At 39.4% G+C, this 144,179-nt stretch overlaps 5 protein-coding genes and 1 long non-coding RNA gene across 13 annotated transcripts in view; 3 read left to right on the forward strand and 3 right to left on the reverse strand.

Annotated features, from left to right (window-relative positions):
- The first annotated feature begins 23,660 nt into the window (after positions 1 to 23,660).
- Positions 23,661 to 37,739, forward strand: cndp2 (CNDP dipeptidase 2 (metallopeptidase M20 family)). 2 transcript variants are annotated; one of them, NM_203958.1, is given in 11 exon segments: positions 23,661 to 23,797; positions 25,136 to 25,279; positions 26,514 to 26,676; positions 28,522 to 28,610; positions 30,502 to 30,702; positions 31,720 to 31,804; positions 33,013 to 33,173; positions 34,046 to 34,210; positions 35,693 to 35,834; positions 36,823 to 36,970; positions 37,561 to 37,739. In NM_203958.1, coding segments are annotated over 11 exon segments (1,425 nt in total). In that variant the 5' UTR covers positions 23,661 to 23,737; the 3' UTR covers positions 37,628 to 37,739.
- LOC105947636 lies at positions 30,731 to 50,599 on the reverse strand. Of its 2 annotated transcripts, none has more exons than XR_004223338.1 (3): positions 50,388 to 50,599; positions 48,462 to 48,515; positions 30,731 to 30,898 (listed from the first exon to the last, which is right to left on the reverse strand). It is a non-coding gene; the product is annotated as an uncharacterized LOC105947636 (long non-coding RNA). The 2 variants fall into 2 exon arrangements; XR_001171058.3 differs by lacking the exon at positions 30,731 to 30,898 and adding an exon at positions 37,838 to 37,977.
- Positions 50,600 to 50,833: 234 nt separating this feature from the next.
- cyb5a (cytochrome b5 type A (microsomal)) lies at positions 50,834 to 69,658 on the forward strand. The gene is given in 5 exon segments (NM_001015979.2): positions 50,834 to 50,990; positions 65,301 to 65,429; positions 66,677 to 66,706; positions 67,644 to 67,678; positions 68,137 to 69,658. Coding segments are annotated over 5 exon segments (399 nt in total). The 5' UTR covers positions 50,834 to 50,867; the 3' UTR covers positions 68,219 to 69,658.
- Positions 69,659 to 80,490: 10,832 nt separating this feature from the next.
- On the reverse strand, positions 80,491 to 89,016 carry LOC100487637. Its single transcript, XM_002941880.5, has 7 exons — positions 88,815 to 89,016; positions 87,761 to 87,905; positions 87,537 to 87,650; positions 84,878 to 85,022; positions 81,998 to 82,146; positions 81,467 to 81,606; positions 80,491 to 80,944 (listed from the first exon to the last, which is right to left on the reverse strand). The coding sequence occupies exons 1-7, from the start codon at positions 88,915 to 88,917 to the stop codon at positions 80,751 to 80,753; spliced, it is 990 nt and encodes a 329-aa protein (XP_002941926.2). The 5' UTR covers positions 88,918 to 89,016; the 3' UTR covers positions 80,491 to 80,750.
- A 12,899-nt stretch (positions 89,017 to 101,915) lies between these two features.
- On the reverse strand, positions 101,916 to 112,337 carry timm21 (translocase of inner mitochondrial membrane 21 homolog). Of its 2 annotated transcripts, NM_001016471.2 has the most exons (6): positions 111,900 to 112,180; positions 107,987 to 108,049; positions 106,777 to 106,874; positions 105,813 to 105,886; positions 104,534 to 104,639; positions 104,176 to 104,451 (listed from the first exon to the last, which is right to left on the reverse strand). In NM_001016471.2, exons 1-6 carry the CDS (start codon positions 112,159 to 112,161, stop codon positions 104,350 to 104,352), a joined length of 705 nt encoding a protein of 234 aa, NP_001016471.1. In that variant the 5' UTR covers positions 112,162 to 112,180; the 3' UTR covers positions 104,176 to 104,349. The 2 variants fall into 2 exon arrangements, with proteins under 2 accessions (XP_012820156.1, NP_001016471.1); XM_012964702.3 differs by lacking the exon at positions 107,987 to 108,049 and having other exon boundaries at positions 101,916 to 104,451; positions 111,900 to 112,337.
- A 90-nt stretch (positions 112,338 to 112,427) lies between these two features.
- The window catches only part of fbxo15 (F-box protein 15), a 37,058-nt gene continuing 5,306 nt past the window's right edge, over positions 112,428 to 144,179 (forward strand). The window contains exons 1-11 of one of the 5 annotated variants that reach the window (XM_012964874.2): positions 112,742 to 112,852; positions 120,471 to 120,495; positions 123,509 to 123,610; positions 126,141 to 126,245; positions 129,019 to 129,261; positions 130,291 to 130,500; positions 131,408 to 131,537; positions 135,821 to 135,903; positions 136,791 to 136,936; positions 139,020 to 139,144; positions 142,000 to 142,291. In XM_012964874.2, coding sequence (XP_012820328.1) covers positions 129,056 to 129,261; positions 130,291 to 130,500; positions 131,408 to 131,537; positions 135,821 to 135,903; positions 136,791 to 136,936; positions 139,020 to 139,144; positions 142,000 to 142,269 — 1,170 coding nt within the window. In that variant the 5' untranslated portion in view covers positions 112,742 to 112,852; positions 120,471 to 120,495; positions 123,509 to 123,610; positions 126,141 to 126,245; positions 129,019 to 129,055 and the 3' untranslated portion in view covers positions 142,270 to 142,291. Of the gene's footprint in view, positions 112,853 to 112,884; positions 113,077 to 120,470; positions 120,657 to 123,508; positions 123,611 to 126,140; positions 126,246 to 129,018; positions 129,262 to 130,290; positions 130,501 to 131,407; positions 131,538 to 135,820; positions 135,904 to 136,790; positions 136,937 to 139,019; positions 139,145 to 141,999; positions 142,292 to 144,179 lie in introns of those variants that run through there. The other 4 variants (NM_001291718.1, NM_001114225.1, XM_012964872.3 and 1 more) reach the window with 4 other exon arrangements.

Genomic DNA, 144,179 nt, shown 5'->3' on the forward strand with positions numbered 1-144,179 from the left:
TGATGTAATAAATCCAAGCATATGTAAAGGGATTGTAATGTTACTACTTCTGAAATATGTTGTTCATGGGAAGATCTGTTTGTTTGGTGAGGTCACCGGTCAGGTAGATTTTACCCCCGTCTGTTAACCCACCTGAACCAAAACTGGTGCAATTATATAGCACCAGGCCTAATTATTGAATTATACAGGCAGTAGACTCATCAACTGAGCACCGCATCAATGGCCCAATAAGGTCCTCAGTTGCCAAGATTTTTTTCCTCCATATTATCCATGTATAACATTAACAATACAACAGGCAGATACACAAAAAAATCTTTCTTAGGGAAACAGTATGGTTGCAAATACACAGGGTAAATGAGATCTCTATGCATGCTCTCAAATGTTTGTGGTTGGGCTAAACATAGGATGGGTGTTGGTATAAATAAAGTAAATAAAGGAGGCAAATGGAAATACCCTGTATATACCTATACTTGGCAAATCTAGGAGTCATTATACAATGTAATACTTTGCAAAATCATTCTATATAAAGTGTAATTTATATAAAAATTGTTTCAACCAGCAACTCAAAGCTGCTGCTGAACCACAAATCCCACTGCCTCAACAGCCTTGAGAATTTTGTAGTAGTTGTAGTGCAACAATAACTGGACAGCCATCTGTTTAATGCCACTGGTTTGATGAATAACTACATTTTAAAGGGTACATTTATTATAGACCTGTTTAACTTAAAATAGTTTAGTCTTTTGTTGTTGCAGGGGGGTGGGTGAGCTGTAAGGATTTTCAGCAAAGCTGTGTTTATTTTATTCTTTCTGCTGCCAAGCTTAACATTTAGACACAAGTAGATGTAAGAGGTATAGAGCTCTCAGTTGTAGCACATACCGAGAAGTAGAAGAGATGTTACATAGAAGGTTTGTGTCAGTTACACTTGATATCATTATTGCCCAACCTTCACATAGGTAAGCTTTAAATAAATAAATATATATATATATATATATATATATATATATATCTATGGGATAATGTAATTTGTAGTGTTGTCACTACTTAGAAGCAACCTCCATAATTGGCCATGATTGTAAAGCCCTGGGGTTTCTAGCATGGGCGAGGTCTTAGGCCCAGGGCTGTATTAAGGACCTAAATGTGCACCCAGTGTGTGTAGGATGGTCCTCAAATGACCAACTCCCCAGGAGAGTTTTTTTTTTTAATGAACCTATTACAGTGGAGGAAATAATTATTTGACCCCTCACTGATTTTGTAAGTTTGTCCAATGACAAAGAAATGAAAAGTCTCAGAACAGTATCATTTCAATGGTAGGTTTATTTTAACAGTGGCAGATAGCACATCAAAAGGAAAATCGAAAAAATAACTTTAAATAAAAGATAGCAACTGATTTGCATTTCATTGAGTGAAATAAGTTTTTGAACCCCTACCAACCATTAAGAGTTCTGGCTCCCACAGAGTGGTTAGACACTTCTACTCAATTAGTCAACCTCATTAAGGACACCTGTCTTAACTAGTCACCTGTATAAAAGACACCTGTCCACAGAATCAATCAATCAAGCAGACTCCAAACTCTCCAACATGGGAAAGACCAAAGAGCTGTCCAAGGATGTCAGAGACAAAATTGTAGACCTGCACAAGGCTGGAATGGGCTACAAAACCATTAGCAAGAAGCTGGGAGAGAAGGTGACAACTGTTGGTGCGATTGTTCGAAAATGGAAGGAGCACAAAATGACCATCAATCGACCTCGCTCTGGGGCTCCACGCAAGATCTCACCTCGTGGGGTGTCAATGATTCTGAGAAAGGTGAAAAAGCATCCTAGAACTACACGGGAGGAGTTAGTTAATGACCTCAAATTAGCAGGGACCACAGTCACCAAGAAAACCATTGGAAACACATTACACCGCAATGGATTAAAATCCTGCAGGGCTCGCAAGGTCCCCCTGCTCAAGAAGGCACATGTGCAGGCCCGTCTGAAGTTTGCCAATTAACACCTGAATGATTCTGTGAGTGACTGGGAGAAGGTGCTGTGGTCTGATGAGACCAAAATAGAGCTCTTTGGCATTAACTCAACTCGCTGTGTTTGGAGGAAGAAAAATGCTGCCTATGACCCCCAAAACACCGTCCCCACCGTCAAGCATGGGGGTGGAAACATTTTGCTTTGGGGGTGTTTTTCTGCTAAGGGCACAGGACAACTTATTCGCATTAACGGGAAAATGGACGGAGCCATGTATCGTGAAATCCTGAACGACAACCTCCTTCCCTCTGCCAGGAAACTGAAAATGGGTCGTGGATGGGTGTTCCAGCACGACAATGACCCAAAACATACAGCAAAAGCAACAAAGGAGTGGCTCAAGAAGAAGCACATTAAGGTCATGGAGTGGCCTAGTCAGTCTCCGGACCTTAATCCAATAGAAAACCTATGGAGGGAGCTCAAGCTCAGAGTTGCACAGAGACAGCCTCGAAACCTTAGGGATTTAGAGATGATCTGCAAAGAGGAGTGGGACCAACATTCCTCCTAAAATGTGCGCAAACTTGCTCATCAATTACAAGAAACGTTTGACCTCTGTGCTTGCAAACAAGGGTTTTTCCACTAAGTATTAAGTCTTTTTTTGTTAGAGGGTTCAAAAACTTATTTCACTCAATGAAATGCAAATCAGTTGCTATCTTTATTTAAAGTTATTTTTTCGATTTTCCTTTTGATGTGCTATCTGCCACTGTTAAAATAAACCTACCATTGAAATGATACTGTTCTGAGACTTTTCATTTCTTTGTCATTGGACAAACTTACAAAATCAGTGAGGGGTCAAATAATTATTTCCTCCACTGTATATAGGCACCGAAAGTCCAATACCCTAAAGCTTCCGCCCTAGGGAGAGGCCTTTGGGTGCCTATATATAAATATGGTCCTGCTTAGGCCCAGAAACCTTTTTTAATGGGGTTGGGATACACAAGGGAACAGATTTATTAAAATGTGAGATTACAGCTTAGCAAAGAAAAAAAACACTTTCTATTCATTCCCATGGGATGTTGAAAATTGTATTTATCAAATGGTAAACTTTAACTTTTACCCATTGATAAATATACTTCTAAATAGGGTCTGGCTGGGCTGACAGGACACCAGAAGAAAACCCTTTGGGCCCTGGCCCTTGTGGGCCCCCATCAACCATGGCCGATCCCTGCCAGCAGCTTAAAAGAATATGACGCACTGTGCACATATGTGGGTTGAGGAGTTTGCAAATGGGGTCAGGGGCCCTGAGGTGGCAGCCCCGGGTGTTCCCCAGACACCCCAGTCCGACACTGCTTCTAAAATTTCCATAGAAATGAATATGAGAGTGGGTGAATTCTTATGTGGTGGGGTCTAATCTCGCACTTTGATAAATCTGCTACTAAGAGCCTATTTGAAGTAACATTAAAGCTGGCAATACATAGCAGATTAAAGCTGCTAATTTGTCCCTCTGCCCGTCTATGGATCCTTTCCAATGACCTCCCAGTTGTCTGGTCAAAAATCACAGAAATTTTGGGAAGGTTTGAAAATCTGGTTGAACAAAGACAGTATTGGTGCGTTCATATGGTCCTCTACTGATGGGCCTGCATAGGCAGGTGGTTCCTGGTGAAGTTAACCTGTTTACATGTTGTTGAAGTATATGTATAGATAGGTCAGTATAGGTTTGTGTATGCTGGGTTCACTGAGTTCACTATGTAACTATTTAACTTCTCCTCACCCACCAACACTCAAACCACAGGCAGCAGTCAGCAGGCAGAATACTTGTTCTCCTGTTGTCAAAGCTCCCTCATCATTTCTAGGACAATGTGATACTGATTTACTGTATCTGGCTGCTCTACCTTGTAAGCTGGTTGGGTATTGGGAAGACCCACAGGCACCAACCATGTCCATTACATGCTCTAAAGTGCAGGTAATATGTATCAGGACCTCCTCATATTGTGACTGAGTGAAAAGGCTCTGCCAGGCAGAGCCTGTAATAGCAACGTATGTTCTTGGGTTGGGTCTGAGCAGTTCAGTACCAAAATACAAGTAATGCTGTCAGACGTTAAACAGCAGGATGCACATTCCTGGGTAAGGGAGTGCCTTAAAAGACATATACCAAATACCCCATGGGTGGTTTTCCTACCCTTTTATTGGCAGAGGGTAAACAGTACAATAAAAGAAATGCTCAGGAATTGCTCATTTACGAAGCAGAATAAATTACAAAATTTACATTCAATCTAGCAATAGTAATATTATTAATAGTAAATAGCATGCTTGTTACATTCCCGTTTGGCTATATCTGTGGCTATGGGAATGGTTTGGAATTTGTTAGTTGCACAGTATTTTTACATATAAGAGTAAAAGAAGCCCTGTTATTTGCACCTTATGCAGCAGAGCAGGCACGACTATAATTTGATCTCAAGGGGAAAAGTATAGAGGTGCATGGCCGAGTATACAAGACACAAGTACCTTTGTTATAATAGTGTTAGACCCACCTCAGCCATGTAGCAATTGAATAGGCTCTGCACTCAGATTGTTGTCAGATTTCAAGTACTATGTCAAAGACAAGTAAAAAGCAAAAGTAAAGCGAGAATATGAAGGGGAAGAAAAAAATTAATGGGAAGAGAAGATTACATAGGAGAGTACAAAGGAAAATATCACAATAGTCACAATATTAATAACACTGGCATTTCCAAAAATCAACCAGACTTGGATCCCTGGAAATTGATGTATCTGAATGAGTTTGAATGAAGGGTAAAATTACAGAAGAAAAGGCTTGAGTGATTATGGGTAAGCACAACTAGAGAAAAGTACTGTATGTGCAGAGTAAAAAAATTAAAGGAGACAGAAGGGAAGAGTAAAACTAGAAGAATAGTAGAAAAGAAGGGCATCTAGGCATAAGACACATGGGAACAAAGATAGACAACAATTATGCAGAATTATTAATCTTATCATCTTATTAGTGGCAACATTCTGCAAAGCTGTACATTAGAAGGATGTCTAAATCAAACATATACAGTAAGTTATATAGAATTATGTAAAAAGGACTCTGCTCATTAGAGCTTACAATATAAAAGGATTATTTTCTTTACCTTTTCCTTAATTGAAATTTAAAATATGAATTTGGCGCTGAGCAGTGGCATCTCTGCTCCTCTTTGGAAGAGAACCTCTGACGTCAACACGCCTGCGCAGGTGGCTGGAGTGCATGCCGCAAAGTAATGTGAAATTCAAGTATAAATGCCCCATAGACACCAATGGTTGGCAGTTTATTGTTCAACTTTGCACATGGTCTACCCTGACCCATTATCTTGCATGGAAACTGAGGCTGTTTATTCCATCAGCCTTGCTGTGGACTTTACCCTGCCTGTTTACTATGCCTGCACCGGTGCCTACCTCCTGTGTTGCCTTGTTACATGCTTGTGCCTCAATTGAGTGTGTATACACTTGTTGATGTATCTGTCTCCTGTGTCCCAGTTTAGCTTCCTCCTAAAAATAGTGAAAATGGGAAATTCTGATGTGTCCTATAGTCTCAAAAATATGGTACTAATATGGAAATGGAACTTTCTATATTGTCCTTTTCAAATATTAGTTTCCTTTATCTCTGTAATAATAAGATAGAACCTTTTACTTTATGTTAATACAGACCTCATTAATGTACTTAGGGGCAGCTTAATCAAAATGTGACTTTACCTAAAAACTCAGCCAGGTTTTATTCATTCGTATGGGATTTTTAGAAGCATATTTATCAAATGGTAAGTTCTGTCTTGTACCCATTAAAAAATACGCTTCTAAAAATCCCATAGGAATGAATAGAATTTTTCCGTACTAAGCTCTTAACTCATATTTTGATAAATCTGCTTCCAACAAATCTATAGGATATTCTTCATGGCTGAACAGTACAGTACAGACATGTACCCAATATGCCACTCACAGATAAGCACCTGTTCTGCTTGATACGGCAGACGCATTGACATCTTGGCTTAATCTTATTATGTGATAACTGGGGTTGTGACATTCATGAAAATTTTTAAACGAGACAATTCCATGGCGACCTGTACAATTCCACTATTTGACGTACTAAGTTGCAAAAAACACAAATAAAAATACAAAATAACAATACATGTATATATGTATATACATGCTTATACAGTTATGATGTATATTAAATACATTGTCTATTAAGCATTATGAGAACCTTCTGCATGAATGTGTGAGTTTGTGATCATTGTCCATTCTTCCTTTTGTTTAAGCAAGATGCCTAGACCATGCTCTGAAGCATGATGCTGTCACCACTCACATACTTCTCTGCAGGTATAAGTCAAGCATAGAAAGAGCTCTGTATAACAATGGCCTGTAAGGGATTGTGGCATAAAAGTTGCCATTACTCAAAAAAAAACAATGTCAAAACCCATACAAAAATAAAAAATGATTGGCGAACTTTGTATAAAATACTTTACTTTAGTTCCTAGTTGTTGCTCTGTGCTGCAACCAAATACAATTGAAGAAATCCAAAAAATAGGAATAAAGCTTCAGCAGGTTTACTGCAACACTACCACTACCCACAATAAAAGTTTTGCAGTAAACCTGCTGAAGCTTTTTTCCTATTTTTTGGATTTCTACAATGTCAAAACCCATCTGAAGTTTGCCAAAAAGCAAGTTGCAATGTGGAAGGATGGCAAGTTGTCAGATGAGACAAAGACAGAGTTTTTTTTTGTAGGGAAACTTTACTGTGGCCCCTTATTTCTCATTGTTTAAATTCCAGTTATATATTATTAAGTTATTTCACAGTGTTCTTTCATTGCTTATCATTCCTTCAGGTTTGTTTTTGCTTTGAATCCATATGAGCATAAAAAATATTTCCCATGTGCAAACCATTATTTAGGTGGCCAGGAGAAGGCTCACTGCCACATACAGGTCTCATCAAGGTATCTAACATATAGCTCAATATAACATCAGAAAGCAAAAAGAGGGCCAGCCCATAAGACAGAACAGGCAAGTCTAAATTAATTTACTTAATGAAGATTGTATTTCCTATAGTTATCTTTTCTTTCTTAGATCATTCCCTTTGAAGAAGTGAAACACCTGTGGAAACATCTGGGATGGGTCAGTTGGAGGGGGAGTTTGTCTTTTAATCCTGTCTAAATTTACCCTAATGTGCATTGCTTAGGTGACTGCATGGCTGTCCAGCCCAAGAATTTGCCTTTGAGGCAGTGGTAGCTTTGGGGTATTTGGAACTTAACTGTGTGCACAGAATATTCCTTCCCTGCATTTTATATTTGTACATAAAGATCTTTTCCACTAATATATATCTGAAAATATTCCTTTACGACACCACCTACTAAGAATCATGTTAGCCAAACAATGTGGCTGATCCAACCAAGGAACTGTTTATTTTTTCAATGTAAATTTGTTCATAATTTTTATATGTTTAGAATGTTAAGAATGTTTTTTATGTAAATCTATAATATTCAATAAACAATATTTTATTTATTCTGAACATAATATTGCTTCAGCGAATGGACAATATTTTAATTTCAATAGAAACTACAATATAATATGCTGCTAATTAAAACATGAAGAGGTTGTGAAATACATTCTTTTGGGGCCCCCCAACTGTTTCTATTGTAGTCACAAACTTATGCAATGAAAACCTGTTTCGTATGCCTGCAAATAAAAGAGAAATTGTACACAGAAAAAGTTCTATCCAGCAGCAGGAGATTTATACATACACATGATCTAATATTAATGGAGTGTGGATGTTATTATTAGGGTCCCTGTCTTCTTCTGGCACATGTTTTATCTTGCTATTATCTGCCTCTAAACATAATTATTGAGGCTTGGCTGCAGGTCATTCTGCTGCATCATCTGTGACTGCAGGGCTTTCTTGTCATATTAGACAAAAGACTGACTGGAGCAAGACTTTCAGAAAATGATGCCTTAAATCGCTGTGCTGCAAAGAAAATCCCATGATGCACCACATGGATTCTGGTATATATTTTGTATCTCACAGCACAGTTATTGAAGGAACGTGTCATGGGGCAAGGCAATATTCAACAAAAGGCAGCAATGAAAGTATATGCTCCTTTGTCAAATACAGTAAATAAATAAATTATATATATATATATAGCTGCAGTAGAAAGCACTCACGGCTTCAATTGTTCAAAAGTATCAAAAGAGTTTTATTGCTCCACACTCACATCGACGCGTTTCGATCCACAAGGGACCGTCGTCATGTACCAGATTGATATTATGCTTGCTAGGCAGTAAATATAAGGATAGCAGTCTGTAACAGGGATATAGCAGCACTGCAGCTATTGCAGATATATAGCCAGGGATAAGGCAGAGAGGGCAACTGCCCTGGGCCTCCTGCCTCTAAGTCCTTGCTGTAGTGCTAGACAGTTAGTTTTTTCATGTCAGTAATGGTAGACTAGTGACTGTCAAACTAAAATTCCTGTCTTCCATCTATAATGAAAAGCTTCAAATCAACATTTAATAGGCACTGCATTTTTTAAAAATTATTTCATTCTTTGGTTTGGACCATTCCAGACATTGAAAACTAACTGGCGACTACAGCGTTGTCTTTCACAAGAAGTAAATTGTCTGACAGCCCTGCAAATAATAGAATCTCAGAGAGCAGCATATAAGAAAAATGTGGCATTTTATTATTATTTTTAGAGCGCTGATATATTCTTTAATACCTTACAGAGATTATACATCATTCAATTCAGGCCCTGACCCAGTGGAGATTACAATCTAAGGTCACATTCACACACACAATTGTGGATTTAATCAGAAGCCAATTTACCTGCCTGTATGTTGAAGTGTGCATGGAAACCAGAGTACCCAGAGGAAATCCATGCAAGCAAAGGAGACCATACAAACTCCTTGCAGATAGTGTCAAGATTGGAATTGAATCTAAGACCCCAGTGCTGCAATTTTTTAGAAACCACAGAAAATTAAATACAAAGCACAGTTTTTTTTTTATTAAACGGGGGGGGGGGGGGGGGGAGTTGCAGAGAGAATTCCCACTGACTTCTATAGAAACTCGGCAGCTTTTGTGTTGAGTTTTTTCATGCAAATATACACTTTTTTTTACTTCAATGTAGCAACTATTAACATTTTTAAAAAAACATTATTTGATATATTCACGATTGTTTTTTAACCTTGTTTTTTTATCAAATTGTGGAAAAACACCCCTTGGTGTATATATGCATTTGACTCCTGTACAATTTCACACATACAGCAGCATACTCCAACCCCCAAATGGTCCCTTTGCTGTCTTGGTAGTCACTTCTACTATGCCTTAGGCAAAGTGCCACTGCAGGGAGGTGACTGCTGTTCCCTAAGTGCCATTCTAGACATATTAGTGATGCCAGTGGGAAGGAGGCCACTTAACCTGGCAGGATCCACACAATAAAAAACTGTTTGGAATCAGGAGGAATGTAACATTGCTGCATGGGGGGGGGGGGGGGGGTCTATGTTGGAAGCATATGTAGCCCAGGCAAACAATTTTCTAGCTATTTTGTACTGAATAGTACTGTATGTATAGGTAGGAGGTTAAACACATATTTACAGTGCGTATCAGTGTACAAAGTGCTTATTAGTGAGAAAGGGAGGATGGAGTCTGAGTGGTACAAGTTTTAGTTGATCCAAGTGGACCTGCAGTAGATGTGTGCCATCTGCAAGAAACATCACTGTGAAACATAAAGCATAAGTAGGAAGTGCTCATACTAGATTATAACAATCAGTTGGTAAGTAACTGCTGGGTATCACGCTAAGAACCTAGTGTTGGTGGCTGCCACTGTGATAATAACATTCATTAATGTTCTCTGGAGCCCAGCTCTTGATTGTTGCATAAATAAGTACAGCACACTATGGGGCTGATTTACTTACCCACGAACGGGTCGAAATGAGTCCGATTGCGTTTTTTTCGTAATGATCGGTATTTTGCGATTTTTTCGTATGTTTTGCGATTTTTTCGGATTCTTTACGAATTTTTCGTTACCAATACGATTTTTGTGTAAAAACGCGAGTTTTTCGTATCCATTACGAAAGTTGCGTAAAAAGTTGAGCATTTTTCGTAGCGTTAAAACTTACGCGAAAAGTTGCGCATTTTTCGTAGCGTTAAAACTTACGCGAAAAGTTGCGCATTTTTCGTAGCGTTAAGTTTTAACGCTACGAAAAATGCGCAACTTTTCGCGTAAGTTTTAACGCTACGAAAAATGCGCAACTTTTTACGCAACTTTCGTAATGGATACGAAAAACTCGCGTTTTTACGCAAAAATCGTATTGGTAACGAAAAATTCGTAAAGAATCCGAAAAAATCGCAAAACACACGAAAAAGTCGCAAAATGTTCGTTTTCAAGTCGGAACTTTTCCAATTCGGGTCGGATTCGTGGGTTACTAAATCAGCCCCTATTACTGCACACAACATTCGAGTTAATAAAAACATTGTATATATGTTATTGCATTCAGTTAGGAAATATCTACTGGCAGGCATGATTAGCTATGCCCTTATTCTTTAGTATGTATGTAAGGGAAACGTATTGGAAGGTAAGTCTGCTAAGAATGTGCTTTATTGTGTCACAGAATACAGATACCCTTTTGCCAAATTACATCTTGTAAAATGAGAATCAAAGAGCTGGAAGTGAAATTCTCCAAGCAGTAATTTGTAGGTTTACTTGCCTTCCCTTTGATGGTTAACATCAAAGCTCAACCAGTGAGTATGTAATCCAGAGATTGTACTGCCAGTCCAATCTAGCAGCTTATGATCAATTATCAATAGTGTGCTTTAGCATGTATAAATGAAGCAAACCAAAGCAGGACATGTCGTATTAACAGATGCTCGAATGTCAATTCTCAGTTGTATTTCATTGCACAGACCTGGGCACAGTGCAGCTTGCCTTGTCTCTTTTCCAATAGCATATAGTGAATGCTGGAATCTCTGCAAGGTTTCTGGCTCCCTGAAAATGTTACTGTGCCCAGTTTTTTTTGTTTCACAGAGGTCAGTGCTTGTGTGATGGCAATGAAACATATGCACAAGCAATGCCTGGAAAGGGAAGCACCTTATTCCTTATGAGCTATTTGGAATGTCACGCAAATGCTGGTACCAAAGGGATTTTCTAGTATAAAACAAACTAAAAGCTGGGTGTTCGCTTCTGTTCCAAAATGTTAGGCAATGGAGGAAGAATGCACGCTGGATGAAACAAGCCTTTCCTCTTCAATCCCAGAAGAGAGCATTCTCTTAGCCAGAAATGGATTCTTGTCCTCTTACTGATCCTGCTTATGTTTATATTAATATATGGAAAACTGTGTTTCTATTTGGTCAGTTATATCATTTTGGAATATGTTTTTTAACTGTTTGTGTCCCACTTCTAATTTTTTTTCCCTCCTGTGTCTTTTATTATTCATCTATCCTTTCATTTGCTCGTCATCTGACCCAGGCCTCCCTTCAGGAATATTCCCATTACCGGGGTACTGAGAGACAACTGAGGCAAATATAGAGAAAAAGGTGAAGAATAAGGAATAATAGGAAGACAATAAAAAAGATTGACATAAGGGTGCAAAAGAAAAAGATGAGATGGCTTAATTACTATTATAGGGGCTAGACTGTGCCAATGCAGTTACCCATAGTTATCAGTCTACAATAAGTTTTGATAACTTTGCTACAAGTTAGAAAATAAAAGCAATGGTCCTACTGGTTACAGAAGGTGAATCCACTGGCACAGTTTAGTTTGTATATTAATATATGAGTCTGGGTACAACACTGCTGATTGGAGTGAAAAGTCTGTGTGACACAGAAAAAGTCCTACCTTTTTTGAGATTTATTATGCATTTTTTTCTGCAATAATTCAGAATCCAAAAACTTTCCACGTCAAGGATTTTTGCCACTGGTTTTTGTGTAACAGTTCGAAAAGTCGCAGTTATCGTGCAACAATTGCGCTTTTTGAAACTTTTCTGCAAATTTTTCCCTGAACGTGCTTTTTCACTTTGGATTTTTTGATAAATGTTTGACATTTGTGGAAACAAGTTGATGCATGGTTTCAAAAAAGAGATAATTCGAGTTTTAATCTGCCCCCAAATATCCCCTGCATTTGAAAAGAGCCACACATTGTAATTCATGTTGACAATAGCAAAATATACCCTTAAGGGCAGTGGCAGACGGGGAGATTAGTTGCCCCGCGACAAATCTTCATTGCCGCGGGCAGCTAATCTCCCCGCAATGCCATCCCACCAGCAAGAATGGAAATCGCCGGTGGGAATGGCATATGCGTTGCTACAATTTGCCTCTCAAGGCAACTTCGGGCGACTTCAGCAAATCGTAGCAACACGTATGCCATCCCACCAGCGATTTCCATTCTTGCCAGTGGGATGGCATTGCGGGGAGATTAGTCGCCAGCGGTAACGAAGATTTGTTGTGGGGCGACTAATCTCCCTGTCTGCCACTGCCCTGAAGGAGAACAAAAGGTAAGTATAAGCCGCTGGGCCCTTCTAGCTGTTCTCCTAGGGGCAGATTTATCAACATTTTGATATAAGTGGTTTTAGAGGTACATGATCTTGACAGCTTTTAGATAGCAAAGTTTTGTATTAGTGTTTATCATGGTTTTAAAGCATTGACTTGGCAATTTTTATCCCGGGATAGCACAATCTAAAAATGCTAATGTAGCCAGGAATGTGATATCGGAGCAGCAGAAGAATTTGTTTTTGAAGCATGTAAAACCATAGGGCTTTTACATCTGCGGTCCCAATTTCCTTGCAGTCAGTTGCGTGTAAAACCATTTTAATTAAAGGTACCTGTGTTAAAATGCTCTCCTTGCACTTCCCTTTAGTTTTGTGCTGCTCAGTCCTTTCATTGCAAATCATGCACTGCTGTGCCCATTGATGCAGACGAATCCTGGGGCTACCACCACTTCTAGACCAGGCAGAAGCTCCAATATTTCCTTAGCACCCTGCATCCATCGGCACAGTTGAGTTGTGCCAAAGCCAAAAGAATAAGGCATACACAGCACTTGCATGCTGAACACCGGAAATGACTGCCTGGCAAACTTTGGTGCAATTGTGCCTCATTAACAGTGAAGCACATATGCAGTGTTTTGAATTGGATGCAACTGCTGTAGGCGCAGTGCAGTTGCGTCAAGAGAATCGCCTGTTTGCAGTGGCAATGGCACCTGAATTCTGGGGAACAAACACTTTGCATTGCAGGAAAAACATACCAACTGCACTAAAAAAATGAACTAACTGTGCTTGCAGATGTAAATGAGCCCTCATGTCTGTGCTCTCCAAAATACCAGAACAGGCAGCTGACAAATGCTTTCTTGAGGGATCACAGCTGAGGAAAGTGGAGCCAATTGTTGGTGCCACTGCTAATCAGATAATGGCAGAAATGGCATAGATACAAAGTATGCACTGGCAGATATGCCAACATGTGCAACTCATCTATGTGGGATATACAAAAAAAGGCACACGATTATTGAAACCGAATTCTCTTTCTATTGCATCAAAAGAGTATATGAGAATTAAAAAAAATCTTCATTTGTTTGCTTTACTGTGCAATATTGTATATCTTCAAAACAAAATGTCCCTCTTTGTATATTAGTACATTTCATGCAGCACCCTTTTTACCCTTTACTATGACTCCCACGGCAAACATTTTAGTAGAGCCTGAAAAACTATTTATAGTTGTAATATAGCAGAGGAAAAACTATTATAACCTGCCACCATGTGGAATTGTATGGGAATTACAACTCCTAAGCTTTTTTTTTTTTAATACTTTTTTAGAGAACATTAACATTTTTCAGTTTATTAAAGAAAAGACAAAAAGGGCAGGTATTTTATGTTTTATATTTTAAAGAGGAATTTCACCTTTAACTTTTAGATTGTTACACAGGGACCTATTCTAAGCAACATTTCTACAAGTCTTTTAATTTTGTATGCCTTCCTATATCACACCTTGTGTCTCAACCCTTTCTCCTTGTAAATTGTAAGCTCTTTTGGGCAGGGCTCTCTTCACCTCTTGTATCGGTTATTGTTTGCTTTATATGTTACTCTGTATGTCCAATGTATGAAACCCACCTATTGTACAGCGCTGCGGAAAATGTTGGCGCTTTATAAATAAATGTTAATAATAATAGTAATATTCAGCCTACAGCTGTCTGGTTGTCAGGGATGCCTGCAACCAAAAACACATGGAAATTGATGGTTCTGTTTTACCGTTGTTATCTTTCTTTTCACCCTCTAACCTATTCATCTTTTTTATTGTCTGTTTGCTAGGGCAATTAAGCCAGTGCAACCAGATGAAGGCAGCATTAATTCCAAGTTTGAGAGCAAAAGAACAAAAAAGAATTAATATTTAAACACAAAAATACAAAATGAAATCATTGTGTTGAAATACTGCTGTCTATACAGTTTTTATGCAAGAACTTTATCCATTGCATTTGGCAAATTTTGGTCTATTTGGAGAAAAAAATATGAAAAAAGTGAGCAGTAGGATGGCATGATCATTAGCAGTGGAGTATAGGTTATATTTCAGTCAGGTCCCGTTCCAGGTCCCTCAGTGCTGGGCCCTCATCGCTTAAAAACTAGTCTTAGTTAATCTAAAGACTGAGCTGTACCTACCTTGCTGCCAGAAGAAGAAGTAGCACTCCTCACATCTGAAAGTTTAAAATAGAAACTGGTTGTACCAAAACTCCCTGCACCCTTCCACTGACTTCTGTACAATTACTTGTGTTAGCTGTCAAATACCTTTCATTACTGCAGGCTGAGACCTGAGACTACCTAAAAGAGAAAAGAAACAATACCAAGATAATACACAGATCCAACAACCCTCTTTACTACCTGTGTTTGAGTGAAGGCTCGTTTCAGGGGGGTAACTACAGAAGAAGTAGACCCAGGAGTGTAAGGGGCCCAGTATGGTCCTAATTAATGAGCAAGTTCAATATATCTTGGTAGAATTTATTAACATACCAATGTCTAGAATTGAATAAGCTATGGGGCCCAGTCATATCAAGTTATGCCACTGGTTCACTTCCTGCCCCTAGTACTAAGAATGCAAAGTAAATTACCAAATTTGCCAAAAATGCTTCCAGGCCAAATATTTTACCTGCAGTCTAATGATTCTGTGGTGCCAATGAAAAATGGAATAATCATGTTCACAGACACCTGTAACAATAGGTAACCTATTTACTAACATTCAATTAAAAAAATTGCATTAATTATAGAATTCTATTTAGACTAAGAAGATGTAATGGTCTTTGGCTAGAAATGGCACATTTTTTATTTGTAATACTAGAATTATGGTCAGAGGCGGACAATGGTGTCATCTGGGGGCAGGGCTATGATGTAAGGGGCAGAAAAATGGGGGACTGGGTGGGGAAAGGTGAATGGGGCTAGAAAGTAGGCGTGAAATCAGCAGCGGAGAAATTTAGGAAATGGAGGGATTTATAGGGTATTATAAGTTCAAGGGTTAAGACATTTGTGGCGATTTGTAGCCGTGACTTTTTAAAACACCATGGCAACTAATCCGCGCAGAGAATCTGTGTGGGCGATTAGTTGCAGCTGTTTATACTCTTACCTATAGCGGGAAAGTTGCTGCGACCACAACCAACTTTTTAAAAAGTCGCGGCGACTAATCACTGCGTGTGTCTTCACCCTAATGGCAAATACATTACCAGTAAATTTGTAATAACGGAGCACCTGGTGGCAACTCTACCTCTAGCGCCTAGGATGTAGAGACTGAGGTAGACACAGGGGAACAGGTTGGAGTGGTAAGACTGGAACATGCTTCACTCTTTATTACAGGACAAGATAAACAGGTCAGGCAAGATATGGAAATTGGCACTAAAGACCAGACAGGTAAGGCAAGAAAGGTAAGGCAAGACAGGGCAGGCAAGGTAGGACTGCTGAGCTTATCACTGCTAAAACAAGGAAAAGTTAAGAGCCCCATTTGTAACTCTTCTGTCTCTTATATAACTTGTGGCCCCTGGATCAAAACTGTACAGCTGTGTCCGAATAAAAGGGATACTTCTCAAAATGAAAGGCATCAAACTGTACAGTCAAAAGAAGAATTTTAGTAATGGGAAATGTTTACAATACCACAATAGCCAAAAATAATCAAAATCAAATTAAAATAGCACCACTATTTAAATCTTACAGTACTTTATAAGAGGTGATCAATGGTGACAAAGCAAGTAATAACACAATATACACTTTGACAAAACAGCTGCTATTAATGTAGCACAACTGGTGCTTTTCCTAATAAAATATAAAGCTGACATAAATAAATAGAATGAATGTGCTTTATGGAATGCTGGACTCTGAAATAATATCACTTTATATGCTTCCAAGAATATACAAATAATAAAACTAATATAAGGTTATGCTGCCAATTCTAAAGACTTTGCTAACATATTAATGAAAAAAGGTTATTTCCTACATCTGGTATAATATACTGTATTATACATGAATGCAAGACTACCTCAGTGGCTTTTTAGCAGCTGTTCTCATTGAATACAGTAGTAACCCACTATTACTTTTCCCAGGTCATGGTATCAAAAAGGCGTCAATTCCAGAAAACGTATAATCCAGGTATATAAAATCAGGGTTCTATTGTTTTTACAAAATCACATCTATATGTAACCCCTTTTTGACTGTAACCAGGCCAACAGCACGGCTAGTATAGGTTTAGAGCATGGGATACATGCGACTCAATTCTTCAGGATGGGCCTTCACTGCATGGAAGTGACCAAATGGAGCTATGGTGTAGTGCAACTACAACCCACTGTAACTGTGTTCAGTGCAGAGTAACAAATGGGCGCCAGAAGGTTCTTGCAGTTGAACAATAGAATTGGTTTATTGTCAGAGACAATCAATGTGCAGGGTTATTGCAATATACTCACATACAGCGGTTATATGATAGTAGTCCTCTGAGGAAAGCACAGAGAGGATGCACACCGTTTTATCCCAACTCCTCTTGAGTCTGGGCAGGGTAAATGCACCTGGTCAGATTGGCCACCCTTTGGAACAGTCAGGATAGATACCCCAGTCCTCAGGGTGAATACCTCTAGCCTTCAGGGTCCCACAGGCGACTATGGATCAGGGTTTAAATACTGCCTTGCCTCCTACGTCTTCCCACTACGTTCCTTGGTGGAGCCGAAACTGCTCTTGCTTCCTTCCCTCTCTATCTCACTTTCCTAGAAAGTGCTCGACAAGAGTAACTATCCAACTGATCCTCGTCCATGGGGTCCCTATCCCCGACTTCACTAGTGTAGATGAAGACTCTAGGGCAAGTATGGCTTTACTGGGGCCCTGTTGATCCCAGGCTCAGTGGAACTTCCACCTGGGTCAGCAGATGCAGCCAAAGCTACATTACATTGAAACACTAAACACTACATTGAAGTGCCAAGGGAGTGGTCTACCTATTAACCAATAAGGAACAAGGCAAACTCTAAACTGATACAAGGGTCTTTGCCCAGTAACAGCAAAAATTACGAAGTTGTAGGGTTTAAAGCCATAGGGGCATATTAACCCTATGGATCCCTAAATATACTTACGTCTCTTAATTTGAGACTCAAGGGTGGACTGTAGTGATGTGCAGATTGAGAAAAACTCAACCCGCACCCGACCCTAACCCGCTTGCTTCTCCCCTCTATTTATAAACCCGCGGCCGCCCCGCCGATAAATATAAATTCAGAAGCCAGCAGTGTAAGTGGGCGGGGAGAGCAGACGGAAGAGCTCAACCTGAACCCTCCCGCGACCCGCAAATGATGTGCCAAGGTCAGCCTGGCCCATGGGTATCCTGCCGGCCCACACATCACTAGTTGACTGTGTGTAAGATAGGAACGGAACGCAATACTATAATATGCATTAGGTTGCATTAGGGCATGCTGCCCTAGGGTGCAGCTCCTTGTGCTCCTAGAATGGAAGGCAAAGATCCATGGCCCTGGTTGCCAGTGCTGCATCCAGAGAGACATAAGATGGGCGGCACATACAGGAACCTGATGGCTCATGCCTAGGGCAGCCTCTATATTGTAAATTAAAATGTGTAGCAGATGGATAGTTGTCAAATAAATCCAGAGGTGGAGATGAGGAGTGGGGTACCTGAACATCCTCAAATGGTGCATATGCAGTACAACAGGCCCTTTTGCACATGAGCCAATTGAAGGCTGCGTGGCTGGGCTGAGATCCGGTGCCTAGGGCCTGAATCTGTTACTTTGAACTAACTTTATCCTATCATCCCGAGGGCTTTAGTGCAAGGTACAGAGTACAGCTTTCACAGGCACAAGGAAGATTGTACTTTGCCACTGGCTTTGGCATACACAAGTATTAATTCATTAAATGCCAGGGAAGGCCCACCCACATACTTCCTACTTATTATAGTTAGTGGTGTGCCTAGAGGCCTGCCCTGCAAATAGTAGAGGGACAAGATGCATTGAAACTTGCCATGCTGTTTGGTTGCCAAACTCACCCCCAAAAAGTGTGCAAAGCTGGTATGTACATATTACCAACTGCAATTGGTGCCAAAGGTGGTATACAACAAGAAATGTCTGCTTTTTTTTTGTTGAATTAACTTTTTATGTGGTGAATTGGAACTCTGTCTGATCGGCCTGATCCCCAAAATCACCTCTCAACATTGCTAATGCTCTTGGAGGTTCATATTGCTGCAAAGAGAGGACCAACTTCATATCAATACACTTGGTTTGGGAATGAGATATTGGAAGGGCAGGCCATATAGTATATAAGCTGGAAATGTAATATACATTTGAATATTTGAATATTGACTTGTGATACATACGATACATAAATACATACACCAAATGGTTATACACTAAATGGCAGTGGATATCCTTAGGATCTGGGAATTTTTGTAGATAATAAGTTATCACTAAAGCGCATAAAGTGCTGTCTTGTAAAAAAAGGGCCTTACTGGTAACTCAAAAGATGAAAACATTATTATGCCTCTTTATAGATCCCTGGTAAGGCCTCACCTTGAGTATGCAGTGCAGTGTTGGGCTCCAGTCCTTAAGAAGGATATTAATGAGCAGAGACGAGCAACTAAACTGGTAAAGGGGATGGAAGATTTAAACTATAAGGTTAGACTGACAGGGGACATGATTACTCTGTACATTAGAGGAGATTATAGGCAGATAGGAGGTGTTCTTTTTTCCCATAAAAACAATCAGCGCACCAGAGGCCCCCCTTTAGATTAGAGGAAGAGAACTTTAATTCAAAGCAGCGTAGGTGGTTTTTCACAGTAATGGCAGTGAGGCTGGGGAATGCCCTTCCAAGTAATGTTGTGATGGCAGATTCTGTTAATGCCTTTCAGAGGGGTTTGGATGATTTCTTGAATAAGCAAACTATCCAAGGCTATTGCGATTAAATTAATTAAATCTACAAATAGTAATTATATTGGTATATATAGTTTTTGTATGTCAGTGTATAGATAAGTTGATATTGGTCTGTGTGTGTGTGCTGAGGGGTTGAGCTTGATGGACTTTTTCAACCCAACGTAACTATGTAACTATACATACAAGTGGCATTAGTTATGTGCAGTATCATTGACTATTACAGTCTGGGGATACACATAGGCTGGTCCAGAAAATAATCTGTTCCATGGACCTGTACATAAGACAAATGTAGTATTATGTAAGATCATAATAAGCTCATGTCCTTATAATACTGCTGGCTAAAGTTGCAGCAACCTTTTAAATCACATGGAAAGAAATTATTGTGAAATTTCAGAACTACTTTGACCTAAATGTGGCTGGGGGTGAGCTGCACAGCTGTAAATTAGCATCGAGCACAAAAAGAAAAAGAGGAAACAATGTGTGACAGCTGCCACATATTATACACATATCTTTAATAATGGGCAAAAGTGGAGACCTATTAGCTTTTTCATGTATTTGAATGAAACATCTCCCAGAAAACACAGGCCCCTCATGTTATTTAGCTGGAAGAGTCTCACAATATACCAATTTCCATTTCTTGTTTTAATTTCCTTTACATTTTTTTTGCTTGAAAAACCTATATCAAGGATGTTCCTTATAAATGCTATCCGCAGTTTGTCAAGCAGCTGATTAACAGGACTGACTTCTACTGAGACCAGAATTGATTATTTTGGTTGTTTATGGCAAATCTTAGAAATTTTGATGTGGCTTGGCTATTAGGATATGGGTATATACAGCCTTTAAGTCTATCCGTCTAGTTTCTTGGAATGACTTCCTGAATGATAGTGTTTAGGGACTCCATCTTGATCATGGTCATCATGGTCTTTTTGTTAGAAACTGATTTATTCTTCTTAGATTTAAAACAGAGCAAATATTTAGTTTAGCACTTTTTTGTAACATTGTTTGGGCAGAATGGCTCTTTAAGTAGTAGCCACAGCTCCTTTCTCACAGATACTTGGGGTTTCAACATATTGCTCACCAACCTCTTGGATGTTGCTCCCAGTAGCCTCAAAGCAGGTGCTTATTTTAGAATTCTTGGCTTGGAGGCAAGTTTGGGTTGCATAAAAAAAACCCCTATCTGGAGAACTGTATTCTGATAAACATTCCTTTATAATTCTGTCACCCTCCTTTTGGTATATTAGATGTTAAGGCATCTCTGATTCTTTTAGCTTCTCTTAACCATGACAATATATTTGTTGGTTTAGCAGTCATTTCTCCTAATAGTTTTGGTGCACATGAGAGATAGAAGTCAGAGTTTTGTAAAGATGGACCACGAGCAACATAGGGTTTAGCTTTACCATTACATTTTCTATAGGTAGACATACTGTGAGAGCAAAAATAAAAAGTATCTTTATCACAATGTGATGGTACTCCAAATATCCATGCCCCTACCTCTTTATGTCTCTTATATATAATACTTTTTAGGCTTCTGGATTGTCATGGGTCATTATCTGTTAAAGGAGAAGGAAAGGCTAGTAAAGAGTTAATCTCAAGCTGCAGGCATATCTTCAGTTGTCTCAATAGTGCCCTTAAGTCTCCCCATATTTCACCTGTTCAGAAGATCGCAAGCCAAACAGGAAGAAAAAACACTGAGCTGTATAAAGAAAGTTCCCATAATGCCTCACTCCTGCACAGACACCCAGACCAAGTGAACATGCTCATTTAGTTAGACTATGAGTCAGCTTTCTGCTGATTGGCTCAGATCCATATTCCTAAGGGGGGCAGTGAGTTCTTAGCATTCTTGAGGGAGGGGGGAGCAGGAGAGAGCAGAGAACAGAAAGCTGCATGTCTGTGGCACATGAATTACAGACACAAGACATCTTTTTTCAGAGAAGTCAGTGCAGTGTTTCTGTGAGTGCTTATGGCTGTATTTACATAGACCTTTCTGATAAAGCTTACTTAGTTTTTACCTTTCTTTCTCCTTTAAGGAGAAAACAAAAAAAAGCCCATTACATAATGTGTCTATATGTATATTGATTATACCTGTAATCTATGAGATATATGTATAATAAATTTTACTGCCAGGTAAATATTTAAATAGTATCATAACTTAAATCTTTGACAAGAGAGGAAGTATATTTATCAGTAATTGAAAAAATATAATGTCTATTTGCCACCAGATAAAACACATCACAGTAATCGTAGTAATTTGGATTTTGTAACAACTTCACCTCTAAATTCTAATGCAATGGCTACGAGGAGGAAAAGTTAAATTTAATAAGAAGTAAATAAATATTAATAATAGTCATTACAAAACAATTTCATACTTTATAAAGGAAAAAAAATGAAAACATACTTCCATCAGGAATAAACAGTGTAAAGGTGAGAAAATATTCATCAAATAAATCCATACCAGGTATGATGAAAGAAAAATGTGCCAAACTGAACACCGACTTGTGGACTGTGTGGAGCAAGGCTGAACAATTGCTGTGTCTCCACTTCATGACTATGATGCACAATCAGCAGTATTGTTTAACCCTCTTGGGGAAAAGAAACAAAGTACATTTGCCATCAGGTAAACAAATCTTTTTTAAAATGTACTACCACCAATGCCAGTCTACAGTGCAAATATCCCAGAAAGATCTGAAAATAGTAAATGAGTGGGGGGGAAAAAGGGGCTCAAAAATGTAGTGGGGGTGGAGAAACACCCTGTTGTAAAGGGTGGCATTTTTTACAGGGGTGATGTAAGAGATGGCCAGAAACCCACTGGACCTGAGGGTCATGCAGGTTTGGACCAATCAGCCACCACCACCCCTTCTGTTTCCCGACCCCTCTGCGCCATTTCAAGCTCCACTAGTGATGAATATGAAATGGGCAAGTCAGGCACAGTATATACATTAGCATGGCATGGTGGCCTGGGTTGGGTGCTGGCTGAAAAGTTTACATGAACATCACTACAGGGACAGAAACAATATAATTCTAGCCTCACATAGTTTTTGGCTAATTGGGTCAACACCAAAAGTTAACCTAAATGAGAAGTTTAGTTTCAAACATAATCCTTAGGAAAAGGAAAATTACTATTATTGTGGCCAATTTTACATTTTGCTTCATTACAATCAAAAAGATTTCTGGGTAAAGACCCAAAGAAGAGTGAGACCAATATTAACATAAATGTTTTATGGGGTCTTAATCCGCTATGATTCAGGCTCAGCCCACTAAACACATATAAACTGCTGCGGCCACCACAACCCCCACTTACATACTCAATATATTAACCCAAGACATGTAAGACCTATTCAGAAAATAGACAGTTAACATTTTAATTACTGCACTCTATGTACTAGAAGCTGTTAATGTTAGCTGGAGCGGCTTCTGCCATCCCTGGTAACTGGAAGGCACTGCTGCCTGCACGGAGCGCCCCTGGGTGAGGTGGCCACCCTACAGATATGCAAGATCTTTGCAGAAAATGAATGGATTGTAAGCACTGACTCGCCCATACATGCACAAGAACTATACCACAAACTTTACTTCTTTTTCCCAGTCATCTCCTGCTGCTTTCTTAGCCACAACTTGAAAAAATGAAAGATGACCATGCACTCCAACATTTAATTTTTTTTCGTATCCTTCCATAGGAGCAGGGCCGCCATCAGAAATCACGGGGCCCCTCACAACACAATTTTCTGGGCCCCCCTCCTCCCATCAGTACAAAGGACACACAGACATTGGTAGCCAGGGCCCCCCTAAAACAGCATCCTCCAGTGACCCCCCTCCCCGGACCTCCAGCTCCCCCCCAGAGTCCTTCCCAGCATCCTGCAGCATCCACACCCCCAAGCATCCTCTGGTTCCCCCCCAGCTCCCACCAGAATCCTTCAGCTCCCAGCTGCATCTGCACAGCCCCACCAAAGCGTCCGCCTGTGGCTTCCCCCAGTATCCTCCAGCTCCACCCCCAATGACTTACTCCCGCTCCCCACCCTCCACCCCAGCTACTTACTTACTTACTTACTTACTTACTTACTTAAAATTTTATAAGGTTGCGCCCTGTGTCTACGGACGCACGGGGCGCAACCAATCAAATCTCCCGCTAGCCACCAATGAAGCAATGACAGGGCTATGATAGGAGTGAAACGGACGGGGGAACTTTGATGGGAAGCGAGCGGGGCTATAACAGCGCTTGTCTCTCTGCCTGCCATTACATGGAGGCGGGGGTATCAGCTGACAATCGGAAGGTCATGTGACCAGTGTAGAACTTTACCCAGCCGGCAGTGGGAGGGGTTTAGGTCAGGCTGTTTAAGCAAGCCGATGTGTCAGAGAAAGCGCATTTCCAGCCTGACTTTTTCAACAGAGTGAAGCCTTTTCGTGCCCCTCAATATGTCTGTTCTGCAAACCCTGTTTGAGTACATCGATAAGAACCAGGATCTCTATGTTAAGGTAGGTAGGTGGGGAACCACCATGTTGTGGTGCATTCAGTATAATGTGGGGGAATGAAAAAGGGACAAACAACACAGGAACAGCTGCAGAACTGCATTGGGGCAATTGTTGTTTGGGTTAGGGGTTTACCTGGGACTTTTAGTTCAGTAGCTGCTGGGACCATTGGTAACATTTTTAAGTGTGAGCCCCTGTTAGGATTCTAGTTTATAGGTGTCTGAGCTACAATATTGGGTAATAAAATAAAAGCATGGTCTAGGTCTAGTTACCCCTAGCAACCAAGCATCAGCTTTTATTTGGGCTCCTGATGGGAAGGGTATATTGTTGTCTAGACTCAATGTTTATAGGTATATTATCATCATGCATTTTATATTGGCACAGGATATGTCTAGTATATAGTGATCTGTGCAGAACACAAGAAACGTATTTAATTAGGAGATAATTTATACCTATTCTATTAAGTCAACTTGTTAGTTTCTACCTGTGTGATAGTGTGTGAATACTGATCATGTTGCTTTATAGATGGCATCACACTGTTGCATACTTTGTATTTATCTATTTTAATAACCCCGTTTGTATTAATCCATTCTACTGTTCAGCACTGCGTACATAAGTAGTGCTTTATAAATAAAGATATACATATGTATACATTGGGGGTGTGCCAGTTACTCTTCGTTGCTATTTGCAGTGTGATGACTGGGCTATCATTGTGAAAGTTAGATCACGGGACATGCAGATTGTTGTGTGCAGCAGAATATAAACCACAGGATGCTGACACAGTTTGCCTTAGATTTTTGTTTTGATTTTAAAATAATACAATATATACTATACAGGAAGTGCTGTAGAAAGTGGAGGTTGGTCTAAAACTGCAGAAGGCCAGTAAGGCCAAAACTGTGACCATATTGTGTGCCATGTGGCAAGATGCAAATTTGTAATTTGGGTGCCTTCCATTGGAAGGGCTTTGGCAGTCCAAGTCTGTCTGATCAGTCAGCAATGCAAAATACCAAATTCTTTTTCAGATAATAAATTGGTTGTGTAACCTAGTCCCTATACCTGCACAACCACATTGTTTTGTAATTCCCTATTGTTTGTCATATGTTACTTATCTTTTGACAACAGAGAGTAGCCCTAAGGCAACTTAAGGCAATTAGGGCAACTTATCATGTTCTGAATAAGTCATTATTCTTAATTAGAACTGCCTCTCCATGAACCCCCATCAGGGATTAGGGCATAAAGAGGATTTGCCATCAGCCCCCAGCATAAGGGGGCATAAAAACAAATAAATGTTCATGCATTTACTTACAGATGCTAACTGGGTTTTTCTGCTTCTCCTAATTTTAGAGACTGGCAGAATGGGTAGCAATCCAGAGTGTTTCAGCCTGGCCAGAGAAAAGAGGTGAAATCAAAAGGATGATGGAGGTAGCTGCAAAGGAGATTGAGCGTCTTGGTGGTACAACTGAACTGGCAGACATTGGAAAACAAAAGGTATGGCTGGGTACAGGTTATATAGCAAGTTTACAAAATATCACACACACCTATATTTATATGAGCAAGTCTCCTGAAAAATAAAACACATTTAGTTTGGGATCTAATGCTCTTCAACATTTTCTGTCTACTTTTAAATGCATTTACTTAAATTTGCCAGTAGCTTTATCCTATAGGGCAGCTGACATTGTAAGATGTACTGGTATGACGGCAACGTTAAAACTCTTATAATATATTTTAATAGCATCAGTTCCAGTTCCATCTGTGCTCCCCAATCTCTGGCAGGCTTGTTCTATTTGCTCATGTTCACAGTGCTTAGATCAGCATAAGTGTCAAGTGATGATATGAGACCAGTGCAAAGGCCACAGATACAGCCTTTGGGCTCTTACATGAGCATTCCTGTGCACTTTAATGTATTCCAGTACAGGGGAACACAGGTGTTAATGCAGCCCTGTATTTTAGTTAATACTCACTGTGGTGCATGCAAACACTGACCATAGTTAGAATTCATTAAGTACCTTGTATTCTATATTCCTTATATGTATTCAGTGTAATTGAAATAGCAGTATTGGGGAGCTCAACTCTCTGTTAACATAACCAAACGGGTATCAGGTGCAAATACTGGAAGAACCTCACTTTGCATGGGGGTCAATATCCAACAGCAAAAAAATCCAGTATCACACTAAAGTTGCAAGCCGTGCAAAAAAGTGTTTTATTTGCCCAAGTACATACAAAAAACAAGAGCTCTTGTTTTTTGTATGTACTTGGGCAAATAAAACACTTTTTTTACACGGCTTGCAACTTCAGTGTGCTACTGGATTTTTTTTCTACAGTGTAATTGAAGGCCCTGCAGCCCTACTAGAGCTTGAATGGCAGCCCAATGGCTGCACAGTAGTTAATTTATTATATATATATTAAAGGAACTGAAAAAAATGCACCTTATTGATACCTGTGTAGAGTAACAGTAATTGTATTCAAATGGTTCTGTATACATTTTATGTTTCTTTCATGTCTGTTGTTCATATGTGTCTTTGCAAGGTGCATTTTTAAACCTTTCTGTGTTTATGCATGTATTGTACATGCCCTCCATAGTGCTCCAGTTATACCAGGAGCTGTTGTGCTGCATGGCAAAAGCATTAAAAACCCTTCACAAAAAATATCTTTATGAATTTACAATTTGAGTTAATAATAATGAGTGCAAATGCATAACGTTGATAAATGGCTGTGCTTGCAGCTACCTGATGGCACAGAGATCCCGCTGCCTCCCATTCTCCTTGGCAAACTAGGTTCAGATCCTGGAAAGAAGACAGTTTGTGTATATGGCCACCTGGATGTCCAGCCAGCCGCTCTGGAAGACGGGTGGGACAGCGAACCCTTTGTTTTGGAGGAAAGAGATGGTAACCCTATACAATTTATATTAATAAATCTGTACTAAAGCTTGTTTAAAAAAAATCTGTTCTTATTATTATTAGAATAATTATCTTATTATAACCTTACAGATTTTTAAACAGCTGCAATCTGTGGGAAGAACCACGTTACTGGTAGTTAAAAAAAAATATAAAAAACAACCAGGACTTTGCACCAAACATAGGCATACCCACTTTTTGAAACATTACATGTTTTATGCGAAAATGCTGACACACTAGTTTTTTTTTTCTTTCAGTTTTTCTTTTGGCAGATTTTAAAAACAGCATTTAGGCCATTTACATGGTGCATTTTTTTTCACCTCCATAGAAAAGTTTATCCACCGCACACCCCCCTCCTTCGCCTTTTAGGGCTCTGGCACACGGGGAGATCAGTCGCCCTCGGCAAAACTCCCTGTTCGCGGGCGACTAAGGGAGATTAGTCACCCGCGAACAGGGAGTTTTGCCGCGGGCGACTAATCTCCCCGTGTGCCAGAGCCCTTAGGGTGGATATTGGTAAAAACGTATGTGTCAGACAGCAAACTGTTCCCAAAAATATGCAGAATTTTTTGCTTGGTTTGTTACTGTCCCTTTCATCCAATCTAGGTACAAAGAGAGTGAGAAGGCTCTGATCCCCTCCCCCATCAATTATATTTGCTGACTATTTTAAAAATGGTCATTACTCTTCAGCACTTTTGTAAACAATCTAATCTTGTCTGATAAGAGCCTGCAGCAAGTGGACTATTGGAGCAATTCAGACCAACAATATAAGCACTGATTAGCCTGAATAATCAAAGACCAAACAGAAATGCAGACCTTGTAAATTTTCATTAGAAGTGATATTCATTCCATACTATCTTTTTAAATTCTTATTACTTTTGTATGCACAATAACTTGGCTCTGTGCTAGTGCACATGGGGCAGATTCTTGCTCCGTATGTTATCCTCATTCTTGTGTGGATTTTCTGCTAAGCTCTAAAAATATAAAGGCAGGTTATTTGGTTTCTGATACAACTGAGCATATTGTGTGAGAATGTAGTAGAAGCCTTTAGATCGTAAGCTTTACTGCCTCACCTTTCCTCTAAGTCCATGACTCAATCTTGACTAATTTTCCCTGGAATACTTTTTGATAGTGTTGGACTGGCACATGAGCATTATAGTACAGTTTGCTTCTTTACTATAATGCACTGGTCCAGGACAGTCTAAAGCATGTGTCAAACACAAGGCTGTGGGCCAAATACGGCCCTTCTGGCTGTTTTATGTGGCCCCTGGTGACTGTGCCTGACTGTGCAGCACCAATTGCCTGACTGCACTGTGACTGTGCCTGACCGTACAGTATCTTAATAAAAAATTTGGCCAACGACTTAGATTTCAGCCCACTTATTTGATTGAGTTTGACACCCCTGGGATCCCTGGGAACCAAAGATCCCATTGGATTTGGTGTATCGCAAAAAACCATAATAGATAACAGAACTTTTCGAAAGATGCTTGAATAATTTTCTTAAATGGTGGACATACTGTAACTTGTGCCACTTCCACATAGTGTGGTACCAGCTGTCTTTCACTTAGCAATACATGTTTTCTGCACGTACTGTAATAAATAGCTTTTCTTACAAGAACAAATCATGTGCGTTAAAATAAAATATGCGTGTAATTGAAGTATTAAGCAAATAAATATGTTGCCTTTGTACATAAGAAAACTGTGCTATGATAACATTGTGTTACATATAGCATGCATACATACATACTAGCATGATCACTGATTACAGACAGTTATAGCATTTATAAGATAGCTGCTATTATCATGTTTCTAATAATATTGGGTCTGATTTTTGCCTAGGCAAGCTGTATGGAAGAGGCTCTACAGATGATAAAGGCCCTGTGCTTGCATGGTTAAACAGCATAGAAGCTTATCAGAAAACAAACCAGGTAATAACTCATGTAGTATATGATTATTGATTAAACTGAACAAAGTTTACATTATGCTGCTTGAAATTCTGTTGTGTAAAAGTCATTCACAGTGCAAAAAATGCTATTGTTAAAGAGGCCATACATGCTACATCCTGCCAAATACTAAAAGTCAGCAATCATGCAGATCTTTGCCTGATTTAACCACCCAGGTGTTAGGCCAAACTGAGAAGATCTAATTATTTTGTCTCAGATAGTAACATTCCTCTGGCCTCTAATTGCAGATAGAAAGTTACCCAACCTGTTGCTATTAGATTCTATTCTTTCTAGACAGACCCCAAACTGAAACTACCTTCCCTGGGGCACATTGACATATTGATTCCTGGGCTATAATCCTGAAACCATCTAAACTGCCTGACTGATACTCTATGTATAATATAGTATACTATAAACTTTTCATTGACACATAGTTTGCTTTCTTGTTTTCCTTTATTTAGACCAGGGATCCCCAACCTTTTATACCCATGAGCCACAGTCAAACGGAAAAAGTGTTGGGGAGCAACACAAGCATGAAAACAGTTCCTGGGGCAGCAAATAAGAGCTATAATTGGCTATTTGGTAGCCTCTGTGTGGACTGACAGCTTATAGAAGGCTTTGTTTGGCTTTACAATTGGTTTTATGCCATCAACACTTGCCTCCAAGCCAGAAATTTAAAAATAAGCACCTGCTTTTAGGCCACTGGGAGCAACATGCAAAGGGTTGGGGAGCAACATGTTGCTCACGAACCACTGGTTGGGGATCACTGATTTAGACTAAAGCTGGCCATACACGTGGCGATCTAACGATGTTTCTGGTCGCATGAAACATCGTCAGATCCGCCACACACAGTCAGGGCTGAAACAGCAGATAAGGAGGTAGAAACAATAGGATTTCTACCTCCTTCTGCCGATTCAGCCCTGTGCTTGCATGGTTAAACAGCATAGAAGCTTATCAGAAAACAAACCAGGAGGCAGATTTTGGTCAGGCGCCTTCTATGGCGCCCGATCAAAATTTTGTAACCTGGCCGATCGGCGAGTCGTCCGATATCAGCAGCTTCCTGCGATATCGGTCGACTCGCCGACATGCCATACACGCACCTAATATAGTACAAAACGAGGTTTCGTACGATAGTATCGGTGCGTGTATGGCCAGCTTTAGAACTTTAGAATAAATAATTCACAATGGCTAAAATCAGTTGTGAAAAACAAATCACAGTTGCTTTCAGAGAGGAGATATGGTCTCTGTATAAGATAAGGCCAAGCTTCTAATCTCTTTTTATTGACTTCCTATACTGATCTAAGTTATATATCACTGAATTATTCAATAAGAAACATTGTAAGAGCATGTATATCTGTAATTTTAAAAAGGATTGTTTTGCTACCAGTATGGATTCATGCAGCCTAGTTAGCCTAGTTCTCTTTCCCTCTTGTACAAATTTACTATAAATTAATATAGAAATACAATTACAAGATTTCTGTAATTGAAATAGTATTGACCAAATGGTACAATGAATCCAATCCCATGTCTATAATATAGAAATTAATTGGTTATAATATTGCAATAGTGTTGAATATAAATCACTTTAATAAGTAGGCTATATCGTTATTTTTACATAAACATTAATTAAACATATATACAGATTATTCTGCACATTTAGCCATATCTATCAGCATATCTATAGTTATGGTTGTTTTGTTTCATAATTGCACTGAGGTAGCTTCATCCAAAAATGGAACAGCACACAAATTTTCAAGAAAAACCGAGTGGTAGTATGCATGCTCTGTCAAGTTGTTCTGCACAACATATATATTGTTATATAAATCTATACCTGATCAGTTCAACTTACTGCTTGCTTTCTGTGTACCCTCCCTAGGATCTCCCTGTCAATCTCAAGTTCTGCTTTGAAGGAATGGAAGAGTCTGGATCAGAAGGCTTAGATGACCTTATATTTGCACGGAAGGATACTTTTTTCAAGGGTGTGGACTATGTTTGCATTTCAGACAACTACTGGCTAGGAAAAACTAAGCCCTGTATCACTTATGGTCTCCGTGGCATCTGCTACTTTTTTATCGAGGTAACTCTTGAAAGAAGTTATACATATATAAGGTATACACATTTTATTAATAACAGTCACCATACAACTTGGGCAGCATGGTGGCTCAGTGGGTTGCACGGCTGCCTTGCAGTGCTGGGGAGTTTTATTCCAGGCAAGGAGTTTGTATGTTCTCACCGTGTTGGTTTCCTCCAGGTACTTTGGTTCCTACCATCTCCTAAAAACATAAAGACAGGTTAATTGGCTCCTGGGCCTAGTGTGTGCCTTTGTCTGGGGCAAGGACTGATGTGAATGATGTATAATCTCTTTAAAGCACTGCAGCAATGTCTTGCCAATATTTACATATCAGGAAGCAAAAATACAACTTCACAGCGCCATTACAGAATGCAGGGAACATAATTGCGCAATATGTCCTTCAGTGGGAAAATCACTTCTACAAAAAAGTCTGGTAAATGCTTTTTGCAGCATCAGATGTTGATTTGACACGTCTCCCATGGCTGATAATAGTAACTTAAAATGACAGAATGTGCAGCCATACCAGTATTTTTTTTTTTAATTAGTCACACCATTCCTTTTAAATTACAACATTTGGTCTGCCCAACCCCCATGCATTTAATATTATTCTTTTTTTATTGCAGCAAAATATTTCACAGAGCTTTAAAATGAGATTGTACATTATTAATTTCAGTCCCCCCACCCAGTGTTTAGGGCATTAAATAATTTCACCTGAACACTCGGCCAAAACTGACATTCGGCCTGGAGTTTTTAGAAGTAGAAATAGGTATTCTACCTAAATCTCATCCTATATATATGGCTTTGTGCTCCCAGCTCCTACTCTAGGTATGCTTGAGCTGAAAAGGGCAAATAGGGAAACTAGAGCTACTCCATGTTTGGTTCTTGCAAGGAAGATAACTAGATTACCAGTGCACAGATAATTCCTTTGTATTTGACTCTGCTTATCTGTATCTATTTTGCTCATGTCAAAATAAGGTTTGTATATACACTTATCCCTTTTATGAAAACTGTTTTTTTTCTTAGGTGGAATGCAGCTGCAAAGATCTTCACTCTGGGGTATATGGAGGCTCTGTGCATGAGGCAATGACCGATCTCATTGCACTTATGGGTAAGACACTAAAGTGCACGTTTAAAACAAACCACTTTTATAAGTAGGCTATATCATTACTTTATTTAGGCTGTTTGAAAGCAAATGTATGGTAGGTTGCTATGTCTCACTAGAATTGCATCAAACTCATAAATATAAATGGGCAATAGTGAAGTATCCTGCCATCTCTGCCTCTTACATAATGTGGGAAAAGTTTAAATATAACATATTAATTCTTATGCTTTTGCAACTTTCTATCAGAATCTTATAGAGGTTATATACAAAGGGCAATTTCTTCACTAATCTCAAACTTGAAAATCTATTCCTTCTAAACAAGCAATAAAATGCATGCCTTAGCTGTTGTGCCATATAAAAGTAAGTAATTCATTTAATTATTTGCATGAAGTACTGTGCAAAGTCCAGCAGGCAGATACATCTGTTACAGATTAAAGGGTAGTTCACCTTTAAATTCATTTTTAGTATGCTGCAGACTGTTATTCTGAGCCAATTTGCAGTTGGTTTACAATTTTTATCTATTTTGTATCTTTTACATTTTTTATCTTTTTTCTTTTTTTTCTAAAGGTGAACTGTCACTTTAAATGTGATGCCCTCAAGCTGTGAAAGTAGTGTAAAAATAAGGACAAATCTCTAAGAAAGGAGTATTAATGACTTGTAAAATTGGTTTCAGATAGGATGGACAATAATATTAGAAGGAGCACATGTAAAAAATATAGGTGCATAGAAATGCAGTGGTACCCAACAAGCAATGTAGTGTTCAGCTCTGGCCTTCATGCTGAGCTGAGCTTTCTACACACAATTGTTGCTAACTCAAAAATGTCTGTATGTATACACTTTATGTTATATAATTATAATTGCCACATACACTTTCAACAGTTCAGTGATTGATATTGCATTGCCCCAGCATAAAAACTTGTATATTGCACAACCTTATTAAAGGAAAAGGCACCTCCATATGATGCTGTTTTTTGGAAAAGCACTCTTCATGGACCCTGTGGCTAATGCACCTTTTTTAAGACTCTGGTTGCCATGTTGGTATATTAGGTACTTAAAAGGCCTCAGATGTTGGCTATGCACAATACTGACCATTAGAACTTAAACTATAGTAGTAAACAGAAGTTTTTTGTAATCACCAACTTCTATAAAGAAACGTCTATAATGAAGAACTCTGTTTTGAAGGTTTTGTTTTTTTTTCTTTCTCCTGTATTTAGGGAGCTTAGTAGACAAAAAGGGAAAGATCCTAATCCCTGGTATTAATGAGGCAGTGGCACCTGTTCTGAAGGAAGAGAAAGATATTTATGAAGCAATAGAGTTTGATCTAGAAGACTTTGCAAATGATATTGGAGCTGGGAGACTTCTTCATGAATCAAAGGTATTAAAAAAACACACAAAATGAAACAAGTATGCATAAATAAAAATTTTTAAATCAACGAAAGAGCCAGATATTTCCTTTTCAGATACTGAGGTGCATGTATCCTATCTTAAATGCTTGGATTCCGTAAGCATAGGCAGAAATACCTACTTAGTACAGGCATTCTGGATAATGGGTCCTATACCTGTAGTAGCTTTAGCCTGTGAGATTTTACCATTCACCACCCCCCCTCGGGTTTTCTTGAGGGGTGGTTGGAGCAGAAGCAGTATGTTCTGGAGCATATAGAGGAAAACCACTGATATAATAACTGTTATTGGCTTTATGGCCATGTGAGCACAACTTTGTGTGCTTATTTTTTTTACAGTGATGATCTTGCACATGAGTAATGAATGGCCAATAAAAAATGTCTGGCAAATGTGTGGATTAATAATTATGGGGTTTACTGGTGTGAGGAGTTCTAAGTTCTAAATTAGTATTAAATTAAGAGGTAAAAACTCATACAGTGGCTTGCAAAAGTATTCGGCCCCCTTGAACTTTTCCACATTTTGTCACATTACAGCCACAAACATGAATCAATTTTATTGGAATTCCATGTGAAAGACCAATACAAAGTGGTGTACATGTGAGAAGTGGAACGAAAATCATACATGATTCCAAACATTTTTTACAAATAAATAACTGCAAAGTGGGGTGTGCGTAATTATTCAGCCCCCTTTGGTCTGAGTGTAGTCAGTTGCCCATAGACATTGCCTGATGAGTGCTAATGACTAAAGCTGGCCATACACGCACCGATAATATCGTATGAAACCTCGTTTTCATTAGTGGGGTCACAGTTTGTCTGCATTTTGTTCAACATTTCTGTGTTGCTGTAGGAAAAGATTCTGATGCACAGGTGGAGATTTCCATCCCTCTCTCTCCATGGCATTGAGGGAGCCTTCTCTGCAACCGGTGCAAAAACAGTAATCCCAAGAAAAGTGATCGGAAAATTTTCCATAAGGCTGGTGCCCGATATGAACCCAGACGATGTGCAAAAACAGGTAGGAAGAGTTTCTTCTTGTATTTGTATGTTCTGGTCCCCATTGCAATACCTTTACTGTCATTAAAGAAAACAAATATGTTTTCATTCCATATTTCTTCAGAAATACATGAATGGCTTTGACACCCTCTGGTTATTTTCTGCACACTTTATCTGTTTGCTATGTAAACATGTACCGTTTCCAGCCTGAATTATTGCTCCCATGGCTACACAGCAGCATATTTATATAAACTATATAACTAAGTTTATTAGTATGCATCTCTGAGATTTATTTATAAGTGTTAATGGCACAAGGGAGCCAGACAATGGATGTGACATGACCAAAGATGACTGCTACCAACTCCGCTATGCAGTTCTGTATTTAGAGCACAGGTGGTGCTGTGGGGGGCCTTTTACACACTGACAGGGATGCAAATGGTGAGGGAGCCCTGTGTGAGGCTATATATTTAAAAAAACAAGATTGATGGGGGCGGATTAGGTCTCCTAAAAATTAAAGGGCAAGGAAAGGCAAAGTCACTTGGGGGTGCCAAAATGTTAGGCACCCCCTAGTGACTTTAATCGCTTACCTTGTACCCTGGGCTGGTGCCCCTGTTAGGAGAAAACAGCACCAGCCCGGGGTACCTGTAGCAGAGCGCTTCCTCCTTCCGGCTTCGTTTTGGAACGACTAAAGACAGGTGCATGTGCAGTAGAGTGAAAAGCCAACTTCTGTTCTCTCCGAGCAGGAGCACCAGCCTGGGGTAAAAGGTAGGCGATTAAAGTCACTTGGGGGTGCCTAACATTTTGGCACCCCCAAGTGACTTTGCCTTTCCTTCTCCTTTAAGGCATATGGCACAATGCATAGCACATTTTGACATTGTGGCGCAATGTGCTGTCTGTGGCAGGTACTGTCAAGTACGGATTGCTTAGGAATGCTTACTTTTGGTGTTCCCAACCAACAGCACTAGAGTCTGGTATACACAACGCATTTCACATTCATCTAAATGGGAATGGTGGGTCAGGGACACCTGCATATTCTTCCCTATACAAGCAAAAGTGACATTCATATATCCAATCAACAGCTAGGCTGACTTGATTGCATATCCCCCTGCTACTTCTGGCAAGGACCGTTACAACATGCCCACCCCTCATTTGAAACAGGGAAAGTGAATGTAGATCTATAGAGAGCTCCAATAAAGGGGCCATTTTAATGATGATGATTATTTTTAGCCCAGAGTGAAACTGGCACCATATATTATTCATTTTTGCTAACAAGATTGGGGGGATTTTCAGTTATGCTATATGTTTCCTTTAATTTCACTAAATCACTGGTTATTTTACTTAATTAATTTTCATGTCTGTGTTTTTAAAATAATATTTGGCTGGCTAAAGTGGCAAAACACAATTGTGCATTTTATGTTTTGCTTAAATTATTCCATTGGGCTAAAAGAGTTGCTTCCTTGTCTCCATCTTTTTTTACTGTAACTTAAAATATTTTGCTATGTAGGTGGAAGACTATTTGACCAAGAAGTTTAAAGAGCTGGGAAGTCCAAACAAGTTCCAAGTAACAATGGGCCATGGAGGAAAGCCCTGGGTATCTGACTTTAATCACCCTCATTATGTTGCTGGCAGAAAAGCAATGAAAACAGGTATGACTCTTTGTCCTGAATAAAAATACTTTTATGAAACTATACTATTAAATTAAGCTGGCCAAAGACACTAAGGTTGGTCACGCACAGCAAATCCCTTCTCTGCTTTGCGTCTCATACAGTGTTGTGTACACCAGTATTGCTATGAAACTGGTGAAAACATCCAATGATAAATTGCCTCCCTCTTGCAGAAACTGAAGCATGTAGTGGCATGTGACAAGGAAATGGGGGGGAAAGGTGTTCTCCCCCACAATCTCTTTTTTTTTTCTTTATCTCAATCCACTGAAACCCCTGTCTGCCTTCCATGGGGACAATAGGTCTTGAAACACTGTCTGTCGTTGAAACTACAGCAAATGGTAGTGTCAAGGTCCCCATACACGGGCAGATTGTAGCTGCCGATATCGGTCCCTTGGACCAATTCGGCAGCTAATCGGCCCGTGTAGGGGCAGAAACGAGGGGCCTGGCCGACTGATATCTGGCCTGAAATTGGCCAAATCTCGATCGGCCAGGTTATAAAATTCGGTCAGATCGAGGACCGCATCGGCTCGTTGATGCGGTCCCCAAACCGCCTGCCCCTTGCCGCCAGTATAATTCAATCAAATTATTTTTTTTTTAACTACACGCTCCCCGATATCGCCCACCCGTAGGTGGGGATATCGGGTGTAGATCTACTCGCTTGGCGATCTCGCCAAGCGAGCGGATCTCAGCGTGTATGGGGACCTTGGGGTCAAGCAACTGTGACTGTTTTGCATCAGTTCATTTAATATAACATTGCACAATAAACTAAAAAAACATGGTATGTCCAGAAGAAACTGTGGCTGTTTTATGCCAAGTATGCACATTTTAGATAAAATTTATAAAAACTCTTTTAAGCTGAGTATTAATGTATAGAACCAGCTTTCATTATGTACTAGAGTTTACTTAAGGCTGCCCAATGAAAATTGTTTTTTATGATCAGCTATCTGATGTATAAACATTTATATTTCAGTTTTCAACGTTGAACCCGATCTAACAAGAGAAGGTGGGAGCATTCCTGTAACTCTCACCTTTCAGGAGGCCACTGGCAAGAATGTTATGCTGCTACCTGTAGGCTCTGCAGATGATGGTGCCCACTCTCAGAATGAAAAGCTGAACAGGTAAGAGAACCTGCCTCTTTGCACTTTCCTCAAATGGCACATAGAAAACTTCTGATTTTAATTACATGATTTAGTGGCTAAACCTTCCACAAAAGACAAAAGATTCTAGTTTTAGATAGATTGGCTTTAATATTTTTTGATCTGCTGCTTCAACATCCATCTCTGTTTCTGTAAATGAAAACTCCTGTGATGTGTGAGGTATTTTAAATCTAATATTCCTGCATCTTTTATATGTAGTTGCCATTTAAATCAAAAGCAAAGTTTAATTGCAATTAAATTATTTTGCCTAAATCCCTTTCTGTAATTGAAGGCAAATATGATGCCTGATCTACTAGGGCACTTAGTTTTTTTGTATTGTTACACCAAAGCTATCACTGGCACAAATGAAATATGCTTGGACTGTGAGGTACAAGTGAGCTAAGGAATTACGATTATTACTCACTCAGGGATTATCCCTTAGTGGAGAGTTCTATCATTGCTACAAGCATTTAGATCTGATCTGTCAGTGGTAGAAAGCTGGTTTTCTTGCAGTCCTTGCTAAAGGTGTATCAAAATATGTGTTGTCTTTATATATTTTTGTTGCTTTTCAGGTCCAATTACATTCAGGGAGTTAAGCTTCTGGGTGCTTACCTGTATGAAGTCTCCAACCTGGAATAATTCTGCTAACTGCATCCAATAGACATACCATCCAATTCCAATACAAGTCAACAGAAGACCATTTTTATATACTGTATACTGGGAAATGCAATTAAACAGACCTGAATGACAATGTTATGGTGTTCATTCTTTGTTTTTTAATTACAATCGATAACTTCTGTAAAGTGTAAAAAAAAAAAATAGCCCTTCAGATCTGCACATTATAATCTTGCTAGTAGGGTTCAGTTTCTAATGTGAGCTCTCCTACGCTGGCCACCTCCATGTCATCTTCATTCCCTACTCGCTTGTTTGTACCTTCAGAGCACTGAGGACTCGGCACAGGAATTTTAGTCAGCTGTATCTTCCAGACCCTTAAAGGAGAAGGAAAGTCATTTTGGCATTTTACTGCCAATAGATTTACCACATTAGTGCTACCTAGAACAATATATTTATTCTGCAGAAACCATTAACATACCTGAGTAAACCGCTTTAGAAGCTTTCTCCCTTTGCCTTTTTAAATGAATCATGTAGAATTTTAGTGATGAACTGCTCCATAGCAGTACGCTGAAAAGGCGACGGTTGCTTGAATTCCTGTGTGCACTGACCCGGAAGTTGTCTTTGCTTTGGAGGGACGACCTTTAGCACTTCAGCTTTTTATCAGTGCCTGTAGTTAAAATTTATGTTTCTATTCCTTCAGACAGTTTGGGGGGTAATGTTGCGATCATAAATTTAAACAACATATGCTGATAAAAGGCTTAAGTGCCGAAGGTCCTCCGATCCTCCCATGTGAAGACAACTTCTGGGTCAGTGCACACAAGAATTCAAGTACCTGTCGCCTTTTCGCTGTGCTGCTATGGAGCAGTTCCTCACTAAAATTCTACATGAAGCATTTAAAAAAGGCAAGGGGGGAAAGGCTGGGCCTATTATTAGAGATGTTTTGTGGCTTATAAGGTATTTAAATATCTATGTGTTACTGTTCCTTTAAGATAGCAGCTGCCATTTTAGGTAGCTTCCTTCCTGAAGTCTCTAGCCCTTATAGCTGAGATCACACATTGCTAAGGTAGGGGGGAGGGAGTTCTTAGCATTCTGTTGGGAGGTGGGAGCAGGAGAGGGAAGGGGAGGGGAAGGAGAGGGGAGAGAGAAGAGACTGCGCAGACTCTAGCCAAGGGAATTAAAGATGTTTCTGAGAAACACTGGAACATCATGTTTACAAAAAAAGACAAGAAATGCCGTGTTTCTTTTGACAGATAACTCAGTGCAGCATTTCTGTGAGTGCTTATGGCTGTATTTACATAGACCTTTCTGATAAAGATTACTTAGTTTTTACCTTTCCTTCTCCTTTAAATTTATGTGAAAATATATCATATATCAATATATTGATGCCTGAGGTGACAGCTTTTTTCAGATGTAAGTTTTTTGGGATTTTGATCAAATTTTGAAAATGAAAATTTTGGTTTCAGATTTGGTTCACTATTTATTATGTTGGGTTGAAAAACCCAACCTACTGTTCTTCGACTTCAGCTTATTCTTCGGTTTTTTTTTTCTTCTTCTTGGCGCCCTACATTTTCTATACACTACTCCTCCTACAGTTTTAGGGGTACAACACCCAAACTCTCCACAAATTTCACCCATTGACTTTAATGGGGAAATTGAAACTTACAGCTTTGAGGCTACACTCCCCAAACTTGAATCATCATGGGGTCTGCCTGAATGAATATATGATGACTGTTGGATGGCCAAAAGTGGGTGGAGCTGTGAACATCCAATGAGACCTATTTCAACTTGCTGCCATTCTCACAGTAATAACACCAGGGCCCTCCCACCAAACTTTGCAGAGTTAGGCACCAGGTAACTGCGATTCAAGGTTAGAAAAAGTGGGCAGAACCACCAACAGCCAATCAGATTTTACCTATTGACTTTCAATGGGGAAATTCAACCTGCTGCCATTCTCACAGTATTAACACCAGGGTCCCCAAACTTTTCACAGTTGGTCACTGGATGACTACGTATTCAAGTCTTTTTTTTTTTTGTTTGTTTTAAATGGGCAGAGCCACCAACAGCCAATTAGATTTCACCTATTGAGTTTTATTGGTTTGATGCTAGGGTCCCCAAACTTTGCACAGTCAGTCACTGGATGACATACTCAAGGTTAGAAAAAGTGGGCGGGGCTGCCAAAAGCCAATCACATTTATTTTTATTGTTTTCAATGGGGAAATTTTAACTGCTGCCAGTCTCACATGTTTAATATCAGGGTCCCCAAACTTGTGACTACATTCCAAGTTTAGAAAAGTGGGCGGGCCAACAACAGCCAATCAGATTTCACCTATAGACTTTATACTTTTAATTTAAACTGCTGCCATTTATTAAATATTAATACTAAGGTCACCAGGTAACTGCTGTTCAGATTTAGAAAAAGTAGGTGGAGCTACCAACAGCCAATCAGATTTTAACAATTGATTCTTAATGGGGAAATTAAACCTGCTGCCATTCTCAGTATTAACACCAGTGTAGGTAGAGCCACCAACAGCCAATCAGACTTCATTTTTTTTATTTATTTTTTATTCATTTACTGATGCCATTATATAAGTATTCCAGGGTTGTTAAACTTTCCAAAGTTAGTCACTGGTTACTAGCCGTTCAAAGTTAGAAAAAGTGGGCGGAGCCACCAACAGCCAATTACATTTCACCTATTTACTTTCAATGGTGAAGTGTAAAATGCTGTCAGTCCCCAAACTTTGCAAAGTTGGTCACTGGGGACTGCAGTTTAAAAACAGGAAAAGTGGGTTGGGCCAATAACAGCCAATCCGATTTTATCCATTGAATTTTATAGGTTTAAATTTTAAATGCTGTCATTCTCACACTATTTATGCCAGGGTGCCCACTGTTTGTCACTGGGTGACTTTGACTCTAGGTTAGAAAAAGTGGGCACACCCACCAACCACCATTTACCTATTGACTTTTATTGGTTTAAATTTAAATTGCTGCTGTTCTTTAACTATTAATCCTAGGGTCCCTAAACTTTGCAGAGTTAGTCACTGTGTAACTGCAGTTACAGGTAAGAAAAAGTGGGCGGAGCCACCAACCATCAGATGTCACTCATTGACTTTCAGTAGGGAAAGTTAAGTTACTGCCATTCAGACACTATTAAAACCAGGGTCCCCAAACTTTGCACAGTGGTTTTTACTATATAACTGTGGTACAAGCTTAGGAAAAGCGGGCGGAGCCAACAACAGATCAGATTTCATTCACGTTTTTCAAACTAACATGAAGTTTGTTCTCAATCTTTCCTTTCTAGTTAAAATTGTAAGTGGATTAAGAAGATTCAGGATTCGCTGTTATACAAAAAAGCTGACTTCAGAGCATCCAAGCTAGACGTGAATTAAATCCTAGTTTTACAGGCCTATTCTTATTTAGAAATGCACCACACAGGTATAAATGCTATTCATCAATGTAATTGTTGATTTGGGGGATCTGACAGTATTTTCTGTTCATACTCATCTGCTCTGTACTTCTGCCTGGGGATTTACGCTCTTTTTGTGGCACAATCTACTTATTGAACAGCAGATGTACATCAAGACATGGGAAGTGAAAGAAAGAGATGAATGCAAAAATGAAGATTATGGGTCACTTTTTTTTTTCACTGTTTTTCATCTTGCCCTTTATATTGTGCAGCTCTTTGTGCTCCAAAAATAGAGCAGCGCTACATACACAGGGCTTGAGACGGAGGTGGGCAGTGTGTTTTGTGCCATGCCATTAGTGCCAGTGGGAACAATCTGGAACAGCACCAATTGTATTCCTTTTTAAAATGTCTTCTTATTAAGCTAGAAGCTTGATAAAAGGCCACACATGGCCTGAAATGTTGCTGTAATGCCCTAAGAAGTGTGCAATAAAGGCATTTGAAATAAGAATACAAGTGGTGTTGTTCCAGATTGTTCTTGGTTGGATATACTGATGGGGAGTGGTCACTGGAAAACCTGCACTGTTCTAAAACAAATTATGGTGCTGTGCTGACTACTATCTACAAAATTAGTGCCAGTGGGTTCAGTGCTCACAAGGACATGTTAGGCTGATGCCACACCAGGCGTAGGGCTGATTTTTTCGGCAAGCGGAAAAACGCTTGCCGAAAAATCAGCCCTACGCCTGCTACTTGTGCCTGTACACGAATGAATGGGATACGCTCGGGTGCAGGCACATGTAGCCGATATACGCATGAAAACGCGTGAGAATGCAAAGTCTCGCAAGTAGCAGGCAAGTAGCAGGCGTAGGGCTGAATTTTCGGCAAGCGTTTTTCCGCTTGCCGAAAAAATCAGCCCTACGCCTGGTGTGGCATCAGCCTAAATTAACACAGCCCTGCCTGCAATTAGTAACACGGTTACTATGAGAGTCAAGATTAGGCTGCAGTTAGGCACCTTCCTACTCAGTCTGGTTTAAGTGGATGGTAGCAGCAGGCTAGTTAGAATAAGGTTGCAATAGGCACTAAACACTCAGTGCTAGTCCTAGTGTTGGATCTAAGCACAGATCCATGATACAGGCTGACAAAAAAATCATGCAATTTTAAGGATTCGGTTCAGCCAGAGGCAAGGATTTGGAATTGGCCATTGTATAACATACTAAAAGTTAACTTAAAGGTGAACCATCCCTTTAACCTGAGCATATAAATGATGCACAAGTTACGTGGTGGGTGGATGCGCCCTGCTTGATTTGAGCAGAGCTTGATTGAGGACATGCTGAGGGTCAATCTATAGTCATCTGGTAGTATTTCCAAAGCATAACAATTCTATATAAAAATAGCTACAGAATGGACGCATGATGACATGTCACTAGTGTGGGGTGCCCTCTAGTGGACACTTAGACCTGCAGCGCTTGCAAACCATCCTCATTCCAGTGGAATAGATCAAGTGCTGTGACCTAAAGGCACAATCAGCATATCTGACCTGCTGCCCTCCAGAAAGGCAACCCTTAAAATTGCCAATAGCTTTTCTGTAGGGGGTACCTGAGAGATGTGATTCAGCAAAAGCTGGAGGGACAAGTTTTTTTTGTTTTTTTTTTACACCTATGCAAGATGATGTAGACATTGCAGTATATTAGCAATTGTATTGCTGGTACACAAACATGGGTTCTGCATTTGCACTTCTGACTACCAAGTGTGGGCTCTGCTTTTGTAATACTGGCTAACCAGTATGGGCTCTGCTTTTGTACTGCTGGCTAACCAGTATGGGCTCTGCTTTTGTACTGCTGGCTAACCAGTATGGGCTCTGCTTTTGTACTGCTGGCTAACCAGTATGGGCTCTGCTTTTGTACTGCTGGCTAACCAGTATGGGCTCTGCTTTTGTACTGCTGGCTAACCAGTATGGGCTCTGCTTTTGTACTGCTGGCTAACCAGTATGGGCTCTGCTTTTGTACTGCTGGCTAACCAGTATGGGCTCTGCTTTTGTACTGCTGGCTAACAAGTATGGGCTCTGCTTTTGTACTGCTAGCTAACCAGTATCGGCTCTGCTTTTGTACTGCTGGCTAACCAGTATGGGCTCTGCTTTTGTACTTCTGGCTAACCAGTATGGACTCTGCTTTTGTACTGCTGGCTAACCAGGATGGGCTATGCTTTTGTACTGATTTGGCTAACCAGTGTAGGCTCTATATTTATTTATTTATTTATACAGCTGGCTAAGCAGTATGGGTTCTGCATTTGAACTACTGGCTAACCAGTGTGGGCTCTGCATTTGTACTGCTGGCTAACCAGTGCAGGCTGTGTATTTGTACTACTGGCTAAACAGTGTGGGTTCTGTATTTATACAGCTGGCTAACCATTATGGGCTCTGCATTTGTACTACTGGCTAATAACTGTGGGCTCTACATTTGTACTACTGACTAACCACTGTGGGCTCTACATTTGTACTACTGGCTAAAAAGTGTGGGCTCTACTACTGGCTACCCTGCTTAGCCGTGACTGGTTCTTCCAATCAAAGTGGTTATGTTGCACATACTGCATAATATATTGCTTTTTATAACTATATGAATATCATTGCTCTGGGGTGGTGTAATAGTCACAAGCAAGTGACCAGAGAAGTGCAACTAACTAAGTCTCAGTTATGAAGAAAGACTGGCCAAGTTGGGTCTGTTTACACTGGAGAAGAGGCGCTTAAGAGGTGACATGATAACTATGTATAAATATATAAGGGGATCATATAATAACCTTTCTAATGTTTTATTTACCAGTAGATCCTTCCAACGGACATGAGGGCACCCACTCCGTTTAGAAGAAGGCAGGTTCCGTTTAAATATTCGGAAAGGATTTTTTACTGTGAGAGCTGTGAAGTTGTGGAATTCCCTACACGAATCAGTCGTGCTGGCTGATACATTATATAACTTTAAGAAGCGGCTGGATGGATTCTTAGCAAGTGAGGGAATACAGGGTTATGGGAGATAGCTCTTAGTACAAGTTGATCCAGGGACTGGTCCGATTGCTATCTTGGAATTTTTTCCCCTCTGCAGCAAATTAGAGAGGCTACAGGTTTTTTGCCTTCCTCTGGATCAACTAGTAGTTAGGCAGGTTATATATAGGCATTATGGTTGAACGTGATGGACGTATGTCTTTTTTCAACCCAACTTACTATGTAAGTGTGCTGACATTAATATGATCTCCAGCCTATCAGAGCATTTCTCAATGAGTTTCCATGAACTCTCCCTTGTTATCCCTGAGTCTTTATTTAGGGGGTGCAAATCGGGGAGCTGACCTGGAGCGACAGCAGCAGTTGGAGGTGTGAAATAGCATGTGTTGGTGTCTCCTCAACTGTTGATGAGATTAGCACCAAACAGCAACCAAAGGCTAATAGGGAATACTTACATAGCAAAATGAATATGGGCTGATCAGACTTACATTAAACTGCCCTGAGTGTTATAGGCATGGAGTGCCAGCTTCACAGGTTAAATAAGCGTGGGTACAGGGTTGGACTGGGGTGTCTGAGGCCCACCGTGGCTGCCACCCCAAGGGCCCCCGCCTCAGTTGCACACCCTGTTCCTTACACTTGCGATCAGCAAGCCCTCCATGCATGAGTGCACGTACATAGCCCACACGTGTATGAGCACACATTGCATCTCTGTACTTTTATTTCAGCACAAGTTCAAGGCAGGGAGCAGACCTGGGCCAGCGGGGCCCATCAGATTTTCGATCCTATGTGGGCAGGGACCAATGTCTTAGGGGGGCCCTGGCCAGCACTGTTAGGGAGGCTTGGGGGAAAGCCATCCTCAGGGCTCATAATTGGGGGAGGGGGACCCAAACATTTTTGTTGTGAGGGCCCCCGTGATTTCTGATGGCTGCCCTGCTCATAGTACAAGCTGATCCAGGGGCTGGTCCAATTGCCATCTTGTAGTCAGGAAGGTTCCCCCCCCCTCTGAGGCTGGAAAGGCTTCAGATTTTTTTTTGCCTTTCTCTGGATCAACTAGCAGTTAGGCAGGTTTTTTTTAGACATAAAAGGTTGAACATGTCTTTTAACCTCAATCTAAATATGTATAATTTTAGTGCTTTGTATGCTATATCTGCAGCAGCCATATTTTTAAGTGAAAAAAAAAACAGATTTTAAGGTTAAAATCATAAAGTTTAGTATCCCATAACAAATCAAATGCTTACTTTCAAATATAATAAAAAGCAAAATGCTGATTTGCTGTACCACTTACATTGCCCTCTGTATATCAGAACTATACAGTGGCTACACAGAGGAGGATGAAACTTCACTCCAACATCAGCACTATCCCACAAAAGGCCCAAACAGGCCCAAACCAGCCCACTAAAAAATGACTGTCTATGGCATCTTACAACAGCCTCTCCCAGAAGCCACAAATTGCTAGTCTGGGCCTGATGACAGCCAGGGACAGGCTGGCACTAATGGCAGGGTTCCTTTGCATTAATGAGTGGGCTTATGCTGTATTCATGAATGCTGGCTCATTGGGTGATCAGGCGCTTCCAGAAAGTATTAGCAAGGGCAAGGAGCATATATAGGCATAGGTATATATGGATGACATTCATTGGTGCAAATGTTTGCTTCCAGTTTAGCATGCCTAATTTGCAGTTGCTTTTGTAAGTATGTCTTTGGGTGTTGCCATTTAATCAGATTCTATATTTTCTAGCATACAGACTTAATAAAGAAACATCTGTGTTTTATGTTAGGTTAGGGCAGTACTGCCACAAGCTCACCAGGGTGGTGGCCAACCAACGGTCTCTTTGCTCTATGCCCCATCAGTGCCTTAAGCCATGTGTATGCCGACAGTATGTAAAGATGGGGGGGGGGCTGGGAAGCAGCCCAGCATTGGCAGTTGTTGACATGGGTGCTGACAACTGCTGTGGAGGGTGGTAACAGTTCCTGTCCATTTAAGGTGTCATTTTCTGACATTAGAATGTTCCATTTATACAGATGTAGTTTAAAGGAACAGTAACACCAAAAAATGAAAGTGTATAAAAGTAACTAAAATATAATGTGCTGCTGCCCTGCACTGGTAAAAGTTGTGTGTTTACTTCAGAAGGCCTACTATAATTTATATAGATAAGCTGCTGTGTAGCCATGGAGGCAGCCATTCAAAGGAGAAAAGCCACAGGCACATAGCAGATAACATATAAAACACTATTGTATTCTACAGAACTTATATGTTATCTGCTATGTAACCTGTGCCTTTTCTCCTTTTTTCCAGCTTGAATGGCTGCCCCCGTGGCTACACAGCAGCTTATTATATAAATTATAGTAGTGTTACTGTAGCAAACACACCAGTTTTACCAGTGCAGGGCAACAGTGCATTATATTTTTATTACTTTAAAGCTCTTTCATTTTTTGGTGTTACTGTTCCTTTAAGCGATGTACAAGTGTAGTGTACTAGTGACCCTTTATTGTTGGTTAGCAACACTCCAACATGAAACCTAAGGAACTCATTTCAACTCCTATTAACAGGCCTGGACTGGCAATCTGTATATTCTGGCAATACTGGAGGGGCTGCTATGGCTGCATCACTTTATATTGGGCTAATGGCAAGCTCTGTGTACTTGAAATGCCAGGGCCTGATTTAAAACTTAATCAACACATGCCTAATTAAAGGAGAATGCAAGTCAAAATTTAAAAAGCATACTGCCCAATAGTCCTCCTATTGTTTAGTAAAAACGCCACACTTTTGGCTCACCTAATCAAATATTTACTCAGTCACACTTACTTCACATTTTCTAGAACAGGCAGCCATCTCTAAAAAGGTATTCTCCCTTCCTTTCCCTCCTTGCTTCATACTGCACATGTGTTTCATTCCCTCCCCCCTCTGCCAGATCCACTTCTGATTGGCTGGTGGGCATGTGTAGCTCAGAACAGGAGACAGGATCAAGTTACACACATGCTCAGAGAATAGGAAGGCTGCCGCTGGCAGCCTACAGGAAGGACAGAGAGATTTCAGTGATGTCACTGTAGTCTTCACCCTGCTGTAGGCTGCCAGCACCATATCTCAGAGAAGCAAGCAGGGATCTGGGAATTTAGATATGCAGTAAGTACTTAAAAAGAATGCCTTTAGATTTACTTTTAATTTATATTAACCTTTCATTGTCCTTTAACATTTGCCACTACTCTTACAGAATCTTGAGTTTTTACTCTTTGTTCCAATATCAATAAGATATAAGCTTTATACAGTCATATGTCTATAGATTGTTGGGTTGGTCACTGGGCTTGTATTTGGTACAATGCACTAAATTTAGGGAAACCAGAGATTATTCATGGGAGCTTACTGCATTATAAATGCACCCATCTTAAATGAGTGCAAGGGACACCTGGCAGCACTAAAAACATGGTGGTGTGAATTAATTCCCATTACAAGGATTTGTTGCTCAACCTCATCTGAAGCATAATAGGCAGCCCAGATTTATTTTCTTTTATGGCAGGTGTGGAAAAGCATCTTTCAGCAGAGGATGATGGGAATAATATTAAATGGCCCTTTTGAAAAGTCCAAACAGCAATATCAATGGTTAGTTTTACATCCCTGATTTAGCATAATGCTTCTTCCTCTCAATCAGCACACTTATGCCATTTATTTAACAGTCTCTTCTAGGTGCAAAGGGTATTACTGGCATGTCTTTAGTATGGTCCTTGCTAGGCCTGAAATGAACTAAGAGTATTGACATGTTATATACCATTTTTATGTGATATATGTTTCAAATTAAAAAGTGTCATTCAAGGCCTTGGACACTGACCAAAACTCTGGCCTCACTGAAGATCAGAAGGAATGGGTTCAAAAATGTATAATGCTGTGTAAATGTGGAGGCCCAGGGCCAACCAGCAATTAGATTTCAACAGTTAGAAAACCAAAGCAAAGCATTTGATTGCCTGCTATGAGCAACATCACCCGTAATGTTTTACTCCATTTTTTACACAGCATGATAAATAAACCCCTAAGTGTCTCTTTTTACCCACTTCTTCCACCCCTGCTCCTTAATTCCACCTTCTCTTCTCATTTTACCCTTTTTCTTTGCACTGCAGTTCTCTATCTCTGGCAATACTATGGTACTACAAAATGCAAGAACACCATTAAAATATACTGTATGTTAAAATGTTTATTTGTAAACTTTACATATTAGATTATATTATATATATTAGAGAAAGCTGCACTTTGTCTAATAGTAGTCCACCCCTGCCTTTTGCTAATCGCTACCTTATTTCCCCTGAAATCTCCCTACTTTTAATACTTAAGAGCCCAAGATTATCCTCCTTGCTCTCAGATTGCAGATGCCATCTTGATTCATATTTTCCTCTTGGAGTGGAATAGCAGAAACCCATTTAGCTCACATAGGCAACCACACAAAAAGGAATGATACAGAGAATGGAATTATAAGATACCCTACCCGAATGATGTTAGCAATGTTGACCGCAACCACACCTTTGTGATGGTGGCGACCCTGCAATACAGAGAGAAAGGCTTAGCTGAACAAAAAAATGAACTAATTTTAAAACCACACAACTTTTAACAATTTTTAAACACACAAACAGTTGAAGACCAACTGCAAATTGTCTCAAATAATGGTAAAAGTCTACATACTAAAAGTTAATTTAAATGTTATGTGTGTATGGCAACTTTTATGGATCATGAGCGTTTCTGGGGAACCATAGTCAGAGAATGGAATCATTTATAGCGCTATGCACAAAATTTTAGTTCCCCCTACTCTCTAACATATTGGTTGGTACCTTGTATACATCTCCAGTACCGTCCTCTCCAAGGAGCAAATCTACGGTCAGCCGTAGATTTATATGAACTGTTTATTATAAAGTAAAATCAACTGTTTATATTGTACACACAATGGGTGTGGCCAAAATTTTAGTACTGTTCACTTGTGTTCATGGGGGGCCCCATATAAATAACTTATACAGGGCCCCAAAGTTGCTGATGGTGACCCTGAACCTAATTATTCAATAGTGACCTACTGTAGTGATCAATGCCCATCACTATCCACTGCCCCCTCCTTCATTACCCTACCCCTTTCACTTAGAATTATATATAATGGTATCATTGTATCCTATTTAGACCCCCCCCTTTAGTCCATGACTGATGCAGTCCAGTCTTCCAGAACCCTTATCCCTTACACATCCCACCCTTTGTTAAGGTCCCCATACACGGGCCGATTATAGCTGCCGATATCGGTCCCTTGGACCGATTCGGCAGCTAATCGGCCCGTGTATGGGCAGAACCGAGCGGCCTGGCCGACCGATATCTGGCCTGAAATAGGCCAGATCTCGATCGGCCAGGTTAGAAAATCCAGTCGGATCGGGGACCGCATCGGCTCGTTCATGCGGTCCCCGAACCGACTGCCCCATGGCCGCAAATGTAATTCAATCGTTTGGCCCCAGGATTTTTTTAAGATACTTGCTACCCGATATCGCCCACCCTTAGGTGTGGATATCGGGTGAAGATCCGCTCGCTTGGCGATCTTATAGTGTATGGGGACCTTTACTCCCCCCAACCAAAGAAATACAAATACTTCTCAGAACTAGGATGAAAATGGCCACAACTTTTAATTAACAAGTGTACAAAATGAAACATTATATTGACTTTAAGACCAGAAGTCTTACAAAAAATGCACCAAATTCAGGAATGCTTGCCACGCTTTGAATACTGTAATGGGCTATCTGCAATTTTTTTGAGGCGCAACAAATTTTTCTGCAAAAATTTTCACAGCAGTTTCCTGAAACAATTCGCCAATGCAGAAATGTGGAAATTCACTGCGAATCCATGCCTGGCAAAAAAATTTGCTCATCACTATTGCAGACGACTGGGCCCATCCAGAGTTCTTTCAGTGCCAAGTTGTTACACTGCTTGCTGGAATCAGGCACAGGCTGAATTCTAATTAGGCCCCGGCTTTCAGGTATACAGCGGCCCAAACAGCCTAGGGGTAGGGTTGCCACAATTCTGAAAAGAAATACCAGCCTTTCATTATTTGCCTTACTTCCTAATAATATTAGTTTTGGACCAGGTAGCCCTAGCTAGGGTAGGTGTTTTTTCCCCACCTCCCTCAACAGACTTGGGACATTTGTCAGGACAATCTACCCAGCAGGTGAGGGCAATACTATAGATCTTCACAAATTTCTTGTTGAACACAGGGGTAGTTGTAAGTTACAGAAAAGTCCCATAGCGAAATATTAATCTTCAGCAATAAAGTGGTGGATACTGACTGAGGCACACTTTCAGCCTCATATACAACTTGGCATTAGCTGTTGGCCCACAAACGATAGTGAGGCAACTACAACAAATATAATGTCGTGTGAACTCCACTGACCCGCCTTTAGTCTTTCGAGCGCATGAACTCATATGACTGTGTGACTGAGTCAGTATGACCTCTCCCCCGCTTACTGGAGAGGAGCGCCGTGACAAAGCTCCATTCACCCCCAACCTTACACCGTCACATTAGGTTCCGTAGGCTGACGCTACTAAAGTCACGTGTACAGTATATTAACTCGCCATTCGCGCTCCTGTTAAACCAATTATAACAGGCACAAAGCTTGATCGCTTAAAAGTTAGCCAATCAGAATCAAGGTAGTTTTCCCCCTTACTGCCTTTCCGGGCCGCCTTAGTTTGCACCGTCCCTTGCCCCGCCCCTTGCTCCGATTGGAGCGCAGACTGGTAGGGCCGACTGAATGAGGTGGAGGCGCTGCCTGGGGATTGTTGAGAGAAAGCTGCATCTTGGTGACAGGAAGAAGGCATAGTCCGCCAGTGTGTGTTCTGCACGTCCTGCTCTGCACTTGCCCTTTCCAGCACCATGGCTGACCAGAAAGAAGTGAAATACTATACTTTAGAGGAAATAAAACAACACAACAACAGCAAGAGCACCTGGATACTCATCCACAACAAAGTGTACGATGTCACCAAGTTCCTTGAAGAGGTACGGAGCAGCGATTCTAGCCATAGCTTTCATACAGCTGTTGGACTACAACTTCCAGCGTTCATCAGCGGTTCCTGTATAAAGCAGGATAGACTAGTTGATGTCTCTGTATCTGTGTGGTGGTTCTTAGGTGTAATGTTAGGCCATGGCATAGCTGTATGTTGTGTTTGCGTGAGAAGGAAGGGGAATATCATAGTAATAGTATCATTATACTGGCGCCTGCGCAAACTCTAGCTCTCCTACTGCCAGAAAACTGCAGTTCCCAGCAAGCCTGCTTATAAAGCTGGGGACCCACAGGTTTGTCTGTTGGAGAGGCGAGGGGTGTTGAGAGCTGGCACAGGTGTTGCTGTGGGATGTAGTGTGCCTCCTTGGCATAGTGGTAACATTGGTACACTAGTATGGGGCCAGCTCATTAATGGAGCCCTAAAAAGCTTACAATTAGTGTTGTTTGGTATGGCACAAAAGGCCCAGGCCAATATTGCACTTGGACTTCTGTACAACAAATTTACTGTAATTATTCCTGGAGAGCAATTTTTCCCCTTTCTGAAGGGACCCATTTAATTTAGCAAATCGGTGTCTCAACCCAAAACTGTATCTCTTGTAGAAAGAAACTTAACATTTTCAGATACAATTATTATTAAAGCGACCCTACACAGAATGGGGACTCATTTTTGGTTAATAGGTTTAGAATACCTGTCCTACAGAGGTTTCATAAAGACTGGGCTTAGTCGACTCATGTCAAATATCTTTTGTTATAAAGGTAAAATGAAATAACATCTATGAATTCCAGTGGGCCCTTGTCTCTAGCAGCCAGGTCAAGTTTCTTATTATATATATATATATATATAATTATCTGTGGCCAGCACACCCTTCAATGTTTCATCAAAAATTTTTTTATTGTAGATAAATTGTTAAAACCAACGTTTCGGTCCTTATTAGGACCTTTCTCAAGGATCCTTGACCGAAACGTTGGTTTTAACAATATATCTACAATAAAAAATTTTTTTGATGAAACATTGAAGGGTGTGCTGGCCACAGATAATTATTTTCTATACAGACATAAATTTGGCTATGCACCCCGCAGAATATTGAGCCTTGGAGTGCGGACACCATTTGGATTGATATATATAATATTTAAATTCAGAAGGGTTGTACATGAAAGATACAGATTACATAAATTACAATACTGACCACTTAACCCTAAAGCAGTGATCCCCAACCAGTCGCTCACAAGCAACATGTTGCTTTCCAAGCCCTTGTATGTTGCTCTCAGTGGTCTCAAAGCATGTGCTTATTGTTGAATTCTTGTCTTGGAGGCAAGTTTTGGATGCATAAAAAAACAGGTACTGCCAAACATAACTTCCTGTAAGCTGCCAGTCCACATAGGGGCTACTAAATAGCCAATAACAGGCCATATTTGGTATCCCTGGAAGCTTTTTTTATGCTTGTGTTGCTCCCCAATTCTTTTTACATTTAAATGTGGCTCATGGGTAAAAAAAGGTTGTGGACCCCTGCCCTAAAGGATGGTAAGAATGCTGCTTGCTTGACATAGTAATTACATGATGTTTCCTCTGTGCTCCAAAAGATTTTTGGTTTTAATTGGTTAATTAAACCAAAACACAAATTGTTTTTCTTCAGTTACTTTTTTGTTTTCCCAGAAGCCTTTTTTTTTTAGTTAAATGATTATTAGTACAGATCCTGCCTCTAAAATCAGTGCAACAGATCCATAAAACTCAATCATGCTCAAACTAACTTTGACACGCTTTTTTGGTGTTACTTTTTTTAAAAGGGGACCTGTCACCTTAAAGTGATACTGACACGAAAAAACTGCCTTTCAAAATATGAATATACATAAAAAGTTCCCTATAGGTCATGTTGATGGTTTTTCGCGGACAGGTTTGCTTTTGTAAGTAATTGTTAATTGAAGTTCCTAAACCTGACTGTTTTGCCAACCTGACTGTCCCATCTGAGCCTGTCAGTTTTACCTTCTAGTGCTAACAGACAAATATGGCCGCCCCCTCATAGAGGAACATAGGGAATCAGACAGGTAATGTAAACACATCAGGCAAATACTTTTATGGCAAAATTATAAAGTTCTTGCAAAGACAATGTTATGGTAGATGTGGTGTCAGTGTCTCTTTAAGAAATAATGCTAAATCCCTTTTTTATGTAAGGTGCACAAAATAAACTTTACGTACGCTACATAAATGATATAAAAATGGTTCCCCATGGTCTTAGAAGTACACAATCACAGAAAGCAGGCAGCTGCCATTTTGTAAACACTGTTATTAAGCTTTGCATTGTCCCAAAATCTTGTTTATGGTCCATAATCTGGTACCTGATACCCATCTGCATGTATAAAATACATACATGCAATAACATGGAATGTAAAAATAATGTGAAAATGATTGCCTGAGGCATAGAGACAGGGAAGGCAATATATGATTGACAGTTCAGATTTTTAATGCATTTATAACAGGCTTGGATGTTTTAATAAAAGAACAATTTGTTTTTGATGTTTAATTTGCAAAGGACATTTGTTATGCAGCTTTTTATGTGTGGGTGACAGGTCCCCTTTAAAATCTATGTTCAAAATACTGGAATATTACAGATTTATTTTTTCATGTAAGATAAACAATTAGCATTTGTCTTCCTTTGTGTAAAAACAAACCCAAATTGTCATTTTTGCTTTACTATTGTTTAGACCCTTGTTCAGTTCAGGAATCATGGGGGTGACTTCATTGCCGCCTATATCTATTGTCATTCTTGATTTTCTAAGTTGCTTCACTCTTAGAAATACTGCAGAAGCATATCATCATTCCCCTCAAGGCTGACTGCCGGCATGCCATAATTAAAGTAACACACCACACTTCTCATGAGAGAGCCTCTATTAAATTCTTATAGTTATAAACACAGAATTGTTACCCATGTAAATTCAGGTAGATGTACAAATGCACCCCAGTATTCAAAAAACGCAACAACATTGGCTTTAAAAGTGGGAGATTTTTGTCTAGTCCTGTGACTCCATGGGGTTGAGGGGCTAAATTGCACAATTACTGTTGCCCTTGGCAATCAATCAGCAATGCCATTTGAGCTTTCTGCTAAAAGTTAGAAAAGGAGACTTGATTGACCGCATAAGCAAGAGGGATGTGTAGGTTTAATCACATGGTGCTGTGTACAGTGATGTATCACAAACGATTTACAGGTTTGTACATAAATAAGACTCAACTATTTACAAACATTTACTATGAATCATGTTGTTAATTGGATTCATCTCAAGCTACTATTTCCAGATATTGTTGAATGTTATAGGACAGCCTTTTACCTTTAGGAAGGGGCAGCTTTTTATTTATATGGTTAACTTACAGTCTAACCTCAGTTATCTTATCATCTTAGCTTAAATGAGGGTAGACCTGTTTTTTTATTTTTTGTTTTATTAAATGGGAACGCCAGCTTCTTAACCAAAGTTTGTTAACAAGCCCCACACAACACAGAAACCCCTAATATTCCTATCACTGTAATCTGTTCCTTTGAAAAGTATAAATAAATACCATTTCTATATACTGAAATTCAGCTGCAAAACATTTTTCTTTCTGCATCATTTGAAATCCTGGCAGGGGAGGAGGGACTAAAACATTCATGTTACAAATTGTAACACAGCTTACAGACAGCATGCAGGACTTACATAACCCTCAATGCATTGCACCATGATATAACTTTCCTTATTGACATCACTTGTGCAGGGGATTTGTGGGGTTTGGAGGTTGCAGGCTGAGGACAGTCAACTACCTTTTTATTTGATTTATCTCAAAGTAGTCAGTCAGATCAGCAGGAGACCAGGGGGCCAGGCTTGGGTAAGTGTTCCAAATAGGGATGCACCAAATCTACAATTTTCGGATTCGACCGGTCAGCGAATCTTTCGTAAAAGAGAACCACGTGCGCACTGCACAGCAAAAAAGTCACGTGATTTTAAGGATTCAGATTTGGTTTGGCCAGCAGCGTGGATTCAGCCGAATCCAGTAGCAGCTTAGTTAGCCAGGTTGCAGACTTTCTAAACTTTATACACTTTATACTTTATTTTATTTACTCTCATAAGATGTCTGTTACACAGCAGTGGTTACAGTTTGATACACTAGTAGCTGTTCAATTTTAAGCCAGGGAAAATGCTTAGTAGTGGTTGAAGCTGCTCCAGAGAGTTGTATACATTAATGCAGTGCTGTCCAACTGGCGGCCCGCGACACCCCTCTGTGTGGCCCCCCACCTGTCTGGCTGCTTTGATGGCTTACCTTTGTGCTTTAAATGGTATCAGTACTGAGATTAACTGGCCCCCTGCATGGTTCTTACCTCAGATTCAGGCTGTAATCTTCCTTTATTGTTTACAGATGTAATCCCCTGTGTTGTTCACACCTTTTAATACCTGCATTGTTCAACCCCTGCAGTGTTCACACCTTAGGCTCAGGCTGTAATCACCCCCATTGTTCACCTGTTCACACCTCAGACTATATGTCATACACAGGGAGCATAGGGTAGGCAGAGTATGGCACACACAGGCAGCATAGGGCAGGGAGGGTATGGCACACACAGGCAGCATAGGGCAGGGAGGGTATGGCACACACAGGCAGGGTAGGGCAGGCAGAGCATGGCACACACAGGCAGCTAAGGGCAGGCAGAGTATGGCACACACAGCCAGCATAGAGCAGGCAGAGTATGGCACACACAGACAGGGTAGGGCAGGCAGAGTATGGCACACACAGGCAGCGTAGGACAGGCAGAGTATGGCACATACAGGCAGTATAGGGCAGGCAGAGTGCTGCCTGTGTGTGCAATACTCTGCTTGCCCTATGCTGCATGTGGGAGGTGAACCAGGCAGGGTTTTGTTGTGGGAGTTTTTTAGCAGTTGGAAATAGCCATTAAATGGTCCCTAAGGTGTGTAATTATGTACTGGGGGTTGCTGTGCTATCCACAGGGGAGGAGGAGGAGGCATATGGAATTTAAGGGTATATCTTAATATGACATAATATAATTCTTTCACATATGAATGACAGTTAATATCCCCACAGTAAGGACCAAGCATTTGGGATTTTGCTGTGTTATCACCATTGTGATAAAATGGGTGTGGTTTGAAGTGGGTGTTGTTTCAAAAAGGGGAGTGGTCAAAACTGGCTTCCAGTTGCGGCCCTCCACCATGTATGCTAGAGAAATTCCGGCCCTCGGCACCGCAGAAGTTGGACAGCACTGCATTAATGTATCAAATTGCAACAGTTTAGGGCAGTGGCACACAAGATGGTTTCATACACCCTGAAGCCCACAATTTGCACATATTGTGTGCATGATTGTATGGTGTTTTTTTATTTGGAAATGTGTTTCTCCAATTTCTGTGCAGCAGCATATAAATGATTAGGGATGCAATCTGATGAGCAGACTATAGATGCACAATATCTTATTTGAGTTGGGTACTTTGGCATAATTACCATAGCAGTGTATAAATCCATAATACGATTGTTTGATCATCAGAAATAATAAAAGTGATCTCAGGCATGCTTATTTGTATAAATGATAGGTTAATATCAGCAACAATTTGTAGTTAGGGGGAGTGATGAGCATTCATGAAAAAGTAAGTAGAAATGACTATTTTCTGCTAATATGACATTACTATTTGCTATAGACATATAGAACAAGTGGCAGTATCAAGTCATCATACTGTGTATTACCTTCCCCCAGTCTCTTATCAGATAGCTATGGCATCAGTTCATGGCCTATGCAGTTAACTTTTCTGTTTGTCTCTGTAAATAGAGTCAGTGCAAAGGTTAAACTTGCAGGTCTTGTTCTCTGAAATATCTCCTATAAAGTTAAAACCGTTTTTCTGCAATTGCCTTTTTCTACAAGCCTGTTTCTGCATGGGGGTAGATGTTGTCATTTTTACATTTAAACATTCAGATGTTTTCATTATTTGATTTAGGATACCAGAAACCAGTTTTTGCATTCCTTTTGGTCAAAATGGAATTGCCCAAAATTGTCTCTACTTATTTGCAAACCAGTTAAGCTGTAACAATTAATGATCCACTAAATACAAAGTTGTCCAGTCTGAAAATGCAGTTGTCTAGCTATTAAATTATACAGTTATTGAGTCTTAAAAAAATCTGCTTCACAAATCTACTTCAGTGGTGACTAGTCTTAAGAAAGCCATTCATGTTCATTCTGCCAAACAAGTGGATCTCTGCCTAATTTGGCCACTGACATGTCAGGCCAATTCATATCATACAGCAGGCCTACGGAGACCGACTGTATAAGTTGAGGTCTGCCTCAACACACTGTTGCTGATGCCTCTGGAGGTACTAAGTTGTCAGCTTTTATTGGCTGTGTTTGGTCACATTAAGTGAGCAGGTCTTACAGTGGATTACCAACTTTACATTAACTAATTAGTATGTTATAGCTGGACCAGTTGTAAATAACTTTTCAGTTTTTCTTCATTATTTATTTAGTATGGTTTGTCCTGTTAAACTGGGTACAAATGCATAAAGCCACATAAAGCCTCTGTATTCCGCAGATACCCCTTTGTGTTGTAGTTGCATGCCAAAGCATCCATTGAACACACACCAGTGTGAAGATCACTACCATATTTGTGACTTTTACTGACAAATGACAATTCGATAATATACACTTGAGGGTAATGTAAAGTACGCACAAAGATTGTCCAGATCTTTTAGCTCATAGCAATCAATAAAATGTTTGCTTTTAAACAGTGGACCTGTAAATTTTACCTGCTGTTTGATTGTTGTAGGTTAGCAGAGCTGTAGCAAACTTTGGACTTTGTATTACATTACATGATTTGTGTTTTGAAGTGAAATATTCTTTTTAATGACTCATAAACAATTTAATATCAGTACAAAAATACTTTACTATGAACCTTCACATGAGAACTGTTTCTTATGTAAAGATGGGCAGCCTCTCTCCTAAGGGCTCTGGCACACGTGGAGATTAGTCGCCCGCGACTTACTCGCGAGGCTTTTTCGGCGATTTCGGGAAATCGCGCCGCCGCGTGTGCCATCCCGCCGGCGACTTACATGTTCGCCGGTGGGATGGCGGGTCATGGCAACTCGGGGAGCTTAGTCGCCCGCGAACAGGGAGTTTTGTTGCGGGCGACTAATCTCCCCGTGTGCCAGAGCCCTAAAGGCAGTGCTATTAAAGATTGAACAAACAACAAGCAGGGTCACACATAAGCTGGTGCAGCCCGGCAGTGAACCTATTCCATAAGTATCCCAAATTCAGGAAGGTTTAGCAAAATTATGTGCTTTTCCTCATCATGGTTATGTATTTGTAGTTGAAATGTATATCTTATCTAGTTTTCACACTGCTGAGTCTGACTCTTTAAACAGTGTAGCAAAAGTCAGCACTTCCCCAGAGAAGACTCAGTTTGGTACCATGACTTGCATGCAACAAATCTCCGTTGTTGCAGGCGACTAACCTCCCCGCAATGCCAACCCACCGGCAAGAATGTAAATTGCTGGTGGGATGGCATACGTGGCACCGCGATTTGCCGAAGTTGCCAAAGTTTCCTCTTAAGGCAAATCACGACGCCCCGTATGCCATCCCACCGGCAATTTACATTTCAGCCGGTGGGATGGCATTGCGGGGAGGTTAGTCGCCTTCAACAACGGAGATTTGTTGCGGCGCGACAAATCTCACCAAGTGTCACGGCCCTAAAGGCTGATCTCCAACAGAGTGTTAGTTGGCTGCAATCATGTTTATGTGATAGAATGGAGGCCCAGATGCTAATGCATATGCACTGGCTACACAATTAGATGGTGAGGAGTGCAGTGACATCTAGGAAGTGCTGAGTGGAAAGTGATTGGAAGTAATTGTCTGTATTAAATTGTAAGGTTGTGCAGGCAATATATGATCCACAGCTGGGATTTTTAAATGCTTTTATTATGTGCAAGGATGTGTTAATTTGAAAATGACTTTTATTAAAAAGCTTTTTATGTCCAGATGACCGGTCCCCTTTAATAGATTCAAAATTATCTGGCTTCTGCTACAGTGTTTCAATAGCCAGAATAAGCAAGGGATAAAAGTTAGACATATATTGCTTTCAATAGCACCTAAATGCTCAAGTTAATGGTTGTACCCACAATGCACTTGACTTGTTTTTGGAATAAGAACAAACTCATAAAATGAATAGAAATATTTATTTCTATTCATTTTATGAGTTTATTCTTATTCCGAAAACAAGTCAAGTGCATTGTGGGTGGGTGATATCAACTTATTTTACGTGGTGCTCTTAGCACTATTATTCACATTTTTATTTTTAGGGGTTTCTAAGATAGTTGTTCCATACTAAAAATACCAAGCTTTTGGCCCAACAACTCTCAAAGTCTAGCAACTAGTTAAACAGTCCCAGAATGTTGTTAAAACCTTGCTCAATGTGCAATTGCTGGTAGCATCTTATTAGCTTTGTAAACTATCCATGAAACAGACGTAATCAGACAGCGGTGAAATAGCAATAGTACCACGTTTGGTGCCAAACAGGGCTCATTCAAGCTGATATCCCGGAAACTACTAAAAATTCATACATTTATACATGCTGCAAGAGTGGAACACTGAGATGCCCTTTAGAATGCATGTTGTGCATTTGAGAACCTGTAGTGGCACAAATTCTCAGCTGGACTGAGATTGGGTTCTAACTGGGCCATTAAAGGACATTCACCTTTTGTTATTAAGCCAGTTACTGTGGCCTTGTGTTTGGTATCATTGCCCTGATGAAAGATGAACTTACTCCCAAACTTTAGTTTTTAGCAGACTGGGATGGATTTACCTTTATTGGCTTTTAGAGCTTTTAATTGTTAGTGTTTCGATTCTTCCTTTTTCCATCCTGCAAATGAAAGGGCTGTCTGGTGACTTCTAAGCTGGCCATACACGCACCGATAATATCGTACAAAACCTCGTTTCGTACGATATTCGGTGTGTGTATGGCAAGTCGGCGAGTCGACCGGTATCGGTCGACTCGCCGATGGGCTAGGTTAAAAGATTTTGATCAGGCGCCATAGAACAGATGTTCTGACTGACCCACCCAGACACTGACCATCCATGCCACTATTTTAGGATCCTCCTAGGGCAGCCCCACAGTTTGGAAACCAGTGAATTTGAACCGTTAATGTGTAAATTAATGCTGATTTATATTTAGATAAGCTGTTGACCATATCTGTTGGTAGATAAGAGAGGACTGTCTGTGATTCAAGGGAAAATAAATGTCCTTCTTATTGACATGGGCTCATGCAGAAAAGGTGCATCAACGCTCCTCTGAACTTCCAAGTAAAAATGTAATTTATTCTGGAAACGGTAGGGGCAGATGCAATGGATCATTCATTTTCCTCTGCCTGTGTTTTGTACGAAGGCAGAGGAAAGCAGATTCGCTATCATGTATTCCTTTGTGTAGCTCTACACAGGCCGGTGCCATGCTTGTTAATTGAACTACAGGAAGGAGCACATGATGGCAGATCCGCTTTCCTCTGCCTTTGTACAAAGCACAGAGGAAAGTGGTTGATACGCATTGTGTGCCCTTGGCCTTCTTATCTCTGATTCAGTGGACCACACACTTCATGATGGAACAAGGCGAGTGAGGGGTTGGATCACTCTATAAGCCTGCTGTGGGTTTGGGGTATGGTTCATCAGAGTATTATTGTATAGTATTTCTATATTAAAAAATGTATGTATTTTTTAGAATCCAAAAAGTGTTAATGCAGCTTTTCCAAATTAGCCCAACTGAATGAGCTTGTCAAAAATGGGGTATATTTTCCCATTAAGATTAAATCACTTCAGTAGCCTTTTGCTGTTCTTGTTTGTTTGTTTTAAATAGGAAAAAATATATTTTTGTGCTTTTGTAGCCAGTCAGAAGCTAACGGTTCTTCATACAATAACTACCAAATGTATTTAAATTTATTTTTAAATAAATGAATAGTACAAAGGAGTTAGACACCTTCCATTGATTATAATCGCTTACCTGACACCCTAGGCTGGTGATTCTGTTTGCTGAAAACTGCATTGGGCCAGGGTACTTCAGTTAGAGCATCAGGTCACAATCTTCTTTCGCCCCATGCCAGTGCATGCATAGTAGAGTGAAAAAGCATGGGTACTGCCGGCATGAAGAAGCAGAGGAAGAGCCATCCATGGTGCTCCTACAGGTGTACAGCGACCAGTATAGTTTTCAGCAAGGAGCATTTACTGTGGTTATAAGGTAACTAATTATAATCATAATAATAATTATAACTTCTGTAAAACATAGCAACCTTAATTATTGATGGATGGACTTAAAAATTGCACAGATAAATAAGCAACATTTTGCTTCCCACAACAGTGCATCCTGGCAGTCTTGAAGTAAGGGGAGCTGCTTGCCTTAGATGGCAACGTTTGGGGGGACTTCAAACTGCTGACATTACTTGATGGTACATAATCAAATGCCCTCATAATATAAAGCCTTGTTTATTAATTCCATGGCCATGGGGTTTCAGTACAGCCTGCACTGACACTGAATCTACACTAACTCAAGGTCTTCAGCATCACTCATGCACTACTTAATGCCATAGCAATCTCCTCACCTTGGGCCCATTGGTGCTGCCTGATTTGCAAGCTAAGGGGCATCCAGGTAGATGCCAGTGTACTGGTTTTGTGCTTTCTATTTGTGAGCAACTTTATTGATTTAAGTTGGGCTGAGATCTGAAAATATTAATAGATTCTTGTCATTATCATGTATCACTGGGATAGCTGCAATTTTGCATAGTGCAAATCAACTCCAGCCTGCTAGTCTCCAATGTTATGCCATATTTTAGAACTATTTGCTTAATTATTCATTGGACAACCAAACCCAAAGCATGTTGACATATGATTTAGTTATTCTATATACACTTGGGGACTAAACCCCTCACTGTGCTGTATGCGTCTTTATCTCCTTCTGTCGTCATCTCCTATAGTGACTCTGCACATTCCAGGAGGTGGGATGTAAAAACAAATTTTCTTTATTTGCTCTGTTTCAACTGCCAGGAACACAAACTGTGGAAGATAATTCATATACCCATTTAGCTTATTATTATCTTTTTTTTCCTTGGTATAAAAGAGATTTTCATGCATTGGGGGTGTAAGGAGCCATGAAAGGCATTTGTTTACCAGGAGTTAATTACTAAATTCTTAATAATGTAGCTTATCTTGTTATCAAAGTAGCCCCTGCATGGATGCCTTCATTCCCTTATAGAGAGGTGTTATTTTGCATACTTTTTGGTGTTAAATGTAAAACTATAGGTTTTTAATTTTAAGAGGTTTAGCCTACGCTACTTATGTTTAAATACATATGTAACTGATGTTCCCAACCTTGCAGATACATTTGAGAGTGGCTCAGAGCTGCTGCAGTTTCTGGCTATCATGATAAGTCTCTGGGTCTGTGATTCTGAAGAGACTATAAACTTTATGGAAGCATTTACATGTTTAATACTAAAGGTACCTGTTGGGGTAGAGTCTTGAATTTATCATTCCTGCTGTGACTTGCTATGGTTGATTAAAGGGAGTCTCTACCCAAATCTGTTTTGCATAATGATAGGAAATTTTAAGTAACTTTATAATATATGTAAATAATATGTAGATATAAAAGCAGTATGTGTCTGGATGTTACAATTCTCTGAATTTCTGTTTCTCATTCATGAACAATGTAGCTGGTCACCTCATTAAAGAAGAAAGAAAGTCATTTTGGCATTATACTGCCAATAGATTTGCCACATTTCATTTATTCTGCAGAAACCATTAACATACCCTCTGTTTGCTTAAGATAGCAGCTACCATTTTGGGTAGCTTCCTTCTTGCAGTTTCTAGCCGTTATAGGTTAGATCACACATTCCTAAAGGAGGGGGGGGGAGTTCTTAGCATTCTGGTGGGAGGGGGAGCAGGAGAGAGGAGAGAACTGTACAGACTCTGTACAAGGAATTAAGGCTGTTTCTGAGAACTTACTTCTGATAGATTGCCTCAGTAGTCAGAACCTGAGGGAAAAATGGAGTGATAAATACTGGTTTCATTTGCAATTATATTTAAAAATGTTTAAAGCAGAAGTCATTTTGGCATTTTGAATCATTATATTTGCCACATTAGTGCCACCTAGAATGCTATATTTATTCTGTAGAAAGCTTTACTATACCTGAGTAAAAAACCCTAGAGGCTCTCTCCATTTGTTTAAGATTGCAGCTGACATTTTAGCTTGATCTTCCTAGCTTCCTGCAGCTCTAGAGGTTGGTAGCTCAGACTATACATTCCTAAGGGGATGGGGAGTGACTTTTATGGATTCTTAAGGGAAGGGGGAGAGAGAAGAGAGCTGCCAGACTCTGGCCCTTGGAATGAAGGATATATCTGAGAGAGGAAGTCAGATACCAAAGAACATGTTTACAAAAAAGGAGACAAGAAATCCTGTGTTTCTTTTGATAGAGGAACCAGTGCGGCTTTTCTGTGAGTGCTTATGGCTGTATTTACATAGACCTTTCTGATAAAGCTTACTTAGTTTTTACCTTTCCTTCTTCTTTAATGTATATTCCAGGGAGCTTGCTACCCATACTGACCCCAAGGGGGCCCTTTAAAAAAATTTAAAGGGCTTTGTGGGAAACATTCTGAGCTATGCCTGGGTGCATTCTTTAGTAAGTTGCCCACTTAAATGCCATATGACTTTGCATGCTGCCCTTATTTTATAAATGTCCAAAGACAGTTTACATACCATGTTAAATACTGAAGCACAATTCTGTGCCAGTGCAGTTCTTGGGGAACTTCGTTTCCTGATTTTGTAAATTTAACCCTATTCATTCAATAGTACAGCATCCAAATGTACCAAAATCTAGCAAAAATTGATCTCTGATGATGCATTTTTGGAATTATACCAAACTTCTACCACACCAAAATGCTTTGTTTTACTGCAGGATAAGGCACCCAGATGGTTTAGGACTCCAGCTCCCATCATCTCTTCCTCACCTATGCTAGCCACATGTTATTTTGCCTCTCAGAGAAAGCATTTGGGTTCCCTTGAAAAGACAGCAGGTTTAGGAAATAATTTATATACTTTGGGATATGTAATAAAAGGTGGAAAGTCTCCTACTAGTCTGGTCATGCAGAGCAACAGGGAGCATTTACTATCACAAACTTAGTGCCTTTATATATGGGGGTTTGAGAATTAAAATTGCCATTGTTTTAAATAATTGGAAGCCTGGATAACATGCGTTGGTGCTGCAGTGTGCAATTACTTGTTTAGTTCTTTTATATTGTTTGCCAACAGTCCATTAGACTTCTCTATTGCATAAAAATGTCTTTTCACTACCAGCAGGTAAAGCGTAATGTCTAACTGAATAGAGATGTGGTTTTCAGTCCTCTTGCCCTGTAAACCTTTGATCGCCCTGTTTGTCACGCTGCACTAGGCCAGGCAGTTCAAGGGTGAATTCTGTATGAACCAATCACACGCATCACTGTTGCCTAATTCTTTCTGCTGAGTCACTCACCTTGGCTTAGCAGCAGCAAATAGTAAAAGTGTAATTCCATCTGTAAGTACGTGCCACTTGTCCTCTTTCTTTCTGTACCCTGTGAAATGTATACGCCTGCTATATAAACAGCTCTTCTACCTGTTTTTTATCAGCTAAATGAACCATAACTATGAATCCATATAAATATAATGGAGCCATTGTGTCAGTGCAGGTGCAGTGGAATTCAGCACAGAGCTGCGTATGTGAGCAGTTCCATTCTGAATTCTGCTGACTTATCCTACACTGTGTGTGCAGCCTTCACAGTGGGTTAAGGAACAGTGCAAGAATCCAATAAGTTGGCGTACCTGTGTAAAGAAAATCTCTGGGCTATTTAAAGGAGAAGGAAAGGCCAAGTCACTTTCCTTCTCCTTTAAGGGTTATGTAGTAAAAGGCACTAAGTTTGCCCAGGAGCAGTAACCTATAGCAACCAATCAGCAGGTATAATTTATGTTATTTGTGTTATTTGTTTATGTGGGTTACTGCTACTGGGCAAACTTGCTTGAATGGGGATTAGATCTTATTCAATTTGGAGCATATTTATTAACACTAAACAAATTTGCCATAACCAATAATTAGCTTTTTTTTTCCAGCCAACTGCTGGTCGAACAGTTACATTTGACTGATGCCCATGTGACTGTAGTTTGTTACCCCATCACACCAGGCTAGAGGCTAGTAGAAGCCTATGGCCTGCTATAGTACTAATGAGCATTATGATATGCATTGCCCCCAGCCCAGGGTTAGTTTTGTGGCCTATATCTAAGCTTTTTTACTTTTTCAGCATCCAGGTGGGGAAGAAGTGCTGAGAGAACAAGCTGGCGGAGATGCAACAGAGACTTTTGAAGACATTGGTCATTCAACAGATGCAAGAAATATGTCTAAAGAATTTATTATAGGAGAACTTCACCCGGTTAGTGCATTTTCATTTTCTTTATGCTTTCTGGAATTGTCAGCTTTTTTTTAACCACCTTTGTTTTGTTATTGTTTAAGTAAACTGAATATTATCCATTCTGTATTTTAACTTGCCCGTTCAGTCTTCTGAATAATCCCAAGTTGTTACGCTTGATGTGTTCCCCGTAGTTCTGTTAAAGAGTAAAATCTAACATCCAGTGTTTGTACCATGAAATCAGATCATTTTCTGTTAGTAATTATTGCCCCTACGTATGCTCAGCTGCAAAATGCATCAATGCCTTTTCAATAATTAATTGCATACTGTAGCATTTTAAAACATAAAAGCTCTAATACTTGCACTAGATTATTTTGCCATTCTAGCCAGTGGCCACTGCTTGGGGTGATTTCCTGCACTTTTCAGCCAACTGAAAAAAAATAAATAAAATAGTTTCACCATTAAAAGAAACAAAAGTAACACAAATGGTCTCATTTGGTCCCTATAAGATTGCCCACTATCTGGCTATTTTTTTTATTAAAAAAACAAGCAACCTAAATTATATACATATATACACATACAATATTTACTCTCAATAACAAAAGCCCACCCCAACCCTAAGGACAGAAAGACAGAGATGCAGGTTACTCACCTAAAACAGCATGAGCCCAATCCTAAAAATCTGATGGAAAAAAAAAATCTAAAGGAAGTGAAAGAGACCAGCCCCACACCAGAGAGGCCAATCAGAAAGCATAAATAAAGGTTTTCAAGGAGGCTGAAAACAAAACCCGCACCATAAAGACACCCACCTTGCCACATCCATCCTGTGCTATCTGGCCTCCTGGTAAGTGTTGCTAACAGTACCTTCCTTTTAATCAGTAAATGATTTGTGTACCGTAGAGGCCTTTGTATGGGCTTCCATTGGATTCATATTTATGCCAGGTTAGAGCTGCTGATGCTATTGTTACTCCTAGCACACTCTGCCATGTTAGTTTCCCCTTTAGGGGATGCACCATCAGTCAGTCACTGATCAATCTTTGTTTAGATGCATTTGATAAGTTGATTGTTGATCAATGTTACAGAAAAGCTAACCTTTTATCCGGAAAACCCCAGGTCACAAGCATGTTGAATAAAGATCCCATAACTGTACCCCAAAGCCAATTTTATGCATTTTTATATTCTTACAGCTAGGCTAATCTTGCTTTTTTATCCAAATTAATTGAATATATGTATTAAATATTAACAACACCTTTACTCATTTCATTTTACAGGATGATCGATCCAAAATCCAGAAACCAACTGTAAGTTTGACTGCTTATACGTACTGTTTTATGAAAATAAATGGAATCAGCATTTTACTTGGTTTCACCAGTCTTTGTTACTTATATTAACCCATTAAGTGCAGGGGGAACTTTGATCTTGAACTGGAAATTTGACAATGCCAACACTGGTGCTTTTTAGCAGCATCATTGAATATTCAATCTCTGACACTGAACAGGTTAATGCATTTGCCAATTTTTGTGTGTGTGTATATAGATATATAGATATTGTATTATAACAGGTGCTCTGTTGGATCTTAAAGGAGAAAGAAAGGTAAAAACTAAGTTTATCAGAAAGGTCTATGTAAATACAGCCATAAGCACTCACAGTAATGCGGCACTGACTTCTCTGTCAAGAGATTTCTTGTGTCTGCAATTTATGTGCCAGAGACATGCAGCTCTCTGCTTTTTACCCCTTTTTCATGGGTTTTCCAACCCCCAATCACATAGATCCCAATATGTAAAACCTCACAGCCCCCCCATACTCTGTCTGAAAAGTTGTGCAGCTGGGTTAATGTCTTTCGTGTTTGGCCATGTCATATTGAGTGTCCAGCTCAGAAATGACTGCTGTGTGCCACATATGGCACACTCCAGCCCCACTGTGCAGGGTTGTGCAGTCTAGGTACAGGGGCCCATGCAGTTTTGCACAATGGTTTTCAGTTGGGGAGGTGGCAGGGAGCCCTGTGAGTGAAGCTACCAAAAGGAAGAGTTGGGCGTTAAGTTTTTAGAATGTTTGTTTTTATACTATATACATCTTGGTTGCTTTTTTACAGTGGGAATGTTTTTGCTGCAGCACATTTGCATGTATTGATACAATACACAATAAGGGCATTTAAAACACAGTATGATTAGCCAAGAACTCCCCTATATATTCTTACTCTTCTCTGTACATTAATGAATTTTACAATATGTTTTTCAGGAAACCTTCATAACTACCACTGATTCAGATTCCAGGTAATGTACCTATCACAGTATGTCTAAAAAAAATTAGCATGGACGTATTTTAAGGTCTTTTGTGATGTTCTATAAAGCGGATATACCACTTTAAGTTGGGGTTTTACAGCGAAAACTGTACAAAATGAAATCATATTTAAATCTTCTGTTCCCCTAAATGGGGACTTTTATACTGGTGGATAATAACTTGGACACAGACCTCCTAGGATTAGATGACCTCTGGCTTGCCCATTGAGCCAGTAGAGTTCTCTGTGTGAAATCAAAAAATTTCATGTAGTTTGTGTTTTATCAACCCATAAGTTGGACAGTCCTAATTAATGTGTCAGCTGTCAAATTCTGGCTTTAATAATAACCACTGGTACATATTTTACAAATGAAATTATCTCTGAATATTTGTTTTAATTGATATAATTATAAATATTTATGTTATTTTATATTTATTTATTTTTTCCTGTTAGCTGGTGGAGCAATTGGATTATCCCTGGAATATCTGCATTCATCGTAGCCTTGATGTATCGTTTCTACATGGCGTCAGAATAAATAGAATATGGGAAGCACTGAGGAAACAGTTCTGCTCCAAATCATTTTAATTACCTATGGTCATCATTTTACGATGGCCAGAGTGGAGCTGTTGTTAATTCTGCGCATGTTCTCTAAGTGCAATTTCTGTTCCCTTTATTCATGTTTTTTTACACACAAAAAGAGGAGATTATGTCTTCTTCAGTACTGGGCAATTTTGCTATCCATTCTAATTACAAAAATATTAATAGCTTCTTTAGACTTTTAATAAAGAACAAGAATGATAACATTTGTTGATCAGAAGTGAAAATTGACTAGCACATTTAATGTTAACTGACATTCCCTAATCTATATTGTAGGTAGTCCATAATAAATTGTATCTGTTATTCCAACATATATATATATATATATATATATATATATATATATATATATATATATATATATACTTTGTATGATTACTCATCATAAAATATAATGCTTTCAGTCATCAGTCCATTAAATGTGACATGCTGATTGATGTGGGTTACAGTAAATGAAGCAGTTACATACTAATAAGGCCCAAACAAATGAATGTCATGCTGTCCTATTGCATATAACCTTTGTACCAATGGCCTTTGCAAGTAATTATATAGCCCTATGTATTCCCTGTACCTAATTTTCAAGTTCCATCCATCTCATCTGGTCCTCTTCTCTGTTTTTACCACTTTGATTGTCCTCAGTTGGTCCTGGAACTAGAGATGCTCTGTGTGTTTTCATGATATTACTTTTGCCCATTAAGTTGGTACAGAAACCTTATGCTACTGGCCAACCTTACAGTGCAAATCTGTCTGTTGGTTTCTCAACATTATGTAGTAGGCATCTCGGTTACCCTGGATAGCTCTTTGTAAACTGCATTCTGCTCTTTATGTTCTATATAATTAGTTCAACATGGTTTTGCAAAAATGTTCTTTGCATTTTGAATGGTATTCACAGATAGGATTTATATTACCAGAATGCTTAGCAGATGTAGGAGGTAAGCACATTCACCCATTTCTCTTATTCCATCATTAAATCCAAGCAGTCTTTTGTTTTTTTTTGGTTTTTTACCAAACTGAAAAGGATTATCTGACCTGTGTGGGTACCGATGGGTCCAAGGTATTTTTCCATTGAAATAAATAGTGAGTGAATCTGGGCTTTGTATCCTCTGGCCTGGAAGCAATTAAACACCCAAGTGTCAAAAGGCCTGCAATCAGGCTGTGTTATTTTTGCTCGAAAACTGTGAAATGAGTAGTTTCTGCTTTTGTTGGGCACAAATACAGTGGTTTTTACTGTCTCTAGATTCCCACCCCTCAAAAATTAGCATTGGTTCCTCCATAAGAAACAAAAAACATATCTTAAGCAAGCTACAATTAGCAGATACTGTTATTTCAGAAAAGAAAAAGGGAATGACCAACTTTAAAGGAAAACATTTAAAAAAAACAACAAAAAAAACAAACATTATTTAATAGAGACTCTGCATTAAAATCTGTTTTTCAAGAGCGCAAACAAATGTTTCTTTATTTCACAGTGTTCCCCAGCCATGTTACCTGAGTTCTGATAAACTTTAGTCACACTTTTTACTGCTGCGCTGCAAGTTGGAGTGATATTACCCTCTTCCCTTTCCCCCCCAGAAGCTGATCAGCAGAGCAATGGGAAGGCAGCAATATAGCAACTACCTGACACTTGTGTATTATTACTATACTATTACTATTGTATGGGAATAGTACTCAACAGTAAAAAATCCAAGTCCATCTTGGGACTCCTCCAGTTACATTGGAGTAGGAGAAACAATAGGTTACCTGAAAGCAGTTCTAATGTGTAGCGCTGGCTCCTTCTGAAAGCTCAGACTCAGGCACAATGCACTCAGATGGCGCCTACACACCAATATTACAGCTAAAAAAAATACATTTGTTGGTTCAAGAATAAAATTTAAATGGTAGAGTGAATTATTTGCTGTGTAAACAGTGTAATTTAGAAATAAAAAGTATACCTAAAATGGCAGAATTCCTTTAAATACTAATAGTGATTTACAAAATCACTGCATTTTTTTTTTTTTTTTGCACACACTACATGCATGTTTTGATATTGCTTAAATCTAGTTCTTTCTTTTATACATATTTACATGCTTTAGGCACAGAGGTGGGGCAGACAATAATTTTAGCTTTCCATTCAGCACTACCTAGATGTCACTGCACGTCTCACTCCCCCATTCTCCTCATCATCTAATTGCCTAGCCAGGGCCTGGGCAGCTGGTCCCCCATTCTGGCACATTCTGGCATGATACAAAGCTTGCCTTACTAACAGTGTCCACAAAATGGCACCTGCTTGCTGTGATTGAGAAATTCCAAGACTAAAGGGAAAAAATTCTATTTATATAGTGTAAGTAAAGTTTATTAAGCTCAACAAACATGATAGAAAACAATTTGGAGTTAGGCTAATGCCACACGAGGCGTAGGGCTGAATTTTCGGCAATCGCTTTTCCGCTTGCCGAAAATTTCAGCCCTACGCCTCGTGTGGCATTAGCCTTATTTCTTAGGGTGACAGGTGCACTTAAAGGGCAAAACAGTGCCAATGTTTATAACTCTATTGGCTCTGTTCAGATCTATTGCCAGACTACCTCTTACCCTTTAAAAAAACAGAGCATACATGGGCTGAGCTGGTTTGGGTATCAGCACAGAAAAGCTGGTGCCATTTTGTACAATTTTCAGGACATGTATGGTGACTTGGCAATTCCGTCCAATATTCATGGGTTTTTCAATCAGGCATGTTTAAAAAAATGTATTTTGCCAATGCATTAACCTGCCAGTGCATGGGGCATTAGCCGAATATTCAGGCTTTAGGCCCAAAACCAGTGGAACAATAGAAAGTTGGCTAGAACTAATATGGTATCAGTCTGCTCTACCCAGTCAGGCACTATGTGTAGTCAACCTGTGCATGGCTGCCTTTTGCTGATCTTATATAATGTGTGTGGCAGGGTGAGCCTCCTACATGGCAGCAAGCCTCATACCTCAAACTCATACCATATTTGCTTGCAACACTGGTGGGGGTGGTTTATTAATGCTTGAGCAATTGGTTACTGAAACCATGTATGAGTTTCTGAAGTTACGCATGGTTTCTGTATCTGATTACATTGCTGCCAATCTTAGAAATCTGGCAAAAGATCTAGTAGGCCAGTTTGATTATTGCAAACAATATCAGTATCAACCAGGGAAAATGTAGAATTGTGCTTGCAAAAGTTTATCATCCTGTCATGGATTGATCAATGCTTCACTAACAATTCTGCAAACAAATCTGCACTGCAACCATTATTTCAGGTATTTTATATACTGACAACTTTAAAAACAGAAACATCTCTAAATGTTCACAAATCACAAGGTTAATTCTTTTTAAGATGCTGCCTTCCGATGTTTGCTAAAAGTTATATGTTTGTGCTGGAAAGAATATTTCTGAAATACGGAAAAGAGAACTTAATGGATTTGTGCCTTTTTTTTTCTAAAGAAACCTCTGCTATCATGTAACTATGACCTAAAATTGTTGATCTTGGAATAACAATTGTGACCGATGTATAAACTGATGTCTCATGTATTAAAGAGTGGATTCAGAAATCTTGTTGGCTCTCAAATATTTCAACATATAATATGTGACTAATGTTTGTGCATTTATTGGTTTGTATGAAATGGACAGAAAGGACAATGGAACAGAAAAGAAGGGGAAATATTTGAGTGATTGGCTGTAGCTCTCTGCCTGCCATTCCTAGAATGATCATTAACTGAGACAGAAATGATGAAGCAACTTCGTTTCTCCTATAAACATGGGTATGTGCTTATAAAAGAACTGTATAGTAAGTGATGCATTACCAAGTAATAGGTGATTTAATTGCACATTTTATGTGCACATTTAGTGCATGGGGAAGATATATACTGTACAATTATACAAGTGCAACAGGATTCTTCCAGTCACAGAATCCTTTCCTTGTCTTAATTATGTTTGATTTACCAATTTTGATATACCAAATTGGAGAACCTGCACTGTTGTAAAATATATCCAAGTTACCATGCTGACTACTTTTTGCAAAAAAACACTAATTGTAGGTAGCCAGGTTTAACAAGAGACAAAGTTTGCCCCAGCAACATATCATGCATTTGACTTTATTATTCTAATGGCAAGAGACCAGTAAAGACTAACCTGAGTTGTTGATGTGGGCTATTTAAATAGGGGGAAGACTTTGCCTTTGTTAATACATAATCCCAAATATACCTCTTTTCTTTACCCTCAAAGCATTCTAAAACTTAAAGAGCAACTTTACCTTAAAATTAACTTTAATACAATGCATACAATAAGGATCACTAAATCACTGCAGCTAATCAGGCAAGTGCTCCTGTTTGCTGAAAACGGCACTGGCCTAGAGTATTTTGTATATGTGCATCATTGCCATCTTCTCACACAATAGGGTGGTTTTTAACTCTACTGTCTGCCTGGGCCCTAATAAAAGAAGAAGATTGCAGCAACAAAATTCTGCAGAAATACCCTGGGCTGGTAAAGTTATCCCAACAAAAACATAGAACTTAACTTATTGCAAGATGGAAAAATAGGAAGGGTATATGTAGTAGAAATGAGTGTAAAGCAACTAAAGTTTATCACACCTCGTTCAAACCATCTTCTTAGTCCAGAATATGCACATTGCTGTCCCCAAGAGTGGTGTTCTTTTCCATTTAGATGTACAGTAGATACTGAGGAGTTAGCCCTCCAATATTGGGCCATACTTTTACTGAGCGTCTCCCCAATGTATAGATCTGAGCGTTCTTCAATACACTGGACTGCACAGACCACATTAATTTTCATGTGCTTTGGTGTTGGGTCTTTTGGTTGTACAAACTGTCTCATGGTGTTGTTTGTATTGGGTGCTAGAGAATGGGAGTGTATTTAATATAGTGATTTAAGGCTCAAGTCACACACGGGCAGATTTATCAAAGTACCATTTTCGTACCTTTAAAAAGCACAATTATTATGTATTATTAAATACAATTTTTTTAAATACAATTTTTTTGTATTGTGCTTTTTAAAGTACGAGTTTCAAATATCTTGAAATACAAAAAAATTTTATCTTTTCATATAATGTTCGAAAAGTAAGATTTCTTCATATCAGAACGATCATAAACTGCAGGAAAACCTTTCTGACTTTGATCCTTCTGTGCATGATTTTGGAAGCCTCCCATAGGGCTCAATGGCACTCTGCAGCTCCAACCTGGCCCAAGGAAAGTCACGGTACCGAAGCTTGGATGAATCTGAAACTTTTAATCTCGGCGCAAAGCATGAAAAAGTTGCAGCAAATATGCAAAAGTTGTAACCTTTTAAAATACCTTGTAAGCTAGCAAAACCTTGTAACCTTGTAAAATATGATTTTTTTGTATTCGGACCTGTCGTACTTTGATGAATGTGCCCCACAGTGTTTTCTCTACCTCTGTGGCTTGTATGTGTATGTAGTGGCAGTAATAGAATCTGCCTGTAAGTGTGCCTAAGGATGGATATTCAGCAAAAGTGCACACATGCAATTTCTGGCTGAAATCCACAGGCGATTAGGGGCAATTTTCTGTGCCTGAACTGTATTTATCAGTGGAGAAAGCACCACATGTGTCATTATCTGTAAGGCTAAAGTCAGTGATACAACACCCTTTGTTTTGGCCTTTAGTTAGGTTTCTCATTTTCTTGTCTTTTATACCAACAAATGGATCTTCAGTTTAGATACTGGGGTATGTCATGTGGGGCATCGATTAGCATTACTGTTTTGCAGCATTAGGCTTCTGAGTTCTGTGTGGGATGTGATCTGTGTACAGGTATGTGATCTTTTGTCCAGAAATCTCTAAAGTACAGGAAGGCCCTCTTCCATAGACTTCATTTTAATCAAGCAATTTTAACAAAGCAATTCTCTTTTTTCCTGTAATAATAAAACAGAACCTTGAACTTGATCACAACTAATATATAATTTATCTGTATAGGAGCCATTATTTAATGTTTAAACGATTTTTAGCAGACTTATGGTATGGTGATCCAAATTACAGAAAGCTTCATTTTGAGGAAAACCCGAGGCCCCAAGCATTCTGGGTAACAGGTCCCATACCTATACTTCAGCTTCTTCCCATATTTCAGAAACACTGAGATACAGGTTTATTGGATCCTGATTAATCTGACTTCAGTGTGTTTCGATGTGAAATCCCCATTGGGGCGGAGATCCATATGAATGATAAGCAATCTCTAGTGCAACAGAATACATAAATAGTGAATAATGTATCCCCTGTTGTAATATACAAACTATATAAGAAGAAATCTATGGCACCTTTGAGTCCCACAATTCAGAGGGCCATAATTACAGAAGAGATGGTGAGTGGAAGAATAACTGAGAATGAATTGGCCATATAGTTGTACATAGGTAAATAGGTAGAGTTTAGAGCAATTAAATTGTCTTTCTATACAGCTTTGGTTAAACAAACTGGTTGTGCAACTCAATTGGAACAAGGGATTAAGTAGCATTACTATTTAAGGAGAATTCATAAATAATCTCAACTTTTTTCTATTTTTCTTCTCTTTTTTTTCATTACAAATATCATCTTTCCCTAATTATAATGTATATTCACACCCTCAATTTACCACACATTTATAATAGAATAATCAGATCACTTCTAGTTATTTTTAACATATCATCTGTCTATAATTGAACTGATACATGGGAATGCTGTTTTCTATGTTTACAAAACCTGTTGTGAGAATCCACAATGAGCAGCTCCTGACTGCCATATCATAATCCTTTCTTTTTCTAGGGTAAAGTACTTTGCAGGGCAGCCCTTTGCAGATATCATATTTCATTCCCATCAGTCCCTGCCCCAGTGGAGCTTACAATCTAAGGTCCCTAACACATTCACATGCAGTAGGGACAGAAATCAATTAACCTGGCGCTTTTGATGAGGGGCTGTACTGTATGTATAATGTAAAGGAAAGGAAATAAACTTGCTCATGGTACCAGAATATTTGAAAAGGGATATGTCTAATAAATGCAAGTTGCTGGGCTGCACGGATTGGCTGTATGTACAATACCATCAGTATTGCCCTTGTAGCTGGATTTTTTTAGACATGTCCCCCGATTTTTCTCATGATCTGCTTATCTTACCATTAGCGCATGGTATGAATTTCATTTCATCACAACATTTATTTAATTTCTAGCAATACACAAGCTTTAATCCAAACATGCAAGGCTAAAGGGCTTTTCTTTGAAGTATAGTGTACTATATAAGGAGTTCCATTTTTTATTAGTTCTTAGAAACTCTAGGTCACAATATGTGAAGGAACACTTACCAGTAACACAATGAAAAGATATAAAGCCTGTTTGTTTCCTGTAAACATTATAACAAGAAACATACAGTCAGTGCAGTCATTGTCTATACAACTGAAAGCTAAATAAAATCTTTATTTTATATATGCTGGAAATAATACAATTTCAGACATAGGGGACCAAATATTTATTCATAGGCAACATTATTTATACCACTGGGCCCATATTAAGAAATTAGTGTTACTGGGCCCGACAGTAGCTTAAATTTAGGACCCCAAAACATTGGTACGTTAATTAACCTGTTCTGCCAATATATACAATCATATACAATATATAATTGTTCATTAATTTGGTCCTTACTGGGCCCTCTGCAACTGCTTTCTCTGTAGTTATGCCCCTGTTTGAGACAATACCAGAAGGCTTTTTTTATAATAGCCAAACAAAAGAAGATGCTTAGCCATGTACATTCAAGAATGTGGGTTCTATGAGACAGAGGAAAGTGTAGGAAACAACAAAACCCCCCAGCTATATGGAAACTGGAAGTAAAGAAGGCCATAGACTGGCCAATACTCTCTTATATATTAAGATTATAATTGGATCATATTGGAAATGTAAGTAACTATAAACAGTGCGTCTGTGATTTGTTGAGTTATCCTCTTCAAGCCCACTTTGGCTCATAAAAAGGTGACATATTAACATATAAAAACACTGTGAGTTGGCCTTTTGGCCATCATTTTGAGAAACTCTAAGATGATAAAGAAGCGTTTACCCCAAATCTCATCTTAATTGACCTCCCAGGTGAGCTTCCAGGTGTATCAGGTGTTTCCAAACTTGCCTCTAACTGACCTTCAGAATGGATCCCCCAACTACAGCTTTGTGTCCCCTCCCCAGGGGAACCAGCTCCACGGTTTAGGAATTAATGCTGTATATTAAACAAAAAATGCAGCACCTTGGCAAAGGTATAAAAGATACAAGAAGACACCAATTAATTCCACCACCTAAATCAGTTTTTTTGTAATTTGAGAAACACCAGCTTAGAATTCATTGCTTACCATAATTACTATTGCCTGCTACAGTAGGACATTTTACTTTATCAGAGGGGTCATGGAGGCCTGCCCTAAACTGCATGACGACTCAGTTATGTATCCCCATCCATAGATTATGAACCACTGATCTATAGTAAGTAAACTGACGGTGCTTGTGGCTTGAGGTGGTCAGGCAAACAGCAAAGAGCAGAACCATAGCTTGCATATATAGCCCTACATGGTTAAGTAAACTATTAAATACATTACAATAAAATTCTGTTATGTTGAGGAAACCAGCTTTAAATTAAATTTGCCGGCATCCCATTTTTCATTTTGCTCAAGCTAAAAATGGCCTTAACCTTCATCCGTGGCCAGAACAGACAGAACTTTCTGTACTGTTGAAAGACTTCTGAAGAGACAAGGTTCGAATTCTCAACTAAAAAAGAGTATTAGATGTGGATTTCTGAGCAAGCCAACCAACATAAATGGTTAATGAGATCCAATATTGATGTACCTTGTGTTACAATTAGACCTTGGCTAAATTTATATTAGGAAAACATGAAAATCACCATAAAGATTATATATTGGCTAAGGTCTAGACACTCTGTCAATCATACAATACAATGTGGGAAATAAAGCATGTAGTGAAGCATTAACGGATGATATTGCCCAGGACAACCAATCAGCAATTAGATTTCAACAGTTAGAAAACCAAAGCACATTTTTGTGTGTGGGGTTTACATGTCCTATAAGGTGCCTACTTGTGTTTTCATTGACATAAGGGTAAGTCTGTTCCTGCCCTTTTCTTGCTCCCCCATAGTCTGACTCCCTGGTTTTGACCCTTAGCCTGATTTTCTGCCTGCCCTGCCCTTCGGCCTGTTCTCTAAAACAGTGTTTTTAATTGTTTCTAAACCTCAGTTATTTGCAGTGGGTATTCAGCAATTGGCTATGTACAAGCCAGCAATTTCTAACAATAAAAGTGATGCTATGAATTCCTCTGCAATGCCAAAGATGTTCTCAGCTACATAATAATCATTCTAAACCAAGCTGAAAAATGCTTTGTATTATTACTATGAGCCAACAGACGTTCGCCATTAAGTTCTGCAGTCTGTGCCGCCAGAGTCCCAGGTGCTCAAGGCCTATTTTTAGTTGGCAAAGTTTCCAGAATATGTCTTGTGGTGGTTTTATATCTAATTGTGTGGTAGTACTTGCTGTTCAAGCATGATAGTGCTGAGCATTTTAGAATAAAGACACATTTGCGCTAATTTACTAAATGGCAGACAGGTAAAAAAATGTTTAAAAGAAGCAAAGTTTTTTTTTGGCCCACAATGCACCTTGCTGCCTCAGAGTTGCAGTCCAGCAATTGACCAGCAATTACAGGCTAGTGACTGGGGTCTCTGAAGGCTTACAAAGCGGCAATACCAGCCATAGTGGCCTTTCCTTGTCCTTTAAAGTAGGCAGTACATAATTTCTTAATGAGTTGTGAGAACAACAAGCAATGATAATACTGGATGGCATCACTAATCCAGGTGCAGATATAGCTGAGAGGTAATGGGTGCAGTTTAGTTTCCTTTAGGTTTCTTGCACCAGTGCATTTGTAAATGACCCCTCTATATATTATCTAACAGGTCAGTAAACACATTAGGAAAGGAGGGTGGGTGTCTGCTGTCACTACAAGAGCAGAAAGCAACCACTGCAAACAAAATCTGGACTTTTGTTTCAAATAAAGCCTATTTAAATGTGCTGAATAGAAATGCTTTTTGTTTAGAATATTTTTCAGGAAGTGAGTGGTAACATTTGAACTATAAGCAGTAAATCTATGTAGTGCTTTAACCTCATCTTATAAGAAACAGTGCAAGTCAGTTATGATGAATGTGATATAGCTGTGAAGGGGTTAAAATATAAAATGTTTGAGATTCGACAGTGCATTGAGCAATGTGTCAGAGTCTGCCATGAGCACTGGCAAGGCCAGTAATATTGCTTTCTATAGCCGGCTGATGCAGCTTTATTCCTCACGATCGATTCATTTCTCACCATTTGTGCTTGTGCAGCTGCCTTCAGTTAAGCACTTTAACAAGCTTTGCAAACTTGGGAGCATGCTTCTTGTTATTTCCTCATTAAATCAATTGCTCAAAACTGCTCTTGGACAAATTGTAAAGCTCCTTTTAATAATGGATGCTCTGCTGTCTCATTCCACACTACTGCTGCTGCTGACACAAAGGAATAGGTGTGGTGTACAGGTATAGCAGCTGTTACCCAAAATGCACAGGACCTAGAAGTTCCTTAGTATCTTTTTCTGTACCATGACTTACCGCTACAAAAATAAATAAATAAAGAATTCAAATTGTGAAAAGTAAGTACAACAGACTGTTGTTTTTGCTTAAATAGGAAATGTCAGTGCCACAAATTGGAACATTCTGCATAACAGACCCCATACATGTACTAGAGCACATTTTTCAACTGGTAACTGAGGTAGAAAAGAAGTAATTGTGGGGGGTGGCATTGGGTCTACTGATGGTGCCAGTGAGGGTCATTGGGTCTACTGAGGTGCCAGTGGGGTCATTGTTTATACTGCAGATACAAATTACAGCTTATAAACAGCGCATTAAAAACATTTTATATTAAAAAATGTAAAAAAAAAAAAAGAATTTTAAAAATAGAAATTCTCAGTAGTAACAAGATTTTGATAAACTATTTGTCAGCTTTGCCCTGCAGCAGTGAACCCATGCCACCCAGTTAGCAGTTAGCATTGTTCTTTTGGCAGAATATTAAACACTAACTTCTGATTAGCTGCCTCTTTCACTGTATAACCCCACATTGCCGGATAATGAGTGGCAGTCCAGTGAATGTCTGATAATATTTTCCATGATAATATTGTTGTATTGGGTTTGGTTACCTGTTCTCATATTGCAGTCATCGGACCAAGCAAATACACAGGCCCTACTCATTCTGCTTCTGTGCCATTGTTTTCATTGGAGCTTTAGTTGATACATATTTGTGATTTAAACCAAGATCTGTAAAAGTACGTGCACAAGAACCTAAATTCTAGCCCAATGCAGCCTGTGACTGGTAAATGATAATGCAGCCACTGCAGTTCCATAGTGGATATAAAAGAGTGTTGAAAGACTTATGCAATAAGGCATCATACACAGGGTCGGACTGGGTGCCCCTACTGGCCGCGGGGACAGGGATAGGAAGTGAAAGTGCAGAGGGAGTGGGTGAAAGAAAGGAAAACAGTAAGAGCTGGACACACACATCCGGTGGTGAGAAGGACAGTCATGCACTATGGAGATAGCTGACTCAACTGCCTGACTATCAGTCACATCCTTTCTTAGGAACGTATTATAATGCTAGTGCCAGTGGTTTCTCTTTAAACTTCACTCTTTTCTAATGTCCTTTGCGGAACGGTTTACCCTATTTCCAGTTTCTGCATTTATATTCTTACTTTTGGGATGTTTTGCAGTTTTTTTGTCTTGCATTTGGGTCATAAGCCCCCCTAACCCCCCGCAGGGGCCCCGACACCTGTCCGTCACCCTCCCCTAAGTGTGCGTAAGTTAAACTTACTTTCAGCGCATCTTTCATTTGGGTCATAAGGCATGCCCCCCTAACCCCTCGCAGGGACCCCCAACACCCGCCGGATGCCCTCCCCTGAGTGAGCACTTACTTTCAGCGCGTCAGGGGAAGGAGACTGGCGGCCCGGGGGAGCGCCAGCAGGGATCGGGTCTGGGCTGGCCCAGTCCGACCCTGTGGGCAGGCACAATGCACTGAGATGGCTGCCTACACACCGATTAATTTTAAATTTGAAGTTTAACTTGATAATAATATAATAATAAATAGTACACCATAAAAATCATTACATATTCCCTGCTGCTGCCTGTGCTAGGAAAGGTACTGTGGCTGCTTAATTAGGAGCAACTCAGAAGTATGAAGGTTTTCTGGGTTTATTTTAAAAAAAAAAGTTTCCATAGAGTACATTGTCATTATAAGCCATCATACAAATAACCAATTACCATCCAGTTTCAAGGTTAGAGGGGCTCTGAACAATATTAAATTACAAAATTATAGTCCCCAAGCCTGAAAAAAAAAAAAAACTGTTTAAAAATATTACTGGCCCTGTTTTAAATTGCATCCCAGCATTACAAATAAATAAAGCAACAACGAACAACAATGTTTAAGGTTTCTGTCACGATTTTTCCATTTCTATGGCGATTGGATTGATGTGGCCTTGGCTTCCTAATGTCGTCTTCCCGCTGTCAATTAAATCTCCATTTAATGTGCTAATGGTTTTCTCTGAGAATAAAGGCCTCACTTTATGGCATGTGAAGAGCAATATAAAGCGCAAGAGACATGCAAAGGAAGTCAGTCCGATAATCACCACTAGAGGAAAGAAAGGAAAAGTAGATTAGCATAAGGGCTCAGCAATACTAATATACAACACATCATTTGACTCCCTCAGGGAAACTGCTTGAATGTACTGAATGTAATGTGCTGGAAGGGAACAGTATTTGTGTTTACCCCTACAGCTTTGTACATATTAACAGTAGGAATCTAAACCTACTGTTCACATGCCCCAACAGTCCAATATTCCTTTAAAAAAAGAAAGATGCCCCAGCAAGTAAAGTGCAACACGTGGGTTTTCCATATCAGGTATATTATAACAGTATTGTGTTGGGTTTTAATTAAAGATAACATTGTGATTGTGCTTTATGTGGATCCATAAAGACATCTCTGGGAAGTCCAGGCACCCTGTACAGGCAGCAGAAATTGGCTCCTAAATACTGTATATCAGAAAACAGATGGGGAGCTACTCATCAGCAGGTAAAGCTGGGAGCCATAAGAGTTAGTTTGGACCTCAAAAAACATAGTGAAGGTGACGCATGGCTTTCTTAATTGACTTACCATTAATCATATTAACTGTTGACAGATCAGAGGACGTCTTACTTCCAGTATATACACCAGCAGAAGCAACAATGGCCACAGGATATATAGTAAAAGTGTAGCGAACATATTTTTCAAAGACAAATGTTTCCAACATAAGCCTAGAAAGATACATAAAGATAAGTATAAGGTGTGTCCTATAGGGACATTGAAACAATGACTACATTATGAGTAGTTCACAAATAGGTTCATTTTATTACTGTATTCCATCTTATGCAGATATACAGATATTATAAAATATCTTAGTTTCCAATTTAAAATTACTACAATATTTGCAACTGTCTAGGATTACAAAGCCAAGCTGATTTTAGGGCTTGTACAAGGCCACATGAGGGCAGTGTTTTCCATTCTGTATATTAAATACATAGCAAGTACAAAAAACCTCAAACACAAAAGAACTCATTTACCAAGTGCAGGGCAGGGTGCACACTTGCACCCAGCAAACATGGACATGGAAGAAAGATATTATAGTTAAGAATAATATGATCTTACCAGAAGACCAGGGCCAGGAAAATGAGGCACAGTGTGATACTGCTGACGGCCGGATCCTCTATTTTAACGTAATATTTTAAGACAATTCCAAAGTTAAGGCAAGTAGCGGCTGTTGTCCATGTGGCATATGTTGCTAATCCATTATGCACCTGGAAAAAACAATCTCTAGATTATACTTTGTCAGGTGCAGAGATTAAAAATAAGGTTTCAGTTATGACAAAAGGTGAGTACTGTCCAATATTCAGCTATTGTATGGATGATGATGATGGTACACGTCTGTGCAGCTCCACATCAACCAATGACTCAATACACTGGTTTAATGGCCAGCTCCATTTATTTTTCTTTTGGCTGGTCAGTTTTATGAATTACATACAAGCTATTACAATTATGACAATTATGATTTTTCACATTAAAAAAAAAAGGAAAATGGCACTAATCACATTACAATGGGAAAAAAACATGATATTTAACTATTGGGAAGAAATAACAAAATGTCTGTAACCTTATCTAAAGCTTGAATTTGCTGCTGTTTTTAGGGCAAAGGAACACTAAGCAGATTCACCACTTTCCACCTCAGGCATTTTTATATAGATGCAGAGGAAAGCGAACCCGCTCTTATATACACACACCCCACAGCTGCATTGACAGGCCCTGTGTGGAGCAACATGGAGTGCATATTGGTGTGAAATTGTATACATTTACATATATATGCTAGTATGCACTCTAAGTAGCACCACGCAGGCTGACCCCGGCCCTGGCAATGGATATTGGAGTGTGCGCACAAGAGTGGGTATACTTTCCTCCACATCTAAAAAAAAAAAAAGAAACCCTGCAGAGGAATGTGGTGTATCTGCATAGGGGTAATAAATATTATAGTGTATAAGCCAACATCACCATGGATCTTGCCCATAGCAACTGTAACCCCTATTTGGCCTTAAAATAGTCAAAACCAAGGCTAGTGTAGGTGTTAGAAGATGGGGGTACATGCGACTCTCAGGATGGGCCTACGCTATATGGAAGAGACCTGCAGAGCGGGGTGTAGTGTAACTACAACTCACTTTAGCTGGGTGCAGTAAAGATGGACGTCAGAAAGGTTCTTGCAGTTGAACTATAGCACAGTTTATTGTCAGAGTCAAATGAATCAGCAGGGTTATACTCACAAATGCAGGTATAGATGTTAAATGATAGTAGTACTCTGAGGACAACAAGAGAGGATGCACACTGGTTTATCCCACCCCTTTCGGAAGTCTGGGCAGGGTAAATACACTTGGTCAGCTTGACACCCCTTTGGAAGCAGTCAGGATAGATACTTCAGTCCTCAGGTTGATAACCCCTAGCTTGAGAGTCCTACAGCCGACTGTGGATCAGGGTTTAGGTACTTCCTGACTCCTATGTCTTAACCATGGCCCTATGCTGTGGCAAGAGTGCCTGTATGGAAGAGTACTTTCAGCTACTTTCCTGGTGCAGCCGAAACTGCTCTTGCTTCCTTCCCTCTCTGTCTCACTCTCCTAGAGAGTGCACTACAAGAGTAACTATCTAACTGGTCCTCGTTTACGGGGTCCCTGTCCCTGATTTCACCAGAGTGGATGATAAGTCTGGGGCAAAATGGCTTTACTGGGGCCTTGTCCTGCTCCCAGGCTCAGTGACCTGTTCCTGAGACACAGAGGCAGCCAAAGAGAAAGCCACACCTCCTTGCTAAACACTATATGAGTTTGCAATAGGTTTGGTCAACCCAAATAACCAATAAGGTATAAGTGCAAAGGATAAACTAGATACATGGGTCTTTGCCCAGTAACAGCAGAAATAAGGGAGTGGTAGGGTTTAAAGCCATAGGGGCAGATTAACCCTATGGGTCCCTACACAACCAATAAGCAATTAGAGTTTAATGGTCCTTCAAGTTATACAACAAAAGCAAAGATCTGATTGGTTGCTATGGTCAACATCACCAGTGATGTTGGCTTACACACTATAACAAATATGCCATTTAAAGTGTGTCCTAGCCCTTACTAGGAGACCTATGTGCCAAGAGGCTAAATAAGTAGAAAGCTGCTCCTTCTGGATATCTATTAAAACAAGAACAAGATGGTGTGGGAGGAGGGCAGTTCAGAAAATTGGCATTTAACACCTTGAATTGACTGAACACCCTCAGTTTCCATTATTTGATTCTCACTTGTACAGTGGCGGGCCTAATGACTGTTGCGCCATAGGCATGCCCATTGATTCACTGCGCCCCATAGGTAATAGGCAGGGCATGACAGCTTTCCCGAACGAGTTTAGGAGAGTTCTTGGGGAAAGTTCAAGAATCTGTCTTGCCTCCGCCTGTCACCGCAGAACTTTCCTTTTCCTTAAGCAGTGTTGCGCCCTAGGTACGTGCCTCTTCTACCCCTAGTTCAGGCCCTGCTCTCGTACCATCAAATTGCTACGCCCTTGTCCAAAAAAGCTATGCTGCATTCTGGAAGTGCTTTTGGGAAGTGTATTCGTGTAGAAATGGAACTATCAACATATTATTATTAACAGTTCAAGCAAGGATAGCACACCACTGAAAAGGGGTTGATGCCTGGGTGCTACTGCAAGAAAAAAAATTTAAAATACAAATGCAATAGAGGCCAGCACTCACAGGACTTTTAGAAACGACATCAAGGCCAAATTAAAAAAATATTTTACAAGGTTTTTATTTATCCGACATTTCAGTTCCAAACAAGGACTTTCCCCCTGAGGAAAGTTACTGTTTGGAAATGAAATGTTTCCCATTGTTATGTGATTAGTGCCATTTTCCATTTTCCTATGAGCCATACTGTATGTTTTACACAGTGCATGACAGGTGGCTTTGTGTCTGTAACAAATTAGTAAAGGCTCATTTTATATTGTAAATGAACTCACCAAGATTCGTGTGCACCACAAGTCAACACGGTTGTTTTCCCACATCCAGGCACCATACTTATAGCAGTTACGATATGATATGGCAAGCATAATGTAGAGTGAAATTGGCAGTAAAACTATGAAAACATTGGCAAATATCAGAATCCTATGGGGAAAAAAGAAAACACATCATAGGTTAAGTCTGTGCTTTGTGAAATGAATCTCTAAATGACACTTTCTTACTAGTAGTTTTTAGGCAGCCTGTCCTGTATATCCCTGATATATTTTTATTCAGAGTAGGGGTGCACCACCACTATTTTCAGATTCTGCGGAACCCCAAATCCTAAAAGATATGGCTGAATACCGAACCAAATCTGAATCCTAATATGCATACGCAAATTTGGACACGGAAGGGTCAAAGAAGCAAAAAATGTTCAACTTCTGTGTTTATGTGATAAAAAGTCAAGTGATTTTAAGGATTCGCATTCGGTTCGGCTAGAAGTGTGGATTGAATCTGAATCCTGCTGGAAAACGCCAAATCTTGGGCAAATTCTGAACTGAATCCTGGATTTAAGCTGGCCATACACGTGGCGATCTAACGATGTTTCGTGCGACCATCGGTCGCCACACACAGTCAGGGCTGAAACAGCAGATAAGGAGGTAGAAACAATAGGATTTCTACCTCCTTCTGCCGATTCAGCCCTGACGGCAGATTTTGGTCAGGCGCCTTCTATGGCGCCCGATCAAAATTTTCTAACCTGGCCGATCGGCGAGTCGTCCGATATCAGCAGCTTCCTGCGATATCGGTCGACTCGCCGACATGACATACACGCACCGAATATCGTACGAAACGAGGTTTCGTACGATAGTATCGGTGCGTGTATGGCCAGCTTAAGTGCATCCCAAATGGTGCCCCCTGTTGGTTATATTTCCTGTTTGTACAAGTACAGGATCCCTTATCCACAAACCTGTTATCTAGAATGCTCCGAAATGCTGAGTGGCTATCTCCCATAGACTCCATTTTGAACTAATGAAATTTAAAAAAAAAATGATTTCCTTTTTTTCTGTACTAATAAAACAGCGCCCTATCTATATTGAGCAAACAGATTTCCATAGATATAAATACTAGTTCTACAATTAGTGGAGCAGACAGGGCTGTATCTTACAGCGTCCCCAGGTTGCATGGCTGCTTGTGACATCGCTTTTGATGGACGCCACTTCTGCCCGTAACTCCCCTCTGCCCCCTCACCCCCCCAACTCCACTGCCGAATCTGGAGAGGTATAATCTGGTGGCTGTTTTTTAGTTATTTTTTTTTAAATGTTATTAATTATATAGGCACCTGTGGGCGGCACCTTAAAGCTGCCACCATAGGCACAGGCCCATGGGTGCCTATATATAAATACAGCCATGGGAGCAGATACCTATATCTGTTGTCTCTGGCAATCGGCTGGTTTCTTTTCCTAAAGGTGGCCATACATCTAAAATGCTGTAAGAGATTTGATATCCCTATGCAAGTGCATTGTATGATCATGGCAGGGCTCAGTGGATGGATTTACAATCTTTGCTTATCATAAAACTCTATTGTATATTTGTGTAGAGTAATGAGAAGGAATGTGTAAGCCCTTTCCCTGGCAGACATATTTTCAGTGTAATGCCTATGAATACAATGAGGTATGAAAACAGATTCCACATATTAAGCAAGAGAATAATGTGCCATATGATATGCTGGCTTATTCTGGTTTTACTTATCCACTTCCACATTTTTTAGTTACTACAGAAATGACATATTAGTAAGACATCTAAATATCACTGCCTCTAGGCATTGTGGCTTAAAGGAACAGTAACTCCAAAAAATGAAAGAGCTTTAAAGTAATAAAAATATAATGCACTGTTGCTCTGCACTGGTAAAACTGGTGTGTTTGCTACAGTAACACTACTATAATTTATATAATAAGCTGCTGTGTAGCCATGGGGGCAGCCATCCAAGCTGGAAAAAAGGAGAAAAGGCACAGGTTACATAGCAGATAACTAGTAGATAAGCCCCATATAATGGGGGTTTGTCTGTTATCTGCTAAGTTACCTGTGCCTTTTCTTCTTTGAATGGCTGCCTCCATGGCTACATAGCAGCTTATTTATATAAATTATAGTAGACTTTCTGAAGTAAACACACAACTTTTACCAGTGCAGGGCAGCAGCACATTATATTTTAGTTACTTTTATACACTTTCATTTTTTGGTGTTACTGTTCCTTTAAAGATATTCTATTACAGGAACATATAGATATACGTAGAACAAACATTTGGCTTGGTGAAGCATGATCTGAAATTTGATTTCACCATTCTAACTACAACAGACAACTACAAGCTAAGTGGCTGCTAAACCAATAATGAAGTCCTGGTGCAAACCACCACCTCTCTCTCTTGCACCAAGAAAATACTTGTGAGAAAAAAAACATGCATATTGCCCTTGAAATTGCATTTTGCACACTGTGTATAGGTAAGTGTATGCTTCCTAATATGTCTTAAAATTATAACAATAAAGCAATATCTAAATGACAATGCAACCCCACTATAGCCCAAAGGGTACATTAGAAAAGGTATACTTATAGTTTTAATAAAGACTAGGATAGAGGCAACTATTTCTATAGAAGGATCCATTAGCAATGGTGAGTGAACTTACTCTTGGTCCCACAGGAAAAGCCAGCCAATGTTCACAATGTTGTTTACAATCCAAATCACAAAAAATTCAGGAGGGTGCAGCCCAGGCGTTACATATATATAGCCCATAGAATTCCTTAATTGAAAAAGAAATATCATGTTATTACTAAACATACAATAATAATGAGTTTATTAACTTGTATATATTCCATAATAGAATAACTCAGACAGAGATCTGGATTTCACCTTCTGAAAAGTGTGGAGACAGCGTAGACAATCCATGCTCCATTCCAAATATAGATCACAGACCAGATAGAAAAGGTCCAGCCCGCAGGGGTGATATCCAGTGAGTATTTGTCGGAAACATTTTTTGCAATTGTTGCAAATACACCTAAACAAATAATTCAGTTAGTTATTTATAAGACAGTACATTTCCAATTTAACCAAGGTGTAATAATTCTGTTTTATTTTATCCTCAAAATTGCCTTAAACAGTAGTAAGGCAAAATGACGCTGTACAGCCCCCAGAAAACAATACCTTGCATGCATATTTATTTTGTTTCTTTATTGCAAGCAGCTAAACAGCTGTTCTTTTAGTGACTTCCTTGTCTAGCATCAAGCTCCACCCCCTTTTACTTTCTGAACACTCCTTCTCTCTTCTACTATGAGGACTTCAAAGAGGTGCCTTCTGCCCATGGCTGATTGATTTTAATTGGAGCAGAGGCAGTGAGCATGTCCAGTAGGCACCTCTTTGAGGTCTTCATAGTCCTAGAAAGGAGTGCTCAGAAAGCAAAATGAAGCAGAGCCTCAGGTTAAACTAGGAAGTATCTCAGAGCGCTGTAATGGAACTGGCTGTAATTGAGAAACAAAATAAATGTGAATGCAGGAAGAAAGGTATGTTATTCTGGGGCTGGTTAGAATAATTTTTGAGGTTTTTAAAAACAAGGTCAGTGTAAAAGGAGACGGAGCCAGGCCAAGAAGAAAGACTGGTGCATTCATCAAAAATTCAATGAACTTCATGAATGATCAGAGAATTTAATCTTGATGACACAGAATATGCATGTCAGTGTTCTCCATATAATATATAATTTGTACCACAATAAAGGTTCTAGTTATCCTTACAGAGCACTTGGACCACTTGGATCTGTCTGAAATGCATTTATACAATTATATCACCAGGCTTATGAGGTTTATTAGCAAAGATACTGACATAAGAAAGATTAGCAAAGCAATCAAAGTAACCTCTTAAATACAGTTGTACAGAATATAACATACAAATATATGTATAACTTTTGACTTACCATTATTAGATATTGCTGATAGAGCGTTGAATATTACAGTGACAATATACGATACCGCTGTGAGGATGATGAGGGAAAAGAGCAGCAAGTTGTGTTTAGCCATTGTCTAAAAGTGTTCAGCTCAGGCAATAGGCAATCTCTAGGCAGAGCAAGTAGAACTGGATATGCTTTGTGTTGTTGCTTGAGGCTTAAATACTGTGAACAAGGATGGGGCTTTTATGGACAACTGCGAATGACATGTGAATCTTATCTCTGAGACTTTGTGCTTAAGTAACAGTGAGTTATGAAACAGGTAGAGCACATGGCAGGTTAATCGCTTGCAATTTATTGCTGTGGTTCTGAGAGGCTTGTGTAAAAATAACATTGCCATAAATTCCCTTATTTTGTAAACGAAAACGTAACCTGGAGAGCTTTCCAGTATGTGCAGAGGCTAATGATAGAATCTTTCTCGAAACACAATATAAAAGTCTTCCGCTCTTTGGCTTGTAGCATTTAGGGCAAAGTTGGGGTGACATCTCCATGGATAGCTTCCTATTAAAGACAATTGCAATGGTACAAAAATATGGCACATGGATATGAATATCTGCTAAAGATGTAAGCATCTGTGATTTCAGTTGCATATTTCTTGTTGCAGTGATTTCACAGAAGATTTTAAATGTGGTCAATATGGAGGGTCTATGATCTATTAGATATGCATATTGCACAATCAGAAATATTACAGACAACAGTTAATTGAATTTGATTTTAAATTACAAGAGGCCCCCCCTTCAGACATGTGGAACAGAACTTTCATTTAAAGCAGGTGATTCTTCACTGTGAGGGCAGTGAGGTTGTGGAATGCCCTACCAGGTGATGTTGTGCTGGCAGATTCTGGAGCTTTAGGAGAACTAAACCCTAAAAATGTATATGGCTAAAAATGTAATATTTTAGATACTGAACTTACTGCACCAGGCTAAAGTATCAGCATCTCGATACCAGAAATGATCCATCTTGGAAAGTGTCTGTGACACTCACATGCTCAGTGCGCTCTGAGCAGCTGTTGAGAAGCTAAGCTTAGGGGTTGTTGCAAATTATGAACCAGAAAATGAGGTTCATCTGTCATATAAGCTGATGCTACAGGACTGATTAGTAAATTCTGATGCCAATTGCACTGGTTTCTGAGCTGCCATGCACTAATTATCTGTATTGATCTCTAATCAGCCTTATATTGTGACATTTATATTCTATATATACAGTATATTGTGAGTCTGTCCCTAAGGTCAGTAACTGACAGCAGTACAGAGCATGTGCAGAGAATCAGCAGAAGAGATTTCTGCCCTACCTCTTTAGTTAGGTTTTAGTTCTTTAAGAGTGGCTTGAACAGGCAAAACATCCAAGGTTATCATGATTTTTACATCCCTAGTTAGTTTAGAATTGTATCGGTATATAGTTCATATATTGCTATGTATTAAGTACTGGGATATTAAAAGGCATGTAAACCTGCATGTACTGGTCTTCAGTCTTGCATTTGGTAAGGGTGTTTTTACTGGGTATCCATAACAGGACAATCTTGCTTGCACTAGACTTTCTCCCAGACAGATCTTGAATACACTGCTAGTCCCAAAACAATGCTCCTAAGATTTTGCTCCCATAAAACCCTATCTAATAGCAGAATTCTTCATTAGAAAAATTGGTTTTAAGCTGACTTAGAGGTTCACAAGCATGCCACAGTTGCTTTGAAACACTTCTTACTAAATGAGACCCCATTCTCTTTTAAATAACACAATTGTCCTAGACTATATTGGAAAGGTGTACTGACCATACTTAGTTCCTAGTCTGCAGAATCTAAAGCGAGGCACTGCTAATAGAAACCAACCTGATTTATGGTCACCCCAAGTTTCACTGCATCAGACTTCTTGTGAGTTGAACCAGAAGAATATCCTAAAAGTAAACACCACTACACCCAAAAACCGCTACAACAAAAATATATATGAATAATAACATAATATATAGCATAATAATAATTAGCACAATAACAATCATGCAGAACATTAGCTGTGACGCAAGCTACTGCTACGCAAGCTACTGCTTCTCTACCCGATGAGTGGTTTTGAAGATACTAAAATATAGCTGGAATATCAGTGACTTTACACATGCCCCTTAGCTTAGCCTGGCCCAACCCCTGGCCACTTGAGTTTGTGGAAATGAAAATAAATATTTTCCTCATGTACACAGAGGGGGAAATCATTATTTATTGTATTTCCTAAAACCCCAGTGGCCATTAAATCTTTAGTAGTAAATTATACAGATACATCTAATCATTTACTATATTTCCGCAGTAGGAAGCAGATACTAGTAGAAGTATTTTTAAATATTCTATGTAGGTTAAATAGTACTTTGTGTTTTATAACAAGAATGACTAACTGTATTGTACATCATTTTGATAAGGGAATCTCTTCCATCTAAGGGGCATAAACCATTTAGTTGTGCCTTTGGGCTATTTTAAAGGTTAACTTTAAATAATGTGTGATGTTCCATTTCCATGCAAATTTCCATTGCTCCTTGGCCCCCTGTGCTGCACTGGGCTAATTAAACCATAGAAGCATCTCTGTTGCAGGCCGTTACATGTCAGAGTGTAGAATAAATGGCTAAAACCAGCTACTTTAACTGCTCCACAAATCCTACTTAATATTTCTTGCAAACATTGCTATGTTCTAGATTTTCAGCTCAATCAAATGTAATGTTTAGCATTGTTGGTCATTTGCATTTGGATACTTTCAGGGATTGCTGAGGGTGGCAATACAGAAAAGGAACAAAACGACTGAAATATCACACATGGTATCACGGTATGATAAATTACATAATGAAAATAACCACATATTTTGTGCAGTAACTCATTCATTCATTATATATATATATATATATATGTGTGTGTGTGTGTATACTGTATATTGTGTATATTAGTGTATAGAACCCATTAAGTGAAAATGCCATTGCCATGAATGCCATAGCATCCATTCTATTTCAGGTACAGGACCCATTATCCAGAATGCTTGGGACCAAGGGTATTCTGGATAAGGGATCTTTCCGTAATTTGGATCTTTAAACCTTAAGTCTACTACAAAATCAATAAAACATTAATTAAACCCAATAGGATTGTTTTGCCTCCAATAAGGATTACTTATATTTTATTTGGGATCAAATTCTATACTATTTAAATATAATGGAGTCTATGGGATATGGGCTTTCTGTAATTCGGAGCTTTCTGGATAATGGGTTTCCGGATAAGGGATCCCATACCTGTACCTGACACGTCTGTTTCTGTTCTTGTAGCAGAAAACATACCTTTGCTTGTGTACACAGAAAACAGAAATCTAGTATTACTGGTTAGTTCTTTTTATTCATACTGGTATAGGATCCATTATCCAGAAACCCATTATCCAGAAAGCTTTGAATTTGGGGGACGGCCATCTCCCATAGACTCCATTTTAATAAAATAATTATTTTTTAAAAAAATTATAGTCCTTTTTCTTTGTAATAATAAAACAGTACAGGTATGGGACCCATTATCCAGAATGCTCAGGACCTGGGGTTTTCCAGATAGGGGATCTTTTTGTAATTCGTATCTTCTGCCTTAAGTCTACAAAAAAAAATAATTTAAACATTACATAAACCTAATATGATTGTTTTGCTACCAATAAGTATTCGTATTATATCTTAGTTGGGATTAAGTACAAGGTACAGTTTTATTATTACAGAGAAAAAGGAAATGTGAATTGCTGAAAATTGCGCCCTACGCCTCCTACTTGTGCCTGCACCCGAATGAATAGAATACGCTCAGGTGCAGGCACATGTAGTGGAAATACCCATAAAAACGCGAGAGTTTGAAAATCTCGCGTTATTATGCGTATTTCGGCTACATGTGCCTGCACCTAAGCGTATTCCATTCATTTGGGTGCAGGCACATGTAGGAGGCGTAGGGCGGTTCTTGATGAAAATATCCGCCCTATGCCTTGTCTGGCATTAGCCTTAAGGTATGGAGATCCAAATTATTGGAGAGCTCCAGGTTCCGAGCATTCTGGTTTATAGATCCCATACCTGTATATGTACATATATACATATATCTTTTGGGTGATGCCAAAGATGAATGCAAAAATGAAAAGATATCATAGCATAGCTAAATCTGAATAACTCTTTAATGTCATAACACGCACCAGGTTGGTGAATGGTTCTGGAGACGGAATACAGGTTTAGGAACTGACCGAGAAGGAGTAGAAAAGGGCAGATGATCATACAAGCCAAGGGTGAAATGGTCACAACAAAATGAGCAATAAAAGGTTAAATAACTGACACATATGGGACAAACAGAATGACCAAGTAGACATTGAAACAGACATGACTACACTGAGGAGACAAGCTTGGAATCTTATGCCTAAAGCAGCCCCTTTTTCTCTTCACAAAAGCTCCCACTTAGGGCTATGGCTGTCAGATCTTAGTGGCACTGAGGGCGGAGAACAGCTAGGCACAACAATGAACAGGAGTATGAAGGAAGGACTGTGACATGACCAGAGGTTTCTGGGAAAAACTGGTGAGTTGCTGAAAAATACCAAAAGTCTATTTGTTGTTATAGTATGTTGCTGCTGACACTGTTGTTTATGAAACAGAAAAAAAATAGAATTCATCACATGGAATTCATATTCTATATATATTTACCCTCTTTGCAGTTAATAGTTACATGCTGCTAATAGGGAATTTTATTACCAGGGTCAAAATTGTGCGAATTGGGGTGGCCCCAGGGCTTTTTAAGAAACTCATGTTAGAACAGCAAAACACGTACCCGTGGATGAAAGTGAGTAAAAATGGGGGGTTGCGGGTTGATGGCTGCGGCTCTGGGTCAGGTCCAGGTCTTAAAAATTGGTTCTGTACTAAATCATGTTTTTCATAAGCATGTCCAGAAATAAATCCTGAGTGATTTACTAATTCTAAATACAAGTACATGCATGGGATCAGTTATCCAGAAACACATTATCTAAAAAGATGCTAATTATAGGAATGCCATCTCCATTTTAATCAAATAATTCTAATTTTAAAACTGATTTCCTTTTTCTCTGTAATAATAAAACAGTAGCTTGTACTTGATTAATCTTTAATGGTGGCAAAACAATCCTATTGGGTTTAATTAATGCTAAAACTATTTTTAATAGACAAAGTATGGGATCCAATTCATTAAAGGACCCTTTTCCAGAAAACCCCAGGTCCCAAGCATTTTGCTTAACAGAATGCACTGTACCAGTGCCTTTTTTCACATTTCCCTTGATAAAAAATAGCCATAACCAGAAGTGTTAAAATACAATGTCTAAGTACATTAGCAGCAACTGTGATTTATAATGGAACAGAAGTCTAGTCTGGTTTTGAAAGAGGGATTAGAGGTTCAATAATGTAGATATTTATATGGAGTTCTGTATTCAGGGCCGCCATCAGGGGGGCACAGGGGGTACGATCGTTCCGGGCCCGGGCGTTTTTAACTTTAAAGGGGGCCCGGCCGGTCCTTAGCTCGGGCCCCATTTAATCAAGTCCGAGCCCTGCCCTTTCTGGCGTGCTCCACTTTGTCCCGCGGCTCCCTGCTACTTCTGCGCTTTTATATGGTTGCGCCTGTGCATACTGACGTCACACACACGGGACGCAACCTTATAAAAGCGCAGAAGTAGCGGGGAGCCGCGGGACATAGCGGAGGACACCACGGGAGCGGAAGAAAGCAGGAGGCCGCTGGGGTGAGCTGGAGGATGCTTGGGGACCCGGAAGACGCTTGGGGACCCTGAAGGATGCTTGGGGGGGAGGGGAGGGAAGGGGGGAGCTGGAGGACGCTTGGGGACCCTGAAGGATGCTTGGGGGGCAGGGAAGGGGGGAGCTGGAGGATGCTTGGGGACCCTGAAGGATGCTTGGGGGAAAGGAAGGGGGGAGCTGGAGGACGCTTGGGAACCTGGAGGACGCTTGGGGACCCTGAAGGATGCTTGGGGGGAGGGAAGGGGGGAGCTGGACGATGTTTTAGGGGGGCCCTGGCTACCAAAGTTTTAGGGGGCCCTGGCTACCAAAGTCTGTATGTCCTTTGTATTGATAGGAGGGGCCATTGGGGGTGTGGGAGGAGGGGGGGCCCAGAAAATTTTGTTGTGAGGGGCCCCGTGATTTCTGATGACGGCCCTGTCTGTATTAACTATATATATTTAAAGGACGTGGAAAGGCAAAGTCACTTGGGGGTGCCAAAATGTTAGGCACCCCCAAGTGACTTTAATTGCCTACCTTTTACCCCGGGCTGGTGCCCCTGGTAAGAGAGAACAGCACCAGCCCGGGGTACCTGCAGCGCTTCCTTCTTCCTGGTTCGCGAGCGCGCACATGCACAGTAGAGTGAATAGTGGAACTTTAACAGAGAAGTCGGCTTTTCACTCTACTGCGCATGCGCCTACCGCATAGTCGCAGCTAAACGAACCAGGAAGGAGGAAGCGCATCGCTCCAGGTACCCCGGGCTGGTGCTGTTTTCTCCTAACAGGGGCACCAGCCCAGGGTACAAGGTAAGCGATTAAAGTCACTTGGGGGTGCCTAACATTTTGGCACCCCCAAGTGACTTAGCCTTTCCTTGTCCTTTAAAAAGGCATTTATAGGATAAGCTTTATTGTGCCCTTAGGTCTGTAGCCAAATAATTAAAACTAGTTAAACCTCTTCAAGTTAGTTGTATTACTAGTGTCTTTAAATAGACCCATGCCTATAGCAATGGTGATTACCTGCTTGCAGCAATGAGAAGTGTTGGCTGTAGTTCTGGACCCAGGTTTATTGCTTGAAAAAGAGCTGAATGCCTTTTTGGGCGCAGAAATACTCCCAGTTCCCAGTGCCATCCATGTCAAGCAACAAACAAAAATATGTGGCTCTTTACACCCTGCTATTAGAAACTGCAGTGAAATAGATTATTTATGGAAAAGTGGCTCAAGCTTTTGAAGCAAAGACAATACTTTTACAGGTGATCTCTCAGCAAACATTATATAATTTTATGTATTTGAAATCCCTGCAAACAGTGTGAAAATATCACGTTTTTCTTGTGCGTTATATCACTTTGGGTTCTGGTTATTGCATAAATGAGTAGCCAGGTGATAAAAGAAAATGGTTTTGTAACTTGTTAATTTTTTTCAGATGTTAGATAAGCAGCCAGCAGCTTTGGAGAAGGAGTAACGTGCCCCAGTGAACTGTTTGCATAAGGTTTTCATGTATGTATGGGGTGGAGATCAGCAAGGGACACATAGTACTCTGACTCAGCCTGTTTACACAAGCAGGATGAAATATAGTTACTTAATCAGAACTGCACACACTATCAGAACCAGATTTTGTCACATATTGTTTTAGTAGTACTTACTCAAGCCCTATATTCAACAGACAAGAATTTAAATATATATGTACCAATTTGCACATAAATATATACAGTATATAATCAAGATTTTCAAGCTAAATTGGTGCAATTAGTTGCCACAGCTGAGTTTTTTTAAAAGTCACGGCAACTAATCGCCCCCTATGTCTTCGCCCTTAGGGTAAAGATACATGGAGCTACTTAGTAGCAGCTATTTGTCACTGCTACTACATGCCAGAAATTACCCTGCCATAGAGAATACTGAGAATTGCCTCAAGTAAAACACACGTAGAGACAGTTATCAGTAAATGATCAGCATTGTCTGTTTTTGTAGCTGCGACAAGAAGCTGCAACTAGTACTGTAGCTCTGTGTCTTCCCCCTTATGGCCACTAATTAATGATGATTATAAACATGCATAACTGTGTTTACAGCAGCCAAGGGGACACAGGGTGTGTGCAGTATGACTGGTGGGTATAGGATCAAATATTGGGAGAATTACTGAACTTCTGGGCTGGCACTAAACTTGTATGGTAAGTTCGGCATTTAGAATTTAGGCATACTCTTTTTTTAGGTTTTAAACAGTAGAGCTAAATGATTCCAAAACCACAAAAAAAAAGCTTTTTCAGAAGTCTGTCTTCGGAGGGTATTATTTGGAAAAAAAAGAGTTGTGAACCTGCCAAGCACTGTACTATGTTCAACTTTATAAATCATTAGCTGGCTTTTTCAGGCAGTTTATATTCATTCCAAATTTAGCAAAATTCTATATCTGTCAACTATTTCAGCATTTTGAATGTAGTAAAAGCATTAATGAACTCTTTTATTCCATCACTTTCAGGAAGCTTCTTCGCACAGCAGCCAGTAAGTATGTAAGTGACCTTGAATGTTAGTTGCTGTCGCATGAATGCCAGCTTTCAAAAATGAAGGATGGCACCTAGCTTTCTTTCATGCCATGCTGTTTTAAATAACAAAATAAAATGAATGATTTGCTCCAAAGTTAACATTTACAGTAAGTGAGTTTGAATGCTCTTGACACAAATATATATATATACATATATTATATATTTATATTTCTGCATACACAATTTCTTCAGGAAAGCAAAGTTTTCATTGTCGCCTTTCAATTGTATAAAATAAAAACCAGCTTATTTTCCATAACCTCATAATTGTTTTGCGTTACCTGACAAGCTACACCCACCTTTGTCGAATTCTACACTCATTAGTGATTGAAAAGGTCCTTTCAGTAAGTATATATATATATATATATAGATATATATATATATATATATAGATATATATATGCCCTTCTTAATTACAGTGAAGTTTGCCAGAGCGAGAGGTATAGGTAATGAAAAGAATTTTGGGCATATGTTTTTTGTACATGACCTTGTAACAGGCAAATCAGCTGCTCTTCAGTCAGTTCAACTTTCCCCAGTTCCTACATAAGATAGAGACATCATAAAATATTGCCCTTAAAGTTACTATACAGAGTTCAAAAAGTATCAAGAACGGAAGATGATTTTTCAGTAAAAAATGCATGGTTTCATCTGTGATAATATCCAATTTTAGAGTTAATTTCCAACTTTAAATAAATGAGGGCAACCACTATTGTAAAGGACATAAAACCTTTTCCTGTGTAATAATGTCAGAAGGGTTGGTTGTTCATATGTATAATGAAGAAATTAATATACTTTAAAGGTAACCTCCTAGCCCTAGATCTGCACAATCTTTCATTCATGCTTATTTGTAATTGCTTATAATTGTTTTATTAATGAACCCCTTACCATAAGGGTAATGGCATATGGCAGTGCTGTCCAACTTCTGCGGTGCCGAGGGCCGGAATGTCTCTCGCATACATGGTTGGAGGGCCGCTGATGGAAGCCAGTTTTAAACCACACCCACTTCAAACCACACCCTTTTTATCACAATGGTCGCTGCAGGGATATCAACCATCATTCATATGTTAAAGAATTATATTATGTCACCCTTAAATCCATGTGCCTCCTCCCCTGTGGATAGCACAGCAACCCCCAGCATATAATTACACACCTTAGGGACCATTTAATGGCTATTTCATACTGCTAACAAACTCCCAGAACAAACCCCTGCCAGGTTCACCTCCCACAGGCAAAATAGGGTAGGCAGAGTATGGCAAACACAGGCAACACTCTGTCTGTCCTATGCTGCCTGTGTGTGCCATACTCTGCCTGCCCTATGTGCCATACTCTGCCTACACTATGCTGCCTATACACAGGCAGCATAGTCCAGGCAGTACATACAATGTCTGAGGTGTGAAGAGGTTAACAATGTGAATGATTATAGCCTGAGCCTGAGTTGTGAACAATGCAGGGGGTGAACAATGCAGAGATTAAAAGGTGTGAACAGTACAGGGGATTACATTTTTAAACAATACAGGGGGATTACAGCCTGAATCTGAGGTGAGAACCATGCAGGGGGCCAGTTAATCTCAGTACTGATACCATTTAAAGCTTACACAAAGGTAAGCCATCAAAGCAGCCAGACAGGTGGGGGGCCACACAGAGGGGGGTCGAGGGCCGCATGGGGCCCGCAGGCCGCCAGTTGGACAGCACTGGCATATGGTATGCTTTTGGGCAATTAAAGCACATTTTTAAGTAGCCCTAAAGAGGCCCGGACTGGCAATCTGTGGATTCTGACTGAGACAGAGTGGCTGTAGTAAGATGCCATAGACAGTCACTATTTTATGGGCTCGTGGGGGGCTGTTTGGGCCTTTGTGTACTTGTTGTGTACTTTTTGTACCCTGGTTTAAATAAGCTACTGTGTAGCCAAGGTGCAGCCATTCTAGCTGGACAAAAAAAGAAAAAGCAAAGGTTACATAGTAAATACTAATAAAAATAATAGTAAATAGTAGCAAATCCTATGCTGCCTGTGTGTGCCATGCTCTGCCTGCCCTATGTTCCCTGTATGTGCCATACTCTGCCTGTCCTATGCTGCCTGTGTGTGCCATACTCTGCCTGTCCTATGTTCCCTGTGTGTGCCATACTCTGCCTGCCCTATGCTGCCTGTGTGCCATACTCATTACATGGGTGTGGTCTGAAGTGGGTGCAGTTTAATAAAGGGGAATGGTCAAACTGGCTTCCATTATCAGCCTTCCACATGTAGGCCAGAAAAATCTGGCACATGGTACCACAAAAGTTGGACAGCGCTGAAATAAACCATAGTAGTCTTTATAAAGCAAACACACAACTTTTACCAGTGCAGGATATAATATTCAAATTACTTTAATACACTTTTAGCTCAATGTATTGTATCCCCTACCATACCTTGTTCTATTGTGAAGTGATGGATTTTGGGATTTGAATTCCCCCTGCTTTCCACAGTGGGTGGTGCATAGATTTTCTGAGAGACATTAAGTCCTAGAATCCAGTTTTAAATAATGAAACATGGTAAGAAAAGAAGGATCGCTCTGTGAGCCTATAGATTGTAAGCCCTTGCGGGGAGGACCCTAATTATCTACTGTAGTAATTTAGCAATAATTATGTAAAGCGCACATAATTTTTTTTGTTCTTTATAAATAAATGTAATAATAATAACTAGTCCCTGCATCACAGGCAGACTATCAAGGTTTCCATTTAATCTATGGAATCAGATATGTCTGTGTAAAAAAAAATAGTTATATAAAAAACATAATTATTTTGCAAGTTCAGTTATGTGAGCAGGATATGGGCTAAGACAATATCACTACTTCCTATAACAATTATTTAATTATTGACTAAATCTAGAAATAGTAAATTATGAATGCCACTTTATAATGATAAATTCATTTCAGCTATTGTGCATTTACTAAAAATACCCTGAGTGGATTTTTGTGTAGAAAAAAATGTATAATTCTAAATGTATAAAGCTATTAGGTAGCCCAGTGGTGTCCAACTGGCGGCCCCCCACCTGTCTGGCTGCTTTGATGGTTTATCTTTGTGCAAGCTTTAAATGGTATCAGTACTGGCCCCCTGCATGGTAACACCTCAGATTTAGGCTGTAAACCCCCTGTATTGTTTAAAAATGTAATCCACTGTGTTGTTCACACCTTTTAATCCCTGCATTATTCACCCCCTGCAGTGGTCACACCTCAGGCTCAGGCTGTAATCACCCACATTGTTTTCCTGTTCACACCTCAGACACAGAAACCCACAAATAAACCCTGCACACTATAAAAAGAACATATACTGTGGTGGTACTGCAATTAAAAAGTTTTTTAATATATAGTTATTGTGCAGACTGTAGGAGCAGTGCCAGCATTGTGTCACTGTAGGCTGCCTGTGTGTGCCACACTCTGCATGCCCTATGCTGCCTGTATGTGCCATACACACAGGCAGCATAGGACAGGCAGAGTATGGCACACACAGGCAGGGTAGGGAAGGCAGAGTATGGCACACGCAGGGTATGGCACACACAGGCAGGGTAGGGCAGGCAGAGTATGGCACACACAGGCAGGGTAGAGCAGGCAGAGTATGGCACACACAGGCAGGGTAGGGCAGGCTGAGTATGGCACACACAGGCAGGGTAGGGCAGGCAGAATATGGCACACACAGGCAGTACAGGGCAGGTAGTGTAGGGCACACACAGGCTGGGTAGGGAAGGCAGAGTATAGCACACACAGGCAGGGTAGGGAAAGCAGAGTATGGCAGGTTTTTGCTGTACTACCACCATTAATATGGCTATGGTCATGCGATAACATGGGTGTGGTTTCAAGTGGGTGTGGTTTTAAAAAGGGGAGTGGTCAAAACTAGCTTCCATTATTGGCCCTCCAGCACGGAGGCCGGAAAAATTCCGGCCCTCGGTAACACAGAAGTTGGACAGCACTGAGGTAGCCTATAACATCTAACTGCAAGTCTGTAGACACAACTATAAAAGCAAACAGAAGGTTGTTAACCAATTAAGTAACACTCGTTTCTATAGGGCATGCTCCCACATGTGTGTATGAATTTGAGCCCAAGCTGTCAAAACTGCTAAGTCACTAAATGTTTGCCAGGAACTGATGGCTTCTTGGCAAATGATCCCAGACACTAGCAGTAATTGCATTTAAATGTAGCATTTCTGTTGTGTATGCCTGATATAAAAGGACTGGGAAGCTCAATTGCAGGCTGCTGAGATGCCACTGTCAATGAAACATGAGTCTTTGCCGAGTATTCTGATTACTACATCATCCGTTTGCCATTTAACTGATAAAGTCAGCTCTGAATATCATAAACACTAAAGGTGGCCACACACGTGGCGATTTTTGATCGATGGTCGCACAAAAGATTGTCCCAATCGGCCACTAACGTTCAGGGCTGAAACGGCAGATATGGAGGTAGAAACAATAGGATTTCTACCTCCTACTGCCGATTCAGCTCTGAAGACAGATTTTGCTCAGGCGCCTTCTATGGCGCCCGATCGAAATCTTTTAACCCACCCGATTGGCGAGTCGACTGATATCAGCAGCCTCCTGTGATATCGGTCGCCTTGCCGACGTGCCATACACGCACTGAATATCGTACGAAACCAGGTAAACAGCGGGAAAACCTTTCCGTTTTTTTCGCGTAAGCATACGGAAAAAGTTGTGTGGGCGTCGAAAAAGTTGCGCAAGCCACGAAAAGTTCGGTGAAAATACGCTCGAGCATTCGTGTCTTAGTAAATCTGCCCCTAACTCTCAGAATATTGTAATTAAAGGGAAAAACACATTTAAAAACACCAAAAAGAAGGCTAATTTGGCATGTCAAGCAGTGACATTTTTATTAAGTAAATATACAAAATATCATATGACATTTGAATACAATATTTTATAATCAGCTCTTTTGATTGCAGTGTAGTGTGGTCTTTATTCTTGCCTTCAACTCTTGTAGGGACACATAATTGTTTTCCTTGCTCCATAGGCTGTTAAGAAACAACATAGGTTCTTGCCGATAAGAATTGTTGCTGTTATTTAATATCTTACTATCATCATTTATTTATTTGCTGCCAAACCTTGATCAGCACTTAACAGAAACTGTTAATCACTGACATCTGTCCCACCCCCAGATTAGTTTACAGTGTATGTTCCCTACCATACACACCCACACTAGGGTCTAGTTCATCAGAAACCTGCCTCTGTGTTTGTGGAGTGTGGAAGGAAACATCTTTTTGTAGCTAGTATAGATCTCAATCCGTTATCAGTGTAGGCGTCTCTTCTTCTTCAAAAGAAAAAACACCAGTCCAATGTATGGTTTATTCTCCTGGCATATTGCTCAGTTATGGCTGGCACACATGCAGTACAGAATTCTTCCTGAGATTTTTGTAATGCACATGCACTCTACAAAATCCCTGTTGATAACGCCTGATAGAAAAAAAGATAAAAGCCAGGCCAAACAACATGGCCCCCCTCCAGAGATTTAACATTATCTTTTGCTTCAAGATTGTGAACTGCACATCAGTAGTTTAACAAAGTTAACCATGAATGTGGCCTAAAGGGTGGGGGCCTAAACCAAAACATTAAGTAAAGTTAAATAGAACGACACTTTAATAAACCTACCTATGACAGTTGAGCAAAATAGTTAGATGTCTCATTTGTAAGGATGTTTCACACTGAAAAAACGATTATAAAATTTTAGATGTACTTTTATACTTCTTTGTATCTTTGTTATTCAGCACAATAAGCCAAAAGGTAGGAGGTCTATGAATTAAATAATATGTGCGGGTCTTGGAGATCCAGATGAAGGAAGGTGCTGACACCCTGAAACAATGTACCCCCTATTGTAAAATATAAAGCTATATGTCACAGAGGAGTTCCATGACCATATAAAACCACAAGGCCAAATGCAGACTACTTTTATACAGGTCACGGGACTCAGTGGTGACTTCTAATGTTCTTATATTTTATGGCAGGGGGACAATATTTATTATAATGCAAACATTTCAGTGAGTACCAATTATAACTGATGACATCATTAAGGACTGTTTATATGAATATAATTTACATAACATTCATGGATATATATTATTACTGACTCAAATACTCAGTTAAAAAGTCTTATCAAATAAATGATGCATTTATAATTTGTCACCTCGGTTACAGGACTAAAATGATATTGGCTTGCACACAGACACTTTATAAAGCAAGATGCATTACTTTACTACAAATAATGATCAGAAAAATTGGAATCAAAACAAGTATTTATAATGGATAAATCCAAAGGCATTAACACTGACTTCTTATTCAGTAAAGTTTTTTTTTTTTTTAAACTGAATGAATACATGATGAATACATAATATACATAAAAAATTGAGCTGCAAAAAATAAATCTAGGAAAATGACTTTAAACCTAGCAGCCTGCCGTTCATTGCACGATGCCAAATGTTTGTGTCTGCATGTGAGGTTGCTGTGTGCGACACTTGGCATGTGTGCGAGTGTGCGGGGTAATACTGCCATCAGACCTGTTTATATAATATTTATTTCAAGTAGGGATACACCAAATAAAGGATTTGGTTCGGGATTCGGCCTTTTTCAGCAGGATTCAGCCCAATCTGTGCCTCTGGCCTAACCAAATCCAAAAAATCACGTGAGACACGGAAGTTGAAATTTTTCCTATTTTTTCTAGATTTAACCCTTCTAAAACCTAATTAGCATATGCTAATTAGGATTTGGGCAAATCCTTTACAAAGGGTTCGGCCAAACCCAAAAAATGGATCCCTAATTTCAAGTGTTATGGTGAATTTGTACTGTACTGCCCAGGTATCAACATCATTTAGAACAGCAATGACCCCTATTCTTCCAGCTAAACTTCAACTTGGTAAAATACCTTCCCTCCTCTCTGCCTATGCATTGCTCTGTCTGTCAGGCAGAAGAAACAGTGCTTCTTAAGGCTGAAGGCACAAAGGTGGTATTAATCATTTTGAATAATGAACAAAATATAATTAAGCAAATATTCAAGTTATAAGCATGAAAGGCAGAGGAGGATATGTGGAGTGTTAAATAAAACAAAGGGGGTTCATGAAAGAGATTAAATTACATGATTCATTTATTTTCAGAATAAAAAGAAGCCATGATTCAGTTTCTCACAGACATTTGAACTGAAGGCCCTGCCTACAGCAAAACCTTCTAACATTACAGGAAACCACACAGTTGTAAAGCACCTTTTATACAGATATAGCAGCGGCAAACAATGATTTTCTTCTTAACTTTGGCGTCTGTTGTCTTCTATGACGATTGTTCGCCGTGGGTAAGTATCAATTTCAACAAATATGTACTGAAATTCATATTTTCCACTTTCTGGGTTCTAAAGGAACAAAATATAGAATATTTCAGGTATATGATATAAATGACAAGTAACAAGCCTACAACTGTTCATTACCACATACCTCTTTCACCTCTGTGTGCACTGTTCCTTGCTTTCTTGGTTCCAAGCCCTCTATGTAGAACTTTAGCCTCATGCACTTTATGCCATCTTTCACATACTCCATGTGACTAAAGCAAAGAATACACAACATTTAGTAAAAAAAAACAAAAAAACAAAATCAGGTTGTTAATTTTAAGGTGATCTACCCCTTTAACTATAACTATAGATGTATTTTAAGACAACCTATACTTTTTTAAATTATTTACATTTTTTATAGCCGTCAGCTGGCATGCATTGCTAGAGATTCTGACCTAGACCTATATACATTCACTTGCATGTTTACTATGTCTGCAAATGTTTTCTCTGGGCATTCTGTTTTTTTGGCAGACTCCAAAATCAAGCGATTGTCTGATGATGGCGGTACCTTAAAATATAAGCTCCACTGGGCAGGAGCTGATGTGAATGAACAATAGCTGTGTTGTTTTTGCCACTATTAAATAAAGGGTAACAATTATAACAAAGTGCATACATATAGGAGACTGCCCAACAATGCAGATGAATGTCAGACAGATTGTAAGTGCAATAAAAAATACTGCACCTGTGTAAAATAAATTTGGAAATTGCACAGTGTGTCCATATGCATTTTACAGGGGTGGCATTTCTACTGCACTTAACAAAAAAAAACAAAAACAAAAATCTCCTGTTGTGTGCATACAACATATGGTGGATCAGGTCATAATTTCATTTTAATTCATTGTATTTAGGTTGCGAGTGTTTGAGTGCTTTGAATTCTTTTTATCAAAAAATAAACTTTGTGAGGGTGTTTCTCATTCATTCCACTATGCCTACGGACCACTTTTATGAATGGTTAGCCCTCCAAGTTTGGCACCACTCCTGCACCCCTACAAAATGTATGCACTCCATAGCTTGGGTCTCACAATTCCCTTACGATAGTCCGCTCAGAGTAGCCCCAAAGAATCTTAATCTAAAATTTACAATGGTGGTATCTAAAGTACTTTATGTCAAACCACATCTGTTGCATGTGAAGGGAAAAAGTACATATAATAAGAGAATTAACTGTACTCCAGTACAAATTCCCATTGATAATTTACCATTCAGGTTTTCTTCACTAATATCTGTGTGCTTTTATGACCATGAAGGAAAACCCATTATATCAGGTGTGGTAAAGTTTGTAATTCACAATAATTCTTAATAATGTATACAGCTTTCTATGTAATAAACATTACAACAATATGGCAGTAAACTTTTATTTAATTTTTTTTGACAAACCTAAAACTTACCTGACATGCTGTCTTCTACCACGTCTTGTAGTCTCTCCGTAACCTTTGATGGGCTCACCAAAAGCACCAATAACCTTTTAAAAGTTAAAGAAAAAAAGTTAAGTAAAAGCAAGTTAAAGCAAAGAAGGTGGACATCACATTGGTTAATCAAATATTTTTTGCAAGCAGCTAGCCTGTATAGACTATAGTAAACTTTGCAACTGTTTTGTGTGCTTGGTCCATCAAGCCAATGCAGTCTCTGCCTGGCACGATTTTTAAACCTGCCTGACTGATATCTGGCTGATTTTTAAGGCCAGTTGGAGGGCCCCATACATGGACAGATAAGCTGATGCCTCTGATTGAAGGGGCCAAACTAGCATCTTAAATCTGCCCACGTATAGCCACCTTTACCAGTACTACAAAGGACATATTTATTGTGTATAGGAATGACTGAGAATTTTATAGAGAATTGGCTTTTCAACCTTATGATAAATATGACCAAGACATCTGCTCATTCGCTTGTAAATGAAAGTCACACCTCATTTGGATATTTCAGCTGGAGCAATTAAAATCAGTTTTGAGAGGGTTGTCTCTAAGCATGGTGTCTATAACCCGTGTCATTTTTTTATTGGCATCCCATATAAGTGTATAGCCTATGCTACATGAGTAATTTGCATCAGTCAATACAGATCTTAAAAAAAAAAAAAAAAAAAAAGACATTTTGCATAAATATTTTCTGTACTCCTTCTGTAGGTGATTTCCCAGAACAGGACATGGCAGATAGCCAAATAAAAAAAGTTCACAGAGAACTGTTTCAATGCATGCCTTTCCTTTTCTGCTCCATTTGCATATCTGATACCATTGGCTGCCAAGATTCAGCCAATCCAATCAATGAAATGCAAGTGAAGCAGGAGAGGGAAGGCATGCACAGTAACCAGTTTAGTGTCAACTTCCTGTTTGAGCAGAATGCAAGTTGGTACTCTACCTCTGGATGAGATCTGCACTTTTCAAGAGCCTCTCCATATATTTTACTTGGACTTGAAGAAGAAAAAAGTTCTTCAAAGACAACATAGAAAAGTCCTCCTAGATATAAAAAAAAAAAAAAAACCATGAACACATTTTTTTCTTTTGCTCTGTCTAAAATTTCCTAAAGAAGTAGTTCTCCTTTAATCGTTTTCTAATAGTACAGCGGAAACCATTGTCTTCTTTTAATGTTATTGTTTTATTTTTCACCATTTTTTAAAATTAAGGCTAAAATGAATTAGTTACAATTATCTGCCTCTCATATAAGCTCTGTATGCTAGGTCAAATTTGATATACTGTATATACTCGAGTATAAGCCTAGTTTTTCAGCACCCAAAATGTGCTGAAAAAGTCACCCTCGGCTTATACTTGAGTCGGGTGCCATGGGTCCCTCTAGACTAGCACCCTCTCTCCTTTGTGTGCAAATTAGGCCCCCCGCAACCAGACCCTCCAGGGCCCTGGCCTAGGCTCCCACTAGCAATACTTATTTCCCCTTACATCTCCTCCGGGACTGGGTCTGCTGCCAGTTTGCCAATGTGCAATGAGCGTGGGGTAGAACTCATATTGTTTTTGTTGACCCTCTTCTCCACTTACACAGCTAGTTTACTGTTTTTCTTTGAAATAAATATTGAAAAACATATACCCCACTGATGCCTCAATTAATGTCATTTTATTGGTATTTATTTTGATTATTAAAACTTAGCAGTAGCTGCTGCATTTTCCACCCTATAGGCTTATACTCGAGTCAATAAGTTTTTCCAGTTTTCTTAGGTAAAATTAGGTACTTCGGCTTATATTCGGATCGGCTTATACTCAAGTATATACGGTATTAGTTGAATAAATAGTTGATCTGAAAAGTGGTTAATTTAAGGGTGAACTACCCCCTATGTTTTGGAAGCATGCTTAGTAGGGGCTGCGATATGTATTAATTAATGTATAATTTATATTTGTATAGAAAGTCATTGATCTGACTTACTGAGAAACTGGAGTGGTGGGGAAAAATACAATTAGTTTTTAAAACTTTAATGTCAGAAAAACTGGTAAAAAAACAAAAAAAATGTAGGCCAATTATCTGTTATATAAGTATTATACAACAAATAAATATAAGTATTGCAAATAAATAGGAACAGACATATGCTACTACTAGGCCACGCAAAAAGCAGCAAATTAACCTGTAACGCCGATTCCAATCAGTACCACAATAAAATATGTGAAGTCTCTGCCAGCTTCTTTTACTGAAATTAAAAAAGACAAAGTTGTCATTAAGTGATGTCATGTAAACTGAATTAAACCAAATGAAAATAAATTATAAAACCCTACAATCAATTGGACAACACATCTACTATCTAATTTTTTTTTTTTAAATCTAATTCACAAATAAAATACACTCTGAACAATAAAAATAGGGATGCACCAAACCCAATATGGTTTATAGAAAAATAAAATAAGAACTATTCTCTTTGTTTCTCTCTCACCCTAGTATTTGTTTTCCAGGTGCAATCACCAGTCATTGGAAGTGCTAGTAGTGCCAATTTATCCGTTTAAAACAAACACATAAAATACACATACTGAACAGAAAGGTAGCAGTTTAGACACATGTTTCAGTCTGAATTTAAAAACCTTAGTGCTGTCCAACTGCCACCCCGCAGACCCCCTTGTGTGACCCCCATCTATCTGGCTGTTGTCACTGCTTACCTTTATGTAAGCTTTAAATGGTATCAATATTGAGATTAACTGCCTCCTGCACTGTTCACACCTCAGACTAAGACATGTAAACTCTTGCATTGTTCACCTATTCACACCTCCTCCTCCATCTATAAACTGTTCATCTTGAAGTGGTCATGATGAGTTACTTACATTGATATGGTAGGTTTTACTGTATCCTTCCCTACTCTGCCTGCCCTATGCTGCCTTTATGAGGCATACTCTGCCTGACATATGCTGCCTGTGTGTGCCATACTCTGCCTTACCTATGCTGCCTGTGTGTGCCATACTCTGCTTCCCTATGCTGCCTGTGTGTGCCATACTCTGCCTGCCCTATGCTGCCTGTGTGTGCCATACTCTGCTTCCCTATGCTGCCTGTGTGTGCCATACTCTGCCTGCCCTATGCTGCCTGTGTGTGCCATACTCTGCCTGCCCTATGCTGCCTGTGTGTGCCATACTCTGCTTCCCTATGCTGCCTGTGTGTGCCATACTCTGCCTGCCCTATGCTGCCTGTGTGCGCGATACTCTGCTTCCCTATGCTGCCTGTGTGTGCCATACTCTGCCTGCCCTATGCTGCCTGTGTGTGCCATACTCTGCCTGCCCTATGCTGCCTGTGTGTGCCATACTCTGCCTGCCCTATGCTGCCTGTGTGTGCCATACTCTGCCTGCCTATGCTGTCTGTGTGTGCCATACTCTGCCTGCCCTACCCTGCCTGTGGGAGGTGAACTTGGCGGGGGCCTGTTCTGGGAGCTTGTCAGCATTAGGAAAAAGTTGTTAAAGGGTCCCTGAAGGGTTTAATTATGTGCTGGGTGACTGTTCTATCCACTTCTTTCACATATGACTTATGGGTGATATCTCTGCAGTGAACACCAACCGTTTGGTTTTTTTTTGTGTGCTATCACCATTAATGTGGGTATGGTGTTAAAAGCTCTTGTGATAACATGGGTGTAGTTTGAAGTGGGTGTGGTTTAAAAAGCGGAGTGGTCAAAACTGGCTGTTATGATTGGCCCTCTAGCACATAGGCCAGAATAATACCATCCCTTGCTACCACAGAAGTTGGACAGCACTGCCTTAGCTTATTAGGCATAAAGAATTTTTGACAGTATATATCCAATATGGTGTGAGGTGGCAAAAGAAAAAAAAAAGCGTGAAACATTTACATTTTGATTGCTGTTCTGATGGGTGGTACATATGGCAGCAAATATAACTAGCGCAGGGCGGTGCTCTCAAATGCCTTAATTTTTTCCCTCTATTGGGGACATAAACCAAGAATGCATCTGTAAGGCTAGCCTTACATTATAAGATCTGTTTGTATGGCAAGATCACCAAACAAGCGGATCTTTTGCCAATAGGCCCACCTAAGGTGGGCAATACTGGGCTAATCTGATCATTTGGCCCTAGAGCCAAACAATCAGATCACAATGACGGGGATACAGCCCACTGGGATGAGGGCTGTTTTAACGAGCCAGTGCTGCTCCTCGACCCAACAGAAAAATCAAAGGTGCCCAAACATCTGAAAGATTTTTGGACAGATGTTGGTCAGGTAGGCCTGTACACTGGCAGATAAGCTAAATTGGTCTGAAGGGCCCAAATCCGCAGCTTAATCTGCCTGTGTGTGGCCACCTTAAGAAAATAAAACTTCAAATACTGTACATATAGAGTTTTTATTAAACCTATTAAATCTGATCAAAAGTTTGATTTCAAGTGCTCCATTTCTTTGCAATCAACTGCAGATTTCAGCAATCAGAGCAAGACTTGATTCAAGGTTTCTGACAGAAAAAACAATTCACTAAAAAAAACCTGAAAGCAACTCTATTAATCATTCTTTTTATGACATGAAAAACTGAGCTCTCTAAGGGAATTGTTTTGTGTTGTAGGTGTTGAAAAAAATCAAAACTGTATGGCAAAATGTAAGTTTCCTTCCAACAACTAATTTTGAACAGCAGATTTTCTGGATGTGATTCAAAACAATGCCCATAGGTAGCCCAGCATCTACGGAAATAAAGTAATTCAATGCTCTCTCTCTACTTGGAATGTGTTCAACCTGAGAACTTGGCTCTTGAATCATCCATATCTTTACTGGAAATAATAAAAGTTACCAAAAGTTTTTGCAAATTCACAAAACAGCATATACATCAATAAGCCCTCTATACCAGAGCTTCTTAGAACTGGCCCTATTTGGGGAGGGTCAAAAGTTCTGATAGGGGTCCATGATCATTTCCACATACCGTCCGTCAAACCAGTCTGAAAGTCATTAGGTGTAAAACATTTGGGATGTCTATTCACGTGCTGCCCTGAATACTGCCGGATTAGGATAGGTGAGCAGGAAAACTAGATTTTTCTAAAGGAAAAAACAACAGGTATTTGGCTAAGTCTGTTTCCATGCCAACTTATGAGCTGTATACTAGTTAAGACTGATGAATATGTATATATTGGCAAATTTAATATCGCTGGACTATGATCATAGCCACAAGCCTGTTTGATGACCATGTTGACAACTACCATGACCTAATGTTCCACGAAATGTCACACTTTATCCCTATACACATTTACATAAGAGTCTATATATCACATATAAAGGGGTTGTTCACCTTGAAATTAACGTTCTGTACTTTGTAGAGAGTGTGATTCTGAATTCCGAATTCATTTTTTAAGATTTGTGGTGTTTTAATTATTTAGCTTGATATGCAGCAACTTTCCAATTTGGAATTTTAGCAGCTATAAGGTTGCTAGGCTCCAAATTACCCTAGGAACCAGGCAGTCGTCTGAATGAGAAACTGGATAATGAATGGGAGTGGGTCTGAGTATAAAGATAAGCATGAAAAAGTAACAATAACAATGAAATTGTAGCTTCAAAAAGTAAAAGTTTTTTGGCTGCTGGGGTCAGCGACCCCCTTTTGAAAGTGTTAAGAGTCAGAAGAGCAAAACAAATAATTAAAAAATGATCAAAAATTAAAACAAATTGAAAAGGTGCTAAGAACTAGCCATGCTAAGAGTGGGGTGGGGTGACCCACCCTTTAACTAGTGGAGCTACAAAAGAATACATACATTGATAACCCTCGTCACCTCTTGTATCGGTTATTGATTGCTTTATATGTTACTCTGTATGTCCAATGTATGTAACCCACTTATTGTACAGCACTGCGGAATATGTTGGCACTTTATAAATAAATGTTAATAAATAAATAACACTGTATATAAATTAAATTTAAAGTCTCAAAGCCCTTCCTACATTATATATGAAAGGCCAGACTCATTTGCACGTACTGTAAGACAGAAGAGCTGCCAAATCTACTCATTCCCAAATCACAAACTGCAATGGAAGCATGACATGGAGACTATGGGATTAGCATTACCCACAGGATTCATAATGTCAAATACCTTTATGAGAAGCAGTTTGTGGAGACGCCCCGTCACCTCTGCTTTGCACAGACACTCGCTTGTCCTTCACTTGTAGCAAAGCACTGCCCGTGCTTATGGGCCGCTCAGCACAGAACCGGCTTGTTGGCACAGCAAGGGCCCGCTGCTGGGAAAGTAGCAGACATGAGAGGTTTCTGTAACAGGGTACAGTCAGGGATCGAGGTGACCCCAGTGCCCTAGAACTACACAGGACCGCTCTCCGCAAACACCGAGGCAACATCATTGTACCCCTCTTGCCAACACATACATCACAGTCCGTGCATTATCAGTGCTTTGTGTAAACTGACTAAAGTGGCCCCTCACTCAGAGCCCACGGTTTATAATTTGGCACGCAGCTAGCCCTTACTCTGGGCACATGGAATTGACAGGCCTTGCCGCTTCCTCAGCTACGCCCCCTACACATATATTTCTCCAATCAATGAAAAAGAAACCGCGGTTGCTTGTGGGACTTTGAGTTCTGAGTGGAGGACTTCCCCATGTTTTCTTACGACTGTTGAAAGCATAAGGACTACAAGTCCCTGAAAGCATTTCGCCTGGAACAGACAGGCTCACACCTGTTGACCTGTAGCAGGGGCTTAAACGACAAAGGAGAGATAGTATTGCTGTTTAGCCATTGTCACGAAAGGCAAATTGCAACTGCCTTTCCTAAAGTCTGCAAACGTATATCTGTATTCATGTATAAGGCGTAAAGCTGTATAATACAATTATAAACTTGCTTATGTGATTCAGCTATCTATCACGTATCTGGTAACCCGCTGCAAAGATTCTGTTTGGTACCATTTTATTCCCGTGAGAGAAGCAAAGTAAACTAGAGAGCTTTCGTCTAATCCCGCCCCCTTTTTGTCACGTGACCAACACTCCACCCAGTTCTTGGTTTCCAAGAGTAACCAAAAGCCGGACCCGAAGACAGAGCGGTGAGTGGGGCAGTGTGAGGGAGAGAAGTTGTTTGACACATTATTTGTGTTTTTTTTCTCTATGAAGAAAGTTATAGTGCTTTTATTGGGCCTTGGAGACCTAATAATTCAAGGCACAATTTGTACACAGAACTGGGAAGGAACGTGTAGGAGTTCAAGGATTGCTAGCAGTAAAATAGTGGGGCAAGAAACAAATGAGTGCTGCGGTGCTGTGGTAACTGGTGGTAATTAATATATATTACATGTATACTATTATTTTTTATTTAAATTCTGTGGTATTATTCTTCCTCCAACATCCAAAACATATTTTTATGAAAAATTCACATTTTAATAATTCTGTTCTAAATAAAACTTGCTTGATGGATGGTTTGGCTTGCATTGGAAGTAGCCTAGTTGTTTGTCAGTACAGCAGTCAGCTGAGCCAGGTGTGTATTATATGGGTTCTACCATAGACACCTTCAGCTCATGCTGCAACATCAAGATGTCTATAAAGTCTTAAAACTTAGTTTAAAGCCACCCACAGGCTGGGCCAAATCTGTCTGCTATATGGTCCCTGGGCAAATGATTGTGCCGTAGGGCAGGCCTATGGAGTCCTGTTGGGGGAGGACCACAATGTGTTAAGCACTCATCTGGCTGAAATTTTGACCTGCCCAATAGATATTAGAAGTATTTTTGACCAGAAATTGGTCAGACAGGCTGTCTGAACAGATCCATGCATGGGCCAATAGGGAGGAAGTGTGTTAATTAAAAAGTGCTTTTATCAGCCTTAAAGGAACAGTAACACCAAAAAATTAAAGAGTTTTAAAGTAAATAAAATATAATATACTAGTGCCCTGCACTGGTAAAAGTTGTGTGTTTGCTACAGTAACTATACTATAGTTTATATATAATAAGCTGCTGTGTATATATATATATATATATATATATATATATATATAATAAGCTGCTGGGGGCAGCCATTCAAGCTGGAAAAAAGGAGAAAAGGCACAAGTTAAGGTGCCCATACACTGTAAGATCCGCGATGTCGCCAAGCGAGCGGATCTTCACCCGATATCCCCACCTACTGGGCGATATCGGGTAGCAAGGGACTTAAAAAAAAAATAATCCGATCGTTTGGCCCTGGGGCCAAACGATCAGATTACATTTGAGCTTATGGTGCAGTCGGTTCGGGGACCTGGCCGATCGAGATCTGGCCAATTTCAGGGCAGATATTGGTCGGCCAGGCAGCTCTGTTCTGCCCATACACGGGCCGATTAGCTGCCGAATCGGTCCAAGGGACTGATATCGGCAGCTATAGTCGGCCCGTGTATGGGGACCTTTACATAGCAGATAACAGATAAGCTCTGTATAATACGATAGTGTTTTATCTGTTATCTGCTAAGTGCCTTTTCTCCTTTGAATGGCTGCCCCCGTGGCTACACAGCTGCATTCTTTATATAAACCATAGTAGTGTTTCTGAGGCAAACACCCCAGTTGTACCAGTGCAGAGCAGCAGTACATTATATTGGAATTTCTTTTATACACTTGAATTTTTTGTTGTTACTGTTCCTTAAAGGAACAGTTCAGTGTAAAAATAAAAGTGGTTGAATTGATCAGTTGTGTAAAATAAAACATGTTTTCAGTTTTAGTTAGCCAAAAATTGAATCTATAAAGGGTGAACACACGTCCTTTGTTTCTGCCTAAGCTTGAAGCTTGTGGCCTCCCTTCTAGTCGCTGACTGAATAAAAGGTTAGCGATTCAATCGAGGAAGTTTTGTTCTGGCTATCTCATTCACTCCAGCCTTTACACATTATATTTAATGAACTATATTAAATACATTTTTCATTTTGCACAGCCTATATACAGTGGTGTGAAAAACTATTTGCCCCCTTCCTGATTTCTTATTCTTTTGCATGTTTGTCACACTTAAATGTTTCTGATCATCAAAAACCGTTAACTATTAGTCAAAGATAACATAATTGAACACAAAATGCAGTTTTTAAATGAAGGTTTACGTTTTTAAGGGAGAAAAAAAAACTCCAAATCTACATGGCCCTGTGTGAAAAAGTGATTGCCCCCCTTGTTAAAAAAAATAACTTAACTGTGGTTTATCACACCTGAGTTCAATTTCTGTAGTCACCCCCAGGCCTGATTACTGCCACACCTGTTTCAATCAAGAAATCACTTAAATAGGAGCTACCTGACACAGAGAAGTAGACCAAAAGCACCTCAAAAGCTAGACATCATGCCAAGATCCAAAGAAATTCAGGAACAAATGAGAACAAAAGTAATTGAGATCTATCAGTCTGGTAAAGGTTATAAAGCCATTTCTAAAGCTTTGGGACTCCAGCGAACCACAGTGAGAGCCATTATCCACAAATGGCAAAAACATGGAACAGTGGTGAACCTTCCCAGGAGTGGCCGGCCGACCAAAATTACCCCAAGAGCGCAGAGACAACTCATCCGAGAGGCCACAAAAGACCCCAGGACAACAACTAAAGAACTGCAGGCCTCACTTGCCTCAATTAAGGTCAGTGTTCACGACTCCACCATAAGAAAGAGACTGGGCAAAAACGGCCTGCATGGCAGATTTCCAAGGCGCAAACCACTTTTAAGCAAAAATAACATTAAGGCTCGTCTCAATTTTGCTAAAAAACATCTCAATGATTGCCAAGACTTTTGGGAAAATACCTTGTGGACCGACGAGACAAAAGTTGAACTTTTTGGAAGGTGCGTGTCCCGTTACATCTGGCGTAAAAGTAACACAGTATTTCAGAAAAAGAACATCATACCAACAGTAAAATATGGTGGTGGTAGTGTGATGGTCTGGGGTTGTTTTGCTGCTTCAGGACCTGGAAGGCTTGCTGTGATAGATGGAACCATGAATTCTACTGTCTACCAAAAAATCCTGAAGGAGAATGTCCGGCCATCTGTTCGTCAACTCAAGCTGAAGCGATCTTGGGTGCTGCAGCAGGACAATGACCCAAAACACACCAGCAAATCCACCTCTGAATGGCTGAAGAAAAACAAAATGAAGACTTTGGAGTGGCCTAGTCAAAGTCCTGACCTGAATCCTATTGAGATGTTGTGGCATGACCTTAAAAAGGCGGTTCATGCTAGAAAACCCTCAAATAAAGCTGAATTACAACAATTCTGCAAAGATGAGTGGGCCAAAATTCCTCCAGAGCGCTGTAAAAGACTCGTTGCAAGTTATCGCAAACGCTTGATTGCAGTTATTGCTGCTAAGGGTGGCCCAACCAGTTATTAGGTTCAGGGGGCAATTACTTTTTCACACAGGGCCATGTAGGTTTGGATTTTTTTTTCTCCCTAAATAATAAAAACCCTCATTTAAAAACTGCATTTTGTGTTTACTTGTGTTATCTTTGACTAATAGTTAAATGTGTTTGATGATCAGAAACATTTTGTGTGACAAACATGCAAAAGAATAAGAAATCAGGAAGGGGGCAAATAGTTTTTCACACCACTGTATTAACAAAGTTTTTTTCTTAACTAAACAGTTCCTAAACACACTAAACCGTGTATGGAGAGTTGCTGAATAAAAAGTTAAATAATTCAAAAATTACATATAAAGATAAATGAAGACCAATTAAAAATTGTTGTAGAATGGCACTCTGTATCAGAACTAGGGGGGCCACAGGAGTCAGAATTTTTCTCCCCGGTTTCAGAAATTGCTGCCGCTAGCATAGGCTTGACTCAAGCTAACCAATTGTAAAATATTTTCAAGCTGCTTAAAAAATTTTGAAATTGGAAGTTGGCTATGAGTGTGCTGCTAGTGATGGACTCAAGACGTCAAAGAAGTTTTTTTTGATCACTGATGCTTCCTTCCTTCTGGCTTGTGTGTGCATATATTCCTTTTGGGTGGGGGGTTTAGGAGGCCATTAAAGAAGTAGATAAAGGAGTCATATAAATACAGCTATGAAGTGTGCCCATTACATGACCTATTATACACCATACTGTATATGCATAACTAAGAGTTAACTTTTATGAAATAAAAACATTTAGTATGTACATATCAGATTGCTTTTATTTACATTTGTATATATTAAAAATGAACTCTTAGTTATGCACATACATTATATGCTTAATCCCTTGTGGGATAGTTTAGTAAAGGTCATGTAATGGGCACACTCCATATCTGTATGTATATGATTTTAAAGGGGAAGGAAAGGCAAAGTCACTTGGGGGTGCCAAAATGTTAGGCACCCCCAAGTGACTTTAACCGCTTACCTTGTACCCCGGGCTGGTGCCCCTGTTAGGAGAAAATAGCACCAGCCCGGGGTAGCTGCCGGCGCTTCCTCCTTCCGGCTTCGCTGCGCGCGCATGCGCAGTAGAGTGAAAAGCCGAACTTAAACATTTAAGTCGGCTTTTTCGCTCTACTGTGCATGCCCGGCCACCGGCAGTTTAGGAAGTGGAAGGCGGAAGGAGGAAGTGCTGCGCTCCAGGTACCCCGGGCTGGTGCTATTTTCTCCTAACAGGGGCACCAGCCCGGGGTAAAAGGTAGGCGGTTAAAGTCACTTGGGGGTGCCTAACATTTTGGCACCCCCAAGTGACTTTACCTTTCTTTTTCCTTTAAGGAAAAGGAGCAAAGGCTGGGCAGGGATAGCACAGAAATTAAATTGATAGGAGGAAGGGTCGAATATAAAAGCGGCTAGGAGAGAAGGTGGCAAAAACTTACAAAAAGAGAATTAGTCTTTTAAAGTGAAGTAAAGAAGAAAAGTGGAAGATTAGACAAATAGGCAATAGAATGAAGCAGAGGCCACTGGATAACAAGGTATGCCATTAGCTTCCAGAAGAGGTTGAATGGCATTTTTTCAAGTGAGAAAATACAGACTCACTGAAAATATATAGTATTTTACTACTAATTTGATCCAGTGACTGGACTGATTGCCATCTTGGGAGACAGGAAGGAATTTTTCCCCATATGAGGCAAATTGGAAAAATTGCCTTCCCTGGATCAACTATCATTTAGGCAAGTTGGTTGCCAGTGCCTACTGTCTTTGTATATAATGTGCTTTTAATTGCCATCCCTACTGCCTCTCACTGTATACAATGTGCTTGGGACCCATAGTCCCCACTGCCCTGCTTATATTGTGCTTGAGATGCTAGAATTTATATTTTAATTTGCCTGGCGTGCATGTGCCCACAGCTTCTTAATATATAATGTATTTTGGTGTAAATACACACTTTCTTTTATGGTATATTGTGCTTGGTGTGCCAGTATCCAATGTTACCTGTGGGAGAAAGTCATTCGTACGACTATTTCTTATCTACTGCAAGTACCAGATGTTCATTCATTAGAAATTCACCCAGGTTTTGGTTTACTTAAACATATAGCTTTATTTGACTATTTTACATAATTATGAACAATAAACTCTGTACATATGTGTCATTTACAGTGGATATAAAAAGTCTACACACCCCTGGTAAAATGTCAGGTTCCTGTGCTGTACAAAAATGAGACAAAGATAAATCATTTCAGAAATTTTTCCACCTTTAATGTGACCTATAAACTGTACCACTCAATTGAAAAAACAAACTGAAATCTTTTAGGTGTAGGGAAGAAAAACTTAAATAATGTGGTTGCATAAGTGTGCACACCCTCTTCTAACTGGGGATGTAGTTGTGTTCAGAATTAAGCAATCTCATTCAAAATAATGTTAAATAGGAGTCAGCATACACCTGCCATCATTTAAAGTGCCTCTGATTAACCCCAAATAAAGTTCAGCAGCTCTAGTTGGTCTTTCCTGACATTTTTTTAGTCGCATCCCACAGCAAAAGCCATGGTCCAAAGAGAGCTTCCAAAGCATCAGAGGGATCTCATTGTTAAAAGATATCAGTCAGGAGAAGGGTACAAAAGAATTTCCAAGGCATTAAATATACCATGGAACACAGTGAAGACAGTCATCATCAAGTGGAGAAAATATGGCACAACAGTGACATTACCAAGAACTGGACCTCCCTCCAAAATTGATGAAAAGACGAGAAGAGGCCTACAGCAACATTAAAGGAGCTGCAGAAAAATCTGGCAAGTACTGGCTGTGTGGTACATGTGAAAACAATCTCCCGTATTCTTCACATGTCTGGGCTATGGGGTAGAGTGGCAAGACGAAAGCCTTTTCTTACGAAGAAAAACATCCAAGCCAGGCTACATTTTGCAAACACACATCTGAAGTCTCCGAAAAGCATGTGGGAAAAGGTGTTATGGTCTGATGAAACCAAGGTTGAACTTTTTGGCCATAATTCCAAAAAATATGTTTGGCGCAAAAACGATACTGCACATCACCAAAAGAACACCATACCCACAGTGAAGCATGGTGGTGGCAGCATCATGCTTTGGGGCTGTTTTTCTTCAGCTGGAACTGGGGCCTTAGTTAAGATAGAGGGAATTATGAACAGTTCTAAATACCAGTCAATATTGGCACAAAACCTTCAGGCTTCTGCTAGAAAGCTGAACATGAGGAGGAACTTCATCTTTCAGCATGACAACGACCCAAAGCATACATCCAAATCAGCAAAGGAATGGCTTCACCGGAAGAAGATTAAAGTTTTGGAATGGCCCAGCCAGAACCCAGACCTGAATCCGATTGAAAATCTGTGGGGTTATCTGAAGAGGGCTGTGCCCAGGAGATGCCCTCGCAATCTGACAGATTTGGAGTGTTTCTGCAAAGAAGAGTGGGCAAATCTTGCAAAGTCAAAATGTGCCATGCTGATAGACTCATACCCAAAAAGACTGAGTGCTGTAATAAAATCAAAAGGTGCTTCAACAAAGGGTTTAAGGGTGTGCACACTTATGCAACCACATTATTTTAGTTTTTTTGGTTTTCTTCCCTCCACCTAAAAGATTTCAGTTTGTTTTTCACTTGAGTGGTACAGTTTATAGGTCACATTAAAGGTGGAAAAAGTTCCACTTTCCACCATATCCACTGTATGTAGAAAGATTGGGAATAAATAAAGGGGTCTTACAATCTAATTTTTATATAGTTAAAAATGTAATTCTAAGCAATTTACGTAATGAAAAATGTTTCTTTCTGGCTGTTTTCTGCACCTCTTAAATAGTGTTGCAAGCCAAAAGCTCATTGAAATTAAAGTATATTGTTAAGGTGCTTAGCTTTACGTTTTCTTTCAAAAGGTTATTTTTTTTGGTGGGGGCGGGGTTAAAGTATTCAACTATGGCATGTTACTACAGAAAAGTGTCTGGGAGTTCCTGTTTAGCTATCACAGTGGAGCAGGTTCTTCTGCCAGTGGGGAAAATGACTTATGTGCGATTAACTTAGTGGGATATATTGAAGTCAATTACTGACTTGCTGTAACTGTTTAGCAGATGAAATTACTACTAATGATATCACTATCAAACCCTAAAACCCAAAGTTCACTATTTTTTTTTTAAGAAGAAATTTCAAGAGTTTTTTTAAAGGTGTGTATCTCCTTAACATATCTGTGTGTGCACGCAAGAATGTCTGTATTTGAAGATGCTGGGACTGATTTGTTTACATATGCTTTTTTCTGCATACTCTGTTCAGTAACGCCTGTTAATTTCATGTTCTGTGTCCAGATATTGGCAGAAGCAATGAGCAATAAATAAGAATATATATTTATATATTTTTTTTACTATCTACAGGAAGTAAAATTCTCTGTCGTCCTAGGTGAGAGACATTGTTACTTGAATTACTATGGCAACAGGACGTGGGTTGTTTAACAAACAGTTAAGTGATCAGCTTAGAAAGCAGAATTCCGAGGTAACTTTTCCTGCATTGCCTCGATTTTCACTAGGTCAAACACATTCAAAAGCAAAACAACAAAAGAGGTAAGCAGTTAGACTAATTACAGAAATACTGATCCAGTTTAGTATGATAACGCACAAATGATAGGTTACATATGTTCTATCAATACACAGCAAATGCCTGTTTTTGTATATAGTAAAATATTGTATGTAGTGACATGATACATCTATGTGAATGGATGCTGCATTTGAACTATACAGTGGTGTGAAAAACTATTTGCCCCCTTCCTGATTTCTTATTCTTTTGCATGTTTGTCACACTTAAATGTTTCTGCTCATCAAAAACCGTTAACTTTTAGTCAAAGATAACATAATTGAACACAAAATGCAGTTTTTAAATGAAGGTTTACGTTTTTAAGGGAGAAAAAAAACTCCAAATCTACATGGCCCTGTGTGAAAAAGTGATTGCCCCCCTTGTTAAAAAATAACTTAACTTTAGTTTATCACACCTGAGTTCAATTTCTGTAGTCACCCCCAGGCCTGATTACTGCCACACCTGTTTCAATCAAGAAATCACTTAAATAGGAGCTACCTGACACAGAGAAGTAGACCAAAAGCACCTCAAAAGCTAGACATCATGCCAAGATCCAAAGAAATTCAGGAACAAATGAGAACAAAAGTAATTGAGATCTATCAGTCTGGTAAAGGTTATAAAGCCATTTCTAAAGCTTTGGGACTCCAGCGAACCACAGTGAGAGCCATCATCCACAAATGGCAAAAACATGGAACAGTGGTGAACCTTCCCAGGAGTGGCCGGCCGACCAAAATTACCCTCAAGAGTGCAGAGACAACTCATCCGAGAGGCCACAAAAGACCCCAGGACAACATCTAAAGAACTGCAGGCCTCACTTGCCTCAATTAAGGTCAGTGTTCACGACTCAACCATAAGAAAGAGACTGGGCAAAAACGGCCTGCATGGCAGATTTCCAAGGCGCAAACCACTTTTAAGCAAAAATAACATTAAGGCTCATCTCAATTTTGCTAAAAAACATCTCAATTATTGCCAAGACTTTTGGGAAAATACCTTGTGGACTGACGAGACAAAAGTTGAACTTTTTGGAAGGTGCGTGTCCCGTTACATCTGGCGTAAAAGTAACACAGCATTTCAGAAAAAGAACATCATACCAACAGTAAAATATGGTGGTGGTAGTGTGATGGTCTGGGGTTGTTTTGCTGCTTCAGGACCTGGAAGGCTTGCTGTGATAGATGGAACCATGAATTCTACTGTCTACCAAAAAATCCTGAAGGAGAATGTCCGGCCATCTGTTCGTCAACTCAAGCTGAAGCGATCTTGGGTGCTGAAGCAGGACAATGACCCAAAACACACCAGCAAATCCACCTCTGAATGGCTGAAGAAAAACAAAATGAAGACTTTGGAGTGGCCTAGTCAAAGTCCTGACCTGAATCCTATTGAGATGTTGTGGCATGACCTTAGAAAGGCGGTTCATGCTAGAAAACCCTCAAATAAAGCTGAATTACAACAATTCTGCAAAGATGAGTGGGCCAAGATTCCTCCAGAGCGCTGTAAAAGACTTGTTGCAAGTTATCGCAAACGCTTGATTGCAGTTATTGCTGTTAAGGGTGGCCCAACCAGTTATTAGGTTCTGGGGGCAATTACTTTTTCACACAGGGCCATGAAGGTTTGGATTTTTTTTCTCCCTAAATAATAAAAACCCTCATTTAAAAACTGCATTTTGTGTTTACTTGTGTTATCTTTGACTAATAGCTAAATGTGTTTGATAATCAGAAACATTTTGTGTGACAAACATGCAAAAGAATAAGAAATCAGGAAGGGGGCAAATAGTTTTTCACACCACTGTATGTGAGTAGTCATTTTGTCGCCAAAATAAATATTGTTAGCATTATTATTATTATTATTATTCTGTGTGTGAACTTAGGGTAAAGACAAACCCTTATCTGTTGAGGTGCACAGTCAGCTAAAAATGCATGTATTTGATAGCAAATACAAATAGCATTACAATATATTATTCCACTCGAAAATATATGTTCATCTGTTAGAAACTAGTGGAAGTAAAATAACAAATAGCATGCAGTGACCCCAGAGCATTTTGGTACAATAACTGCCTGATATGTTAGTCATTTTCCATTCAAGTCATTATTGAGTGGCACAGACCAATATACATTAAGTGTTTTTTTTGCTTTCTATAGGTGGTTTAGGTCGTTTCGATAGGTAGCTTTCTATAGAAAAATGTAAGTCTTAATAGACACAGAAAAATTAGCTTGTTCAGTTTGGTTGCCAAATAGACACTCTTTGTCCATAATCACTCAAAAGGAAGGTGGGCCACATTTAGCAGATCCTTATGTTCAACCCTCAGGCCCATGATTAGATCATATGTAGGACCTATGCTGCAATTGTTGGCAATAGCAACTGACTTGTACAAGAGAGGCTGAGCTAGTAGCTCGGCTTGAGAATTTGGACTGTCCTTGCCAGTAATATGGTTACACACTATTATATAATTTCCTGTATTACATGTGCTGTACCACCAGGCCCGGATTTGTGGAGAGGCCACAAAGGCCCGGGCCCGGGCACGCCGCCCCGCCACAATGGGGTTGCTCCGTATGGGACTTTAAATGTATGCGTGCTCGCAGGTGGTTGTTCACTTGTTCGCGCATGCGCGTTGGGGTGGGGGACGATCAACGGGGGCGGCCTAGGGGCGCCCAGAAGACAAATCCGGCCCTGTATACCACATTGCAGTAAAATAGATTTATTCTTGACTGTATAGCATATTCATGACTTTTATTCAAATATTATTTTAAACCTAGCTAAAATTTGCCTTTATTGTGTCTGCACAGTTTTCTTAGATTACCATTGAACGTTTGTTTTTTCAACTAAATTGTTTGCTTTAATTTTACAGCAAAGGTGATTCAAGTGCATCAACCATTTCTCCCAAAAGAATAACCATTAAAGAGTTAAATAACACAAAATCTCATCACAGAGGAAAATCGTATATTGAAATGTAAGCAGAGTTTTGAGGGAAAATGTAACTGTTTTAATGAAGTTAGTGTAAATTAGTCTTTATGAAAACTAGCAGATGTACAACACAAAGTTAAATATTAAAAGCACTAAAATACCTGCATATTTGTTACCTGGAAAATAGCATATTGTTTATGCAGCGAGCTGAATACAATTATTCTTTTATTACATTTATAATTCTTATTTTGGGATAAACTATGGAGATTTTGAATTCATACAGTTTATAGTTGAAATAATAAACCTTAACCCACAACCGGTCCTAACCCAAAAAATGTGGGTTCCAAGTTCCAAGACAGGGAAACTTTGGGAGCAGAGGAAGAGCTTACTCAGTCTGCTTACTCAGTCTGACCCGCACCCAACCCAAACCCACAATGGTTGCTCACAGTTCAACCCCATCCCATCTAAAATAAGGGTAAACATGAGGGTTGTGGGTCAACCCGCACCTCACTACTAGAATCACCAAGGAGATATCCTACAGGAAATAACCTACAGGTGTGAGCCACAATATGTTTCCTCTCAAGGTAATTACGGGGAATTCAGAAAGCCGAAGAGACTCATATGTTTACACACCAGTAATTTACATTATTGGGAAAACATTTTCTGAAGATTTGTTGCCCATGGTAGCGCAGATTTAACCATGGCAATCATATCTCCCCGTGTGCCATCATCCTTAGGCAAGTAAAATATGTTAAAGGAGAAGGAAAGGTAAAAACTAAGTAAGGTCTATGTAAATAAAGCCATAAGCACTCACAGAAGAGTCCTCTATCAAAAGAAACGTGGGATTTTTTATTTTCTTCTTTTGTGTACACATGTTCTTTGGTATCAGACTTACTGCTTTCAGAAAAATCCTTCAGGGCACAGCATGAGTCTGTCAGCTTGTACCTCTCTCCCTCTCCCACTCTCCCTTCCATCTCAATTCGCTCCCCCTCCCAACTGTGCTGTGTAATTTGAGCTACCAGTAGCAGGAGCTGCAGCACCGAACCTACTAATATGGCAGCTGCTATCTTAAACAGAGAAAGCTTCTAGGGCTTGCACTATTGTGGCTAGTCTGTTGCCAGTAAAATGCAAAAATGCATTTCCTTCTCTTTAAAGGAATGCTGTTGTGCATATGTATATTTTTGTGATATCTGTGATATTTCTGTTGTATTCAAATATTGGGGCATGCTGCATCTTGCGAAAAACTCAGTGCTTGGCTTTTGTATAGTAACTAAAAGTGATACTGTTCTTCTGGTAATAAATAGAAAGAATAATGGATGTTGGCAAGTAGTTCTGTTTTCTGTTCACATTGATGATGACGACTATCACTTGCTCTTTTAGGAAATAAATTACACATTACATTATAAAATGTCCATCTTCTGACTTCTACCAAAGGGCTTTATTTTGCTGCATAGTATAGGCACAGACAAATCACTTTGATTTGAATCAGATTGTAAAAGCTGAGAAGTTGTTTTTTCCATGCCACTGAAGGCTAAATTACCAATAAGTTTTCTAACTTATAGAACATTTCGGAATGTATGCAAAAAGTTCTTTAAAATTCCACAACTTTTTGTGGTATTCATTAAAAAAAACACAAAAAAATCGTATTGTGCGCAAAAACTACGAAAATTTTGGAATTCTTTAAAGCTGTGGTTTAGCTTTCCACGGGAATATCTTTTCGCCAGGTTTGATCTGTTGATATCCATTGATTCCTATGGAAGGCTTCCAAAGCTAGACATGGAAGGCATCAAAGCAAATGTGCCCCTAAGTGTTATGCTGAAAGTGAACCACCCCTTTAAGGGAGAGAATTCCACAACTTTACTGCCCTCATAGTGAACAAAAAAAAACCGTATTCCTAAAATTAAGATGGAGCCTTCTTTCTTCTAATTGGAATGGATGCCCTTGTGTCTGCTGGAAGGACCTACTGGCAAATAAAACATCATAGAGTTTATTATATAGTCTTTTTATTCTGTCTCTCTCCCTCTCCCCCCCCCCCCCCCCCCCTCTCTCTCTCTATTTAGTATATTGACTTTTAATACTGCACCTGGGCTTTCTGTTTCTGGACTATGACGTGAGTGCCTGCTTTCGACGATTTCTTTCTAGATAAAGTCTGCACACAATACTCTTGCCAGCTGTGGGTGCACAGTCAAAGTTTTAATATATAAAAGATGAAGGACCAGCACTCCCTAGTGGGACGAAACATTGGAATTTTCAGCACGATGGTGGAATAAAAGCACAATTATTATTCATGACATATGGAGTGCTGGTCCTTCATCCTCTCTCTATCTATCTATCTATCTATCTATCTATCTATCTATCTATCTATATATATATACATGTACATAGTTATCAACTCTCCTCAAGTGCATTTTCTTCAGCATAAACAACTCTTACTTCACCAGTCTTTTCTCATAACTGAGACTTTCCATACCTTTAGTCAGCATGGTTGCCCTTCTGTGAACTCTCTGTATTTCAATAATATATGCAGGCTTTTAAAACTGTAACACATTAATTTATATTTTTTTTATACCTTCTAGCATCCCTCCAGAATTATGGCTCAAGATATTTTCATATTTAGACCCTGTCTCCCTGCTTTCAGTTGGAAGTGTCAATAGATATTTCTACAAGCTGTCCAAGGATAAGTAAGAACACCCTAAGCTATAAAATATATACTGTATGGTTTATAAAATACAACTTATTAACAAAAGTGTGCACTGGAGCACTAAAACATTATTTTGCCTAGTCCTGCACTTAAGGGCAAATGCCCATACCTGGTGCACTCTTACCTTCCAATTTGTGCCTGTATGTTACCCAACCACTTAGATTGTAAGCTCTATGGGGCAGGGACCTTCTTTCTCCTGTGTCTTATACCACATGGCACTTATTCCCTGTGCATTTATATATATTTATTGTATTTATTTATTATAACACGTGTACTCCCTGTGTGTAATACTGAACCGAATTTTGAAGGGTTAAAATTTTACACTTCTGTGTTTATGTGGCGACATTAACCCTTCCAAATCCTTCTTAACATATACTAATTAGGATTTGGATTCAGTTCGACCAGGACCGTGGATTTGACCGAATCTGAACCCTGCTGAAAAAGGCCAAATCCTGTCCGAACACAAACCAAATCCTGGATTGCATCCCTACATTAAACCTCCATTATTCCTACAATTTCCCAGCAGGGGGAGAGAGTTACATGTAGCAGCAGCAGCAGCAGCAGGATTAATCTCTACTTTACATTGAGAAAACAACCAATATAAAACAAAACGCAGAGTTATAACATACTGATCTTTAGAAGGCTGGGGCCAGCATAACAAATTTATTGGCAATGCATTTGCTGGTAAATTTGTAGCTACCTGTCATTCTGCCCAGCCCACCGGGAATCGCCACCTCCAGCTTTGGCTCATCACCCATACTACTGCCCCCACCCCTTTTGCTTAACTGCTCTTCCCCATACATAATCGCCCCTACACAGCTGCTCCCCTCTCAGTGCAGGGCAAAAGCGTGTGGTGATTAGCTATTACTTGTTTCCAAAAATAATGTACCTCTGTAATCTAGCATTTAAAATGCTGCCCGGTTGCTATTGTATTAACACCTGGCAAAAACAAAAAAGATAGATGTCTGTCTTAAACTTATTTTGTTAGTTTTTATTCTTACGGTCTGTACTATATATCTTCCAGTTAATAATTAATGCACAAATCAACCCAGAATATATTTTTTTGCTTAATAAAAGAAAACAAAATTCCAAACAACTTTGCAATATACATTCATTACAAATTTGTAATTGTTTTTGAGTTATATGTATATATAATTTCTATTAGAAGTAGTGTTTGCCTGTCCTTTTCTATTCTCTGCCCTGGTGACATAGAAACAATGTAACACAAGTCAGCCGACTGACAGACCTGTCTTGCTAGAGGAGACTGACCTTTGCAATATTGTTTAAAAAGTCATTACCATAGTTCAGCAGATGCTGCTTTTAATAACAACTTTTAAACCACTAAACATTTTAATAAATTCAAAATCTAAAGTTGCTTAGAATTATGTTTTATTTACCAAAAAATAATTTTTGGGGTTGACATGTTGAAACCTACCTCATTGCTACAGTTAGTGGGACGCTGAAAATCAGACAAGGTTAAATTCTGAGAATGAGAACTACAGAAAAAAAGACATGCTACAAATTGTCTTAGAATATAACTGTTGACATTTAAAGTTAATTTTAAGGTGAACATGGTGAATCTTTTAATAGAAGTACAGATATCCTTTATCTGGGAAACCCATTACCCATAAAGCTCCATTTTAGGTAAATAATTCTAATGTTTTAAAATTATTTCTTCTTTCTATTGGGTTTATTTAATGTTTAACAGTTTTTTTATTAGTCTTAAAGGATGGTGATCCAAATTATGGAAAGATTCCTTACCTGGAAAACCCCAGGTCCCAAGCATTTTGGATAATATATCTTGTATATACAGTAAATGTCATAGTCCATGGGTTATTACATTGCAGTCCATGGGTTATTACATTGCAGTCCATGGGTTTATATATAAACAGCATAGCAGCATAATCGGAATATAAATCAGCACTGATTTATAGATGTATTCATACTGGGTGAACACAACTATATATAGTGGAATTGCAGTGAATTTTCTGTCTTTTTCTTACTTTCTGTGCTTTATTCTGCGCTATGACAAGGAGCCTTTGTAGGATATTTTACATTTTTTATGGAAGGGGTGTTGTAAATACATGGAAAAATATCCAAAGCAGTATTGGTATTTATTGGATTGCATCAACAGGCAATGTGATGCATTATGATCTTCCTTAAAGTAATTATTTACAGGTTTCAAGCTTGGTGTGGCAGGGCATGGGTAGGGCTATTAAATTGGAAATAATATTGTATAGTTTAGGAGCCCTGTAGCAACCAGATCATAAAAGGAGATTGTAAGCTTGTCTTCTTGTTGGGAATGTAAGGTGAATAATGGCACCTCTTGCCCCATCACCACTGCAATATAATTATAAAGTTATTTTTACAGCCTTTTCATTGTCCCAATGTTTAGCTTTATCATGCCTTCCCAACAAAATACTAATTTGGCAGTTTTCTAAATAACTATAAGAGAATAAATATTTTGCTGTTTCCAGAAGATGCTTCCTTGGAACCGCAGTTTCCATTTTAACACACCTTTAACAGTGATTCCAGAGATGATAAAACCAGACAAGTATAGTGCTATAGTTTGCAATAAACAGCTATAAACTGAAGTGGTATTATTTATATTTGTTCATTGGATGCCTTGTAACTCTAGTATCTGTTTGTTTGTTTGTTACTAGGTATGTGCCTCTATTTGGTTCTCTGGGCCTTACATTTATTATAACTAGTCCAAATTAAATGTAATTCTTGTTCTGTTTCATAATTTGCAGTTTAATCTGGTATGCAGTGTCCACCTCTTACAATCCTATGAGATCTTCCAGCTGGAAACCTAAGACTGTGGATACAGTGCAATTAAAAATGAGTGCTACTGAATTAAAAGATAAGGATCCCGGGTACTGGAAGAATATTTTTATGAGTGAAATGATCACAAACAGAAAAAAAAGAATAAGGCAGATTCTCAGTTCTGTAAACACTTATGCTGGTGTTCCAGCAAATATAGAGAAAGCAGTCAAGTAAGTAGCCTTAAAGTTATGTCTTTGTTACGTGACTACAATACAGATTTCTTTGTGGGTAATGTGCATTTCATATTCTTGTACAGGAATAAAGGGATAGTCTTGCAAGTAAATTCATGTCTTAATGCTACAAAATTAAAAAAGAAAGCTGTAGTTCTCTACCTGAAATTGGCATTACTTGAGGTCAAATGTTTCAAGAATCACCATGTGTACTTGCTTTAAAGGGATACTGACAGGGTCGGACTGGCCCACCGGGAAAAATCCCGGTGGGCCCCAGTCCTGCTGGGCCCTGTGCTGCGCACATCCTTCCCCCGCCAGCCCCATTAACCTGCTCCCGGGCCACCCACACAAATATCCTTTACTCTGCTAGCCCTCCCTGTCCCCTTTTCCGCCAGACTGCTGGCCTCCCTCCCCACCGGACTGCTGGGCCCCCGCCTCCCTCCCCCCTCCCCACCGGACTGCTAGGCCCCCCGCCTCCCTCCCCACCGGACTGCTGGGCCCCCCGCCTCCCTCCCCACCGGACTGCTGGCCCCCCCGCCTCCCTCCCCACCGGACTGCTGGGCCCCCCGCCTCCCTCCCCACCGGACTGCTGGGCCCCCCGCCTCCCTCCCCACCGGACTGCTGGGCCCCCCGCCTCCCTCCCCACCGGACTGCTGGGCCCCCCGCCTCTCTCCCCACTGAACTGCTGGGGGTCGTGGGGGCTGCAGCAGCTGGCGAGCCCATATATTTGGTGGGCCCGTGGGGTGAGATTCTCTGGTGGGCCCCAGGTACCCCAGTCCGACACTGGATACTGACATGATTATGCCACATTGGATCCAGTTGGTGGCCTTTCAAATTTTGTAATCTGTATTTTGTAATAATGCAGATAGTTTTACAAAAAAATATTTATAAAAAAAATTAAATGACTAATGTAGAGAAATCTAGTGTGATGATCCAAATTAGTCTGCAACTTAAAACTGTTAATCTAACTCTAGTCCTCACCAGTATTAAGTGGTGTTTATCTATGTTTCTTTATTATTCTCTTAACAGATTGTCTGGCCTGACCTGGGCAGTTACCTTTAAAGATACAAGTGGGAAAGAAACTGTAATGAAACAAATGGATATCTGTTTTAGTCACACATCTCTGTCTGTTGTTTGGTGTGGTTTGGTATGGCCTTGTATTAAATCACTGACCACAGTGCAAGTTCATGGAGTTACACCAATGACATTTGATAAATGCATAAATCATTCCAAAAAATGGTATGCTATATAAAATGGCTTGCAATACAATGCTTTCATCTTTATCACCTTTTTATTTGCTAGTCTTGATAAGTGTATCATTTTAATTTTTGTTGCATTTTAACATCCACTGTTTGTAGAAAACAATCCTTGATATTGTTTCTAAACAATCTTCGTAGTTAGATTGTATATTGCAGTGGACGATAAACTAGAAATGCATTCATGTTCGATAGTGTAAGAAGTAAAGTTTTTAAACTGTGACATACTATTAATTATGTATAAAACAATTCATTGTTTAAGTAATCCAGATATTTTTTCATGTTTTTTTAAAGTCAATAGTATGGTTTCTAAGATAAATTCAAACTTGAGGTTAAAGATTTTCAAACCTTGCATCTTAGAAATATACCGTAATAATAATTTTCAGATGTAAGGTTTGAAATCTTCTTAGAAAACCTGCTCCTGAGGTATGATGAGATGAAAGCTTTCTGGCAGAATGTGTAAGAGTGGCATTATAAGAACTGAAAATAGTTGAGGTAAAAAAAAGTACATTATGAGTGCACAGACCATCGCTCTGTCATAATAAACTCTTGATAACAAAGCATTTATAATAAAGAATGAATGAAGAATGACTTAATACTGGTAATCTAATGAGATTTAAAGCTACAGCCTGTTTGGTCTTTGCAAAGGAAGATAAAATACAACTCTCTGCTCTTAATCTATTGTTGTGACTTTTGTTAGCAGTGGTCCATTGTACCAGGGAGATAATCTCGGCACTGGTAATTTAATAATCTGCCTCACAAAGACCAAACATAGAGTATCTTAAATTTTCTTATTATTCTTATTCTTAATTGATCTTTGTACAGTTGCATAGAAAAACATGTGTTTTGCTGAACAGTAAAGAAGCATCACTTTTTTTGTGGTTCTTTAGGCCCAATAGATTCTCCCTTATTGCTGATTATGACTTAAGGAGCTTCATGGAATCCTGTGAGTACATTGGTCAAGACAAATATGTAAAGCTTTTGCATCTTAAGCCAGGTCTTTTGCTTGCCCTGTGGAAGGTACTATTTATATCATTTTTTATAACATTAATAATGTTTATGAAAGCTTTAATACCATTTTGTGTAAAAGTTTTTTTCTGTGGAAAAGTTACATTTACAAAAATGAGACAAAGATAAATCATTTCAGAACTTTTTCCACCTTTAATGTGACCTATAAACTGTACCACTCAATTGAAAAACAAACTGAAATCTTTTAGGTGGAGGGAAGAAAACCAAAAAAACTAAAATAATGTGGTTGCATAAGTGTGCACACCCTTAACTTATACTTTGTTGAAGCACCTTTTGATTTTATTACAGCACTCAGTCTTTTTGGGTATGAGTCTATCAGCATGGCACATTTTGACTTTGCAAGATTTGCCCACTCTTCTTTGCAGAAAACTCCAAATCTGTCAGATTTCAAGGGCATCTCCTGGGCACAGCCCTCTTCAGATCACCTCACAGATTTTCAATCAGGTTCCGGTCTGGGCTCTGGCTGGGCCATTCCAAATTTTTAATCTTCTTCCGGTGAAGTCATTCCTTTGATTTGGATGTATGCTTTGGGTCGTTGTCATGCTGAAAGATGAAGTTCCTCCTCTAGCAGAAGCCTGAAGGTTTTGTGCCAATATTGACTGGTATTTGGAACTGTTCATAATTCCCTCTATCTTAACTAAGGCCCCAGTTCCAGCTGAAGAAAAACAGCCCCAAAGCATGATGCTGCCATCACCATGCATCACTGTGGGTATGGTCTTCTTTTGGTGATGTGCAGTATTGTTTTTGCGCCAAAAAGTTCAATATTGGTTTCATTAGACCATAACACCTTTTCCCACATGCTTTTGGGAGACTTCAGATGTGTTTTTGCAAAATGTAGTCTGGCTTGGATGTTTTTCTTCGTAAGAAAAGGCTTTCGCCTTGCCACTCTACCCCATAGCCCAGACATATGAAGAATACGGAAGATTGTGGTCACATGTACCACACAGCCAGTACTTGCCAGATATTCCTGCAGCTCCTTTAATGTTGCTGTAGGCCTCTTGGTAGCCTCCCTGACCAATTTTCTTCTCGTCTTTTCATCAATTTTTGAGGGATTTCCAGTTCTTGGTAATGTCACTGTTGTGCCATATTTCTCCACTTGATGATGACTGTCTTCACTGTGTTCCATGGTATATCTAATGCCTTGGAAATTCTTTTGTACCCTTCTCCTGACTGATATCTTTTAACAATGAGATCCCTCTGATGCTTTGGAAGCTCTCTGTGGACCATGGCTTTTGCTGTGGGATGCGACAAAAAAAATGTCAGGAAAGACCAACTAGAGCTGCTGAACTTTATTTGGGCTTAATCAGAGGCACTTTAAATGATGGCAGGTGTATGCTGACTCCTATTTAACATGATTTTGAATGTGATTGCTTTAAGGACAAGGAAAGGCTAAGTCACTTGGGGGTGCTAAAATGTTAGGCACCCCCAAGTGACTTTAATCGCTTACCTTGTACCCCGGGCTGGTGCCCCTGTTAGGAGAAAACAGCACCAACCCGGGGTACCTGTAGCGAGCGCTTCCTTCTTCCTGCTTTGTTTTGCCAACAAATTCCCGGCACCGGCGCATGCGCATTAGAGTGAAAAGCTGACTTCTCTGTTAAAGTTCGGTTTTTTCACTGTACTGCGCACGCAAGCGAAGGAGGAAGCACTGCAGCTACCCCAGACTGGTGCTGTTCTCTCAGAACAGGGGCACCAGCCCTGGTTAAAAGTTAGGCGGTTTGAGTTGCTTGGGGGTGCCTAACATTTTGGCACCCGCAAGTGACTTTGCCTTTCCTTCTCCTTTAAATCTGAACAAAGCTACATCCCCAGTTAGAAGAGGGTGTGCACACTTATGCAACCACATTATTTTAGTTTTTTTGGCTTTCTTCCCTCCACCTAAAAGATTTCATTTTGTTTTTCAATTGAGTGGTACTGTTTATAGGTCACATTAAAGGTGGAAAAAGGTCTGAAATGATTTATCTTTGTCTCATTTTTGTACAGCACAGGAATCTGACATTTTACCAGGGGTGTGTAGACTTCTTATATCCACTGTATATCAGGATTAATCCAGAATCAGACTTAAGATGGTTTGAAATGGCATTGGGATATGTATATGGTCCTTCCTGGGTTTAAAAAGGCCTCTAATAATGTGATCTAGTTATTGTCTAACAATCTGATCGCCCTAATCAATAGATTCCGTTAATGTGCATTTCTAAGGGCATGTGGCGAGCTCAAGTTCCAGTTATTGCATTCACCTTAGTAGAGCTGTCAGGTTACTGTTTTGTGTAAAGCTGATCATGAAGGAATTGCCATAGCTAGCTAGTTTCTAAATATATTTGTTGTATGTTTCACCTCAGGTAACCATTTTAATCACTTTGTGATATTTTCAAATTCTAGTTTAAGTGCACCTATCACCCGAAATTTGTTATATATATATAGAACCCATACTCCGGTTGAGGGAAACAATAGTATTTTTTTTTAAAAAACAATCCCCTCCAGGGATGTTATTTAGTGACCATGCACTTAATAAGTGAGACTCACCGCTTGCAACTCACCCACCTATGTTACATACATGCACATAATGCACAAGCTGTGCTAGTTATGCGCATGCGAGTGCCACAACCCAGTTATATTATGATGCTTTATTGCACTAGAGGTCTAGATTTATTTTCAGATATAAGTGTTGTGTTTGACTGTAATCAGAGTTTGTATTGACTTTTCTTGATGCCTGCCCCATGTGTACACTATACTAATTGAGGCTGTTTTGCCTGCATGCCTTAAAAATGCACACACCTCATGGTGGAGATTTTTTTCTTTTCTTTCACAGTTGTCCCAAGATTGTGTTTTCTTGAAAGACTCAGTTGCTATCACTGTTTTAAACTGTTTGTCACCAAACCTTTAGGAGTTTTCATAGTTGTGTTCTTCTGCCAAATTTACCTCATTTATTTCAGTACAGGTATGGGAACCCTTATCCGGAAACCCATTATCCAGAAATCTAGAATTACGTAAAGGCCGTCTACCATAGACTCTATTTTAACAAATAATACTGGAAATGCAACCAAAGGCAAGCATGTAGCGCTGAATCATCAGATAGGAATAGAATTCCTATTGTTTCTACCTCCATATCTGACAATTCAGCTCTGAATATTAGTGGAGGGCACTAACGATATTTCAGGAAAGATCGTAATTGTAACGTGTAAGGCCACCTTAAGAGGGCCATCTGCCAGAGATCTTCTTGCTTCCATATGTTTTTAATAGACTTGTACTGCATACAAGCACAAGGTAAAGGCAGGTTAAACTTTTTCATACATTGCATAAAGATAAATGGGGAATACATTTTTACAATCCTTTCTTATATATAGATACAGGTATGGGATCCCTTATCCCGTTTTCCTTTTTCTCTGTAGTAATAAAACAGTACCTTGTAATTGATCCCAACTAAGATATAATCTTCCAACTAAGATATAAATAATCCTTATTGGAGGCAAAACATTCCTACTGGGTTTAATTAATGTTTTATTGATTTTATTAGTAGATTTAAGGTATGGAGATCCAAATTATGGAAAGACCCCTTATCCGGAATACCCTTGGTCCCGAGCATTCTGGATAATGGGTCCCATACCTGTACAGGTAAGGGATCTGTTATCTAGAAACCCAATATCCAAAAATCTTAAAATTACAGAAAGGTCAGAAATATGTAGATGCCTAAACTACCCAATGTACTGACATGTGCCTATGGATTTTCATGTCATTTTACGTTTTTAGTTGCTCATTTAATACTCACCATAACCTTGTGAAATGAAGTTTACAGTACAATGCAGGAAATTAAGGGGGGCATTCACTAGCATTCCTTTTTTTCAATGATTCATATTTTTCTCTGAAAAAGGAAACTTTTTTACTGTTAATTATGTGTCAAAACTGACAAATCTTAAAGTAAAACTACACAATTTAAAAGCTGTCGAGGTCATTTAGATGTCAGTGACAGGTGTTGTATTTACAAATGAAAGATCTTTTTTTGCTTCTTGGTTTTAGAGGTTTTCTGGTTTTCTTGACACTTTCATCTGTGGGACAAAATAATTTTTTTTTTTTTTAAAAGGCTGTTTTAATAAATCACTTGGCATTTGTAGTTTTAAAGAAAATGAGTTTGTTTGTGGTTTAAAAAAAACCCATAAAAATTAGTATGTTGATAATTGGGCCTCCACGTTCAGGAGTAATGAAAGCTGGAGTTTATGTTGACTTAAAAAGCTCTTAGAAAGTTTAAAAACTGATTCTTATATGATTTTCTTCCCTCTATATAGAAGAGTTTTGAAATTGCTTTTGTGATTGCAACCCTACATTATCACCAACTTCTTGAACTTAGCACACTAGGATCAGCTAATAAGTAAGTTGCTGCTGAGAAATGTATGCCTTACTGCAGTGTTGCCATATTGTCATTTATGAGATCATAGATATTTTTCATTGTAGCTGCTAAATGCATAAATTCAGTACTGATGATTCTTTTGTATAGCCACAAAGTATATATAGCCCTACTTAGTTTTATAAAAATTAAAGGATAAGGGGGTCACTGAGGCTGGCAATATGTTAGGCACACCCCAGTAAATTTAATCTCTGTGCCAGTGCCATTTGTTTAGAAAACAAATGCTAAAAACTTTAAATTCACTGGGAAATGCCTAGCATATTTGCACCCCAATTGAATTTGCCTTTTTTGTTTTAATATTTTCTCACAAAAAGAAAGAGAATGCATAGTGCATACTTTCTGCCTTTAAAAACAATTGTTAAAAAAATTAGGTGTTAGTACAACACTTTGGCCAAAATATGTAAGCTTACGTGCCACATCAAGGTCCCTCATTATATGTGAGACCTACACTGCCTAGCAGCTGGTCAACGCTACAGCATGGGTTAGACCGAACACTGTGGGTTTCTTTCTGCTTCTACAGAATGCTAATAGGCAGTGTAGGACCTTGATGTGGCATGTAAGCTTACATATATTGGTACTAACTTGCTGGCAATCATTCTTCATTTTGTGAACAAATAATGGCTTTTTATGATTTATACCAGCTGGTCAAGTCCAGAAAGAGGGTCAGTCTGAGTGCTGGCACAAGCATACTTCTAGCAGCTTTTCAATGATACATCATGGGTTAGACCAAACAGTGGCTTTTCTATTTGTGCATTATTATTTTCTGTATTACATTTTCTGTTTCTACATGTATTAGCTGTTTATGGTTTTGTAAGTGTTAATGTACCATGCTTTATCTTTTTTCTTTAAAGCATGTACAAATTTCCTCCACATGTCCCTGTCCTAGATGATATTGACCCAAACTATGGTCTTCATGGCTACCAGTTACACATTGACATGCACAGTGGACTAAGGACCTACCTATGTGGAACATATCGTAGTTTGTTTTGCAGAAAAGGTAAAGAAGCTTTAAATCTTTTCGATAAATTAAGTTGTGATTAGTGAAAAATACAGCAATTATGGCAAAACTCCAGAAGCTAGAAAAGGGGGAATGCTGTACTCCACAACAGAAAGGAAGTATAGCACTCATGCAACATTATAACTGCCTGTATGATAATTATGTAAAGGAATTGTACTGAGGGGATCAAGGCTGTCAAGCACCTGACCTTAACTTGTACCCTTGACTACAAGGGAGTAGCTATTTCCTTATTCTAAATTAATGACTTGCCATTCAGTTATAATAAACCCATAACTTGGCATATTAAGGCATTGACTAACAGGATAATACTACATTATCTGTTTTTTTAAAAATAGATGAATGTGTTGATATTAGCATTTGGAGAATCCATAGGTAATCGTACGTAATGTATCAACCCCCCACTAACTGCCCTCTTTCAGTACATGCCTTCAAAGCCCCTGCTGCCTGCCCCAGAATAATAAATCTGTGTCACCTCTTGGGACTGGTATCTTAAACTCCTGGAGTTGTGGGGACTGTAGGCACTTCACTCCTGCCATCATACTACACTGCCCTTGATATTCTATTCATTGATCACAACCCTGGTGCATTAACATTCCTCATTCTTTTCCTTGTTAATAAAAAGCAAGGCATCCAGGTTTTCATGCTACACAGGTTGTCTTAAAGCTTGCACAGCCACTCTGAGTGACATGAATCAGCAAAAGGGAGACTGCTTGTGTGACTGCTCAGGAGGGAGTCAGCAATACAGAACATTAGAAATGCTCTATTTAGAAAGGATTGTTCATTCCATTTGGCAACTTGGGTAGTTTCCATTTTTTAGTGTTAAGGCTGCAGTATCCTGAATTGAAAATGATTGTGTATGAATGTCAAATTTTGTGTATTAACAAGCAACATTGTTCCCTTAGATTTGTATTTAAAGGAGACGCAAAGCTACTAAGGCAGTTTATTGCTAATAGATTAGCCACAAGAGTGCAAGCTAGAATGTTATATTTATTCTGCAGAATGATTTACCATACCTGAGTAAACAGCCCTAGAAGCTCCCTCCATTTATTTAAGATAGCAGCTGCCATTTTAGCTTGGTCTGATCGCACTTCCCTGCTTGCATCTCTCCTGCTGCCTGTATCTCTTGATGCTGAGGGAAGGAGTGAGAAGGAGAAGGTAGGGGGAGAGGAGAGAGAAGGGAGGTGAGCAGGCTTGTACTATGCCCTGAAAGTTTGAGCTGAGAAAGGAAGTCTGACATAAAAGCTCATATGTACTGTATTTAGATTGTAAGGTTTACAGGGCAGGGACCTCTATCCTCTTGTCTCATTGATTCTTAACTTATCACAACCATACCTTGTATCTATTTTTAATTATTATCATACTTTGTATTTATCTATAATTGTGATGACCCCCCTGTTTTGTTGTATTTATTTATTGTTCTACTGTACAGCGCTGCGTACAAGTGTATTAAGATATACATACATACATTCATTTACATAGAGCTATCTGATAAAGCTTACTTAGTTTTAACCTTTCCTTCTCTTTTAAGTCAGGTGCATATATTGCCTATACATCTTCAGGGCCGCTGCTGAAATTTACTTTTGTGCCCCCTCCCCCAAATATTACGGAAGTAAAAATAAAATAATAAAAAAAAAACACCTACTATAGGGGCCCCACACACAGTGCCCCCAATTGCCCCCATAGACAATGCCCCCATAGTAAGTGCCCCCAATTGCCCCATAGATTGATTTAACTATCCGGGACAGCGGGATGCGCTATAAAAACCGGCGCGACAGTGTTGGGGGGGTATGTTATAATATAGAAAAATGATTTTTTTTGGGAGCAGCTGGGATGGTGCCCCCCTGGGAGTTGGTGCCCTATGCAGACTGAGTACTCTGCTTATAGGGAGCGGCGGCCCTGTAAATCTTTAGGGCTGGTGCCTGCCCTATATTTACTACCACTTTTCAGCCTTCGAATCAAAGTCTAGTAGTTCAAGCACTGAGCCATTCCTTGTTTTCGGGTACCCACTAGAAAGTGCTGTTTTGCACTCGATAAAAATGTATTCCTCGTTGTCATCTTACAGAGTACATCAAAGACGGCTTTCTTAGACTTTCTGTCATCGCATTAAAGAACAGCAAACAACATGCCCCTCTTGTTGGAAATATAGGGTTTTCCTGGAAGACACAGACATTTGAAGGTAACATACAGGTAAATAAAATATAGAATAAAGAAGTTGGGAATAGTTATTTGTGTATCATTCTACTACAGACATTATAATCTGCAGATTGTTTTTAATACTGTTATTATCTAATTGCTACCTTTGTGCAGGTAGAATTTCTATAATATGTTAGAAGTAAAATATCACTAGGAAAATGTAATTTTTACATTACACAAAATTTAGGTGGTAAAGATTTGCAGTACCCTGCATACTCCATATTCAGGCTCTTGACCAATACGCTAAAAATTTGGGATATCAAAGCAAAAAAACATGGAATCATTGGCAAAGTTGCTATATAATTGGCCACTACCAGCGAGTGCATTATTATGCCTTACCACACACTGAAAGAGATCTAAAACCAATAAAGGAATTGATCTTTACATACTTAGGGGCTGATTTACTAATCCACGAATCCGAATGGGAAAAATTCGGATTGGAAACGAACATTCTGCGTCTTTTTCGTATTTTTTGTGATTACGACTTTTTCGTAGCCGTTACGATTTGCTATTATATTGTCGCAACTTTTTCGTATTGAGCGCTCGTAAACGGCGGGCAAAACTTTCAGACTTGGCATGATTTTGGAAGCCTCCCATAGGACTCAATGGCACTCTGCAGCTCCAACCTGGCCCAAGGAAAGTCACGACAATTTACGAAAAAGTTGTAACGGCTACGAAAAAGTCGTGACAATTTACGAAAAAAATCGCAAAATACCGATCATTACGAAAAAAACGCATTCGGATCCTTTTCAGACGTTCGTGGATTAGTAAATGTGCCCCTTAGAGTAGTCCTCTGAACGCCTTCTCCTGTATAGTTGGTTAAAAACCCTAGGGTTGCTGACTCTCTGACAGCCAGAGAGAGCCAGAAAGAGCCAGAAGCCTGGTATTAGCAGTCTTAAGCTGCAGTTATCTCGGAAACTGCTTAAAATAGAAAATTAATATGAATTGCAAATGGGATCAGTTAAGGACTCCTTCTTTAGGTCAGAAATGTAAAGAGCAGCTGTGAAAGACTAATTAGCATTTCAAGTAAGGTGAACCTGCAAATAAGGTAAACTGGAGTAAGTCTGTGTGGAAGAATGGTCCAGAAAAATTTCCGAACATTGTTGAAATGTTACAACACAGTTCAAAAGTGGAGCTACAGGATATTAAAGTGTGGTAGATAAATATCTATGCAAGCAGCATAATGTGATGTAAAGGAACTGTCTAGTAATGATGTGCCTGTCAGTCCAAAACCTGCAGAACTCATGGTTTACCAGGATCAGGCAGATTTAGGCCAACCAGTTGCACGCAAAGGAGGGTCGTGGGTGGGTGATTGGCCAAATTTGCCACCACCCAGCCATTCCTATTACCTCTCCTCACTGTACCAAGACCCGTAAGTGACAGAATGGCACTTATTTATGTACTCACACTTGTCCTGCCTATTTGGTGACATCAGAGAAGGGGTGGCATTTACAGTGGATATAAAAAGTCTACACACCCCTGGTAAAATGTCAGGTTCCTGTGCTGTACAAAAATGAGACAAAGATAAATCATTTCAGAACTTTTTCCACCTTTAATGTGACCTATAAACTGTACCACTCAAGTGAAAAACAAACTGAAATCTTTTAGGAAGAAAACCAAAAAAACTAAAATAATGTGGTTGCATAAGTGTGCACACCCTCAGAATTAAGCAATCACATTCAAAATCATGTTAAATAGGAGTCAGCATACACCTGCCATCATTTAAAGTGCCTCTGATTAACCCCAAATAAAGTTCAGCTGCTCTAGTTGGTCTTTCCTGACATTTTATTTAGTCGCATCCCACAGCAAAAGCCATGGTCCACAGAGAGCTTCCAAAGCATCAGATGGATCTCATTGTTAAAAGATATCAGTCAGGAGAAGGGTACAAAAGAATTTCCAAGGCATTAGATATACCATGGAACACAGTGAAGACAGTCAACATCAAGTGGAGATGGAGTGGGGGTTTGTGAATCATATGTTTCAGGCTTTGTTGTATTTTCTGGACATTTATTTATGTGATTTCTCTATATGGTAATGCTTGATTGTTTAGGTAAATTCCAACCCATAGGTGTCGGAATATGTTTAGACAGCCATTTACTAGTAAAGTAATTCTGCCAGTGTTTTTTGTGTGCATTTCTCTGGGTAGGTATTTTTTTTTGCCAGCAGACATAGCTAGGCATTTAATGCTACTGGTGAGCTCACTATACATAAAAAACTGAGTATTTGCTGCCAGTAAGCATGCAGCAAGAGCCCTCATAAAAAAAATAGTTGTGAGGATTTAGAGTGATTTAATCCCTAGTAGGTAAAGGTATTTAGTGTGAGCAGAGGGTTATTTATTTATTCCTTTTGCTGTTTAATATAAAATATACTGGACTTTTGTTCCAGATGGACTTATATTACTATATTTGAAGAAGAGTGTAATGTTGTTTGTTTACTAAAGATTTTTTTGGTATTCTTCAAGGAGAACAAAAGGTTAGGCATATCCCAGTGATTATAATCACTTACCTGATACCCTGGGCCGGGGTTTTTCTGCAGAAGTCCATCGTCACCATTTTTAGTTTCCCATAGAAAGAAACTGAAAGCCATTCATGCCTGTGCTTAATGATTCTGATCACTGTGAATTTACAGTACAGAAAAATGGCATAGCTTGTTATTCCCTACAAGAACATGAGGAAGCGTAAGCAGCATAAAGGAAAAGATTCATTTAAAAAGCTGCCATGTCTTTTGAAATGAATAATGTGCCTTGTGCTCCCTCTGTACTTGATAGTGTACAACCTAATCTTAAAATGTTAATAACTATATTACATTATTGCTCTACTAAATTGAAACTACAACTCTTTCCTCCACAGAACAGCTTTATTATGGATGCACTGGTTTTGGATGAAACAGAAAAGCCATTTTGGTGTTTCAGTGCACCAGTTAGCTTACATACTTCCAGATCTTCAGAAACACTTTATGACTTCATGGGAGAAAGCTTTTATATTAAATATCAAGACTCTATAGGAAAACTTTACATTGAACTAGTGTGGGTAAAAGAATCAGAGGAATATTACATAGTCAACATGGTCCTGTTCTTAAGTACAGAAAAAGTAAACAGCTGGTTTGGAACAAAGTACTAAGGAAGGAAAGCCCTATATTATGGTAAGTTAATTCATTTGTTGTAAATATGATCATTAATATTCCATTTAGATTCACAGAATATATTTTATTAGTTTTTACACTGTGCCTCTATCTCTGCAGTGTTATATTTTATAAAAAAAAAAAATTAAAAACACTGCAGGGTGCCAAATGTTAGCCACCCCCAGTGATTATAATAGCTTACCTGATACCCCGGGCCAGCGCTCTTGCTAGCAGAAAATGGCACAAGCCCAAGGTACTTTTAAATAAGCACCAGGTTGCAATCGTATTCTTCTTTTTTCTAGTGCCTTGGGCAAGTAATTGTGCAGAAAAGGAGATCACGAGATGGTGCTCACACAGAAGTGCCGGTGCAGTTTTCAACTAACAGGTGCACCCACCAGGAAAGCAATTCTAATTAATAAGAACAGTTTATATAGTGTATAGACCACCAGTCATATCATGGGGTTCAGGTGCGCATGTCCCAGACCTTCAGTTTGTGGAGAAATCCAACACGAAGAATTTTTTTTTTACCAGGCACTCACAGATTCCCACAAACAGGCAAAATAAAATAACTGTAAATCTTAATTCAAAGCATAGTCAGATACATAATAGCCTTTTGCATTTTGTGTGATAAGCATTTACTCATAGGTTATGGCACACAATATATGGGCCAGACATCTAGAATACTAACAGTGCGCAACCGTGGATATACAGGTATGGGTACTGTTATCCAGAATACTGAGGACCTGGGGTTTTCCAGATAAGGGATCTTAAATTTGGATCTGCATAACTTAAGTCCGCCAAAAAATAATTTAAATATAGGCTTGTCTTGCCTCTAATATGGATCTATTATATCTTAGTTGGGATTAAGTACAAGGTACTGTTTTATTAGTACAGAGGAAAAGGAAATAATTTTTAAAAATTAGAATTATTTGCTTATAATGGAGTCTATGGGAGATGGCCTTTCCGTAATTCGGAACTTTCTGGATAGCTGGTTTCCGGATAAAGGATCCCATACCTGTACTTAAGATATTATAATGTCTCACATTTCTTAAGTATTATGGTGGCAACACTAACTTCTTATCAGTCATAGGCATTGAGAGGGTAATGCCTGTGTGTAGGGGTGGCAGCTATAAGATCTTTTTTTAAAGACTAGACAGCCACTAGGACTCAGTTCGAACTTAGATTGGTGTTGCTATGAATAATATGCCCTTGATGCCTATTGTTATTAATAATGTGTTATAGGATGTCTATCCATCCTCTGTATACACAAAAATCCATTGGATCATAACCATTCCCATTAAGATGGTATGGGTATACATGCTGTATGTTTTGCATTGTGTAACTAAATCTAAAGTAAGTGCGTGTCACGAAACGCATATGGCTATTATGCATCCTACTATGGTTTGAATAAAGATTTACAGTTATTTGATTTTGCCTGTTCATGGGAATCTGTGAATGCCTGTCAAAAAGTTTTTGTTGATGTTGGATTTCTCCTCAAGCTATTATAATTATCTAATAATTGGCACCCCAAATGTTCACTTTCTTTCTTCTTTAATAAAATCTAGATTATTACTATATTATTGTTAAATGGAATTCAGTCATATATATCACTGGAAGATGAGATTGTGTGGTATTGTATTGTCTGCTTTAAGCATACAGCTGTAAAATGGTATTCTACGCACAAACATTCATGCAACAGAAATATAATGGCAGAGAAAACACTAATAGAACTGGCCTTATACTGATCTGTGTGAAAATGGTTATTGTTTGTCCTTAAAAAAAACAAAAATAAATCAGGAAAGGGTTAATCACTAGGGGTGGCATTATGTCACACCAAAGCAAAATGCTGAAAAGCTAATGGGGGATTGTAATCAAAATGCAAGCTGTGTAAAATGGCTTTTTTGCAAAT

Source organism: Xenopus tropicalis, chromosome 6 (genome assembly GCF_000004195.4).
Source record: "Xenopus tropicalis strain Nigerian chromosome 6, UCB_Xtro_10.0, whole genome shotgun sequence".
Taxonomy (NCBI): Eukaryota; Metazoa; Chordata; class Amphibia; order Anura; family Pipidae; genus Xenopus; species Xenopus tropicalis.

Bases quoted from the DNA above. Each gene is read 5' to 3' on its own strand.
- timm21 (NM_001016471.2), bottom strand. From the start codon at position 112,161: ATGATGTTGCCTCGGTGTTTGCGGAGAGCGGTCCTGTGTAGTTCTAGG. The intron at 106,875-107,986 runs GTTAATTTGCTG...TTTTATATCTAG, and splicing joins GATTGGAATCGGCGTTACAG to GAGGACTTTTCTATGTTGTC. The intron at 104,640-105,812 runs GTAAGTTTTAGG...TCTTTGCTTTAG, and splicing joins GGTAGAAGACAGCATGTCAG to TCACATGGAGTATGTGAAAG.
- LOC100487637 (XM_002941880.5), bottom strand. From the start codon at position 88,917: ATGGCTAAACACAACTTGCTGCTCTTTTCCCTCATCATCCTCACAGCG. The intron at 87,651-87,760 runs GTGAAATCCAGA...TTTTCAATTAAG, and splicing joins GTCTCCACACTTTTCAGAAG to GAATTCTATGGGCTATATAT. The intron at 85,023-87,536 runs GTAAGTTCACTC...TTTTCCCCATAG, and splicing joins CTTTTCCTGTGGGACCAAGA to GATTCTGATATTTGCCAATG.
- cndp2 (XM_031903301.1), top strand. From the start codon at position 30,538: ATGGAAGAGTCTGGATCAGAAGGCTTAGATGACCTTATATTTGCACGG. The intron at 33,174-34,045 runs GTATTAAAAAAA...GTGTTGCTGTAG, and splicing joins GACTTCTTCATGAATCAAAG to GAAAAGATTCTGATGCACAG. The intron at 35,835-36,822 runs GTATGACTCTTT...TTTATATTTCAG, and splicing joins CAGAAAAGCAATGAAAACAG to TTTTCAACGTTGAACCCGAT.